The following is a 126,869-nucleotide window of genomic DNA, read 5'->3' on the forward strand; positions in this document are numbered from 1 at the left end:
TACCCACATATTGCACAGGCATTGGATGTAGGTGCCTCGCTGAAAGGGGTCCTTTGGGGCTCACAATGCTGGTGTCCAAGCAAAGATGCACTGCACTGGTGTGAGAAGGTGTGGCTGCAGCTACACAACAGGAGGCAGGAAGAAACAGTCCTGGAATCCAAGGGATTCACCGGCACCTCTTTATTCTTTCATGCAGGGGGACGGGGGGGGGGTGGTGAGTGGGCTACTTCAGGAATTGTAGCCCAAGAAGCATAAAAATTCTGTCGGGGTGAAGGTCTGAGTTACCCTTTCTTAGGGAAACAACATAGGCCCACTGATGTGTTGGTGCAAAGCTGAGTCAAGTTTGGGGTGTATAATGGAAGCAGGAAGATGACAAATATTAGTCATAGCCTCAGAAACCGCTACAGTAGTAGACTGACTGTACCTTGCTCCACGATTCCTCTATATTTGGTTAATGTTGTAGCCCATCGTGACCTAGACAGCTGTGATGAAATGGACTTAACAGTGGGTCCAAACAGACCCCAGTGGCACAAGGGGCACACTGTGTGGAAATCCACTGCCCCGCCTCACATGAATTCTCAACTCTCTTACTCTCACCAGTGCCTCGGCAACCAGCTACCCACAAGTACAACTTAATAGCACTTTGCCCCAGCCACACTAAGTGTGTTTTCTGCATCCCACCACCCCCGTCTCCACCATTACTGTATGGGCCGCAGCAAGAACCTGCTTAGTGAACTTGACTGATGCACAAACATGGACAGGGAAAGGAATGAACACATGTGGAGCACCTGTTTCCTCATGGGAGATGGATCCTGTAAATAAATGCTCTCCTCGCCCACCCTTCATGAGAACAACATTCTAGTCTGCTCCTCAGAGGGTCCGTGGGCAGCTTTATAACCCACATGCCCAGAGGGGTGACCAGCTCGATAATGCACCCTTGATTTGACTTTCTCTCCTTCCCAATTTTATTCTTCTTAGTTCCCCATGCTGCTTTCATGGGATGACTTCTCCAGGCTGCCTGCATTCGAGCCCTTGTCTTGGTGCCTGTTTTTTGAGAGAACCACTTCATGAGATTTAGTTTCTTATATCCATTTTGCCCATGAGGATACATTTTGCCCGTCACATGATGAAATGCAAAGACACTTGGTGAATGGCATGACTGACGTATCTTAGGAGTCTCTTCTTTGTAAGGCAGTATGCTAAAACTTGGTTCCTTCAAGGTCCACTTCAATGGTGAGAGCTTCTACTTTTGTAGAACTTCCTAAAGGCTGGACAACATCAAGGCCTCTGTAGAGAGAAGGTCCTCGGGGTCAATGACATGCTCACATGGAATCCTCGATGGAGAAAACAATCTGTAGGCACAGAGCTTTCAGCCTCGAGATTTGCCGATGTTAGCAATCTGTTCCAAAATAAGCTGCCATCATCTTCTTTAAGCACTTAGGAAACTGGACAGCTGGGTTTTTTTTGTTGCTGTTGTCTCTCAAATAATCTGGCCTCTATCACACCCTATCTTACAATCACATTTCAGCTGGATATCCCTGCATGTAGTTTTCAGAATTCCTAATTATTTTACTGTACCCTTCCCTTCCCCCTTCCAAAATTCTAAGACTTCAGATACTTTTACTCTGACTAAAATACTTCAATATTTTCACCTGTGTCAGAGATAGAAGAGAGTTTGGAATGTGAATTCTTGGAAGACAGGGAGCCTCTCCATGTTATATACCCCAAACACCTTGTTCATAGTAGATGTTTGTTTGTTGAACCAACTTATTTTAGGTCTTGGCAGGTCCACCTGTCCATACTGGTAACTCAGCAGATTCGTCTGCGGATATCTAGCGGTCAGGATGGGCTAGATTATGCCTTAATAACAAACCTTTGTTGTATTGACACTACTCATTTAGCAGTTGTTTCACACACACGACACATCCTTTGTAGGTCAGTATGGGAGGTCTGCTCATGAGTCACTCAAAGATCTAGGGTGAGGTTTGATCTCAACACGTTTCTGTGATCACCAAGGCAAGGAAAGGGAATATGGCAAATTGCACACTGGTTCTTAAAGCCCCACTCAGAACTGACAAAGCCCCTTCTACTCATATTTCTTCAGACAAAGTAAGTCTTCATAACATGACTAGCTTCTGAACTGATTCTAGACAAAGTATTGAGTAATAATGTAGTTTTCACCAGAAAAAAACAGCACACATTTGTAATTTTTTTCCTAAATTACCTGGGTTCTCCCTACTTTGTAAGAGATGCACTGACCTAAATGCACACACTTAACTGCACACATGGAGAGTAAAAAAACAACACAAAGGTATGCAGTTGCAAAATGGCCATTTATTGCCTACAGGGGAAGAAAAGGGAGAGAAGGGAAGTACACAGGTGCAAGGAAACAAGCATATATTTAGCCCTATACATCATGTGTGAGCAGTACCCAATCTCCAAAATGGAAAAAAGTATTTTGTCATCTGACATAGTAGTTAAGGTTCTTAAGCACCTCCCTTCTGAGCTGCCACAGATTTAAAAGGCAGGACTGCTTTTAGTCAATGTTCACATTAATGAAAAAATACTACCACCCAACTGTGTCCTTTTGCACGCACATTTTGTACAGTGTCTATTGTGAAAAATGTCTCAGCTGAGCAGCGTGGTCAAGATTCAGACCTCATCAACTGTTTGACTGTAATAAATAGAAAAATAAATCAGCTGGTGATTTTGTCAGAGAAAATATGTTCAAGAAATGTAGAATCACCTTCTCCAGGGATGACAGGCTGTTAAATGATTAGAATACTATAAAACCAATCTATTGAACATTAAACACTAGTAAGCTACAATTACATGGCACTTCATTAAATCTTCTAATTTAAAAAAAATCTTAGATTTTAAGCTGATTATTAGAGCACAGTAACAAACTGATTTAGTGCTAGGCTTTTTCTTAGGACAGAAGCAAAGTAAATACACAATGTAAAACCAATTTGTCTCGGAATAATATCAATAGAAACTAGCATGTATTCAGGGAAAAAAATCAGCGAAACAACTTGCTCAGTTTTAAACTCATGTACTTTGCTTTCCAACCATTAAATTAGCTACAAAAAACACTTTATAGGCCACAGAATGACTCAAATATATGCAAAACAATGAATTTTAATGCCAAGTACTAAAAATAAATGAACCTTTGCCAATTCCAATGGTAAACTGAGTAGAAGAGTAGGTCATCTCATGGACAATGAGTTGGCACTTGTTATATAGTTGAAAGAAATCATGATAGAAGATATAAATTAATTCACGGTGAATTTGACCGACACCCTGGCCCTTTCATAGAGAAAAGGTACACACATACTCCTCTTAAAAAAAACAAAAACAAGAAACCAAAAGAAAACAAAAAAACCTCCATTCATACCACCCCATTGGAGAGAACAAAAAGCAAAGTTGAAATGTTCATCCTCCTCAAAATATTCCAAGTACTTCAATAAACTCTATTCCTCAGCTTCTCCTAGATAAAAGAATTGCTTGCATTTGGACAACTGTACGAATGCCCGTAGTGCACTTCTCAGTGCTGCTGGTGTTTAAGAAATTTGCCACTCACAACACCGAACAGTTCCTGATCCAGTGTGCGGTAACACAGCCATCCCAACCCCTCCCTCCCCTGAAAGTTGGCAAAGCACCGCTCAGGAGTTTCACAGGTAAAGGAATATATTTTTAGCAAGTTAAGCACAGAGAAAGGACAGTACAGTTTCTGCATACACACCCAGACTACTGTATCGCTTACTGCAGTAAGATTGAAACAAGTAGCAGGAAACTAAGCCTGTTAGGTAAGGAGCAAAGCCATTATTTAACACATCAACACTGAGCCGACTGTATGAGTTAACTAATTAAACAAGTCTGGTATGTATAACCACTGACAGCTTGAAACAAAACAGTCATATACCAGTAATTAGAAATTAACACAAAACTGAAATGAGCAAGAAAGGACCACTTCCAAGGGGGATCACCTTAATTCTGATTCTTCAAAGTTAAAAGAAACATACAAACAGGAAAGTTACCTAAATTCAGGGAGATTGTTATAACAAAAAGTACTAATAGGCACCAAACTATGCCTCCTGAAAGTTTCTGAAAGCAAATGTACCAATGCCAAAGGAGTCATATCACTTGGCATCTGCACACCTTTTTCAGAATGTGATTTCTGATGACACAACTTCTAATTCCAATACAAAGCTAAGTGTATAGTACGTGCCATAAAAATTAACATCTAATAGGCAGAAATGTCCTTATTTCATATGCTTTGAAAGTGAAAACTATTTTACTTAAAAACTTCCATTGCTTCAATGGCATCATGTTTGTTGAATGAAACCTGAACATGTTCGTTTTCCTTTGGTTCCAAGAATAACCTAAGTCTAACCAAACAAGCTCATGCCAAAAGAAATGACTAACTAGGTTAATAAAGCTTGCATTTCCCGGTGTCTCCCTATTTCTTGCTGTTAAGACTTGTGATTTAACAGAAGGTATTTGGTTAAAACAAGAAACACGCATGCTCTCCCTTACCACCTTCTTAAAAAGAAATGTTCAGGGTTTTTTTTTCCCTTTCTGAGGATCTCATTTGGAACACCCTGCAGTATAGCTGACAAGGGTTTTGTTTCTTTATACCTTTAAGCTTTAAGATGACAGTTCTACAATAAAGACTTACATATCATTCTGTAAATTGAAAGATGCTCTTGACATTCTGTTCTTAAACAGAGTACAACTTTTGGTGAATAAGCCAGGTTATAGATGTACTAATTTACTTATGTTTGAATTCAAATTCAAAGGTGATGAGGAAGCTATCACAAAGCTTAAAGCAACCATAGTGTAAGATTTCTCATCTGTGTACAACTTCAAAACTTCAGTTGAAGTTCCTGGCTTAGAAATATACTCTCATTTCCCTGAAGTTCAGAGTTCTGCAACCACGACCCAATTCAGAAGCAAAAGGTGAAATGTATCTTCTACACACATTCAGAAAGGTGATTTTTTTTTTAAGGGGAGAGTAGATGGGAGAGAAAGAGACTACCTTACAAATGTGAAAATTCACATTTCTCTGTCAAAAATATATACATGAATGAGTGTGCTATTTTGAAAATGTGTCATAAAAATCTTTGCTTGCTATAAACCATTATTTGTATGGCCCACCAAAGGTATCAGAAACTGATGATGTTTTCTGGAGCTACTGATCACTCAATGTATTTTATAAAGCTATTAAAATCCCTCAGAAACTCAGAATATAAGACCTTAGAAACAAGTAAGTATTGGGATACAGTCAATTTTTATTGCTAGAAAATCTAGCCATGCATTAGAAATGATGAACCATGTCTCTGGTCCCATCAAAGAACACATTTAACCTATTTTTTCTTGTGCTTTCTCTCTACCTTGCTATTTGATTTGAAAGTACAGCTGGCATTAGTGATTTTTAGAAACTCTTGGAAATCCAAATACAAACTTTTCACCCATTTAACTAAAAAGATACAATTTAAAAATGGAGCACAATATGTTTGCCATGTTCTAGTTTTAATGCGCCACATTCTCAATTCTAATATAACCCACCATAGAATCAAGTGATATGAGCCTTAGATATCTTTCAACTTTTCCCCTTGCTTCTCTGTGATTTAATACATGACTTTAAGACACCAAAGAAAAGGGACAAATTAGAAATGAAGCTTTATATTTCTGCAAACTACAACACTAAAACACAATGGTTCCTTCAATACATTCACACAGGATGCTTATTAGTAAAATTAAATATTTGCCTATGAATATCAGAAAAGTAATTTGAAAACAAAGAACTTGGAACAAGGCAAATGGGAGGGGAAAGCTGGTCTCAGAACCCATTGTGCCATACCTGACTTTAACATGTGATATTCGAACAATCGCTCACACGCCTTACATCAAAGAAATGAAACAAAAATATTTAGCTACGTTGTACAAAAGTTTTTTTACATAAAACATCATAAATCTTGAACAGATTTACTATATCTGAATTCTAAAAAGTTGCCTACAGAATGGTGCTGGGATTCTGTTCTCTGCTTGCTTTTAGGCAGTGCTGTTGCTTAATAGTTGACACCAGGCACAATATTTTAAAACAAAGTCAACGAGCAAGGAGCAGTAAGTGGATCTGAGCCTTTTCCAGATGTCAGTCCTGAGGACGCTGCGATATTCCCCATCACAAGGTGTAAAGCTATGAGGCGGAAACGGATGCCTGAGAGAGTAGGTGACGACATGCACTTGCATGACTGTTGTAATGGCAAACAGTGCAGTTTTTCCTTCCTCAAACAACACTGTTTTAGTAAATTTAAAGAACACTCCAGTTCTTAGATAAATATCAGAAATCATATTTGACAGTTAACAAAACACATTACACCACAATCTAAAAATGCCCAAATTTTATCTTCAGATAAAATATGCAGCAGCCCCATGGCATAAAGCTTATTAACTTATTCTGAGAACTAGAAAGTATATGAGCATAAATATTTTATTCTCGTTGAATATACACCATATGTCATTCACCTCATCCTTTTGGCTTCTCACTGCCGAAGTTCCAAATGGCATGGTTTTTAACAAGACAATACTGAGGAGAGCAGCATTTCTGATCATCTGAATTGGCAGCTCAAAACAGATACCACTCCTTTTACAAAGGGAACGAAGGGTGAAGGGTGTGTGAAATTCGGGCAGTGGGCTAAAGGGAAACCGTGCACATGAATCTGGGTCACATGCCCCAAGTATGTGTGCCACCCAAAACATAACACAATTACCTACTTCAACAGAGCTACTGCCAACATTTACTAAAACCACATTAAAAATACACAGGATAATGAATGGTCTGAAAGAGTGCATTTGGAAGCAGAGAGAACCCAATTACACACCTTCCTGCAACAGAGTGCCTCGATCATACACAAAATAAACTTAAGCTGTTTACAATGTTTCCCAATTTTTTTATTTTTCCCTCTACATTTAACTATTAAAAAAGTTTTTATTAATAAATGGGCTCCTCTGTGGTTCATATACAATCATAAGTGAACTTTAAATTCCATTTTATACAAACATCTCAAAAAATATTGGGAGTGAAGTATGGTAGGAAATATTGCTCACGTTGCTAATTAACATGCGTATATGAAAGGAGGAAAATGTTTTGTTAGTGCATATACCTCCAGCGCAGAAAACCCACCGAAAACAAAAGATTTAAAATAAAACATACAGTAGCTGATTACAAAAAAAGGTAATGTCCACAAAATTAAGTTTTTCATGCTATTCTACTTTCCAGTACTATGCTTCAGGTAATCAATTTGCATGGCTAGGTGTTGAATGCTTGAGGTATATAAGACGGGATACCTGCACGTTGAGGAAAATCTGTCATCTTAAGGGTTGTCTCTTTGTGTGTTTGCTTATTCTGGTACTTTAATATTTTAAAATAATATTTTATTTACATCAAACTTCACTCAACTACAATGACATTCCAATTATAATAGATGACAAACAATGCCTCATCACTAGGCACTTTTAAAAGGGAGTTTAGGCTTTACAGAAACCTTCTGATGCGATCCCATATACGACACTACATCATCCCACCACCCTCTTCCCAGTAAAATTACCCTTCAGGGAAATATATTATATAGCCTGATTAATTTACTATGGAAGAAATTAGTATAAAATGACCAAAGGAAAAGCATCATTTAAGACTACTAAAACAGCCTAAGATGTCAGGTTTGAAAGAGGAGACAAATTGTATATATTTAAAACTAATTAAATAATTTAAATTTGACTTGTACTTTATATATTAGTGAGACACAAATATAGGCTATTTTCTTTTAAAATTTCATTCACATAATGGAAAATTTCTTATTTATTAAAAATATCACATTTTGAGACTAGAAACAGTAAAGTGCATGAAAAGTTAAAATATAAATTTCAGAAAACTCTTATAGCAGCAAAAAAGCAGAATAAAGAAAAACTTAAAAACACAGACACAACCTTTTCCTGTTACTTGTGCCATAATTAACATCAAGTAGCCAACCAATTTTTCCCCCACAAAATGGTATTACCATCACTGCCTCTTGAGTCAAAGATTTTTAACTGGCCCCTGGGGGCAAAAAAAAAAAAGATTCCAACATATCTAAACAGCATCAACAGTTGGGAATAAACCAGTAGCTTCTTAATTCAACCCTGACAGACAATGAAAACAAAGATTTAAAGCATATAAATGGCCATTTGGCAACTAGAGTCAGGAAAAATGATCCAAGGTTTTCAACTACTCCCTGCCCTCTCTCTCCCCAAACCCTTTCTATTGTCACCTCAAAAAGCTAAAACCAACAGCCACTTGACCTACTTTGGGAAACACATGGAGTATTTGAATAGCTTTCCCTTCTAAAACTTTGAACAGGGACTCTTCATTCAGTATTTTTTTTTTAACATTTGACTATAACAGCAAAAATGATGTAGACCATATAGTATGTTTTTCTAGCACGACCAGGCAGAAAACGGTAGTTGGAAATAATGAAAAACACCGGACTCTAATTTGTGGGTCTCCTAAATATACCAAATTCTATTTGCAAGATATGTGGCAGTAAAAATTACCTGCTGTTTTCCTATTAACAAACTGGAGAGACAGGCTTAGAATTAATATTTCCAATAAGGCTAAAACATACGGGGGAACAAAATTCAGAGTGATTCCTTAAAAAACAAAATAAAACAAAAAACCAACAAGTGTTTGCCAACAAAGTATCATGTGCTGTTAACTGCTTGATTCTGAAAGCATACTGTGCAACCATCTTTAATTTTTCAATTTCTCTTATTATGGCTAGAGGCTATATCATGGTTTGTGTACAGATTGAGTAAATTTAAGTGCTTTCTTAATGTGCAAATAGCTTTGGGAGCCAAAGATCAGTTTGTTATAATGAAAAACTGAAATTCAAGAAAGTTTTCCCTATAAGGCATACCATCAAGTTTAAAATCTTACATAGTTTTTAAAAATTGCCTTTTACAAAAATGGTTCGGTCATTTGAAACCATTGAAAGGAAAACATTTGTTTTTGGAAAAACAAAAACACTGTTGCTGGGCCTGGAATTGGTGATTTATCAATTATGAATGCTGACTCCTAATATAATACGAAGAAGGTCCAATTTAAAAACATGTTATAAATTAAAAATTTAGAAAGAGAGTAATACTTTGGTTCCAGCCCTAGTGCCAAATGATACCAATATGCACAAAAATGTACAAAATCTTATCGCAAACACATAACGAAAGGAACCTGAAGAAGCAGCCATACTTCACTCCTACATACTTTGATTTACAACTGTACAGGTCCATAGCAACAGATCCCCGTCTTCGCGGGGCAGTACTCCACTACCTCCGATTAGGCAAGTGAACACCATTGACAAGAGGCAGGAGTGGAGGGTGGAGTTCAAGTTGTGTTAACAGTGAGAAGTGGTCTGAAGGGATGTGTGGGTGTGGACACCCAGTGATGTTGTTCTCAACCAGCCATTGAGGATCTAAAGGCCCCAGGACACCAAGCACGTTCATATGAGTCTTGGAATAGAAAATGTAGTCAATCACACCCTGAAAAGAGATTGGGGGTTGGGGAAAAAAAGAAAAATACATGCTTAGAAAAAAGAACTCAAGATATATAAAGAACAATCCACACTTTGCAAAAGCCAACCTGAGTGACCCGTACTCATGGTTGTCTCAACAATGGGCAAAACAAGGCTCAAGTCTTCAATGTGTATTAGGTGAAACAAAGGCGGCTGGAAACACAGTGCCCTGCTGTAACCACAAAGTCTTGCACTTATGTATAAATGATGAGCAGTCTGAGAAGCTAAGCACACCAAATTATATCTAGGCATCTTTACAATTTGCTTGTTTGGTTAGTGAAATCTAACATATCAGTGTCAAGCATTATGAAAACTGCACTGACTCTAACAGTTACAGTAAGTATAAAATAAGGGTATTTACATAAATACATAAACAATAAAAATATATGACTCATTAATTCTTTTAATGATAACTGGAAATATTTTTAATTGTTTGCATATCAAAATATCCAAATACATCTTAAAGAAGCCATGGTAAAACATGTTTTCAGACTTGCTAATCCTACTTCAGCCTTCCTGTATGTTACATACATACAAAATACTACATATAGTTCATTGTTCTAATCCATTCTATAGTTTAGAATACTTATTTTCACAAATCCTGGTATACTCTCAACTCTGGATTCTTTGATGCATAATAATATCTTAGCAAAAAAATATTCAGCAGGGACCATACATACTATCAGCTGTGTCTCTCATAGTTTGATCAGTAAGTTTCAAAACTATTGTGCTTTTACTGCACCAGACTGTGTATACAAGGGTGAAGTCAATTTTTTTTCCTACTCACATCAAGACAGCCTGAGCCCAAGTATGGAGAAATAGTTCCAGATCTGGAAGCACCTACTTACAAATACTATTATACACAATGAGTTCCAGCTAACATTTTATATGGTATCACAGTAAAATGGGATACTTTACAAAAAATTTAAGAAAAATAAATTTTAATTAAAAAATTATATTGTAAAATACTAGAAACAATTACCTTAGTTTGCTGATTTTGACATGACCAAAACCAAAATAACAAAACAGTTCCTTAATTTTACTTAACCATAAATTAATAGATCTACTGAATCCAGGGGCAAACTTTCTGCAACTAATACTCCAAGTCAAGAAATGCTATGAGTACAGGTATTATCCCTTCATTTGGTGAATGCCTACTTTTGCAGTGACATTTTAGGAAAATAGTTAACTAAGGTCAGGGTGGTCTTACTTTCCTTTGAGACTACCCTTTTCTTTAGCTATAAAGTAAACAAAATACAAATGAAATATTCTCGATTACTTAGGTTGACTAAAACATCCTATATCCTATCACTTATTAGATTGTCATTATGCATATCAGCAGCTAGTTAGAACCCTCTGCAAAGGCCCCAGGAAAAATGTTGGGCACTCCAGCAAGTATGATGTATTTAACTGGAAGCAGCACTTGCAACTATTCTTTTGGTCTGAAATATCAGAGTACAAGTTCTTATCAAAACACTTAGCAAAGTCATGTCTGTGAACCTGCCCAAATATTTGTACATACGCAGGAACAGTTGTCAATTGTATCATATTTGCAAAGGAGGTTACAGACTAGTGATTCTTAACCTTTTTTGATTCAAGCTATCTTTAAAAAAAGACTACTATAGGAAAGCAGTCTTTATATTAGTAAAGACTATATTAAGTCTATAGAATTGTGTTGAGAAAAAGTAAAAATGATGAAAATAGTTTATTAACTAATATAATGCTTCATTTATAAAAAGGGGGGAGAATATTACATATCATAATAGAGAAAGGTTTACTACTTAACATAATAGGAAAACTATTCTTCTTCTTTCCATTAAATGGTTCAGTTTCACCCTTTAATTTAGATGGAGTGGAACGAGGAGAGCAGCAGCAGAAATTCTGAATTAAGCTGTTTATTCAACTATGGACTAAATGTCTGTGTACCCCCAAAATTCATATGTTGAAATCCTAACTTCCAACGTGATGATTTTAGGAGGCAGGGCTTTGGGAGGTGATGAGGTCACGAAGGTAATCAGTGCTCTATAAAAGAGGCTTGAGAGAACACCCTCGCCCTCTCTGCCACATTATGCTACAACAAGATACAGCTGTCTGCAACTCGAAAAAGGGCTTTTGTCACTACTGGACCATGCTGGTGCCCTGATCTTGCATGTCCAGCCTCCAATACTGTGAGCAATAAATTCCTGTTGTTGCAAAAGCCCATATAGTCTGTGGTATTCTGTTATAGCAGCCCAAACTAAAACAGCTGGTCTGGAAGTAAATCTAACTTCTTTCCCTCCGGTTCCCTCTAAATCAGCTCTAGATTAGATAAAACTGAATTCTAAATGCTCTTCTACATTTTTAACTCACTCAAAGACCAAGAAATGCTAAGCCAAGTGAATAAAACTTAACAACACTCCATTGATGCAATAGCAGGATACTGTATTGAATGCTAATCACAGGACATTTTTATATTTGATGTTACCTATCCTTTTTTACAGAATGCTTTCAACACTGGTATAGCACGAATTATTTCCTATACATGCCTCTATTCCACAGGTTTTTATAGCCCTGTACTTTGTTTTCATCCTTTCCTTCATGTTCAAACAGCAAACATTCTCTGAGTCAGATACTTTTGGTTCTTTAACTGTGTTTATTTGGGGATGTAAATGGCTCAATACAATTTTTGATTCAATTGTTAACACAACAAAGGATTTTAAAACAATTCAGTTGACTGAGGAAGTATCTGATGGTAATATCCCAAATTTTATTTCCCTAATTTTGACTTCATGACTAAGGCAAAAGTAACCTTTATAAAAGCCCAGATGAGGTAGAAATGATTTGGTCTTTGTACCTACATGTATACAGACCAAAACAATAATTGTTGTACAGTAGAATTACTGACCACATATTTTGGGGAACTTTCTTTTAGGTTTACTGGGATTATGCTGGCAGAGATGTATTACAAAGATGGATTATTTGTCTCTGTATGTGTGTGCATTTAGTATATACCACTAAAGTCACAAAAATAGAAATTAAATCTACAGTAAACTGTGTATCATTAAACTTAGAGGTTTCCCTTTAAACGTATACAAGATTATAATGGTGTGCTAGAGTTGGCTAGTACCTGCTTTCTTAACACTTTATCCCATTTCTGTGTTCAATGGTATTATGTTGGGAGCTTGAAATATACTACAGTGTGAGTACTCATACCACAGAAATCAGTAAACACTACAGATTAGCGTTTCCTTTTCCCAGAAAGCTATCTATTAAATATTTACTAGCACATCACTGCACATGAGTGATTTGAATAAAACCAATTATTGCTGGATAGTATTATCTAACAACAAAATACTAAAAATCAGATCAACTACTGAGCAATATTTTTCTACTTCATAATTATAAAAGCAGACTAATAACATCAGTACATGAATTTCCTTTCCTTTTCCTATTATTTGTTTCTTGGAAAGAGGCTAACAAGCACTAAAAATGGAAAAAAGGTTACTGAGGATATGTAAGAGTCCATTTTACACATTTCCCTTGGTATTTTTACTAAATTCCCTGTAGACTTCTTACACCAAACCACTTCCTAAAATCTATGTGTTTTTTTCAGGACAGTATAAGATTTAAGACAGATGCCTGAAATGCTGGGAAATCAAGCAGAGGTACAACAGAAGGGCTGTAGACAGGTAGAACAATCAGAAAATTAGCAAAGGGAAAAGGGTTAATTATAGAAAACCACTATAGTCAATCTTTCTAAAGAACTGGTCTTGCACAATGGGCCCTTTACAGAACTGTCTTTTCTTTTATTAAGCTGGAGTGTTCCACTGCCCGGGAATATTTTAGTATGATATGACTACGTGGAAGGAAAACAGACCCTAAGTACAACCATCTCTAACCCCGTCTCCCAAAGAAATCTGGAAAACTTAAAGATAAGTAAGATATCGAGCGAAAATCCCAAGAAAATTTTGAGAGAACACTATATANAAAAGGAAAAGGGTTAATTATAGAAAACCACTATAGTCAATCTTTCTAAAGAACTGGTCTTGCATAATGGGCCCTTTACAGAACTGTCTTTTCTTTTATTAAGCTGGAGTGTTCCACTGCCCGGGAATATTTTAGTATGATATGACTACGTGGAAGGAAAACAGACCCTAAGTACAACCATCTCTAACCCCGTCTCCCAAAGAAATCTGGAAAACTTAAAGATAAGTAAGATATCGAGCGAAAATCCCAAGAAAATTTTGAGAGAACACTATATAAATTCATTCAAGGTGAATTAGCTACATCAGGTTGCTTATTATTCAGATCCTTACTGAAGGTTAGAGATGGTATGGACAAGTAAAATTTAATTCTATTAATAAATATAAGTGCTTCCAATGCCTAGCACATAGTAAGCATTTTGAGAATTTTTGCAATTATCAATGTAATTTGGAATTTGAACAAATAAGGGTTTAAAAAGTATTCTGAAGTCAACACTAACAATCACAAAACTTAATGAACCTCCTTACCTTTAAGTGTATACTTAGCCAAGACATTCTGAAAATTTAAAAACTCCTGAAGATAATACAGTTAAGCATAAATAATTTAAACTTTTCTTGTCACATTTGTATTTAAAATAATTCCTATAGCAGCCCAGAGCAACCACTCACTTTGAAATCGAAGGTGTAATTGGTATAAGGCATCAAGTTATTTTCATAGGCGCTCTTCAGTTGGAAGCCATGTGTGATTCTCCCTTCTGAGCTTCCATTCTTTCCATTGCAGCTGAAGTTCATAAGACACTCGTTGTACCTTAGTTCCTTGAAGTCTTTATGGTTGTCAGCTACTCCTCCATTACTTAAATATTCCACAACACCTAGCAGAATAAAGAAGAAAGAAACACTACCATTTAGCATTTAGACCTTATACAAAATTTCATGGCCAAAACCCATTGCCATGTGAATGCACCTGGTTCAGAATGCTTTTTATTAGGTCAAGCAATATGAAAATGCTTTTTTGTTGTTGTTGTTATTTTCAAAAATAGAGTTTCATCAATTTCTTATGGGTGATTCAAACTAAAGGCTATTTGCCGATTTGAGAGCAAAGTATCAGGATCACCCAGAAATATCCTCAGTGTTCTAAATGGTTCTTCAGGCTAAAGAACTCCCAGGGTCTAGGATGGCATTCACCAGGAAGGTCTTGAACCTTGGTTTGTTTATTTTTTAAAGTTTGTTTGTTCAATTTTTTTGGTGTTTTTTTTGTTTGTTTTTTGTTTGTTTAAGAGCGAGGGGAAGGGAGGAAGAGAGGGAAAGAAACATTTGATGAGAAAGAAACATCGACAGTTGCCTTAGCTACACATCCTGACTGAGGAGCCAACCCAGAACTCAAGCATGTGCCCTGACCGAGAATCAAACTGGCAACCTTTTGCTTTGTGGGTTGACACCCAATCAACTGAGCCACAGGGGTCAGGGCTTGACCCTAAATGCTTTTAGAATATTATCTCAAAGCACCATCTTGTTAGTATTTCACCCTCCCCTGCAGTCAATCAACAACTTTGGGAATACATAAAATATAGCATAAATAGTAATTTAAAAAATCATTTATAAAGTAGATTTTGCATTTTCAACATTTCAATGTCTAGTTTCAGCTATGCAATGCCATTCTTTATTTTAAGTTACAGCAATTTTTTTCAGTCTGACACTATAAAGGACAAAAATAGTAGGTGTGTCTAAAAAGCCAAAGAGAGTAGAAGCATTACAGAAAGCACACTGCTGCTACCCTGGCCAGGTGGCTCACTTAGTTGGAGCATCGTCATGAAAAGTTTGAAAAGTTTGAAAAGTCTGCGGGTTCGATTCCTGATCAGGGTATATCCTAGGTTACAGGTTTAATAGCTGGTCAGGGCACATACGGGAGGCAACCAACCAATGTTTCTCTCTCACATCAATTTTTCTCCTTCTCTCTCTAAACCTGGGGGAAGATAAAAAAAACGAAAAAAGTGCACTGCTTCCACTGAATAAGTAAACATAAAAAATATCACAACCCATCTTCTCATGGTGATGATTAGTGAGCAATGTTAGCCATCTATTTGTGATCAGAAATGAGAGCAACACATGGTAAGTGATGAGCATATTATCCATATTGTGAATAACTGAGAGGAGCTACCATTTACTACATGCCAGGCACTGATCTAAGAGCTTTCACACTTAAACCTCACAAACAATTCATGAGGTAGATAAAATAATTATCCCCTTATTATACAATGAGAGACTTGGTCTTTAATTGCATAGCTCAAAAGTGGTAGAACCAGGATCCAATCCTGAGTCTGGCTTTACAGTCGGCTCCCTATGCCATGCTGCCAAGCCGTCGGCTTACACAGATCCAGTAAGGTGGGGAAAATCTGTACTGGAGAGCGAATGTAATTTTAGAAAATCGGGAAGGGAGGGCATGGTTAGGGTGCCAGTGTGGCTAGGGTATAAAGACAAACATTTGTGAAAGGATGGGCTCAGCATTTATTTGTTATGTAGAAAAAGTAATGTTTTTCTCAGTTTGTGACTTCTGTAAATAGTCCAAGTATAAGCATTTGGGTTGTTTTATATTTATTGTTGAGTGATATCCTGGAAGAACTCTGCTCATGCTTCTGTAATATTAAACAGTATTCAAATGATCACTTCATGCATTCACTTAAAAGTTGCCAGCGTTATCAAGCTAGACAGCTATCTGCTGCATTGTTTCCAGCTGCCTCTTCAGATCTGTCTCCACTACACTCTGTGCCTGAACTGCAGGAACTGCAAACCCCACCCACCCCCACAGCCTCCAGTTAGACACTGGTAGTTAGACACTGGTAGGAGAACAAAGAACTCGAGCAGAGTGAGGTAGAGATACATGAGTCCACTGGCTCCCTTTTTGTTGGTTTGCCAGGAATTGGCCATATCACTTAATTCGAAGTCATCACCCCTATTACATGGCCCTCTCCTTATGACTACTTTTTCCAAATTCTGATAACAGTTCCTATCACCTTCCCCTCAGGCAAAGGCATGGTAAATGGTCCCTAACTCCCTTAGTGGCAGAGTACTGCATCCTTCACTGTTTTGTTTCTCTTAACCCTGCACAGACCTTTAGAAATAGTTTCTTTACTCAACTCTCTTCAATTACCTCATGTCCCATCCCTAGGATTCTTACTAATACACTCCCTAATTTCAAAGAGAAATTCTCTACTCACAAGTTAAGAGCTAGCTGGCCTTTCAATCAGAAGTAAAAGCAAAACAGAAAGCAATAAAGAAATGATGTTATAATACCTGAATCTGGCAATGAGTTAAGATCTGCACATAGCACCAGCGGGATGGAATTAGGATCTGCAGTTGGGCTGCCAGGCCGACTAGAGGCTTTCTCCAGAATGTTTTTAACCTCTGAGACAAACATCATGGTCTGGATGAGTTTCACATCGGAATACTCTGGGTCCCAATGCATGTGGGCATTTGCCACTATAAGCAGCTGTTTGTCTGCAGCATGAATAGGCTTCATACCTAAAACATTAGAAAAAGGAGGATGAAGTTATAGTTTATGTATCAAAAAGGTTTTCTCCCCAAACCCACAGCTACTTCTTTACTCTTTTCCATTAATTTATACCTTCTACTTTACTTAATAAAGGAGTTCTCAGAAGCTGAACTGCTGAGATTCTGGTAATCCCAACATAGGAATTCTCTAGATTTGGGGAGCAGCCCATGGGTTAAATCTGGCCTACTGTTTTTGGGCAGTCTGTGTGAGCAAAGGCTGGTTTTACATTTCTAACGAGTTCTATAAAACAATGTTTAAAAAACTGTGCTAGAGACCATATATGGCCCTCAGGGCCTAAAATACTAACTATCTGGACCTTTCAAGAAAGTTTGCTCATTCCTACTCTATATGCCTAAGTTAGAAATTTTACCATGATATAATCAACATTTGATTATAATACCTTGATTTGCTGCCTTCTTAGTGTAAACAAACACTTTAAATATCTCTGTCATTTAAATCAAAATATAACCTAGTGAGGCAGGTTCTCAGTTATTTGAGTTACCTAAATCTTAATTAAACTTCTTCCTGCTGCCCAATACTCACTCACCTTGCATTGCCTGAGAACATCAGTGATAGGTTCCTAGTAAAAACAGGTAATTTAAAAAATGAAAATTAGGGACTAGTGTGCTCTCAAACTCTAGATACTTGGGTTTTATACCTGGCTTTGTTACTAATTATTTTCTTTAAGATTTTATTTATTTGTCTTTAGAGGGGAAGAAAAGGAGAGAGAAACATCAATGTATGGTTGCCTCTCGTGTGTCCCCTGCTGGGAACTGGCCTGCAACCCAGGCATGTTCCATGTTCCAACCCATTCCCTGCCTGGGAATTGAACCGCAATACTCTGGTTCGCAGGCCCAAGCTCAATCCCCTGAGCTACACCAGCCAGGGGTGTTACTAATTATTTTGTGTGGTCTTAAGCTACTTACTTCTTTGTTGCTTAGGTACATTTGAACAATAAGATTCAATGAGAAAATCTCCAAATTTTTTCCCTTAAAATTCTGTTAATTTTGTCATAATAAATATTAACATAGTATTTCCAAAATGGTGGACAGATTACATTAAAATTGTGAAAATTAAGCTTAGCTAACATGTAAGGCATAAAGCTCAATATGCATGTTATAATTCTATTTAAATAAAACTATACATACATATCTTATATGTTAGTAATGTATAAAGAAATGAACAAGAACTATTCATACAGAATATAAAGAAGAGGTCCTCTCTCTTTTTATTTACATATTTTTGTATTGTTGGAAAATTAGTGAGCATACAAAATTAATTTTTCCTTTGAAATTTCTATAGGAATGTTCCAGAAATTTTATATTGAAAAAGTAAGTACTGTAGAAAAGACATAATTTTCTAAGTCTACTATTTTTGTAAAGTTCCCCCTGTCTTACCAAGCTATAATTATCTTTGATGTTGCATAAACAAGTAACTGATGTATCTGTCATACGTGCAGAAACAGTCATTTTACAAGCAATTTGATCATAGGATAAAAACCTGCAGCGGAAATCCTTTAAGCTCTCTTCTTTTCCTAGAAGATTTATAATGTCACCTTTGGCTGTAGATTAAATAAATATTCACTGTATTAAATATTAAAAACTTGCCCCTTCAAAGGAGTTATAAAGAACCTTCTATAATATTAAACTCTTCTTCTAGGATTACAAGAGTGACATAGTTCAGTATGTGAAAATGTCCACTGTATAATTTATAGTTACTCTTCTGCAAATTAAAAGAAGAGTAAAACTCTGAAAGAAATCCAATTTTCACAATCCCTGCTCCAAAATGTGCCAATCTTTTGAGAAGAATGAGACTGGAAAGGATGTAAAAGTGGTAAAAACAGAGAGGCTAAAAAAAGAAGGCAATTTTAAATATCAAAGATTGTTTTTGATGATGGATAAACTGAATAATGGTGGAAAAAGAAGGTTTGATAGACGTGTATGGTCTGAATAGGTCAAATAAATATTCAAAGCAAAAACACTTTCTTCTACAGCGAGCAAGTAGAAAAATATTACAAACAAAAGCCCTGATGTATTCTTACGGTTTCTCCCTACTCTTGCCTAAAGTAGAGTTAAACAACAAAATGCTCAAAGGCAGCCAGTAGAGAGGAGCAAAAAAGGTCTGGATATGCAAAGTACATAATGAGTTTCTGACTTTGATGGAAGCTATAAAAATCCAAAATACAAAAGAAAAGTAGCAGGTAGATAAAAGATCCAGCTCTTATCCTGACAATGACTTAGATATAACAAAGAAATTAGAGAAAATGTGCCAAGTACTTAAACTTAAAGACAAAAGCTTTCACTCTCAAGAAGCTAAAAATATGGCTGAGAAGCAACTCATCACAATTTCTAAATTCAGCCTAACTAAAACATTTCCTATTTCAAATAACCTTTGGAATTAATGGAATACTAAAGACTTTATTTTTACAGATTAACTGGTAATATCCCAAGAAATATATGATGCTTTACAAAATTAGTGCTATTTTCCTGCCAATTTCCACAAAAGACAAGGAAAAAACTGTGCACAAATAATAGCAAGATTCTCAGTACTTGTTTGAGATGGGAAAACTCGGGGTGGTGTTTATTTTTAGTAAGAACATTTTAAACTGCACTCACCTGCTCCAAATAGTTCTTTGTGGACCTCTAATACCACAGCAACACCAATATTATCCTTTGTCATCACTCTGTTCAGCATAGCTTCGGATCCATCTGAATTAGCCATTGCCACTTGGTTAAATTCCACTGTATGCTTCTGCACCAATGTAAATCTACAAGGTACAATGCATTGTTATTATGATATTGGGTACTTGGACTATGGTAAAAGATATTAAATGGAGCACAAGATACAGACACTATTCACTGTCTCCCTAAGCATTTTCTAGCCACAAGGGGCCATGTGATACAGTTCTGGACAAGATGTAAGAAGTCTGATTGCCATAAAAACTTTCTTGGAAGCACCACCTAGTAATGATGGCATATAAATCCCTTTGCCCTTTTTTCCCATGTGGTGAGAAGCAGGAGGGCAAAAGCCAAACCACTGTGGATGGGGAAGCAGCTGAACCAGTTCTGAAACTGTCACTTCTGGAGTTGCAGTGTGAAAAAATTACCCTTCTCCCATTTCTTTAAGCTACTGTTGGGATTTCTGGTATTTAAAGGTGAACGGAACCTTAACTGAGTCAGCAAATTAACAAGAAAGAAAAGAATAAAATCTGCCTATCCTGTTTGCAGTTCTATTCCCACAACTTCAAGAGATTTGTCAAGAAAATGCAGGGACACATTCTTATCTCAACTAAAGAGAAGTCAGTTTTTCCCTCTGTCTTTTACTAAACAGCTGAAATTAGATGTGCGTAACTGCTCAGAGAAACAGATTCTATAAGACAAAGAATGGCTCTCCTTGTGATTATAGCTTCTGCACTAACAGTATTTTCTTTCCTTAGTGCCAAATTAAGTACTGTAGAGTTGTAGGGCTTAAAAGAACAGTCTAGCACTGACATGTATCAGCAATATGACCTTGGTCAAGCTACTTACCCTTATTCATACTACTTTTATTGAGTATGTGAAATATTTATAAATGACCAAAACCTAATAAATATGCTGTTTCCTTTTCACTAGGTGTCAGATAGAGAGAAGACTTCTTTGTTCTTATAACAGGCTGCTACCATATCTTTCTTTTAGCTTTGAAATAGAAACATGCAAATATCCCTCCAAAAATATTGACTAAAATCTTACTATGCCATAGGACACTGTGCTAGAAGAAATGGTACTCATTCTCCCTGCTTCAATTCTGAATGTCTCAGATGCTCTCAGAAGGTTGGGTCATGTACCTAATTCTAATCTACAGTGATTAATGGGAGTATAGTTTCCACCCTCTAAAGAGGTGACCTTTAAAAAGAAACATGAAGGATGATGAGTTACCTGGGTGAAAAATGGGATTAAAAGCATTCCAGACAGAGGAAGAATAAAAGGCCCTGAGGCAGCAAGAGCTTTGTATGTTTACAGATTGGAAAAAGATGAGAGGTAGAGGAACAAGGTTCTAAGCGAGGATGCCATACCGGATTTATATATTTTTAAGATCACTCCAGCTGCTTTGTGGATTACAGGAGCCCAGAGTGATAATTGTGAGATCAGTTAGAAACTTTCTGAGGTTATTTGGATGACAGTTGATGGTGGCTTTGACTGTGGCAACAGAAATAGAGAGAAGTAAGCAGATTCATAGGTTCCATAGGTAAAATCAACCATCCTCCATATCAGACTTTTTCAAATGTCTTTAAAGAGTGAAATACCTTTTTCAAACAACTTTTGGTCATATAAAATAGATCAAAGAAGTATTATATTTAAATCAAACACAAAAAACAATTAATGTGTTTTGAATATAAAAATATGAACTCAGCCTTGGCTGGTGCGGCTCAGTAGACTGAGCACTGGACTGTGAAGCCAAGGGTTGCTGGTTCAATTCCCAGTCAGGTCATGTGCCTGGGTTATGGGCCAGGTCCCCAGTAGGGGGTGCAAGAGAGGCAACCACAACCTGATGTTTCTCTCCCTTTCTTTCTCCCTCCCTTCTCCTCTCTCTAAAAATAAGTAAAATCTTTTTTAAAATATGAAATCAGAGTGTATGCTAATTACTGTCTCAGTCTTAGTATCCACTTTAGTTGTGTATTTTGTTTTGGTTACATGGTATTAATAAAAATCATGATTCACATGGACACACAGATACAAGTGGTAAATAACTGGCCTTGACCTCAGAAAAAACAAGCAAGCAGGCAAAAATCAATTTGGAGGTCTGCACCAAACAAGTCAACTAAACTGTACAACAGAAATGTTATTGACTTCCAAAATGTTAAAATTTGGGTTTAAAACATGTGAATGATCCTGTTATTTTTAAATTACAGTTCAATTATTTGTTTTTGATTTTTAAAATATCTTATAAATATTTACAAAAATCTTCAGGCTCATTTATAGGAACCTAGGGTTCTGTGGGAAAGCCTGCAAGTCCTTCTTAATGATAATATTTTTAGTACTGAAATATTTTACTCCTACTAAAATCTGGCAATTATTAGGCAGGGGGAGGGGTGCTATCTAGATTTTAGAAATATCTCTTTTTTTAAAGATTATTTATTTATTTATCTTTAGAGGGGAAGGGAAGGAGAAAGGGAGAGAAATAGCAATGTATGGTTGCCTCTCTTGAGTCCCCTGCTGGGAATTGGCCTGCAACCCAGGCATGTGCCCTGACTGGGAATTGAACCACGATCATGTAGTTTGCAGGCCCGTGCTCAATCCACTGGGCTACACCAGCCAGGTAGAAATATCTCTCTTAACTAAAATTTGTTTTCCTGTATCTTTCTTCCATTAAACCTAGATCTAGATCTTTTCTTTAAAGGAATGTAAAATAATAAATCTAATTTCTCTTCTACCTGACATTATAGTTGACCCTTGAACACTACGGAGGATAAAGGCACCAATTCCCAGCACAGTTGAAAATCCACATATAACTTTTAACTCCCCCAAGCTTTAGTTGTTCCTCAGTATCTACAGGGGATTGGTTCCAGGATCCCCATGAGTACCCAAATCCATGGATGTTCAAGTCCCTTATAGAAAAGGGTAGAGGACAATGAACACAGCTGGCCCTCTGCATCTGCAGATTCCAACCACGAATCAAAAACACTGTTAGTAATGTTTGAAAATGTTGATTAGATCCATGGATGCAAACACTGGGGATATGGAAGGCGTAACATACATCCATTGAAAAACATCTATTTATAATTGGATCTGCATAATTCAAACCCCTGTCATCCAAGGGTCAACTGTACTTTAAATACACTCCCAAATCTTTTCTAGAAAATAAAAGATAAATTCTTTGTATGCTATATGGTGTAAGATAGTTGTGCACTTGAACAACTCAAGTTTACCAAAAGGTACACTACCCAGAATTGGGCATAAATGAACTACCCTCTTCATTTCGGACTGTACTTTTATTAATAAAGACGTGGGGACAGTAATATTAATTATGAGCCAAATAAGAAGCAATATAGATCTAAAACTTTTTTTTACACCCTTAAACCAGGTCTCTTAGTCTTGCCTTTACAGATGGTAAAAACGAACAAGTGGGACTTCTGCCAAGATGGAGGCATAGGTGGAAACACTGTGCCTTCTCCCACAACTAAGTTTAAAGACAAGAAAGTTTTAGTAACAAAAACACAGCCAAAACACAGAAAACTGAACTATACAGAAGTCCTACAACAATGAACTGTTCAAGCCAGACTAGTAAGAGGGGCAGAGCAGCAGTGGAGCAGGGTCCGGCAGGAAAGATCCCCTGACCCAGGTGCACAGGGAGCCCTGGGCTGATCCCAGGTGTGGGGTAGAAATGGGCGGATCCAGTGAAAGCCCAAGGTGGCAGGCTGACTGCAGTCACACTTTCGTGCACAGATAAACCAGTGAAGGAGTGGCCAGTGAGATGGAGCGAGAAGTGAGACAGACCGTGCAAGCCCCAGCGGCAGGAAGCAGCAGAGGGGACCGCCATTGCCCGTCTCTGACCCTGCCCCCACATACAGCGTCACAACCCAGCAACTGGGTCGCCCGGCCCTGGTGAACACCTAGGGCTCTGCTCCTCATACATAAGGGGCATGAATAGACCAAAATATGGCTCAAGAACTCAAAGCCCCAGAGCCGACAACTCTGAGTGACCAAGAAATAGCCAACCTATCAGATGCACAGTTCAAAATACTGGTGATCAGGAGGCTCACAGAACTGGTTGATTTTAGTCACAAATTAGAAGAACAAATGAAGGCTAAACTAAGTGAAATGAAAGGAAATGCACAGGGAACCAATAGTGATGGAAAGGAAACTGAGACTCAAATCAATGGAGTGGACCAGAAGGAAGAAAAAAATGACCAAACAGAAAAGTATGAAGAGACAAGAATTCAAAAAAAATGAGGAGAGGCTTAGGAACCTCCAGGACATCTTTAAACGTTCCAACATCCAAATTATAGAGGTACCAGAAGGGGAAGAGGAAGAGCAACAAGTGGAAAAGTTATCTCAACAAATAATAAAGGAGAACTTCCCCAGTCTGGCAAAGGAAATAGACTTCCAGGAAATCCAGGAAGCTCAGAGAGTGCCAAAGAAGTTGGACCCAAGAAGGAACACACCAAGGCACATCATAATTACATTAGCCAAGACTAAAATGAAGGAGAGAATCCTAGAAGCAGCAAGGGATAAGGGGACAGTCACCTACAAAGGAGTTCCCATCAGACTGTCAGCTGATTTCTCAAAAGAGACCTTCCAGGCAAGAAGAGGCTGGAAAGGAGTATTCCAAGTCATGAAATCCAAAGACCTACATCCAAGATTGCTCTATCCAGCAAAGCTTTCATTTAGAATGGAAGGGCAGATAAAGTGCTTCTCAGATAAAGTCAAATTCAAGGAATTCATCATCACCAAGCCCTTATTATATGAAATGTTAAAGGGACTTATCTAAGAAAAAGAAGATAAAAAATATGAACGGTGAAAGGACAAAAAACTCACAGTTATTAACAACCACACCTAAATCAAAAGCAAAGTAAGAGGACAGCTAGATCAGGAGCAGAACCATAGAAATGGAGATCACATAGAGGGTTAGCAACAGGGGAGTGGGAGGAGGAGAAGGGGGGAGAAGGTACAGAGAATAAGTAGCATAGATGGTAGGTAGGAAATAGATAGGGGGGAGGGCAAGAATAGTAGGGGAAATATAGAATCTAAAGAACTTGAGACACATGGTCATAAACTAAAGGGGGGGAGTGGTGCGGGAGGGTTGTGCAGGGTGGAGGGGAATGAAGGGGGGGAATAGAACAACTGTAATGGTATAATTGATAAAATATATTTTAAAAAATTAAAAACAAACAAACAAACAAGTGAAAAAATGATTTTATTATGCTACATATGTTTACCACAGAGATTTGGGAATGAGGAAAAATACAAAAAAATTTAAAGTCACCTATAACCCAACATCTCCAGTAAGTCGGTAATTTTATTCCCCAGACTTTTCTCCATGCATATACAAATATTTTATACACTGAAGATAATACTCTATAGGTTTATATTTTGGCTTATTAATGAACATTCTACCAGAGACATTCTTCAAAATCTATTTTTATGATTGTACTGTAGTTCACTATACAGATTCACCATCATTTACTTAACTATTCTGTGTTAGGCATTTAAGTTATTTCTGATTTCAGCTATTAATTAATTAATGTGATTATGAACATTTTTGCATATAAATATTTTTCTGTATTCTCAAATGATTTTATCCCTCCCTCTTTTTTATCCTTTAATAATCTAAGAGCAGTAGGCTTTACCTATTTCTGTGAAGCATCATTTCAGGAGCTTCTGCTCATTAATTCATCCATTCAGACATAAGGGCACTGTGAAACTTCATTCCATTTCTCCAAAAGATTAAATATCTCTGCCAACTTTTTGGTTTTTATAAATCTTATATGAATATTCGTCTTCTTTGAAATAATCAAAATTCTCAATAGGGTAAAACAAATAAAATAAAGGCTGCCCATTGTTGAGGGTCTATTTTATATCAAGATCTGTGATAGGTACTTCATACATACCAGTCCTAAAACATGCAAAAACTTTGTGAAAGGTGGACATGGAGGTATACTGCCCAAATTCCTCATCAATTCTTCAGGAATTGCTCCAGTTGCAGAATACTGCCTCACCAAAGGGATCAAGCACTTCTGGGAGTGGCCTACATTCAATTATATATCACAAGTCAGGATAAAAGTCTGGATTTGGGCCCTGCCTAGGTTAATTCTCATAGGCCATTTCAGCTCCAAAGCTATAGGTGGGGCCAGTGGGGATTGTAAACCCTACAACACATCTTTCCTCTCTGTGCCTAATTCTGCTTCTTCCTCATTCCTGTCCACAGTTGGTGATCCCTTATAAACTTCTCTGAACACCAAATTAACTCAGTCTTCTTTCTAGAGAACCCAAATTGCAAGAGGCAGCATTATTATTTATTTGCATTACCAAGATGAGGAAAACTGAAGCTTGGCAATTCTTTTTGAAAAGTGAGATGGTTCATTCATCTCAACATGCTAGAACTTCTACTCAACTCCAATATTCGTAATAGATTACACATGACAGTTCTCTAATCATACTTTTACAATACCTTTTCGTACCATGGGATAGAATTATCTTGATTTGAAAACCTAACTAGTTAAGGCAGTTTAGTGACTCTCTTTGGATTACCAATCTCATGTTCTTGGTTTACCAGTCTCCTCTTCACCTGGCCTTAGCCTTTCCACTTTGAAGATAATCCTCAATAGGGATCATGAATACAAAATAGAAGTTGCATAGCTCTCAATCTCTGATTAATGATTATATAATCCATAATGGCTATATCTATCTATCCCTCCTTCTTTACAGTACATAATGTTATTTTAAATATCTTCTTGGATATCTTACCACTTTCACCAAACCTTTGCTATTTCTTAATTTTCTTGGTAGAAATCTCGGTTATCGACTTTTCTTCATTAAAAAGATACATCCCTTTAAAATGAATCCAGAACAATTACTGAGTTTACTAGATGCCTCCAAATACCCCTCCAACTTTCTTCCTCATTAGTATAATTTGATTGTATTCCCCAACTCTGACTTTTAAAAGCTTCCCAACTTTCTCGAAGTATTATTTTGTTAATGTCTTTGCTTTCAAAAAAGTGCAGAAAAATAAAAATAGTTTTCCTGAACAGACTACATGTGTCATCATAATTAACACTCCTTCCTTTAGCACATAGCAACACTAAAAGGGACAAAGTCACACTCTCAAGTTTTACCATTTCAGCTTCACCAATACAGTCATGCAGTGCTTAGTGACATGAATACATTCTGAGAAATGCATAATTAAGCACTGGCATCATTGTGCGAACATTGTAGTGTGTACTCACACAAACCTAAATGGTATGTAGCCTACTGCTTCTAGGCTACAAGCCTGTACAGCATGATACTGCATAAAATGACACAAGATTAAATCAAGAACAAGAGAAAATGATGTGATCAAGAGACATGGTAAACATAAAATGTATAAGCTGCTGTATACTGTTTTACGGCAAACTTTTTTAGAAGTACAGAAAGTGCACTCTAAAATAATGATAAAAAGTACAGTAAATATATAAAGCAGTAATAGTCATTTATTATCAAGTACTATGTATTGTATGTAACTGTATGTTCTAACTTTTGGTAAAGTACAACTGGTAGTGCAATAGGCTCATTCACACCAGCATCTACTTTGTGAGATCTGCAATAGCACTAGGTGATAGAAAATATTCAGCTCCCTTATAATCTATGGGACATCGGTTGCATATGCAGCCCATTGTTGACAGGAACATAGTTAGGCAGCACATGACTACAGCTGAAGAACCAAAAAGATACTTGAGAACTAAGGACGCAAAGAAAGTTCCTTCTTTCCAGTGAGAATCAAATAAGAACACGGCTATACTTCTTGAAACTTTAAGAAGTTTTAAAGTACTCTGCTTTTAGAAAATGATATTTCCAACACTTGGATGGGTAGCTGTAAGCTCCTATAACTTGTTTCTGTGTTTAATACTCTATTTATCATTATAATACATTTATAATATAGCAAGAATTATCTATATTCTATCTATACTACCTTAACAATACTTCATACTTTCACCTTGTATTCACAACCAAATATAGTCCACTATTTCTTCTTTCTAACAGATTTCCATACAGGTGATATCTGACATATAGAGGTCTTCCTCCATTCCTTATGTTAGATGTTTACTTTAAGTAAGACGCACTGGTTTATAGTTACTTTCTATTCATCATGCCTTGGTAATGTGTAAAATCTTAAACCTGTCTATTTCAATTCATTTTATTATTCCTACTTTGTAGCAAGTACACAGACACTGTAAGTATTATTCCTGATGCTATTTTAGTCTAAGAATTCTTCTGTACTTTCTTCATCTTTTTAAATATCTCATTTCACAGATGATTAAATGGATATGAGAGATCATTATAATGAAGATTAATATGACTGAAAAACAAAGAAAAAGGAACCCACCCTTCTTATATGATTTGAGAAAGATTATTAGGTTGGATGTTTCAAATATGGAAGAACATGTCCAAAATAGCACTTTAAATAGAACAAAAAAATAAATCAATTTCTTACTATCTTGTGATGTAGTAGTAACTTTATGTGCTGTGATGTGATTAAATTAATGCTAGAGGCAGGACAGTGAACACCAACTATGAGGAAGCAAAATAATACCATAGAATTTCACTTATATGTATGTGGAATCCAAACAACAAAATCAAACAAATTCATATACGAGGGGGTTACCCCCCCAAACTGGACTTATCTTCTGGAAGGCAGTCCCATTGTAGTAGTGGCTTCCCCTGCTAGGTGAGTGTTCAGGATCCCATCTTTATCAGTGTACCAGCTAGCATTGTTGTGAGAGGCTGCATTCAGCTTCAGTGAATTTTTTTTGAAGACTTTTTCAGTGTGTTTACCCATTTCATGATGGGTGGTTTACAAGTGCACCTGTTCAAACTGTACTTAGTGTTCAGCAGTTTTTAATCAAAAACAGCATGACCCCCATACCCTATCCTCCCTATCCACCAGATCTTACCCTGAGTGACTTTTTTTGTTTCCCTGGTTGAAAAGAGTCTTCAAAGGGAAATGTTTTGCTGATGTGGAAGAGGTGAAACAAAAAGTGGCAGAAGCACTAAAAGGCATCCCAGTCAACAAGTTCAAAAACTGTTTTGAGTAGCGGAAAAAATGTCTTGATAGGTGTATTGCATCAAATGGAGAGTACTCTGAAAGTAACTGAAGTTTAAACATGCAAAAATACACAATTTTCTATAAAGAAATTCCCCCCTCGTATACAGAACGAACTGATGGTTTCCAGAGGGGGTGGAGGTGGGGACTAGGTGGAAAAGGGGAAGGGAAATACGAACTTCCAGTTACAGGTCTCAGGAATGTAATGCACAGCACAGGCAATACAGCCAATAATATTGTAATAACTACATATGATTTATTGTGGTGATCACTTCATAAGGAATACAAATGTTGAATCACTATGTTGTATACCTGAAACTAATATGATATTGTATGTTAACTATAATTAAGTAGCAAAGACAAGTAATATTACCTCCTTGAACTCATTTATGAGCCAAAGGGAACAAGGTAGTAGTACATAGTCAAGAAGAAGAGCATAACCACAAAAAAGTTAATTATGACCCTTTCTGGATCATATCCCTGTGCTTTTAAACCTAAACCAAATAGAAGTTTTTATTGTGTATTCAGTACTACAAGGTGGCATAAAATGTGCTCTTGAGTCCCTTTAAGTAGTCATGGGAGTGCCAGAAAATAATTTACTAGTAAAAATAAGCTTAGAGACTGGATAAGTAGGAAAGAAAAGTGGATATACATCACACTAACTCTTTTAACTACTGAAAGCACTCTCACTTTCCTGTTTGTTTTAGCCCCATAAGAAACCTCTGAAGTTATGTAGAACTGTTACTATTATCCCTAATGGAAAAGTAAGGAAACTATGGTAAAAGCAACAATTTTATGTTCAAGATTAAATCAACGGTAAAGTTAACATTAGAAACCAGATATCACAATCTGTTTTTTAAAAAATCACATCGACATATTCTAAATGAAACTACTACATAAAACAGAGAAAATTAATAACTGAGAAACCAGTGAGACAGGATTCTCATAACAGGTCATTTGGGGATGATACTATAACCTCTGTATGCCCTATTCTTAAACACAAAACTACCTGTAATAATGTAGTAAGGAACAGCGAAGACCTGGCCTTAGCTGGTACCTCTAAGACTGGAAGCAAGTTAGAAGGCAGAGGCAATACAGCAAGGACTAAGCACCATCACTGACTAGTTCCCAGTCCTACTAGAATAGACTGCCTTTTCACAGTGTCTGAAAACTGCTGTTCTCATCTATCCCTCTCTTACTGATTTTAAATAAAGCAGGATCAGATCAGAACTGCTAACCTTAGGAACAACAAGCAAGTCTAATCTAGATCTGGAGTCACCTCCATTTTTCTCCACTTAAAATTTTTGCAAATTGTGTACCTAGATGTAAGACTCCACTTCTACTACCTGTTACATCTACTCTGTAGGACAAAATATACAAAGAGAAATTTAAATTTCTGAGTGTAAAAAATGTATCTGTAATAACAGTCTCTATATACACACATACGCACAAATACATGTGCATGTATTTTATAAAACACTTTAGACTGAAGCTAATACTTATTTAAGTAAAGAACAAAGCAAAAGCATTTTATCCATCCAACCTTAATTTCTGGTATCTCTATGCATCTACCAAAAAATGATGTTTATAATGATGACCAAAAGATTGCCAAATCTTGAAGGCCCTCTGAATCCCCAAAGATTAAATTAAACTAGAATATGAATGATTCAAAAAATATTTTATTGTATTCTAATTCCCTAAATATTGTTAATCTATGCCCTAGCATAGTTTATGGCCCTTCAGTAGGCCATATCCTACCCTTTTATCATAATGGATGAGATTTTTCTTATAGCATTTTGCCAAAATAGCAATTATTATACTTTCCATTTATTGTCACCTCCTTTGTACCACTGTTTTCAATGAAGTGAAACAAACAGCATCAGAAGAAATGAAGAATTATCAGGTGTTCTGGTTTTAGAAGAGCAAGACTTTGAGAATGAGTATAGACAGTAAATCCCTTCTATAGCTAATGTCTGACATGTTAGCTTTATTGACTATTTGTTATCTATACACAGAATTACCTTATAAGGTAATACACAAACATGTACAAATGAAGAAATAAGCCCAGAAAGTGCAAGGTAATCATTTAAGATCACACCTAAGTAAGGGAACAACCTGGCTTCAAAACTGTCTTCCTTTGTACAGTGTTGTCTCTCCAATTTGAAGAAATAATAGAGTAAAGACAAAGTAGTACACTCTGTGTTGAATTCCAAATAGTACAGCATGGTGGAGTTTTAGCTAGTATTAGCTTTAGTTTTAGTTTTATTGATGCTATGGATGGCATCAGTAAGTATTTACTTATTCATGTACTGTTCAAAGAGGTAGAATGTAATAATGAATCACACCCAAAGTCTTTATCTGTTGCTGGGCCCATGTTACTATTAAGGCAAAAAGATTTGAGGAAGGAAAGAAATCCAAATGATACATCTTAGTGTTATCTATGTATTCATCTCTTAACTAATTAACAGTATTAAAAAAAATTCAAAATACTCAGTTGTTTGAAGTTTCCTAGATAACAAGTTTATTAGTTCAAAATCTTAACTACCTAGTAAAATCAGGGCGTTTTAGATTTTTCTTTCAAAACCATGAAGGGAATGATAAAAATTTTCTGTATTAGCTTCCTCCAGAAAGAAACAATGGCAAATGGAAAAAGAGCTTGATACAGGTATCTCAATGCTATTCACTACTTTTTTATATTATGGTGTTTTAAGAAACTCTGTATATGAGTATAGGCAACAAATTTAAAATATAAGGCAACTTTCCAAATGAGGTAACCTTGTAAGAGGTACAAGTTAAATCAGGAGCTCAACTACGAAACCTAAAGATTCCACTTAGTACATTGGTTGAAAGCACTAACTATGAAGCCAGACTACTTTCAGTGCCTTGTTTTCCTCATCTATAAAAATGGGGAAATGCTGATACTTCCATTCCTACTTCTGAGGGTTGATTTCAAAATTAAGATAATACATATAAATAAAAGGTCTGACACATAAACACTATGAAAGTAATTGCTGCTATTATTCTAAAATCCATAAAAAGTCACCTAGAAGAATTTAGTATATTCTAACGTCAAATATTATGGAGCTGTGTACTAATTATTAACTAAAATGGGAAGTCTCTACTAAAAATTCACAGAAAAGACAGGAAAGTAGGTTCAAATTAATGAAAAGTAGGCCAAATATCTCTCAAATTAACTTACTTCATTTACTTAAAATAACACGCTGGTAATATACCTGTATCAATAAAAACATTTAATTGGCTTTGTTATAATAGGTATTAAACAGAAAAATAGTTGTAAGCATGTACATGCTTATCCCATAAGTAGATGATTCTCTAACTAATGTATCAAACCCAAATTATTATTCGTGAGGTTCAACTGTCCCTATCAGACTTCACATATTTCAGTCTTCTGTTGAAGGTCCCTCCAAATTTTCCAATCTACAATCGGCAGTCTTCATGAGGCAAATATACCATTCTCTCTTTCCTCATGATGTTAGCCAAAAAAATCAGCCTCTAACCGCCCAGTCACCCACGCAACCCTCAAGGGACGCCTTCCGAGCCTGTGTCAGCTCTGCATTCTCAAGGAGGAAATGCAGTTCTAAATCCAGGCACACGACATGACAACCCCAGTGAGAGAGAACTAATAAAAGTACAAATGACTAAAAAAACAGAAAAATACGATAACCAAAAACATGTCCAGAACACTTAATAGTTTACGAAGTACCTAGCCCTTCATTACCTCATTTAATTCTTGTAACTACCTCTGAAGTAAGCAGGCTGAATACAGTTTTCCATTTTAAATTCAAGAATATTAAAGCACAGAGGCCTCTACAAGATCATTTATGTATTTTAATAAGCAGATTCATAATATTCTCATTTTGACTGTACTGTAATCAACTACATTAATAGTCTGCCCCCCAGCAAAAAGCCACAGGTCATGTTTTCTTTATATCTGATGACTGTTTTCCACTATCCTGTCTCAATCTTTTAACTCCCCACCTTCCTAAGCTCTAGGCCTCTCTTCTGTCTTGCCTTATTTTAATGCCTATTTTTATCTTATATACCATATTATCTTGTGATTTTCTTATATGCTTACATTTTCCTACTAGACTACGGCTCTGAGTGGGATTAGTAACTGTCTTATCTATATCTGTATCAATTGTGACTAGCACAGTACAAAGCAACTGCTCAGTAATCATTTAGTGAATAAATGGTTAAATAAATGTATAAAATGTTAACTGAAAAAGATCAAAAGGTAGATAAAATGAATGATTCCGAAAAAGGTCAAATAATAAAAAAAATCACAGGAAAAAATTCAAAACTTATTTCTAATTTTAAATGGTACTAATTTTTACACCAAAACTAATATTTTACTTCATGAAAATACATTTGGACATGATTATGACACCACCACCAAGTGTATGAATGTACTTAAAATTCAATTTTTATATCACTTGTTTTCTAGCTTTTTGTTTATTTTAAAGGATCAAATGAAAGACAATTTCAAACATGGAATAATTAAAGGAATAAGTTCACACTATTTTGCTTCGTTTCCTTAACTCACTTTTCTGTTTTGAAGAATATTGCACAACCATCCACATGCTTTCTCTCCTGCTCAGACATGATTTTGGCACGTGACTTTGGAGAAAAAAACCCATCATATCCACGCTCCTTCAATGCTGGCAGAAAGAGAGTGAAGTATTGCTCTGTTTCCACTTCCTGAGATAAAAGAAAAGTTATCATCCACATGACAGAGGAAAACGCTAATGAAGATATAAAAATGTTAAGCATTATGAGTAAGCTGTGACTAAGTTCAAATAATTCACATAACAATATTATCTATCTTACCTCACTGCTAACAGCTGCCGCTTCACAATGGCAGCTTTGTAAACCTGAAAGAACCAGGAATTACATGATTTTCTCATGCTCAAACAGCTAGTGGAAGCCAAGCCTCTTGATTCCCAATATAGAGTTCATCCCACTACACTTCTCTTCCTCACAACTGGTAATCAATCAAAACTAGTTGGTCATATTACAGATTAAGTGGTAGGGAATAGTAAATTTTATATATAAAAAGGTACTTCTAAGAATTTTTTATCTTTCTCAACTGTGATAGAAAGGAATGATACCCAAGAATGAAAAGCTTAAGATCAATCAACAAAAAATTCTACTTGAAAAAATTTTTAGGTACCTGAACCCAATGGTCTCTTTTAATTTAGTAATTATTAGGTTAGACTATTTTATTTTTGACCCATAAAATTTAACAAATCCTTCAAATGAAAAAAATCAAGTGTGAAGATAATGATTTACGTATGGTAATGCTCGTAACAACATGGTTTTGTGACATACCTAAATGTCCAACAGCAGGGAAAATGATAAATCAATTAATATATATTCATATAATTAATTTGGAAACTTTTTAGTAATACATAAAGTACATTAAGTGCAATAAACAAGAAAGAAAATATGTCAATAGTGTGATGTTAATTTTTTAAAATATATCTGCAAATAAATAAATGCATAAGAATGTGTACAAGGCACAGTTTAGAAGCTCTCGCTAACACAGCAGCTATCTTTGGGAAATGAAATTAAGTGTTTTCTTCCATCATATTTAAATTTTTTCAAAATGCTCAACTTCTCTACAATTATAAGGTATTTATTCTGTAATAGGAAATATATTTTGGTATACAGTTGCATATGACCTACATTTGAAAAATCAATTCTTATTAACATATTCATCCAAGTCTACTCCCCAGAGCAGATTTTAAATAACAATTTTAATTTTTTAAATTACCATTTCTGATAATATTTCTTTAAAAATTTTTTTAAATCAAATTCATTGGGGTGATATTGGTAAGGGAATTTTTTTATTATGGTGTTTCTATCCATCAAACCATACTTTTACTTAGAAGAGTGTAAGGGTGTTGTTACTGCAAATACTAAATCAAAACAGAGACAATTAAGTAATAATAAGCCTAATTTTGTTTCCTCATCCCCCCCCATTCTGTGTCAGTGTTGAAAATCTTAATTTTTGAAGATTTTTATTATTTCCCAGAAAGTCATATAAACCATGGACAACATAAAAGTAACTTGTCAAAGTGTAATACAAAAAATATTTTTAAAATAATAATTTTTTCTCAGGCTATGCTGAAAAGATTTTACATGCTTTGCAAGTTGCTAAGAAAAAAGTTACTAAAAATTACTATAAAACTTTCTTGGCTATTCATTAGCTGAGTGTTGAAAAGAAACATATTTCAATGAAAGGCACCTCTTCAGTTAAATTTATTATAACAAAGTGTTATAAACAGAAGAACCTAATTTTGAGATGTGGGTTTTAAAATAAGGCAAAATTGCATTATTTATAGTAAAATATTTTTAAATGTTCAAAATGTTTATCATTAAGGAACAATGGGAAAATGATTTTTGTTACAAATTAAAAGTAAAATCCATATGTGTAAAAAAACCACAATCGTCTGCAGTTTTTTGTTTTGGAACTACCAATAATTTGTGGATGAGATGAATTGTTAATATGAATAATGCGCGAGATAATTTTCACTTAAGAAAATAGTAAATGAGTGTAAATGGATGGCTGTACTTAGCAAAATAGTTTCACTATGGAAACTTCTATGTGCTTATTAAAACTGTCCAGTTTTGAAAAATTGGTGGCATGGCTAATATTATGAATAGTATGCTAATATTTCTTTTTCAGGGGTTAAACTTATTAATTTGATACATCAATGGACTTGTAAAAGTCTGTTAAATTTGACAAATGATAAACTGTAAAAATCTTTCTATAAAAACATTATATTTCAAAAAATAAAATAAAATAATCAATTTATTAAGTAGAGAAAACAATTCCTTTTGAATTTTTCTTCGTACACAGGATCTCTACCAGAAGATCTTTTATTTTTAAGTTCACCTTTAACTTAAAGACAGTTCAATTTCTATTGTATTACCTGAAGACTAATGATATCTGCATCACAGTTAACAATTTCTTCCATGATTCCCTTTTTCCTGTATTCCCAGTTTAATGCCCAGGATGGGCAGTAGCCATATAGCTGCCGGGTAGCGTATTTATCACATAACACATTGTAACACATAACTGTGAATGATGCTAAGAAGTGGAGGGAAAAAAACAACAGACAAAAGGGAAAAATTAGGCAACCTTTTGTAAAGCAATTATAATGTGCACAAGTACACAGGGCACACAAATATACTCAAAATATCATCACTGTGAAATGCCTCAGGCAAGAATGTATTATATATATACACAAAAGCTACTGGAGTCCATCACACCAAAGCAATTTTACTAGAATTAAACTAACAGTTCACATTTGTGATTTTTAGGAAATTTATTTTAATGAATTACAAATTTTAAATAAAAATGCTAATTTTTGCACATAATTTGTTGAGCAAAGCTTCTTTATATAACTGAAATAAAAGTAAATTTTAGTTTTATTCTCTTTAAAAGGTTATAATTTCATTAATTTTTATTAATGAAATATCCACACAGTACTTTTTTGGACCTCTTACTGCTCTCACTGCTCTGAGTCAGATCAAAATGGACTAACCAAGGTAAGTTATAAAAGAATCCTCCTTGTCAAATCAAGTTGTTCATTTTTGGAATTAAATTCTCATTTTAAAATGCCCCTGAACTATAAAAAGACTGTAAGCAAACTAATAGTTGGAAGAACATAGTTTGTATTCTTGCGACTCAAAAGTGTGCTCTGAGGACCAGACATCAGTTATCTTACAAATAAAGAATCTTTGGTCCCTCCAAAACCTATTAAATCAGGATCTGCAATTTAACAAAACTATCAGATAATTCACATAACATGCATATCAGCCAGTATCTTAACCAATAATTCATTGGCCTAGCTGCCTATTACAATCAGTTTATAGAGCTTTAAAACAAATAAACAAAAACAGTTGATACCCAGGGTTCTACTCAAATTAAGTCCATATAGTAGGATATGGGTATTTATATTTATAAAAAGTATCCCAGATGATTAGAATGGGCAGACACGGTTGAGAATCACATATTTTAATAAAAGGTAAGGAATCCAAGTAATAATGTAACATGATTAAAGTTATTTCAGATTCAGATGATGGTAAAAGAATTAAGACAAACTTAGTTCAACAGTCCCCTAGGGATCTGCCTGGTTGCAATTTTGTTACTTTTTCACTCTTTGGTATTTATTCTTACATAGCTTAATAATTATAATTTTGTAGCGACAGATCACCCTTAACCATTATTATTTATTATCCGTATCTTCCTATGCACCAGAAGTAAAAGGCATTTTTAGTATCTTTTTTTAGCACTCAGAGTCTACTCAGTGAAGCACCATATATCTCAAGAAAAATCCATACTCGTTTTTCAATAAGAAAAATCCAAGAACACATTACTCAGAGAATTCAACAACCAACTGAAAACTTGTTTTTCTGTTGTTTATTTTCCTAATGGAAATGTAGTTATACAATAACAGAAACGCTTTTCTTCAAAATTATGTTCACTAGTGCTTGAAAAGGGGTTGCTTTGACTAACTCGAAAATGGTGTTTTTAATACCAGAAAGGAACTAATTAATTGTGCATTAGGGAAGGCTAAACATAACATCAATCTGCCTAACTTAAGGCTTTGTAGAAAGTCTTAGGTACTCTTTTTTCACTCCATCAATGTATATTCTGGTAACAATGTTATTTGTGATAGTACTGATGCAGTGCCTCTTAACACAGGCTGATACTGTAGATCTAGAGTGTGGTGGCCTAAAATGATTACTTCTGGAAGACAGAAGTAATTTTTGCTCAGTATTATTAAAATACAAATAGAACCATGAAGATGTTCTACTGCCCACACGTCCCAATATCAAAGCAAATGATTTTTTCTGAATCCTCTTACTTCATAACTAAAAAAAACCCCTCATAAACAGAAGGGCTTAAAAAGTACACAATAAACTCTGTGATTTACCCATTAAAAATCATTAAAGAATCAGTATTCAGAGATTGGTTTAATCTTCATACTAAAACAGTAAAATTTTTATTTCTAAATTTTATAATGAAATTAGATACCATGGGAACTATTATTCTTGTGATTAAAAAGAAGGCAATTGGAGAAATACCAATTTGTAACTTTTTTAAAGTAGAATTTCCAATTACAACATGTCTTAATAAGCAGTAAAAAACCCTACAAATGATGTCAAATCATCATTGGTCTCCATAAAGAAGTAATAAAGGTTTATATTTTCTACATTACTGCAGTTCTAGAAGTGCTAAATCATATCCTTAAATTGTTCAAATGCTCAATCTGTATGATTTCTAAACCATTGGCCTGGCACTATATTTTGTTTCCAAAATAGCAAATACGGATCCAGTCTAAATTATCCTTTCACAAGTATTATAAGTCTACCTTCTCAAGAAAAATTTAAGTACCTAAGTAGGTTACATTTTTCAGAAGATTCATTACTACTCTTTTTTTTCTTTATATCTCCAATAATACTCTGTGTGAAAATGTCATTCTAACACAGAATAGCCATTCTAACAGGAATCATTTTAAAACCAAGCAGTGTACCACCGTGAAAGACAGGAGATTCTTATACATAAGCCATCAATAAAATGAAGGTCTGTTCATTTTATCATTGCTCAAGTGGCATTTCAAGTATTTCTTTAAAAAGTCAAGGAAAGATAAAAACTATTTACCTGATGGCAGAATTTGGTCTCGTTCTTTTAATGTAATCCATGGCCTCGGAGGAAGCTGCTCTGGATGAACTAAAAAAATAAAAATTTAACATTAGATGATTACTAAAATCAGTATTTTATTTACTTTATAATAACAAATCAACTTGTTTTCTCTTCAGCTGTAATGACCCACAAACTGACTTAGAATATAATGAAATATCATGAAAATTTATAAGTCTAAGGAAGTTTAAGAAGAGCAATGCAGAAAATGCATAACTAATATACAAAATAATAATAAGAAACTCAAGAGCACTTCCACTGTACTTATGAAAAGTAACTATTTAAAGCCTTAATCAGGTTTTTACGTCTTAATTACACATTGATGTAGCCTTGTTCCCTGCTAGGAAATCAAAGCTACATGAAGTTCCAACATATCAATGAACTAAAAGATTCAAATATCTTTTTTTAAATCCTCACTCAAGGATGTGTATGTTTATTGATTTGCGGGGTGGGGTGGGAGGGGGTGGAGAGAGAAACTTGATATGAGAGAGAAACATTGATCAGCTGCAGCAACCTTTTGGTGTGCTGGTGTATGGGGACAACACTCAACTAACTGAACTACTAACAAACGCAAACATTCAAATATCTTTAAAATAGGAAGCAATACAAATGAATACATAGTAAAAATTAATGTATTTTCTAATGGGCCTTAATTTTCTAATTTAAATCTTTCATAACATCAATAACTAGATTATATAGAAAATGACATTGGTTAAACATTAAATGCTCAGATATGGTTATTAATATCATGGAACTAAATATTACCCAACTATCAGAAGAAAAAAAATTCACTAAGATTAACAACTCCCTTTTCTTCTTTCTTTTAAAAACATTTTCAATTACAGAACAATCTGAAGCAAGTTTGCATATTTGCCAGGGGTATTAGCGGCTGAGAAATGTATTTCCTTAAAACAAAACCATGCCATCTTCATCAAGCCACAGAAATTTTCACAAAAGTATCCAAGATTTTGAAGTATCTCTTTACTAACCATTCTTGTGTCAAAAGTCTACCTAGAGGATGTCTGTTTTAGCAGCTGTACTTCTCATGCCTGAACCAATATACAGTCTCACCAGAGCGCACAAGGGGTCCCTTTCCTAGATACCCTCAGAGCACTTGTAATTTCTTTTTTTATAACAGCCATTCTAACAGGTGTGAGGTGATATTCATTATGGTTTTGATAAACATTTCCCTGATTAATGGTGTTGAACATCTTTTTATGTATAGTCACATTTATGTCTTCTTTGGGAAAATGTCCATTTAGATCTTCTGCCATTTTTCAATTGGATTGTTAGGGTTTTTGATTTTTATTTTTTGCTACTGTAGGAGGTTTTTGTATATTTTTTGGATATTAGTCTTTTAGCAGATATATGATTTGCAAATATTATCTCTCATTCAGTAGTTACCATTTCATTTTTTTGATGATTTCCTTTGCTGTGCAAAAGTTTTTCAGTATGATATAGTACTTATATATTTTTGGTTTTGGTGTCAGATTCAAAAAATCATCATCAAGGCCTATGTCAAGGAGCTCACTGTCTATGTATTCATTTAGTTTTATAGTTTCAGGCCTTATGTTCAAACCTCTAATCCATTTGGAGTTAATTTGTGTGTATGATGTAAGAGAGTGGTTGAGATTCATTCTTTTACATGTGGCTGCACAATTTTTCCAGCACAATTTATTAAAGAGCCTGTCCTTTCCCATTGTATTGAATATATTCTTGGCTCCTTTGTTGTAAATTAATTGACCACATATGTGTGAATTATTTCTGTGCTTTCTATTCTGTTCCATTGATCTATGTGTCTGTTTTTAGGCCAGTACCATACTGTTTTAACTACTATGGCTTTGTAATATAAGTTTAGAATCAGGGGGCATGATACCTCCAGTTTATTCTTTTTCAAGTCTGCTTTAACTATTTAGATTTTTTTTGTTTGTTTGTGGTCCCATACAAATAATATGATTATTGTTCTAGTAATTTTGATAGGGTTTACACTGAATCTGTAGATTGCCTGGGTAGTATGGATATTTTAACAATATTGATCCCTCCAATCCATGAACACAAAATATGTTTCTACTTACTTGTGTCTTCTTCAATTTCTTTCATTAATGCCTTGTTTTCAATATATGTCTTTTACCCTGGGTTAAATTTATTCCTAGGTATTTTAGTCTTTTTGATGCAACTATAAATGGGATATTGAATTCATTTATTCTAACAGGTTTTTTTTTACAAAGTCTTTAGGGTTTTCTAAATATAATATTGTCATCTGCAAATAGTGACAGTTTTGCTTCTTCCTTTACAATTTGGATGTCTTTTATTTCTTTTTCAACTGTTCTGGCTCATACTTCCAATATTATGTTACACAGAAGTGGAGAGATTGGGTATCCTTGTAATGTTGCTGCTTTTACAGGAAATGCTTTCAGATTTTCACCATTGAGTACGATGTTACCCGTGGGCCTGTCATTTATGGCCTTTATTCTTTTGAGAGTTCATTGGAGAGACCCACAGGGTCCTAGAGGGTGCACAAGCCCACACACCCAGGAATCAGCACCAGAAGGGCCCAATTTGCTTGCGGGAAGCAGCAGAGGGAACCGAAATCTGAGAGAGTATGGAACAAGCGCCATTGCCTGTCTCTGACCCTGCCCCCACAACCCAGCGAACTGGGTTGCCCTGCCCTGCTGAACACCTAAGGTTCCACCCCTCATACATAACAGGCGCAAACAGACCAAACATTATGGCTCAAGAAGAACAACTCAAAGCCCTAGAGCCAATACTTCTAAGTAACCAAGAAATAGCCAGCCTATCAGATGCACAGTTCAAAACACTGATGATCAAGATGCTCACAGAACTGGTTGATTTTAGTCACAAATTAGAAGAACAAATGAAGGCTAAACTAAGTGAAATGAAAGGAAATGCACAGGGAACCAATAGTGATGGAAAGGAAACTGAGACTCAAATCAATGGAGTGGACCAGAAGGAAGAAAAAAATGACCAAACAGAAAAGTATGAAGAGACGAGAATTCAAAAAATGAGGCTTAGGAACCTCCAGGACATCTTTAAACATTCCAACATCCAAATTATAGGGGCACCAGGAGGGGAAGAGGAAGAGCAACAAGTGGAAAAGTTATCTCAACAAATACTAAAGGAGAACTTCTCCAATCTGGCAAAGAAAATAGACTTCCAGGAAATCCAGGAAGCTCAGAGAATCCCAAAGAAGTTGGACTCAAGAAGGAACACACCAAGGCACACCATAGTTACACTTGCCAAGATGAAAATGAAGGAGAGAATCCTAGAAGCAGCAAGAGATAAGGGGACAGTCACCTACAAAGGAGTTCCCATCAGACTGTCAGTGGATTTCTCAAAAGAGACCTTCCAGGCAAGAAGGGGCTGGAAAGGAGTATTCCAAGTCATGAAATCCAAAGACCTACAACCAAGATTGCTCTATCTAGCAAAGCTTTCATTTAGAATGGAAGGGCAGATAAAGTGCTGATCAGATAAAGTCAAATTCAAGGAATTCATCATCACCAAGCCCTTATTATATGAAATGTTAAAGGGACTTATCTAAGAAAAAGAAGATGAAAAATATGAACAGTGAAAGGACAGCAAACTCACACCTAAAACAAAAGCCAACTAAGAGGACAGCTAGATCGGGAGCAGAACCATAGAAATGGAGATCATATGGACGGTTAGCAACAGGGGAGTGGGAGGAGGAGAAGGGGGGAGAAGGTACAGAGAATAAGTAGCATAGATGGTAGGTAGAAAATAGACGGGGGGAGGGCAAGAATAGTAGGGGAAATATAGAATCTAAAGAACTTGAGACACGTGGACATAAACTAAAGGAGGGAGAATGGTGGGGGATGGTTGTGCAGGGTGGAGGGGAATGAAGGGGGGGAATGAGACAACTGTAATGGCATAATCAATAAAACATATTTTAAAAAAACAATGTATTGTCGAATTCCATTTCCTAATTTTTAGTTGAGGATTTTTTGCAAGGACATTGGCTTATAATTCTCTCTTCTTGGGGCATTCTTCTCTGGTTTTGGTATTAGGGTAATGCTGCATCATAAAATAAGTTTGGAACCAGAGTTCCCCCATCTTCTATTATTTGGAAGAGTTTGAGAAAGATTGGTGTTAAGCCTCCTTTGAATATGTGGTAGAACTCAACAGTGACACCATCTAGTCCTGGACTTTTGTTTGTTGGGAGGTTTTTGATTACTATTAGTCAGCCTATTCAGATTTTCTGTCTCATCAAAATTCAGTCTTGATAGGGCCTATGTTTCCAGGAATTTATTTCTTCTAGGTTATCTAATTTGTTGGCATATAGTTGTTCATAGTAGTTTCTTATGATCCTTTAATGTAATTATTTCTTTGGGATGAAAGGCTCTCTCTATATATCAGTTAAGTCCATTTGATCTAGGACATTGTTCAATGCTTCAATATCTTCGTTGATATTTTGTTTGGAAGATCTGTCCATTTTTGACAGTGTGGTGTTAAAATCCCCTACTATAATTGTGCTGCTGTCAACATCTTTCTTGAAGTCTTCTAGGATTTTTCTTATATATTTGGGTGTTCCTATGTTGGGTGCATATATATTTACAATGTTTATGTCTTCTTGATGGATTCTTACCTTGAGTATTATGAAGTGACCTTCTGGGTCTCTTTTTATGGCCCTTTTTTGGAAGTCTATTTTGTCTGATATGAGTATTGCTACCCCAGCTTTTTTCCCCTGTCCATTTGCTTGGAATATTTGTTTTCAGCCCTTCATCCTTTAATGTAATTATTATTAGGCATGTACATATTGCCATTTTGTTAATTGTTTACCAGGTGTTTTTGTAGTTCTGTGCTCCTTTCTTTTTTGGCAATGTGGGTAATTCAGTATTGCTGATGGCCACCACTCTAGCACAGCCCAAGAGAGCCAACCCATCCCACACTTCACAGGGTTCAGCAGCACTGGGCATGGTTTGCTCACAGTAACGGAATCACATGAGCCTGGAAAGGCTGATAAAACCTGTATCATAAAATTAAACTGGGCAACTGCCAGCTAAAACTGAAGTTTAAAAATCAACAGGAATCTCGTAACTTAATATTCCAAATATCCAGGGTATAACTGAAAATTATCTGTTACATCAAAGATCAGGAAAATAACTACTTACATAAGACTCCAACAAACACCAACAGAAATAATCTAGATGTTGAAATTATCTGACCAATTTTAGAGCAGCCACGGTAAAGCTGCTTCTGGAAATAATTACAAATTCTCTTGAGACAAATAAAGAAACCCGCAGCAAGGAAGCCCAAGTTGCATGTTTTATTTTATTTTATTTTATTTATTTATCTTTAGAGGGTAAGGGAAGGAGAGGAGTAGAGAAATATCAATGTATGGTTGCCTCTTGTGAGTCCCCTGCTGGGAACTGGCCTGCAACCCAAGCATGTGGCCTGACTGGGAATCGAACCTCGATCCTGTGGTTCGCAGGCCCGCATTCAATCCATTGAGCTACACCAGCCAGGATCCCAAGTTACATGTTTTAAAAAGGACCAAATAGGGCACTCAGAAGTCATGTGACAAGGGGGTCAGAGATTGGGCAAAGTAAACACAAACCAACAAATGCCAAGAATTTGAGGTGCCCCCCAAAACCTCAAAGCAAAGCCCAAAAACAGATTCTTCACCAAGCCTCCGGGAAGGAACCAACCCTGCCAACATCTTGATCCCGACATCAGGTCTCCAGAACCATGAGAATTTTAAGTGTTGTTTATAAAACAAATGGTGCTTTGGCCTTAAGCCTGGGTGTCTGGGACATTGGTCTCCCTCACTAAAACCAGAGTGTTTTCAGCCCACTGCATCTTGGGCGGCCAGAGCAGCCACCTGAATGGGGAGAAGTGTTCTTTCCCTGGCCAAGGGTAGAGGCCATATTTGTGCCCAATACAAAAAAGGATGCATCCCATATACTATGCCTCTGATTTATTACAACCCTCCCAAGGTCCTAGATATCTAAATGTCTTCCTTTATTTCTGTTCACCTGCAAATTAAAAGGTCTTTCAAAGTGAAAAATAAACATAAAAATAAAAAGGACCAAACTGAAATTATTGAACAGAAAAATACAATAAAATAACTCAAAAAAGGCACAATAATGAAGATATAAAAAGATAAAATGATTGAATTTAAGAACCAATAGAATTTATTTAATATGAATACAAAGAAAATAAACTAAAAAAAGTAAATGAAGCTTGAGACCTGTGGGACTATCACAAAAGCTCTAAATTCATATAATCAGAGACCAGAAGAAGGGGAGAAGGAATGTAGATTTAAACACTATTCTTAAGAGACGAGGACTACAAATTCCCAAATTAGGAAATGATGTATGTCTGCAAATTTAAGAGGGTAAGCAAACTTCAAGTAGAATAAACCCAAACAAATCCACACCAACACACATTATAATTAAACTGAATATTAAACACATATCTCTCAAGCATACCAGGTAGAAATTACCCATTACCTATAAGGGAACAACAGGTTTCTTTTCTGAAAACATGGTGGCGAGAGAAATTGGTACACCATTTTTTAAGCAATGAAAGAAAAGCATCAAACACACATTCTGTATTCAATAAAATTATCCTTCAGAAATCAAGGGGAAATAAAGATGTTATTATAAGAGAACTAAGACACTTTGCTGCATCTTCTCTCAAGAAATGAATGGCTAAAGGAACCTCTCTTAGCAGAAAGAAAAGAATAACAGAAAAATCAGAATATCAAAAAAAAAAACAAGGAACAAGTAAAAAAAAAGGAGTTAATTTAACAGATCATCCTTCTCCATACGAGCTTCTTAAAATGATGTTGAAACACAAACCACATCTGTGTGACCCTCAGTATAGGTAGGGAAAACATCAGAGACAACTGGGGAGACCCCAAAATACTGGAATTATTTTCTGGAGGGTGGGTCTCTTGTAGCACAGGCTTCTTTCACTAGGTGCGTGATCTAGGAACTCCTCTGTATCATGTATCAGCTGGTGTTCTTGTGGGAGGCTGCATTGGACTTCAGTGAATTTTTTTGAACTCTTTCAACGTGTTTGCCCATTTCATAATGGGTGATGTCTGAGTGCACCTTCCCACACTGTACTGAGTGTTCAGGAGTTTTTGACCAAAAAACAGCGTGACCCCACATACCCCATCCTCCCTATTCACTCAATCTCACCCCAAGTGATTTTTTTCCCGTTTGTTTCCCCGAATAAAAAGTGTGTAAAGGGAAACATTTTGCTGATGTAGAAAAGCTGAAACAAGAAATGCCAGGAACACTAAAAGGCATCCAAATCAACAAGTTCAAATTAGGAAGTACAAATTGGTAGTTTCACAGAGCACAATATAGGAAATGGAGTAGCCACAAACTTTATACACATGACCAGCAGACATGAAGAAAGCTGTGGGGACTGCCTGAGGGAATGAAGGGTGCTGGATGGAGAGGGGAAAAGAAGGAAAAATTAAGGGCTGTAAGAACATAATAAAACATAATTACAAAAACTGTTTTGCGCAGTAGAAAAAACACCTCAATAGGTGTATTGCATCAAATGGAGAGTACTTCCAGGGTGATTTAAGTTTTAACATGTATGAATAAATACATGATTTTTAAAAAATAAATTGTTTTGGGGGGGAGGTCCCCTTTTGTACATTTAAAAGTGGAAAGGTTGCAAAAATATACATGCAAGTAAGGCATCAATAACTCATTTACGTGATAGTAGACTATGCTAAGTATGGATGTTGTGATATTTAGAGCAACCACTAAGAAAATTATAAAGAAAAGAGAAAAAAGTATAAAGACAATGTACTCAAAAACAGCAAAAGTAAAACAAGATAGAATCCTAAAATATATTTAAGTAATCCACAGGAAAACAAGAGATAAACAAAAGAGGAAAGGCAGGAAACAATCAGAAAACAAGGACTAAAATGGTAAACTTAAGTCATACACATTTACAATTAAACTATAGGTAAATGGTTTCAATATACAAAATGTTAAGAGTTGAATATTGATGGGAAAGATAAAAAAATGACACATGACTCAAGTGTATGCTGTCTCTAAGTATGAGGATGGAAAAAGACTATACCCACATTAAACAAAAAAGTCAGAGTGGTTATATTATTATCATCAGATAAAGTATACTTAAGAGCAAAGTAATTACTAGAAACAAAGAAGGTCATTACATAATGATTGAAAAGATCAAGCCACCAAGAAAATGTAGCAATCCTAAATATGTATCTACCAAACAAAGCTTCAAAGTACGAACCTCAGTAAATCAGACTCAACAATAATAAAATACAACAGAAAAGAAAAAATTTGTAAATAATCCATGAGTCAAACACAAAGAATCAAAGAAGATATTTTTAAAAGATTTTATTTATTCATTTTTAGCGAGGGAGGGAGAAAGAGAGGAAGAGAAACATTAGATTCTTGCATGCCCCAAATGGGGGCCTGGCCCACAACCCAGGCATGTGCCCTGACTGGGAATCAAACCTGCGACCTTTCAGTTTCCAGGCCAACACTCAATCCACTGAGCCACACCAGTCAGGTCTCAAAGAGAATTTTGAAAAAATACATTAAACAGAATGGGAATAAAAAACATATCAAAATTTGTGGAATGCAACTAAAAGAGATTTGCAAGGTACATTTATAACGCAACATGCCTACATTAATATAAAAGGAAAAGCCTCAAATTAACAATATAAGTTAAGAAAGAGAAAAAAATAAACTTCAAGCAAACAGAAGGAAATACTAACATAGAGGGGAGCAGAATGGTTAAATATGAAAGAACTGAAAAAAATAAAGTGTAAATTCTAACCAAAAGAGAAGTGATGTCCTAGGTTCACAGCAGTCATTAACTAGCTGTGTTTAGTTGGGTAAATTGCTTTACTTTCTGTATCTCAGAATTTGCCTGTACAATGCCAGTAAAAATTCCTATCTCTTAGGTTCTTACAAAGATTAAAGGAGATAATGAAACAAACGGTCCTTGCATATTGCTTGGTTAATAAAAAAAGGACTCAGTGTAGGAAAAAAAGCATATCCTACTACCCCAGGATAAACTAATGGCAGGAATTGCATACTGATAAGCACTTATAAAAAATGGTCAGATGCTCTTAAGTAAAATGTGACATATTAGTTAATAGTAATATCTGTAGAGTTTATTGCTTTGGCACTAAAAGTTACCTGCAAGATTGTCAAGCATAAAGTTCAGTAGCTTTCGGGTTCCATCTGGGTCCTGGTATAAATTGAGAATATCCTGTGATAAAGGATTGCCTAAAGCAGAAGACAAAAATACAATATGTAAGACTTACAATAGTAAGACCAGACCAAAAAAACATAATTTTATATAGTGAATATTTAATCTAAACATAAAAAAACATGAATTTAAAGAAATGCTCTGGTACTCATAAAAAAAACTTCAAGAGTTATTTTTCCCACATGCCACTATTTATATTATATCCTCATCATTTATGTTTGTGAAAATCACATTATATATACACATAATCATATAAATATTAATCTTGGTCAATTCTTAGGTAATATCACAACCTGGCACTTTAAGTAACCGCTATAGGTTCTACATTTGTCTTTGAGGACAATATTTTAACTGAAAAACAAAAAGCACTTATGAGAAAGAATGAATGATATAAAAGAGAAGGGGAGTCATCCTAGTTGGAATATTTATATTACATATGAGAAAAGAAAGATATTTCAGGTGAACAAGAAAACATATTACCAAGATGAGTTAGTAAAATGTGAGATGAAAATAGGGACTGAAGATGGGAGATGGGGGTAGGTGGGATGGGAGAGGGGAGAAATGGAAACAACTGTACCTGAACAACAACAAAGAAAAAAAATATTTTTAATGGTACTGATCAAGGATATCTGAGTATTAGGAATATAAATTTATCTTATTCTCACCAAAAGTCAAGGTATTGTTAACAGTCTATATATTCACTTAAGAAATAAAGGTGGTATTTTTTAAGACAAGCATGCAACCATCTGGCAAAGAGATTTGAAAAATCAAAACCCATGGAAATTCCATAAATGAAGGTTCTAGCTATTAAAAAAACAAACAAAATCTTCAATGCAACACCCACCACCAAATTGGATAAAATTACAAAGTATTAACCAAAGTGTCAGAAAGAAATGTGCAGTTCTTGAAATTCTCAGAAATTGCTGGTGGGAGTATAAAATTGTACAACTACAGTGAAAATCTAGTTAGCAGTTTCCAACAGCCTTGAAAGTACGGAAGGAACTGTTCTGAGATCACAAAATGTTTTATATCTTGAGTACGGCAGTGGTTACACATGTGTATACTTTTATCAAAATTAGTCAAGCTACATACTTTGGTATACTCAATAAAATGCTAGGGAAAAACATGATGAATAAGTTAGGCAGTAGATTATATATGGCTGAAAACAAAATTAGTGAAAAGAAAAAAAACAGCAAATAAATTACCCAAAAGGCATCACCAAGAATCAAAAAGATGCAAAACATGAGATAGTAAGAGAATTAGAATAAAAAATCTTAATATACATTAATTGGAGTGGTAGACATAAAGAACAGAACTATCAGTAAATCAGTAAAGATGAAGACCAGAATGATACTGTCAACTAACTTGACTGATATTTACAGAATATTCTCCTCAAAAACAAAAATATGCATTCAAGTGCACATGAATATCACACTTTAAAATTATCCATGGGTCAAAGAAGTCACATGGGAATTTAAAATGTTTTAACTGAATTAAAATAAAAGCACATTATCAAAATTTGTAGGATGCAGCTAACTTGGTGTTCAGAGCAAAATTTATGGCATTAATGTTTAATTACAAAATAGAGATCTAAAATCAATTATCTAATTTCAATATTAATAATATAAAACAACAAGAGCAAATGATCCCCAAAGAAACTAGAAGAGAGAACAAAATCAACAAAATTTATTGGGAATATAAGACAGAAACCTGTACTTGAACAAGAATTAAATAAAAATTATATTAAAAAAATCAACAAAATTTAAAATAGAAAAACAAGAGATTACTACTAAACACAAAACATGGTACTCTAAAAAAGAGGTAATAAATTGATAAATCTATCTTTGACCAGGACAGAAAGATACAACCTATAAATATTAAGAATCAAAGAGGAAACACCCCATTAGACAGTAAAAAATAAGAAATATTTAAAAATACTCCCATAAATTCAACGACTTAGAAGAAATGAACAAATTCCTTGAAAGATGAAAATGACCATAAATCACTCAAAAAGAAATGGATTAAAAACTTGGAAAAAATGGCAAAGTAAGAACCTCCAAAAATTTGTCCCTCCAAAAATTGTCCTTCCATAAAAGCAGTAACAACAAGAAGAAGCAAAACCTGTCAGAATCAATTACTTCACATCTCTTGAAATTAACCAAATGATTGCAGCAATCCAGGGAGTATTTACTAAGGAAGAAAGACCAATATGGGTAAAAACAGCAATTTGAGGAGTTTTAACTTCTCCTGGTTCCTTCATTGCCGAGGCAGGTTGGCAACCACTGGAGCTACCAAAACTGAGCTGGAGACTTTCAAAGTCTCACTTTCAAAGACTGGCCTCTACCAGACCTGGGCGCTGGTTCCTTGACTCTTGCCGAATGCCAAAAAAGACTACTGGAGGGGAGAGAAAAGTTCTGGGAGCATGTTTGAGGAAACCACTAATGGAAAATGTTTTAACTCTGTGGCTACCTGAGGTCACGGCAGCAAATAAAGCAAACAACAGACTACCCCCAAAACTTAAAAGCTTGGAAATAAGACACCAATAAGGGTTTTGAAAAGCTCTTACATGTTTTGGGGAACCCAGAAGGCCATACATATATGGAGCACTATGCATATGCTTAGGAAAGAACTAAAAACAGCCTAACCTCTCACCACTTTCTGATCTTCAGGCTATGCACAAATATAAAGTGAAGGCTAAGGCAGACTTACAAACATCTGGGCTGAGTACTGAAGGTGTACTCAGGTGTCCCCAAAATACACACAGACCACTTAGCCAAGAGTGGAAGATTTATTGGTTCCTGGCATTTAAGGAAATCTCTGATGATCAAATTAAATAAAGGGCTTGTCCTGGCTGGTGTGGCTCAGTTGGTTGGGTGTTGCAAAAAGTCACTGGTTTGATTCTTGGTCAGAGCACAAGCCTAGGCTACGGGTTCAGTCCTCAGATGGGGTGAGAGGTAACCAATCAATGTTTCTCTCTTACATCGATGTTTATCTCCCTCTCCCGCTCCCCTTCTCTCTAAAAATAAATAAATAAAATAAGTAAATAAAGGGTTCAATGGCCATACACTATAAAGAATACAAACTTCACAGAATCAGTTATAAGGTCAGTAAAGCAACAAGCAACAAAGTAGCAACAACAAACAACATTGGGAAGGAGAGAGATTATGATTTCAGAGTTGCCACATTAATTAAAATGTCTAGCTCTTAATTAAAAAAATAAGGAAGCATGCAAAGAAATAAGAGAGTATGTCCCATACACACAGGGAGGGAAATGCAATCAATATAAATTGTCCCCAAGGACAATAAAAACCAAAGCAAGGACTTACCTAGAAAAGACTTTAAAAATACATTATTTTAATGTGTTCAAATAGCTGGAGAAAACCACGTCTAAAGAATTAAACATTTAAGAATAGTGTCCCAACAAAGAATATTAAAAATAAAAATTATAAAAAGGAACAAAATAAAAATTATGATGTTAAAAAGTACAGTAAAAGGGCTCAAGAGCAGTATTAGATAGGAAAAAGATCTGTGAACTTTTGGATTGAGGTTATACAGTCAGACAACACATCAAATGTACCAGCAGAAGCATAATAGAAGTCCCCAGAAGAGGAAGCAAGAAAAATGCAGAAAATTTTTTTTTAGTAAATAGTGGCCAAAAGCATCTCAAATTTGATGAACGACATACCCATCCAAAAAGCTGAACAAACTCCAAGTAAATTAAAATGAAAGAGACTCACAGCTAGGCAAACTGCAATAAAACTGTGGGAAGTCAAAGACAGACAGAATCTTGAAGGCAATGCAAAAGGTGTGACTCATCATATACAGATCCTCAGTAAGATCAACATAGCTGACTTATCATCAAAAACCATAAAGGCCAAAAGGCAGGAGAATGACATATTCAAAGTTGAAAAGAAAAAAGAACTGTCCACCAAAATTCTGTATCTAGCAAAAATAGCCTTCAAAAATAAAGAAGAAATTAAGACATTCTCAGATAAACAAGAATTGAGTGAGCACATCATTCACTAGCAGACATATCACTACAAGAAATAACAAAGGGATCCCTTCCGACTGAAATAAAAGGACACTGACAGTAACTTGAATCCATCTGAAAAAATAAAGAGTACTAGTAAAGGTAACTACACAGGTACATATAAAAAATAATTTAAATGCAAGTTTTGTTTTTTACTCTTTTTATTCATATAACACAACTTTAGTCATATAAGAGCCACCTGGCCAGGGCATTTTTAATATTATTGATATTAACCCAAATCAGATTACTCTAAATTAAGATGTTAATTGTAATTCTCAGGGTAACCGCTGAAAAAATAACTTAAAATAACATAGTAAGAGAAACAAAGGAATTGGTACACTGGAAAATACCCATTTAATGAAACAGAAGTCATTAATTGAGGAACAAAGAAACAAAAAGAATATCAGACATAAAAAACAAACAGCAAAATGTCAGACATATATCCTACCTTATCAGCAAATACATTAAAAGTGGATTAAATTCTAATTAAAAAGCAGAGGTTAGCAGGATAAATAATAAAACATAATTCACTATATGCTGTCCACAAGAGACACACTATAGATTCAAAGGCACAAAGAGGCAGAAAGTAAAGGTATGCCATGCAAACAATAACCAAAAGCAAGCCGGAGTGGCTGTACTAAGAAAAGGATAACCTCAATGTCCTGTATCAATGAGAAACATTGTATTACTAGATTAAAACATTTCAACAAAGAAAACTCCAGATCCATGTGGTTTTTTAAAATTTATTTAATTATTGTTCAAGTACAGTTTTCTGTCTTTTACTCCCATCCCAGGCACCCTGCCCAGTGCTCCCCACCTCCCTCCCATCCCCCCATCTTGGTTATTGTCCATTTGTCCTTTATACTTGTTCCTGTGAATCCTTCCCCTTTTCCCCTGAAATTCTCTCCCCTCTCCCCTCTGGTCCCTGTCAGCCTGTTCTGTATTTCAGTGTCTTTGCAGACCCATATAGTTTTATTGGAAAATTTAACTGATCATTTTGAAATACAGTAATACAAATGTATGCAAACTCTTCCTGAAAACAGAAGTGTTAAAAACACCTTCCAGCTCATTTTAAGAGGTCAGCAGTATCTTGAAATCAAACCAAAGACATTGTAAGAAAAATGTTACAGAACAATATGTATTATCATCATAAATGTATAAATCCTCAAGAAAATATTAGCAAATCAAATCCAACAACCTATTAAAGGGAGAATACATAATGACCACATAGTATTTAAAATGAAAATAGGGATTAACAAAAGAATATTTATGCACAACGCATGGACATGGACAATATGGGGGCTGGCCTGGGGAAGGGAGAGGGTGGGGCTGGGAGGAAGTGAAGAAAGGGAGAAAAATTGGGAACAACTGTAACAGCATTAACAATAAAAATAAAGTGAAAAAATAAAATGGGAATAAGAGTAACAAAAATACAATAAAAAAGGAAAAAATTTAAAAAATAAAATGGGAATAGAAGGTTGGCTTAATATTTGCAAATCTATAACATAATTCAGCATATAAACAGACTAAAGAAGAAAAGTCATCTCAACATCACATTGTAACTGCATATGTCTGTCAACATTCACCAAAGGAGTGAATTTCACCAAATATAAATTATAGCTCAGTAAAAATGTTACTAAAATTTTTACTTTAAAAAATAAATTCAAGGTAATGTTTCGAAATTCATCACTTAAGAGCCTAGAAATAAAATGTACAAATTCTGAACCAATAGAAGTTACAAATTATCTAGAAAAAAAACAAGAGGACAAAACCCTATTTTTAGAAAAGCAAAAAAAAAAAAAAAAAAAAGAAAAAGAAAGAAAAAATCACAAAAAGTAAAATGAAAAAGATAGTAACAATAAAAATATCAACAATTACAATATAGTTAAGGCAACTTGTCTGAACCCACATATTAAAAACAAAATAAAGTCAGACTGGATTAAAAGCAAAGTCCAGCTATATACTATTTTAAGAAATCCACCTAAGAACAAGTACAGGGAAAGTTGAAAGTAAATAGATGAGAAAAGATGTATTAGACAAACATTAACCAAAAGAAAACATACATAGCGATAATATTCATACAGACTATAAGATGAAAAGCCTAACAAGAGAAAAAGAGGCTCACTACCTAATATCAGGTTTAATTCACTAGAAGGTATAGCAATATACAGAATATATGTGTATAGTTGGTCCACTTAATAATCTCAAAGGCAATAAAAGCTGACTGAATTACATGGGGAAATAAACAAATCCACTATTTTAATGGAAAACTTGGCAAAAATATCTTAATTATTACAACATTAAGTCACTGAAAAAAACATAACTGACACGTCCCTGAGGAGATATATCAGAAAAAAGAATAAGAAGGCACATAAATAATTTTAAAAATGAACAGTTATAAATAGAACAGAGAGTTTAAAGCTGTATTTAAAAATATCATTAACATTTTTGTGCAAGTAAGTTTGAAAACTTAAAAAGCTGACAAGTTCCAAAAGTACAGATACAGTCCAACAAATGGATTCATTAACTATGAGAAAGCCTCAATAGTTCTTACAACTATAAATCCTACTAAATGAAAATAATAGAATCATATCAACAGATGAATTAAAGCATTTAATAAAATTTAGCACTTGAAAAAGAATTAGGAAAGCAGGAATAAAAGAAAACTTCTAGAAACTAAAAAAATTATTAAAAATACAGAGCAAATATCATTCTTAATAGAAAACATACTTTCTTATGTTTTTCCTTAATAGAAAAAGTATATCCTTTAAAACTGAGACTAGAAAAATGCCCAGTATTAAATCTTCTATTTAATACTGTACTAAACACCCTGGTCAATTAAAAAAAATAAATATATGAGAATTTGAAAGGAAAAAACAAAACTGTCACTATTAGTAGATGAAATTATTATCTGCATACAAAACCCAAATGAACTTGCAGACACATTTTTAGAAAAAATGAGAATATAGCCAAGAAGGCTTACTATAAAACCCAGTTTAAAAAAAAATTATACAATATATTTATACTCCACAAGAGCAAATAAGGAGAAAAGGCAACTTTTAAACTAAAAAAGACATGGTTTATAACTGGAAAAAATACTAATAAAGTACCTAAAAACAAATCCCACAAAAGATGTGCTAGACCAGTGTGCAGGAAGTTATAAAATTTTATTCAAAGACATTAATAAGATGTAAATAAATGGAGAAGCTGCACAAATTCATGGATAGGAAGACTCAATATAATTTAAGATATAAATTCTTCCTATATTGATCCAGATATTCAATGCAGTTCCCAAGTTCCAATAGCTGTTATGAAAGGTAACAAGCTGTTCTTACGCATGAGGAAAATCCAAGATACCCACACTCTCAAGACAGTGCAGAAGAAAAATACCGGGAATTCCCAAACCAAACATTAAGTCTTAACATAAAGCCATAATAATAATCATGATAATGTAGTAATTAGCAAACAGACAAATTGATTAGATATATAGAAGATCCTAGAAACAGACCTAGACATACCTGATGTGAGGGGGTACTCTGCTGATCAGTGAGAAAAGGGAAAACTATTCACTAAATGATACTTAGACAATTGGTTATTCAGAAGGAAAAAAAAATTAGACCCCTCATATCATACTCAAATTCAATTCCAAATGAATGAAAAAGTTAACTGTGAAGAGCAAAACCTCACAAAACTTTTAGGAGGTGATATAGGGAAATATATTTCTGACCTGGGGAAGGGCAGGATTTATTTAACAAGACATACTATGCACTAAGTATGAAAAGCTTTAAAATTCAACTACAATAAAAATATCAAATCTATCCATTAAAAGATACCACTAAAGAAAAGCTACAGAGTGGGAGAAGACATTCACAATGCAAAATAGACAAAAGTGCCCTGACTGGGGCACTGTGGATTGAGTGCAGGCCTGTGAACCAAAGGGTCGTCTGTTAGATTCCCTGTCACAGCACATGCCTAGGTTGTGAGCCAGGTCCCCAGTAGGGGATACATGAGAGGCAACCATACACTGAAATTTCTCTTTGCCTCTTTCTCCCTCCCTTCCCCTCTCTAGAAATAAATAAAATCTTTTAAAAAATGAAGACTATATTACTTTTGAGAGTGCATTTTAATATAACTACTTTGTAAAACACTATGGCATCACCTAATGAAGAAGCGGATGTAGCGGCCTCTACAAACCAACAATTCTGCTCTTAGGAACTCTATAGGAGACATGCACAAGAATGTTCACGGCTGCATTGTTTATAATAGCCAAAAAGGTGATGGGGGACTAAGCATCTACGGTAGAATAACTTATAGCATATTTATATATCAGAATACAATAAACTACAGTTTATTTATTTGAAATAAATAAACTACAACTACATACATGCATAAACATGGCTGAATCATAAAGAGGCTGAAAAGAAGCAAGTCACAGAAAATTACAGTCAGTACAATTCCACTTATATAAAGGCTAGAACACCTATAACAGATACATAAACCCAGTATCTGGCACATAATAGGTGTTCATCAATATCTGTTGAATGACTGAAGGTAAAGGAATAGCTAACACACATTCAGGACAGTAGTAACCTCTGAGAGAAGTGGTGAAAATGTTACTAGGAAAAGGCACAAAGGAAACTTTTTAAAATGTACAGGAAGTTTACAACGTGATGTGATTATGCCTACTTCCCAATAATCTCACCAACAGTTATTTAATAAAATTTTTGGAATTCTTCCAAACTGATAGGTAGAAACTGAGTACAGTTTCAATTTACATTATTATTATGCATAAGGTTATCAACTCTGTATTTTTATAGCTATTTGTATATCCTCCTATATGAACTATTAATATGCTCTGTAATAGACTGTGCTTTTACTGATTTCCAGAAGCTTTTCGTTATTTAACACAGAAATAAGTACTTTGACTCTTTATGAATGACAGTTAGATTTTCAAAGTGCATTTTTAAAAAAGGTACTGAGAATGTCAGGTAATGTCTGGTAATGTCAGGTAAGTCATTCATCTTAAGATTATTTCCTTTAAAATGCATGTGGTTATTTTGCCTGGACTAGCCATGTGTGTAGTTTTTAAATTGGCCTTTTTATCCTAACTCTTCAAATACCTACCCTTCACACATATTCCTTCAATCTAAAAATAGAATTTCTAAAAATTATCTTGTTAAGCCCAGATAATCAAAATCATTATCAAAACTTCAGTATCTGTGTTTCAGAGGTAGCTGAGAAAATAGCAGAAAGCACACCTTTTTTAATTTTAAGACAAAACAGAACTCAGAGGCAGATCATTCTCATTGTTTCTTTTATATATATGTATATCACAGTGCTAACTTTAAATGCTTCATTCCACTCCCTCCCCTGTTTTATATACAAAGTACCACTATGTGGCTATTAAAACTGATTAAGAAATTATTTTAAGTTTTACCTTCCTAAGAATATAAAGCTACCATTCAGAAAGGGGTATTTTATTCCTTCAATTGCTTTATAAAACCAATCCTGTTTTTTACCCTCTTTAACTTTTGAAAGAAGGCAGAAAAGGCTCTGATTTTCTTCCATTTCTAAAAGGTCCTTCCTCTTCTGTACTGGATCATCTGAACAGAAAGGGGCACTGCCAGATAAACTCTCAAAGAAGAGGGCTGCATTTAGGTATTTACCATAAAACAAACTACAATTTAATGAAAAAGAATATCTACAAGCATGAACAAAGTGGAGCAGAGGCTGGCGAAGCAGAGCTGATGCCTCATTTAAAAGACTACAGGTCTAAGAAGAGATTTTCACAATTGTGAATCAGTACACAAAAGCGCACTAGGATCAAAGGCCAAAAAAAGAGTACAATGGTCTCCCCTTATTACAGTTTCAGTGACATGCTGGTAAACTGAGGTCCAAAAATACAAAATGGAAAATTCTAGAAATAAACAGTTAATAAGTTTTACATTGCATACCAGCTAAGCAGCATGATGGTAACTTGTGCTAGCCCATCCTGATCATGAATCATCTCTTTGTCTCGTGTATCCATGGTGCATCTGCTACCTGCCTGTTAGCAGCCGTCTCAGTTATCACATCAACTGTTGAGGTTCTACAGTGCTTGTGTTCAAGTACCACTAATTTCACTTAAAAAGGGCCCCAATGCACAAGCGTAGTGCTCCTTACAATTCAGATGTGCTCAAGAGAAGCCATGATGTGCTTCCATTAAGTGACAACGTGAGTACAGCACAATAAAATATTTCGAGAGAGACTACATTCATATAGCCTTTATTGCAGTATTTTCATAGTTGTTCTATTTTATTATTAGTTACTAATCTCTTACTGTGCCTAATTTGTAAATTAAATTTCATCACAGGAATGTATAGGAAAAAATAGTATGTATAGAAAAAAATAGTATATATAGGGGTTGGTATTATCATTGGTTTCAGGCATCCAAAGGCTACCGTAGTTTAGAAGACTAACATTCTGACCAGTAAAACAGAATGAAGGAATAAGTAGATAATAGATATTCAGGATGATTCATTCAGTTGACACTTAATATAAACTTTCTGGAAGCATGTCTATATATGAGATAGAATGGAACAGAGTTATGAAACAGTAATATAATACATGCTTTTTCAAGAATGTTAAGTGCAGTACAAAAAGGTAAGTCCACTGGATTCAAGAGTAAATTATTCATTTATCACTGATGTGTTCTCTATCAATATTACAAGGGAGACAACGGCTGTTTTGATTGATGTTAAAATGGTTATTCTTAGAGACAAAAATAATTAATTATAATCAGTAAAAGAGTGTGACTTTTATACTTCATAAATCTGAGATTATTAAAAATTACAACCATTTCATAATTATTTTTAGAAAGGAACAGACCTATTTCCACTCCAACACTAGCTGGATGGATGTTTCAACTATATAAAAATAAGATATAGGGTATATATACAGAATTAGGTAAAATATCCCAACAGTTAAACTTCACATGCCTTGGGTTAATTCTCAAGAAAATATTTTTCCACTTCACACATAACTTAAAAAAATCCAAAAAATTCTACAGAGAAACCAAGAAAATAAGACTTATCCACTCTTATAATGATTCAATTTACAAATGGTTAACCGTATAAGGAAGCCTAATACCATTTCTGTCATTTCAACCAACAATGTCAGCATTCTTTCCACTCCTACTCGAGTTTAATTTTTAATGCTCCATTATATGAATAAGCAACTGAAAATAAAACATGTAAATAGACACTCAAATAATCTTTGAAGGAGAAAAACAAAATACATGAAAGTGTATACTTTATATGGCTTTGATTAATCTTCATTCCCCACATGCATAGAATGAAATGTTTAACCAGTACCGCTGTCACTGGGGAGGGAGAGGGGGAGACTGGGAAAAAGAAGGCGAAGGGATTAGCCAAAGAGCACTTATGCATGACCCAGGGACATGGACTATAGTATGGGAATTGCCTGATGACGGTAGGTGTCTGGGTAGATGTGGGCAAAGGGAAAAAGTAGGGACAACTGTAATCAACAATATAATTTTAAAAAAAGGAAAAATGTCTAAGCAATACAGTATATCTGTACTTAACCTCTGAATTTAAAATAAACCCTTTTATGCCATAAGAGAAAATTATACAAATTTCAGTATTTATGTCACTATAAAATAAGTATGACTTTTACCCCAAACTAATTGACATAAGATTATCAGAGGTACGTGAAGGATTAAAACATTTTATTTGGAATAATTATACTTACTAGGTATAGTTCATTTTTACTGTTATAATGTTTTCCCTCATACACTCACATATTTAATTTGCAATTAAATGCAAATTGCAATGCAATTTTATCTACTCTATCAGGACTTGACACGAGCTATTCCAGCTAAGGTTCAAGTTTACTCTATTGTGTCATTCTTTAAAAACAAAATTTAGACACCATAAAAACTAGTGTTAATTTGAAATGCCTCTTCTAAGACATTTTAGGGTTATAGAAAATTAAAGGTAAAATATAAAAACATAACAAAACATTTCCCATAAAAGTTTGTTAAAATGATGACAGCACATTGAAATCCTGAAGTTCAATTCAATATTAAGGAACCACTTTTCTTTCAAGAGAAAGTACTAAAACCTGACCTATATTGTAACTGTCTTTAAAAGACTCAGAATATCGCAATACTGAATGTTAATGCTACGTTTTTTAAAAGTTACTCACCTTTCAAACCTAGAGTTTGTAGCTGGAAAAGCCGACCAAGTTCATAAGGCAAAACCCGTAACAGATTGTTATTTAAAAGCAATTCCCTGTTAAAAAAAAAAGGCTTTAGATGAATTTGTCAAGCTTTATTAATATCTACAACTATTTTCTTAATCTTCTCTCCCACATACCTTGAATGATGTTTACATTCACAGCACATTTCTATATGCTTATCCAAAACTGTTATGTAATACTAAAGTGCTACAAAATGTGTAACTGCCACAACTGTTAACAATGTCTCTATAATTTACTCTCATTATCTAGCATAGATTAATAACAGTGTAGGAACTGTATATCATTTCCAGGGTAAATCTATTCTTTCTCTCTTAGCCAAATGCCTATCATATCAGAGTGACAGATATTCTTATGGTCCAAGACAACAGATATCCTTGAACCTAGTTTAATTAATAAAAAAAAGTAAGTTTTTTAAAGTTCAGAATTTAACTATAATTATTAGCCAATCACCTGTATCAATTTTTATAACTGATTACAAATATATTACATCAAGATACTATGATGAACAGTAACTGACATAGAACATAAACACAAAAAATAAAACATAAGGTAGTATAGCTTTGGCTGGTATAGCTCAGTTGGTTGGAGCATCGTCCCCATAGACTGAAAGGTTGCAGGTTTGATTCCCCAACAGGTTTGCAGGTTTGATCCCCAGTCAGGATGCATACAAGAAGGCAACCAATCAATGTTTCTCTCCCTCTTCTTGCCCCCACCCCTTCCTCTCTCTCTAAAACAATGAAAACAATGTCCTCAGGTGAGAATTAAAAAACACAGTAATAACAACATAAGGTAGGACAAATAATAAGATAGCATAGATAAGGTCTCAGTTTATGATTATAAAATTTTGCTCAGACTGTAGAAAAAATACATAGCTCTCTTATTAGATGAGCTCTCTTATTAAAAAGTATCTTAAAAATAGAAAACGAAAACAGTAAAAGGATGATGAGAAACATGATTTTAAAACAATACATTTAATTTTAAACATAGGGCAAAATTTTTTTCAAAGAATTACTCAGCATATAAATATAGAAAAGCAATCCTTGTTTGTATTGGGAATGTTTATAAAAGGTCTTAAGATTGCCACAAAAATTTCTCATGTGCATTCTTAAAGAACCCTGAAGAACTAGAAATAAATCCATTTATCGGGCTTTCAGATTTCCTTAATAAGTTATATATATTATATAAACCAGAGATATGTTCCTAAAAATCTTACTAATCATTGCTGATTAGTCTTATGATCATATAGTTGAGCCTAAAGTTAGTATTTTACAATAGTTTCACCCCACCTCAAGTTTGTCAAACCTCAGGGGTTTTGAGGTTTTACCTCAAACCTCCAAATTTAAAAGAAGAAAATGTCAAGGAAGGCCAACTCAAGCACTGCGCATGGGCAACTGATATCACTTGATCTTGGAAACACATATGGAAACCCTACTGCAAGAGGAGTAACATTCTATAGTTTTTTTTATTTGGCAAATTTAGAATTTCACATAGTGAGTCTTATCTGTAATATCTCCTCACCTGAGAGACACCATGTTTCCTAGTTCTGCTGGTAAACTTCTGAGTTTATTGGATGACAGATCCAGGTAAACCAGATTATGAAGCTTGGCAATATCAGGTGGAATGCGACTAAGGTAATTGTCATTTAGGTGCAGTGCTGTCAAGTGTGTCAATGACCAAAGTGAAGTACTTAAGCTCCGCACTCTACCTAAAAGGCAAAATATTGAAGCATTAAACTCTAGGCCCAAGACAAAGACTGAACTACAAGAACTAAAAAGTGGTAGAAGAGTCTGCAAATACATACAGGTATTTTATCTTTGACATTTAATTTTATATTTAATACCATTTGACTGCAATACCAACACACCTGGCCCTTCTTCAATTTCAGGACACTTTCACCTGACAACCATTCTTTCTCACGGACCTTTGAGTATTAAATGAAATGTGGCATAATGAAAAGAATCAAGGTTATCATATGGTCTCAAGGAGAAAGCATGGGCTGAATTGAGCTTTTGTGGTAAGATGTCATGAATTTACTTTGAGTCATAGTCCTAACAAAAATATTTCTTATATACTCCATAAAAATGAACTGCAAGATTTATCTATGCCTACATTAGTTTACAAACTTAAATAGGCAAGAGTAATTACTACAATATGGAACCAACCTTACATGAGCCAGAAGGAAAATCATTTTACCCCCAAAAGAGACTTCTTCCTCAGCTTTCTGATGTTACAATTATACATTAACTCTGGTTTAATATTATACAGTAAGTAAAAATACTAAAGGAAATAGTCACACATTAAGTTTTACAAATCAGCATCTTATAGCTATAGTGGAACATGTACTAGAAAGTCATAAGACACAGTTCAGAGTCCTGCTTTTTACCATTTACTAGCTATATAAGCCTGGGCAAATCATTCAGCCTCAGCTTCTATAAAATGTGATATTTATTATCTGAACAACTTGCATAAAGATTACTTTATAAACTTTATTTTTTCTTTTAAATTTTTTAAATTGTTGATTATAAATAAAAACATAATAAAAATAAAATAAAAAATAAAAAGAAAGACATCTTACTAAAGACTATACACCATGAGATTATTTTAAATGCAATTTTTGGAATCTTAAGAAATTTGAATTTAAGTCCCAGTTTTGCCATATACTACTTGATTCAGAGTGTGTGAATTACTTAAACACTCTGCCTTATGGTTTCCTCACTTGTATATGTCAATGAAAATTATCATCATTAAACTTATATCCATTGTATTCTTTCAAGAAATATTGAGCTCTGTCTGATGCGGCTCAGTGGACTGAGTACTGGCCTGCAAACCAAAGGGCTGCCAGTTCAATTCCCAGTCAGGGCATATGCCTGAGTTGTAGGCCAGGCCCCCAGTAGGGGGTGTGTGAGAGCCAACCACACATTGATGTTTCTCTCCCTCTCTTGCTCCCTCCCTTCCTCTCTCTAAAAATAAATAAAATCTTTAAAAAATAAATTATAAAAAAAGAAATTATCTTAAAAAAAAGACATAGTGAAATGCAAGTAAAATGATTAACTCACCAAAAAAGATTATTTTATAAACTTTACAACAGTAAAGTGAAATTTTAATTATATATTATATTACTTCAAACAATTGATTCTGATTTAAAAAGCAGTAAGAGGTAGAGAGGGCACAAAATCTCAAAAGGGAAGTGTTACTTTTTATGTAGCAATAAACTCAAACTTAGATCTTCTGTTCAGGGTTCTTTCTACCACAGATCCCTTCATGCTATCTACAATATAATTAGGCTTCAAATGACAACTAGGATTTTGCATTTTAATAGGAAAACAAAGGTTTTAAGAGAAATTTATTTCAGCTTTACCCAGGGTTTAATTGAGTGGTTTTCAACCAGGGGCAATTTCGATCCCCAAGGGACTCTGGCAATCTGGAGACATTTTTAGTTGTCAAACTAGAGGTGTGCTACTGGCATCTAGTGGGTAGAGGCCAGAAATGCTGCTAAACATCCTACAGTACACAACAGCCCACAACCACAAAAGATTGCCTGGCCCTAAGTATCAGCAGTACCAACTTGAGAAACCCTAGGCTAACCTAATATTTATACTCATTCTTTTGATTATCCATCACCTACTCACCCAGTTACCTTTTTAGCTAAATGTACAAGTAATTCTTGCTATTGACAATATAATGTGGGTTTAACACTCCAAATGAAAGCCTCCTGGGGAAAAAACTACATTCTATATATATATAATCTGTATTGTATTGATTCACAAAAGAAAAAGAGTACTCATATTCTATTTTTAATAAACTTTTAACTTTGTAAGAATTTTAGATATATAGATAAGTTACCAAGATAATACAGAGTTCCTGTATACTCATCTGATTTCCCCTAATATTAATATCTTATCTTACCATGGTATATCTGTCAAAACTAGAACTAACACTGCTAAATTACTATTAACTAATTTAATTTGGATTTCATCCATTTTTACAATTTTGGGTTACAGGATTCAATTTTGCACTTAGTCATTCTATCTCCTTAGTCTCTTCTAGTCTATGACACTTTCTCATCCTTTCCTTGTTTTTCTGACCTTGACAATCTTGAGGACTACTAATTAGGTATTTTGTAGAACATCCTTCGGTTGAGTTTATTCTACATTTCTCACTATTAGACTGCATTTATGAGATTTTAGAAATCATATTCAATTTTACCAAATCCTAAATATGTAAGGTCATATAATAGTTATCACATGTGTTGAAATAAACAGCCTCTAGCTTTCCTATCTACCAACATTGTGATGATAGGAGGATGACAAAGGTTTCAACTTACAAAAATAGTAACTGCAAAAGCCAAAGCAAAATCTGTTATATCAAAAAACCTGATTTTAGCCCTGACTGATGTAGCTTAGTTGGTTGGGTATCATCCTGCAAAGCAAAAGGTCACTGGTTTGATTCCCAGTCAGGGCCCATGCGTGGGTTGCAGGTCCAGTCCCCGTGGGGGAGTGTGTGCGAGAGGCCACCAATTAAATTGATGTTTCTCTCTCACATCCCTCTCACATCAATGTTTCTCTCCCTTTCTTTCTAAGAATAAACAAATAGAAACCTAAAAAGGTTTTGAAAAAAAACTGATTTTACTTAGAAAATGGACTCCCAATGTCTTCAATTCCAGATGCTAACTCTGGCTCAAGGTATTATATGAACAAATATAGATAGATAGATTAGTTATAGATAAAATAGGTAAACAGTATCTCAGTATATTTTCTTGATTGTTTTATCTAATTCAAAATGTACAAATTTAAAAATAAAACAATACAACTCTTGTTCATTATACCCTGAATTAAGTTCTTCAGATTCTACTCACCCGAGATTTCTAATTCTGCCCAGTGAGATTTTTTCCCATTGGCTACCTCCTCTGCTGACATGATGGTATAAATTTTGCGAGGATCTGGAGGATCATATTTTTCCTTTGGCATCCCTATTAGTCTGTAAAAAAAGAAAAAAATCATTAGAGTCTTATAGGAAGAAGAGGGGAAAATGGGATAGTAAGTTTTCTTTTGTTGTTTCCCCCTTGCCAGGCTACTAAGTGATTTTATACCACAAATTCTCACTAGAAGAAAAATATGTCTGCAGTATGCTACATTCTTGCAGGAATTCAGTCAAAGATTCACAGGGGAAAATTCAAACAAGAAGTGACACTGGACCTCACAATGAACACTGTGGTTGCTTCCAAACCTTCATTCCATCCATTATCCGTCACTTAGCTGCCTTGCTTTCCAAGACAGACTGACCCTATACCAGTTTTCTCAATGGACTATGACTAGTCTAGAAGAATCAGGATAATCCTGTCCTTCTTGCCTCAGTGATATTCGGATATCCCATATCTAAAACTACCAGCACATGACATTCCCCTAGTCACATAAATTAATTCAGAAGTATTTAACAATCACCAAGCTTGAAACTCTTCTATGTTTATGGGAGAAGCAGGTCCCTCTCTCCCGCTGATCATAAATGATCAAATTGCTACTGGCAGCCATCCAACAACTATAAGGGAAGCCAGCCATAGAAGTCAGAGTCTACAGGAACAAAGCCAGATTCCTCACCATTCCAGACCTGTAGTACTCCCAGACACTGTTTTGTTTTGTTTTTGGATATGCGAGGCAATACATTTTGCTTATTGTTTACACTAGTTTGAGTTGTGTTTTCTGGTATTTGCAATCAAAAGCTTACTAATTAGGATGATCATATATCTTGATTTACATGGGCCAGGCTTGGTTTATATCTGTTGTTCTTAGATAATGTCAGTCCTTTTCACTCACAAAAGTGTCAGATTTGGATGAGGAGTTTACATGGCCACCCTCACTGAAACCAATATCACACAGTCTTTGTGTAATTAACAAAATAACCACTGAACAATCAAAAGTGGTGATCAAGTGGACACAAAACTCCTCTAGTGTGCATGTATGAAACATGACAAATGGCTCTTAAAGTAACCATTAAAGGGGTCCAATACAAGATTACCACTTGGTAACTAACTGGCAGAAAATCCAGTTCAGATCCAACAAGAATAGTAAATAACAAAGTCTTGAACCTAATTAAACTCCTGCATTCTGTCAGTAAATTGCCTCATAGTATCTATAGTTAATTCTTTGCTCATACTTTAACATACACACACACCACATACATGCAAAAAAAGTGTCTAAATCTGGGAGTGTTTCTAAGTAGAGTTCAGAATTTGTATCTCAATGGAAGAGTTACTTTCATGTGGTATGAAATTTGTTATAAACAGAGAAAAGAAATTACAGGTATTCTACCATGTCTCAAGAAACCAAAGCTGGTTTATGAGTACAATTAGTTTCCCATACCATAATTTGCACTCTTACTTCCATAGTTAAAAACAGTCATTCTATCACCCTTACTAAAAGGGGCAAAGAGAAAGTTTTCCAGATTCATTGATCTGTTACAGTAATTAGCTTCCAAATTTCCAGGTTAAATCTTTCTGCTTTAATTTTATCATACAACTTGGGTGATAATAAATCATAATTTATTTCCCATAACTGTCCCAGATCTTCAAACAGCACAAAGAATAAGATCATTTTCCACATGGGAAAAATTTATTTCTACCACATTCAACCTATGTAAAATACCTTTGAAAATAAAATTTTTAGATAACAAGGTTTTCAGAATTTTCTACTGTGCACAACAAAGCATGTGTCTCTCTCTCTGTGGGTACCTCTGCATACTAATAAAGAGTCTACAAAAACACAAGATCAAAGCCATGATCAAAGCTAAATCAAACATATTCAAACCCAAAGACATGCTATAAATCCATTACCTACAATGAGGATGAGTAAAAAAGAAATACAACAAAATTTGCAAAAACTTATGTTTCATTAATTTTAGATCATTCTTATAAAGTACAATGCATAGGACTAGAGGTCAATTTAACTTAGCTGTTTTAATCATGGGCTCTCACTAGATGACATGTTTCTTAAGGGGACTGTGAGTCATTTCTGTGTGGACACATATCCCTTTTATATTTCTACACAGTTCCTTCCACATAGTAGGCACTTAATATGGAGTAGGCACTTAGTATTTATGGAATGATTATGTTTTATAATCCTGAAATACACCATCTTCCACCCACCCTTCCTATCTCACAGCCAATTAACAATCAATGTTTTTCTAAAAATCAACCTCAAGAAATGGTAATAAATCTACATGTTCAATTTCCCTAAGTATTTTAAAAACCTCTTTTGGCCCTCTATTTGTAATCTTCAAAAGTTTCTATATAAAACTATATATTTTTAATATTTCACAAGTTTCAACCTTTGTAAGTTCATTAAAATTTATAAAATATGTTTGCGCAAAACAGATCCATAACATGTTTACCAATTCCTACAATATGTAGAAACCAAAGTAATATTAATATTGTCACATAAGGGGTCAGAGGTCTCTTTGGATCTGATTAGGAAGCCAATAAAAATACAAGTTACTTAATTCTTCAAAGTGAATCTAGATTTGGATTGTCTGAATTAAGCTAAAACATTTTTCATTTGGGTCACCTAAGTACTTTAATAGAATCATACTTCCAGCAATCACTACTGTCCCAAACATGCGATTTTCAAAGCGCTACTAACAACTTGGAGAACTCAAATTTAGAAAATTGGTATTATTGACTCCTTCTATTCAATTTTATATTTCTCTTCCATTCTTCAGTATCAATCCCCTTGGAGACATACCACAAAAACCTATTTTTAAATAACTTAAAATATAAAATAATAAGCAAAGCTAATGTAAATCTCTAAATGTTACACTGATATATGGTTTCCCACATATAGGTCATTCAAAGGCTTAAATACTGAGTGACAGATTCACTGTTTTATCCAAGAAATTGAAATATTTTATTTTGGAAAGCATTAACAGTTACTTCCTATCTTCTTTTTCAAACTTATGAAATGGAAAAAGTTTTTTTTCTTTACCATTTAAAAATGTTTATTTAATACTGGATAAAAATATACTGCTGTATCTGAAAAAATATAACTAAATAACTAGGAGGGCTTCAAAGCATCTCCATCCTTCTCTGCTTTCCAGGATGAGAAATAGTTTTCTTTTGTCATTGTTTTTTTTATTTTTCAATTACAGTCTATATTCAATATTATTTTGTATTAGTTTCAAATATACAGCATAGGGTTAAACAATCATATACTTTATAAAGTGGTACCCAATATTTCAAGTACCCACTTGCCACTGTACATAGCTATGATATCATTGACTATTATTCCCTGTGCTGTACCCTACATCCCCGTGACTATTTTGTGACTACCAATTTATATTTTTTAAAATATATTTTATTGATTATACTATTACAGTTATTGTTCTATTCCCCCCTTCATTCTCCTCCACCCTGCACACCCCCTCCTCCACCATTCTCCCCCTTTAGTTTATGACCACATGTCTCAAGTTCATTAGATTCTATATTTCCCCTACTGTTCTTGCCCTCCCCCCTATTTATTTTCTACCTACTGTCTATGCTATTTTCTGTACCTTCTCCCCACTTCTCCTCCTCCCACTCCCCTGTTGCTAACCCTCCATGTGTTCTTCATTTCTATGGTTCTGCTCCTGATCTAGCTGTCCTCTTGGTTTGCTTTTGTTTTAGGTGTGGTTGTTAATAACTGTGAGTTTGCTGTCCTTTCACTGTTCATATTTTTCATCTTCTTTTTCTTATATAAGTCCCTTTAGCATTTCATATAATAAGGGCTTGGTGATGATGAACTCCTTGAACTTGACCTTATCTGAGAAGCACTTTATCTGTCCTTCCATTCTAAATGAAAGTTTTGCTGGATAAAGCAATCTTGGCTGTAGGTCTTTGGATTTCATGACTTGGAATACTTCTTTCCAGCCCCTTCTTGCCTGTAAGGTCTCTTTTGAGAAATCCGCTGACAGTCTGATGGGTACTCCTTTGTAGGTGACTGTCCCCTTATCCCTTGCTGCTTCTAGGATTCTCTCCTTCATTTTAGTCTTGGCTAATGTAATTATGATGTGCCTTGGTGTGTTCCTTCTTGGGTCCAACTTCTTTGGGACTCTCTGAGCTTCCTGGATTTCCTGGAAGTCTATTTCCTTTGCCAGACTGGGGAAGTTCTCCTTTATTATTTGTTCAAATAAGTTTTCCACTCATGGCTGTTTCTTTCCCCCTTCTGGTACCTCTATAATTTGGATGTTGGAATGTTTAAAGATGTCCTGGAGGTTCCTAAGCCTCTCCTCATTTTTTTGGATTCTCATTTCTTCATTCCTTTCTGGTTGGATGTTTTGTTCTTCCTTCTGGTCCATTCTATTGATTTGAGTCCCAGTTTCCTTTCCATCGCTATTGGATTCCTGGACATCTCCCTTCATTTCAATTAGTTTAGCCTTCATATGTTCCTCTAATGTGTGACTATAATCAACCAGTTCTGTGAGCATCCTGATGACCAGTATTTTGAACTGTGCATCTGAGAGGTTTGCTATTTCTTTTTTGCTTAGAGTTATTGGCTCTGGGGCTTTGAGTTCTTCTTGAGCCATGTTTTGAACCGTTCGTGCCTGTTATGTATGAGGAGCGGAGCCCTAGGTGTTCACCAGGATGGGGCAACTAAGTCGCTGGGTTGTGACACTGTATGTGGGGGCGGGGTCAAAGGAAATCAATGGCAGTCCCCTCTGCCTCCTCCCGCCCCCAGGGCCTCGCGGTCCATCTCACTGCTCACTCCTCTGCTGGTTTATCTGTACATGAATGTGCAACTGAGATCAGGCTGCCCCACACCCTCACTGGGTCCTCGATGCTACCCCGGCTGTCTGCCTGCCTGGGTCGCCTGGGGTGGGGGGTTGGGGGGATGGGGGTGGGGGGGTGTGATCCTTCCTGCCTGACCCTGCCCCGCTGATGGCTCCGTCCCTCTTACCGGTCCTGGTTGAAAGGTTCGTTGTTGTTGGACTTCCATATAGTTCAGTTTTCTGTTCTTTGGCTTCGTCTTTGTTTACCAAACCTTTGTGGCATTCAAACTTGGTTGTGGGAGAAGGCACAGTGTTTCCACCTACGCCTCCATCTTGGCGGAAGTCCCAATTTATACTTCTTAATCCCTTCACCTTTTACATCCAGCCCCGAATCCCCTCCTCTCTGGCAAACACCTGTCTGATCTTTGTATCTATGAGTCTGTTTCTATTTTGTTCATTTGTTTACTTGAATGAATGAAAGAAAACCTGAAAGAAGCAGGTTTTTGAATTAGTTTTTCTAAGTTTCTAATTTCTACATTTTACATTAGTTCCCAAAGGGTCCTTCCATTACATCAACCTGATTTATACTGGGGATCCTGATCACATAATAAAATAAACTAAAAGTCTCTTCTCAACACAACCTTTTAAACTTCCCAGTATTTGAACCCATTTCAACACTATAAAAAATATTCCACATAGCCCTCCAAATACTAACCACATAAACTTCTTTGAATCTACTCTCCTTCATTCCTTGGACCTTAGCCTATCACTTACACAAGCCTCCTAAATTCTAGCACAAAATTCTTGAGAGTAAGCATCAGTCCTGAAAAAAACCTGACCATCTCCTACTTCTTAGTTCCTACACAAACTATTCTCAAAATAAACAAGGGTTTTTTTTGTTTGTTTTCCATGACTGAAGAAGCCCTGGGAAAATTCAAGCTGGGAATTTTCAAAACCAAAATAAAATACAAGATAACTACATAAACATGCTGTTTCAATGAATACCATATTAAAAATATATATGAAATATAGCCAAATATACTACTGTTAAAAAATCCCAAATTCAGGTTTCTTGTCTGGAGCTAGGAAAATAATGCAGCATAATTAACTCTCTTCCCTACAAAAAATATAATAATAATCTGAGCCAAATCAGAGCAGTCTGTCAAAGGCTACAACTGTACTCTCAATATTGGGCATCTGAATCAGCTGACTGAAAGAGGTCTACAGCAGGGTCGACAGTGTATATAAAGACAGAAGTACTTATGGTGTTAAACCACAGTTTCCCTCTCAGCACCCTATTTTCAGCACAATTCAAATAATTTCATTTTTAATTATTTTTATTAATTACAGTCTAAAATCAATATTATTTTATTAGTTTCAGGTTTATAGCATAGTGGTTAAACAATCATATATTTTACAAAGTGTAAATTTTTCCAGTACCCATCATACAAAGTTTTTTAAATATGGACTATATTTCTCCTGCTATACTTTACACCCCCATGACTATTTTTGTAACTACCAAGTTCTATTTTTTATTCCTGTCACCTATTTCACCGAGTCCTCCAAACCCCACCCCTCTGGCAACCATGTGTCTGTTCTCTGTATCTACGAGTCTTTTAATTTTGATTGTTTATACTGTAAGTTTTAAATTTCTTTATTTTTTATTGCTGTTCAAGCACAGTTGTTTCCACTTTCCCCCCTACCACCCTCTCCTGCCCCACCCGCCTCCATCTCCCAGCCTCAATCCTACCCCCTTTTGGCTTTGTTCATGGGTCTCTGTCCATGTTCCTTGACAAACCTCTCCCTTCTTTCCCCTGTCATCCCACCCCCCCTCCCCTCTGGTTACTATCAGCTTGTACTTTATTTCAATGTCTCTGGTTATATTTCACTTGCTTGTTTGTTTTGTTGATTAGGTTCCACTAATAGGTGAGATCGTATAATAGTTATTATTTAGATTTCACATATAAGTGGAATCATTTGGTATTTGTCTTTCCCTGACTGACTTATTTCATTTAACATAATACCCTCTAGGTCTGTCCAAACTTTCCCAAATGGTAAGATTTCATTCCTTTTTTTATAAATAATAATATTCCATTGTATATATACCACAGCTTTTTTATCCACTCATCCATTAATGGGCACTTGGGCTGCTTCCATGTCTTGGCTATTGTAAATAGCACTGCAATGGACATAGGGGTGCATATTCATTTTAAATTCGGACTAAGAAAGAGAAGATGCTAAAATCACCAAGGACTGCTTCATTATGAATTAGAAACTTATAACTCAATGAATCCAACTCTAAAATACAAATCATTAGAATAGACTTATTTCCATGGAAATATTAACTAATCATCTCAACAGTAGTTTCCAATCTTAAGCAGAGATGCAAATGCTGCCAGAGTTCCCCAAACTGGAAGACAAAATTAAGCCTAAGTTAGAAATGTCTGCTTACATTTTAGAGCAAAAGGTCAATGACATTATATCTTTACACATTCTCAGAAAAATCTGTCTTCCATTAACATTTATTCCCAAAGGTTATGGAATTCATTATTTTCTCACTTATTCAATGCCCAACTTTACTAACATACATCGTTCCCATTTGGTCTTAACCATTAAGATAATTTTCCTTTCTGAGAAAATACGTCTAAGTTTACCTCCTTTACTAAAACAAAATAACCCTACACTGCAGCATTTCTGAAGTTTCTATTTCTTCATCAATATCTACTTTTAACTATACACAACTATGAGTCATCATAAGTGTCATATAAATTTTTTTACCTTTCCTGAATGGGCTCATCAGCTGATAATTAAAAAACAGCACCTAGCAAATCACACTGCATATAGTAAAACCATAAAGACTGGTGGCAACCAAAGCTTAGAAGACACCCTGAGATAAATAACAATTTCACTAGTATTTCCACTCTACTTCTGTACCAGGGGCCTCTAAGGTGTCACTTGTCTTCAATGACATATTCAACTAAAGTCCATAAGGGAAACATTGAAAAAGAACCCCAAAGTTTTCATGTTATCTCCTGATCTGTCACCACTCTAAACAAAAGGAAACCCATGTTTTGTAATGATAAAGTTACACATCATTGTGAAAAAAACCCCGTAATATTCAGACTTTTGGAATTCCATGTTTCTGTTCAGTTTAATATTTATTCAACAAATATTTATTGCAGACACACTATCATGTATTATACCAAGGACTATTATATCTATTATGCAGTAGGACTTCGACAGTGAACAAGGTGAACAACATCCTTGCCCTTTGTGTAGTTTACACCCACTAATCATATAATGCCTAGGACTGACAAGAATGCTGCATACAACCTCCCAATATACTTGTGTGGATGTTTATACACTCACTCACACACATACACACACTCATATTTTGCTGGTGGTAAATCAAAATGGTACCACCACTTTGGAAAACAGTTTGGTTGTTTCTCATAAAGTTACAAATAGCACACATGCAAGTTGGCAATTTCTTTTTTAGATAGTTTCCCTAGCAAAAAAACAACATGATCACACACAAACTTGTACATAAATATATACAGCAACTTTACTCTTAATCACCCAAAACTAGGAACAACTTAAATGTCCTCCAACTGATAACTAGATAAACCATGGTTCAGCCATACAAGGAAATACTACTCAGCAATAAAAAGGACTGAACTACTGATCCACACAACAGGGAAAATGTAAAATGCATTAAGCTAAATCAAAAGACATCTAGGTTGCTTCCAAGCTTTAGCAATTATGAAGAAAGTTGCTATAAACATCCACATGGAAGTTTTTGTGTGACATATGTTTTCAATTCATTTGAGTAAATACAAAGGAGCATGATTAATGGTTGGATCATATGGTAAGACTGTTGAGTTTTATAAGAAATCACCAGTCTTCCAAAGTAGCTGTACCATTCTGCATTCCCACTAGTAATGAAAAAGTTCCTGTTCTGGCAGGTATGGCTGGGTGTTGTCCTGCAAACCGAAAGGTGGTGGGTTCAGTCCCAGTTGGGGCACATAAGAAAGGCAACCGATAAATGCTTCTCTTGCACACTGATGTTTCTCTCCCCCGCTCTCTCTCTCTCCCCCTGCCTTCCCCTCTCTCTAATTAAAACATTTTTTAAAAATTTAAAAAGAAAACAATTCCTGCTGCTCCACATCCTTNGCTGGGTGTTGTCCTGCAAACCGAAAGGTGGTGGGTTTGATTTCCCAGTCAGGACATGTGCCTAGGTGGTGGGTTCAGTCCCAGTTGGGGCACATAAGAAAGGCAACCGATAAATGCTTCTCTTGCACACTGATGTTTCTCTCCCCCGCTCTCTCTCTCTCCCCCTGCCTTCCCCTCTCTCTAATTAAAACATTTTTTAAAAATTTAAAAAGAAAACAATTCCTGCTGCTCCACATCCTTGTCAGCATTTTCAGTGTTTTGGATTTTTGGCCATCCTAGTAGATGTGTAATATTTCATTATTATTTTTCAATTAAAACTTTTATTTTAAATTAAAAATCTTAAAGGCATTTGAACATATGTTTTAAGATATAGGCATATCTTTCACATTTTAAAAAGTAATCTTTGCCATATTCTGATAATCTAACATGTCATCAATACTGAGAAAGGCATATACATACTACTTACAGACATCTGGAAGTTACCAAGATAAATAACAATCTTATAAAAAGTGAAAAGATTAATAAAATGATAAACAAAATTCTGCCAATAAAGGTAATTTAAAAATACTTAGATTTACAAAATTAATGAGTTATACAAAGATCTCAGTGTCCATTTAAATATTCATATTTTCTTTGATCAAAGGCAACATATTTAAACCTTTTTGTGAAATGTTTAGTTATTATAAGCTTAAAATTATATGTGTGTACTATGGCATAATTCCCCTAAGGGTTATTCATCTGTTGCATCCAAAATATTTTTCTTATGTTTTTTCCATGTTCTGATTAAGGAAATTAAAGTGATTTTGTTTGGGTATTAATTTAAACTATAAATGTAGGATATTTTTCTTCTGTAAGTTACTCATTTACACATAAGAATACTTTAAAAATCATTTGGTATTATGAAAATATTATAAGGCAAATTAAGTAAAAGAAAAAGATATTTTTAATTTATGGATTACAAATCATATTCTTCCCAGAAAATATACACACATACATCTGAAGCATAAAGATTATATTCAAAAGTATGTTTTAAGAACTTACTACAAGTAACATTTTATACTGTATTTGTTCTCTTGTTTTTCAATAATTTTAGTTCAAATAGAATACCCTGGATTACTTTTTCTTGTTTTTTTGAAGAGCCTAAAGTTCCCTTATGACTGCCTAAAGACAACAAACTTCCTCCAAGCAATAATTTCCTTTCTTGGCATAGGAAATACTTGTTTTCTCAACCACCTCTGAACATATCATAATAAGCGAAATCAGTACAATATGTGATTCTCTGTCTTTTTGAAACCAAACTGCAATGACATACAAAAAAAAAGTTTAGGTCTGGGTGTTATCCAATGAAAACTTCCCCAGATGCCTAAATCCATGGAATCTACACAGGCAAGAAAGGATTTTTTTAAGCTATTAGTTTGAACAGTCATCAATAAAAGATGCTTTATTGACCAATCCCAGTAGCAGCAACTAAATCAAACAACTATACTAAAGTGAAAGTATGAGAAAGATCTATTGAATAAAACTAATGGCAGTCTAAAATGTAAGTGCTGATTAGTAAAACTGTCATGGCTTATTCAAAGAAACACTAAAATAACACGTCACAGTCTCCTATCACAGCACACACTAAAGTCCCCTCTAAAAATGTAGCTCTTGCCCTGGCTGGTGTAGCTCAGTGGACTGAGCATGGGCCTACAAACCAAAGGATTGCAGTTTAATTCCCAGTCAGGGCACATGGCTAGGTTGCAGGCCAGTTCCCAGGAGGGGATGCATGAGAGGCAACCATACATTGGTATTTCTCTCCCTCTCTCCTTCCCTACCCCTCTAAAGATAAATAAATAAAATCTTTAAAAACATAAAAGTAAAAAAATAAAATAAAAATGTAGCTCTCAACCAGGTATGATTTTGCCCCTCAGGACATTTGGCAATGTCTAGACATTTTTAGTTGTCACAACTTGAGGGAATGGTACTAACTGCATCTAGTAAGTAGAAGTCAATGGATACAGCTAAGCATCCTACAATGCTCTTGACAGGCCACCAATCACAAGAAATATCTTCCTCAAAATGTAAATAGTACCAATGTTAAGAATTCCTGCACAAAAATGATATAAGCATTAAGTCCAGAGTACATGTTAAATGAGTGATCAGAAAGTCAAGTACAACTGGGAAAACTATCGTATGATAGAGGGAAAGGGGAAAAGGTATGAATTCCATATGCCCACAAGTTCTTGACCAAAGACATCCTGGCTAGTTAAAATTGTCTCTAGGTGCTAAGACAAGCAGATAGGTATTCCACCAAAGGCTGAGCATCTCAGCAATTTCCAAATGGAGACAAATTACAGGTTATAACTACCATTTGATTAGCACCAACCATTTAAAACATTATCCATAGTGTTTTACATGTATTAATTCACTTAGAAATCACAACTACAGTAAGTTGTAGGTATTTTACTTACCTGTATTTTAGAAAAGTACAAGGACCTTATTTCTAGTTACACGGCTAGTGGCTGGCAGAGCTGGGATTTAACCCAGGTAGTGTGATTTTATAGTCCCAGTCTTATCCAATATACCAGGGGTGTCAAACTAATTTTCACTGGGGGGCCACATCAGCCTCATGGCTACCTTCAAAGGGCCAAATGTAATTTTAAGGCTGTATAAACGTAACTACTCCTTAACTAGGGGCAAGGAGCTCGGCACTGCTGCCAGGTAGAAACAAGGTGCCAGGTCAGATAAAACAAGGTGGAGGGCCAGATTTGGCCCATGGGCCTTGTGTTTGCCCCCTGTGCCATACTGCCTTACATGCTGGACCTGGAAAAGTCTGAGGACAGAGCAGGAAAAAGAGAAGAAACTTCACCAAAACTCTAGGCCTTTTCCTGAGGACTAAGCAGCAGCCATCAATTCCTAGGTGTTAGGTAGGGGAACTGAGAAAGACACAGCTAATATAACTAACTACAGAAACTGCACATTATCAGAAGACAGATAAGCTCTCTGGTGGGGAAAAGTATGTGGGGAGTGCATATGCGTGATTAATTATGAATTCACTAAAATAAAGTGTGTACCACAAAATTAACAAATAATAATAAACTGTACACTACTTATTATTGTAAGTTCCATAGAGTCAGGAGAATATTTTAGTTAATGTGTTGCTGAACTCTTGTTTCTGTAGCCAATTTATGGCTACAACCAACAAATGAATACCATACCAACATTAATGATGGTTGATAATTTATTTCATTTACATTAAAAAGACAAAAGTGAAACAAAGTCTTGTCAGAACTTTGTCTGTTAATGACATGAGCAATTTCTTTGTTGATAATGATTATCTAGTCCAGAAAAATGTTTAATATTTTGGGGTATTCACAACAGACTTAGAATGTATTAAAGTTTAAGCTGGATTGTTAGTATTTCCTCTATCACTTTGTTAGGACTAGTCAATCAAAAAAATAAGCTCTATTTGTAGCATTTGCCTATTTCTGTTGCACAAACAGTCCAACCTGCATTTGCGGTACAAAGTCTCCCATATGAATGGCAGATTTCAAGCTATCAATAGGAAGCCTACTAACACTAACTTATATTTCAAACATAAATAACCTCAATAGCAAAGATAGCAGTAAAATAACTAGGAAGTAATGTATTTTGAGCATTTTTCTAGTAGGATTGAATTTTGTTATATAATTTAATTTTAACAGGTTGTATTTAATAACTGGCTTGCAAAATTCCTGAAAATTAACACCTGGCACTCTCAATCCAGCACAAGCCAACTCTGGCATACCAATATAAGTATGTGAAATTCTGTCTTCTCCTCTACTATAGATCTTCAGCTTCTTGGAGTCAATTCTGCTTCACTGAAAATTTCAAATCAAATATTGACGTGCTTTGGGCTATACCTACCAAAACATTTATTTTTCTTATGCCACCTCACTTGTTAAGTAATAAGACAAACGAGTTTTTTCATTTATACAAATACACACATCCTATCATATGAGAACAGAAATGAAAATTTTGAAAGAGGAGGAAACAAAGATCATATATGGTCCAGTCATTCTCAACCTTGGTTATTAGCCTCCAAGGAAGAAACGAATTCTTCCACAAAGATGAGGTGAACTAATAAACCAGCAAAAGAGAGCACATGAAATGTTTTTTAAATTGTAACAAATCAAATCTAGTTATATATAAAAAAGATGATACATTATACCAAGTGGCAATTATCCCAGGAATGTGCAGTTGCTTAACATTCAAAACATTCAATATAATCCACCTACATATATCCAAACTAAAAATATGTGCATGATCATCTCAATAGATGTATAAAAAACATCTGAAGAAGCCCAACAACTATTCCTATTTAAAAACAAAGAACTCTCACTTAATGCAAATCAATAATACAAGGACATAGCACCCCACACCAATCAGAATGTCTATTATCAAAAACTCAACAAATATCATATTGACCATGTACAATGCACTCCTGAGTATAATGCACATCCATGTTCTTGTGTACATTATGCATGAGATTATTATACCCCATTAATATACTTACAGTATGAATTATAATACCCATGTATAATGTGCATCCTTATATTTCCCTCAAATATTTGGGCAAAGAAGTACACATTATACACAGCAAAATGTGGTATAATGTGTGAGGATGTAGAGAAGAGAGAACCTTTGTGCAGTGTTGGTGGAACTGTAAACTGGCGCAGCTCCTATAAAAACCAGTATGGAGATTCCTCAAAAATCTTAAAATAGATGTAACACACAACCCAGTAATTCCACGTCTGGGTATTTATCCAATGAAAATTAGAACACTAATTTGAAAAGATACATGTATCTCTATGTTCACTGCAGCAGCATTATTTGCATTAGGCAAGATATGGAAGCAACTTAGGTGTCCACTGATAGACGAATGGATAAAAACAAATGTGTGTCGGGGGGCGTGTATGTATACTCACACATAATGGAATATTATGAAGCAAGAAAAAAGAGGGAAATCTTGACATTTGTGAAAGCATGGATGGATCTAGAGGGTATTATGCTAAGTGAAATAAGTCAGGCAGAAAAAGACAAATACCATATGGTTTCAGCTACATGTGGAACCTAAAAACAAAACAAACAAACAAAAAACAAGCTCACAGAACAGAGATCAAAAGGATGGTTACCAGGAGGGAGGGAGTTAGAAAGTGAGTAAAAAGGGGAAGGGGAATGTAGTCAATAATATTGTGGTAAGTTTACACAGTGACAAAATGATTACTAGAATTAGTGGGGTGATGACACTATAAGGTATAAAAATGTCAAATGACTATATTGGGCACCTGAAATTAATTTAACCAATACAAGATTGTATAGCAACTATATTTAAATAAAAATACATCTGCCCTGGCTGGTGTAGCTCAGTGGATTGAGCACGGGCCTGTGAAGCAAAGGGTCGCTGGTTCGATTCCCAGTCAGGGCACATGCCTGGGTTGCAGGCCAGTTCCCAGCAGGGGACTCACGAGAGGCAACCATATATTGATATTTCTCTCCTTCCCTTCCCCTCTAAAGATAAATAAATAAAATCTTAAAAAAATAAATAAAAATACATTTAATAAGCATGATATAAATAAAAAGGAATATACTCAGGCAGAAAAATGGTATCTATGAAAAATCTATAGCTAACATGATACTTAATGAAATTCTAAATGTTTTCCTGCTAAGATCAAGAATAAGGCAAGGATATTTGCTCTTCTATTCAACTTGTACCGAAGGTTCTAGCCCATGCAATCTAACAAGAAAAATATATAAAAGGCATTAAGATTGGAAGGAAGAATTAAACCTATCCTTATTCTCAAACATATATATTAAAAAATCCTACAGAATCTACAAAAGCTACTAAGGTAAGTAAGTATAGCAAGGATGCAAACTAAAGATAAATATACCCCCAAATCTATTGTATTTCCATATACAAGGAACAAGCAATCAGAAACTGAAATTTTTAAATGCCGTTTATAATGGCATCAAAACTTACATAATACTTGAGTTAATATGAAAAAAAAGATGTGCAAAACCTGTATACTGAAAACTACAACACATTGCTGATAAAAATTAAAGACCTAAATAGAGACATACATCATAGTCATAGAACAGAGGACTCAACATCACTAAAATGTTAATTCTCCCCAAATTGACTTACAGATTCTATACAATCCCAATCAAATCCCAGCAGGTAGCTTCTATAGAAATTGAAAAGCTTATCTCTAAAATTTATATGAAAATACAAAGGACATAAAACAGCCAAAATAACTTTAAAAAGAAAAGAATTAGAAGACAGTTTGATTCTGAGTTATTAAGCTACAGTGATCATAGAAATGAGATACTAGCATAAGGATAAACAAACAGATCAAGAGAACAAAACAGAGAGTCTAGAAGTAAATTCACACACATACAGAGTGGGCAAAGTAAGTTTACAATTGTAACATTCTTTTGAGTTAATAAAACTATTGTAATAATCATAAGCTATATGTTTTTTTCCACACAAACAACTATAGATCTACTTTTGCCCACTCCTGTATATAGTCAATTACTTTTCAACAGAGATACCAAGGTAATTCAATAGATAAGGGTAATCTTTAACAATTAGTGCTGTAGCAATTAGATTGTCATATTCAAACAATGAGCCTCAACCATTACTTCACATGATATATAAAAATTAATCAAAATCAGTAACATGTATTAATAATTCACTTAGTAATCACAACTACTCTAAATTATAGGTGCTTTCATTATGTAAGGGCTAAAATTATAAATTTCTAGAAGAATACACAGAAGAAAATCTTAGTGATTCTGAGTTTGGCAAAGATCTAAAATAACAGAACAAAAGTATGACCCATAAAACAAAAACTTAATAAGTTGAACACCATCAAAATTAAGAACTTTGTACTTTGAAAGACATTATTAAGAAAAAGAAAAAACAATCCACAGACTGGGATGAAATACTTGCAAATCACACAATAAAAATATGTATGCAGCATAAATGACTCTCACTAAGGAGCTCTGACTGGTGTGGCTCAGCAGGTTAGGCGTTGTCTCATGAACTGAGAGGTTGCGGGTTCAATTCCAAGTCAGGGCACAAGCATGGATTGCCAGGTGGGGGTATGCAGGAGGCAACTGATCAATGTTTCTCTTGCATATCAACATTTCTCTCTCTTTCTCCCTTCTTCCCCCTTTCTCTAAAAATAAATAAATACAACCTTTCTAAAAACCTCAATAAGAATTTTTTAATGAAACATTTAACATATACTTCACCAAAAATGATATGTGCAAATAAGCACATAAGATTCTCAATGTCATTAGTCATTAGGGAAAAAAACCAAACCTACTAGGATTGCTAAAATTTAACAGTGACCAAGTGAGAATGCAGAATAATTATAATAGCAGATAATAATGAAAAATACTTCAACTTTGAAAAGCAGTTTCAAGTTTCTTAAAAAGTTTAATATATAACTATGATATGACCTAGACATCCTACTCCTAGACATTTACCCAAGAAAAATGAAAACATACAGCCACTCTAAAACTCAACTGATCACAAATATTCTTAGTTGTATCTATAATAGCCAAAAACTAGAAACAACCCAAATATTTATCAACAGGCTAATAGGTAAAATGTGGTAAATACAAACAATAAAATATTATTCAGCAATAAAAAGAAATGACCTATTGATACACAGGACAACATAAATTTCGAAATAACTTTGCTAAGTAAAAAAAAAAACAATTTTGATAATTTCAGCAAACTGATTCATAGGCAAATTGATTTTTTAAAAATTTGCTCTGGCTGGTGTAGCTCAGTGGATTGAGCATGGGCCTGTGAAGCAAAGGGTCGCTGGTTCGATTCCCAGTCAGGGCACATGCCTGGGTTGCAGGCCAGGTCCCCAGTAGGGGACACATGAGATGCAACCACACATTGATGTTTCTCTCCCATTCTTTCTCCTTTCCTTCCCCTCTCTCTAAAAATAAATAAATAAAATATTTTTAAAAAATAAAAATTTACTTAGAAGAGAGTTGAGGAGCAGAAGGTCCATATAGGTCTTGATTTTAAAACAGCCCAACAGAAGTCCTATATATTAATAAGTTGGTAATACAATTCTAATTTTTCTTCAAGTGTATAGCCCCATTAGAAGTCCCAAGGAGACAAGTATAACCCTAACTAGCAGGATATTTAAGTAGTTTGTACAGAGACCCAAGAATACCCAAATCCTAATATTATACCCTTAATACCCTGACTCCAAGTAACTTGAATGGGTAGATAGTGATTCAGAAACAGTTCATTTTTATTACCCAGGAACAGCAAATGTAACTGCCATTACAATGAAGCTTACTATTCACCAAACTTAAAGATAACAGGGGAAATAATGTTCCCATTTCTCTAATGAATTTTCACACCAGCAATTCCTCTCTCCATTTCCTAATTTAGTCACTAATATAGACCCTGACAAAGTAAAAAAAAATGGTTTGAATTTTTCTATTTGTACTCTTGTCCTCCAAATTCTCTGTCCTCCTAACCCAACAGAGCTCACATCCCTCTGAAAAGGACAGTTAGAAAGTACTCAAGTAAGCAAGAAAAAAAGCCACAGAATTAGAACAAAGTTTCCACCCTGTTACGTACTCAAGAGGCTATTACATAGTTACAAAGGACCCATCCAGTGCATTTGGCCTGTATTCAAGGATGGGCATGCAGTCATCTGTCTGATTTCCAGCAGTCTCCTGACATAAAGATCAAAGGTTTCTGTATCTGACTGTTGCAAATTCTCTTTGAATTCCTCTTTCCCCCTATAATTAACCTACCAAAGTTAGTTGGAAGGGGAAAAAACAAAAGCAAGGATGTCTACAATTTAAGATCACTGCAAGTATTCTCCAAAAATTGCTAATCAATAACAAGTACTGTCCAAAGAAAAGTATTCTCCTAAATGAATTGACTGTTCAATATGAAAGATGAGTAAACAGGAATTCACAACACAGTCCTTCTTCAAACCCAAAAGAAATGAAAACAGCTCTGCTGCAATAAATTCAAGAGTAAATTCAAACTGAGACAAGTTACAAGGGCAGCTGTAAAAGGGTCACAGATCATTTAGATAAAATACAGTAAGTATATGAAGAGTACGAGAACTCCTATCACTCAAAGTAACAAATCCACTAGAAAAACTAGATTCAGTCCAACATGTTTAAGTGTGAAAAAACTGAAGTTATAGTCTAACACTTCATATGAAATAAAGTACTTCCATTTTTTCCCTTCTCCTACCTTCCAATTTTAGGCTCTGCCTCTCTAGTGGTATATAAAAATCAAAGAATTGAGTGATACTTCACAAATACAATTTCTTAAGTTTGTTTATGTAAGCAAAATATCTGTGTGTAAACTAAGACTGTTGTATTGTCTCAAGAAAATATAAACACTAATTCAAGAAATCATTTGATTTCTGTTACTAGAAAAGTAAACAATAATATCAAAAACTAAGGATTTAATTAATGAATCATTCTCACAATAAGTAGCTTTTTAAATTATTTTAACTTTTCTATTTTGGGGGAAAGTAACTGCATTCAATCTTTAGCAGAAAGTTGACTGATTATGAAAGTCTGAGAGTAACCACAGCTGTCCCATACTCTTGACCTGAATCAAAAAATACAATGTTTCAGTGCACAGCAAAATATACACAAAAAGGTGTTAAAACTAGTTTTAGTTTATCTGAAAACCAAGGTTTAGAATTTGGAAAAGTCATGTCTAAACCTGTAAGGTTCTATTAAAAACAGTGGTGTGAAACAGAGAGACCTTCAGTAACCAAACTCTGTCTGGGGTAAAACTTGATAAGTCACAAAGAAAAGCTCCATCCAGGAAAGGGTTCTAAGGTGCCAGCAACCTAAATATGAAAAAATTTAAAAGGCAGGGCCAATGCTGACTCACATTGATCCAAAGCAGATAACATTAAACAATGGTTAACTTTTTGGCATGAATAAACGCCTAATGAGAGTACCCACAAATACTCATACAAATGACAGCCAAGAAGGTGGTGTTTTGTAGTGAGCGGAAAAGGTTTGAAGGGAATGGGTGTCAGCTTTAAAATAGTTCCTAAAATAGTTGCTTACAAGGCTAAAGAATAAGAGAACTTACAAAGGCTTTGAATCAAGTTTGGTTCCAGGAAAAGGATACTTTGGCCCCATGTGAAAGCAAAAACCAGCCATTGTAAAATACAGATACCTAGATTTCGTCAGCAGAAGGAAGAGTATTGTTCATCATTTCCCACAAAGGTAGCAGAGCCTTTAACTTGGATTCCTATTTTTTTCCTGGCAGGTAGATACTCTGCAAAAGCAACAAAGCAAACTAAATAAAAAAAAAAAAACTCTTCTGAATTTCAATCCTACAGTCAAAATGCCAACTTCACAAATTCATTCATCAAAGGTTATAGAGGAACAAATGTCCTGTTTTGTTACTTAAACTCACTACCTTCCGCCTAGCTAACCAATTCAGAATTTCCTTCTTGTTTTAAGGCTGACAAATGAGGACAGTATACTTACAACATACTAGGAACAACAGACAGTTACCCAGAGTCAAGAAACAGAGTTTGATATGATTTTCTAAAATCAAGTGGCACATAATCCATGTTTCTATTTCTCCATGTGAATTAAGAGCTAAACAAACATTTTTCATTAACAATTTTTAAAACTTTATTTTGAGGTTGTTTTACAAAAAGAAAAAAAGAAATGTAATGCTTTGTTAGCATTTATCAAAAATCCATTATTTTTAATTGTTAGAACTGTGTTCCCTGTCCTAAAACTTTGGAGTCTAAGATGAGAAAAATGTAAGCAATGACTATTATACTATAAACATTTATGCATTTCCCATTTCTTTCTAAAATGTATTTTAAATTACTTTCCACAAAATATATGTAATAGTGCTTACAAAAAGTTGTAATTTCATAGATGTATGTTAATTCCATAAAAGAGCTACAGAGAACAAAATTCAATTGGAGGAGTTCTTGACTAGGTTGATGACTAACAGTAAAATGTGCTATAAGTACTATAATTCATAACTAATAATAGCAAAAATGATGTAAGTTTGTACACAATTTATACACAAAATATAAATATACTATATGTGTTCTACTGCTAACCCTATCCTCTTACTAGCATTCTAACAATGAGGGAAAAAGGAAAACAGTAACAATATTTCTCAAAGATACTATAAATATTGATTGATACTTGTTGCATATATACATATTATTCTTACTGTATGTTATGACTTTATTTAGTTCTTATCCTATTAAAATAGGCTCCTGCTTAACACTCCAATGAAAATGTTCTCATGAAACATAAATGACTTCAAATTACTAAGTCAATTTTCAATCCTCTTTTCAGTCTGTACGGCTTCTCTGGTTTTGAAACTGAGTATACCCTCTATTTCTTGAAACCTTCCCTCCCCTTATCTTCTGAATCAGAATTTAAGTTGGCTGAAGCATGAGAGTGTTTATGACTAGAAGAAAGAAGGTACCATGCACTGAATGCCCAACTATGTCCAGAAACTGTCCTAGATTATTTGCATGCATTATCACATTGCATTTCACTAAAATTATAAACTACATATTATCAATTGTCATTTTACTGATGAGAAAGTTGAAGTACACAGAAATTATGAAATATCCAATACCTCCCAGCTAATAAGTGACTGGAATGGAATTTGAATATGGGTAAGTCCGACCACAAAATCAAAGCTTCTTTTACTAAATCATGACAAAACTTAATTTTAGACATTGCTAGAAGAAAATGCAGAATAATCACCTCATAATGGTGGAGGGCAGAAAATTTTTCTAAGACCTAAAGAAAAAGAATGACAGATTAAACAACATAAAAAAATTTTAACATTTATAAAAAAAAGTCACAAAGCCAATATGTAAAGAGGAAACTGAAGGAAAAAGTCTCCATAACATTTACAGTAGACAATAAGGTAATGTTCTAAAATATAAACAGCTCTTACATATTAGTAAAAGAAATGTAAACACCCCAAGAGAAGAATTGGAGGTAAAGGTCATGATGAGGTATATCACAAGAGAATTCAGTGCTCAAAAAATGTGAAAAATATAACTCCACTATCAATAAAATAATCATGATTTAAATATATATATATATTTATTTATTATCAGAATGGCAAAGATTAATGTAAGAGTTTCAGGAATAGACATCTGCTATAAAATTGGTGGGAATATAATTTTACACAATATTTCTAAAGGGCAACCTGTCAAGATGTATCAAAATTTTAAATGTGCAATCATTTTAACCCAGCAAGTCTACTTCTAGAGTTTACCCTTTAAAAAAGTGTGCTACGGAGCCCTGGCTGGCGTAGCTCAGTCGCTTAAACATGGACTGTGAATTAAGGGGTCACAGGTTTGATTCCCAGTCAGGGCACATGACTGGGTTGTGGGCCAGGTCCCCACTGGGGGCCATGTGAGAGGCAGCCACACATTGATGTTTCTCTCTCTTTCTCCCTCCCTTTCCTTCTCTAAAAAATAAAAAATCTTTAAAAAAAAGTGTGCTAAGGTATATGTGCATTAGTGTTGATAATTGACAAAACTAAGGAAATCTATTGCCAATCAATAGAGCAATGAATTTAGCATTAAAAAGTATATTGTGTGGAAATGTAAAATGATGTAGCTGCTGTGGAAAAGTATGTCAATTCCTCAAAAAGTTAAATACAGAATTGCCACATAACCAAGTAATTCCTACTTATATAACCAAGAAATGAAAACATATGTTCACATAATAACTTGCTCATGAATGTTTACAGAATTATTTATAGTAGCCAAAATAGTAAAAACAACTCAAATATCCATCATCTGACATCAAGTGAACAAAATATGGTATATTCACACAATAGTGTATTATTCAACCACAAAAAGGAATGAGGTTGTGCTACATGCTACAACATGGAATAATTTGGAAACATTGCAGTAAGTGAAAGAAGCCAGGCACAAAAGGTCACATATTGTATGATTCCATTTATATGAAATGCCTAGAATAGGCAAATCCACAGAGACAAAAAGTGTATTGGTGGTTGCCAACAGATGGCAGGATGGGTAAACTGAAATTGCTACCTCAAAGGTATGAGGTATCTTTTGAGGGTGACAGAAATATTCTATAATTTGATAGTAACAGTGTTCACAATAGAGCAAAAATGCTTTAAAATGGGGAATTTTTTGCTATGTGATATATATATCAATTTCAATGCTGTAAAATTTTTAGGAAGGAGACTGACTTGGAGTAGTGAACACAATGACATATTACAAAACTGTACACCTGAAACACATAAATAATTAAATAAAATTATTTTTAAATCCTCACCTGAGAAAATGCTTATTGATTTTAGAGAGAGGAGGAGGGAGAAAAAGAATGAGGGAAACACCAATGTGAGAAAGAAACATTGATCAGTTGCCTCTTGTATACCTCAACCAGAGGCTGAAACTGTAACCCAGGCATGTGGCCCAGTGGGGAATCGAAACTGCAAGCTTCCAGTTTGCAGGATGACACTCCAACTAACTGAACCACTTTGGCCAGGGCTAAAGCATGAAGTATAGCTACTGATTTTAAAAATGGCCATAATATATTGTTAAATAAAAAAGCAATTTAAAAAAAGAGCAAACAGTATGATGCTATTTATGTGTGTTTATGTATATAGATATATCAGTACATATGTACTGCCCAGAAACAGACAATGGTACTATACTCATATATATTATACTACTAGCAGTCTTGATGACAACCAGAAAGTTATGCTTTTCAGTATTATTTTATTTTTCTTACAAAGAACACATATTTTTTCCAAAAACTGACATTTAAAAAATTACCATCTACAAAGCAGAGTACTATGACAAAAATACACAGAATAGATTGAACCCAGGAGACAATAAGCCAAGATTTTAAGTCTGGGGTCCATAAACCTCAGAAAATCTGTAAATCTGTATAGAAAAAAATTATATCACTATTTTCACTAACCTCTACTTAAAATTTAGTTTTCAAATAGACCTAGATGACCTAGTAATATTAACTGTGATTTTTGTCACTAACACAAATTATATCTTCAAAGCACATTGTGGTTGTTACAGATGTCTCAAAATATCATCTATATCACTACTTCAAATATATATATATCACTTTATGTATATCTATATATATCACTATTTCAAAATCATGGTAGTTAGACTCACTGCTTGATCTTGTCATTTAAATACATTGATAAAGAGGCACATATCTTAATCTATCACAAATTTATTTTTCATATATTCTAGTATTTCAGTATAACATCTTATTTTCTTTTATTCACTCAAAATTTTTATTCTAAAAAGGTTCCACAATGTCCTCCAGACCACTAGACTGTTCATACCAACATTCACCCATATGCACCCATGCATTAGAGGCAATAAGGAAAATCAATCATGAGGATATTCTAGTTATTCAGGCATAAAGTAATCAGAGACCAAATTTACAAAAAATAGAAATCATTCCAATTTTAATCAATTTATCTAATACAAAATTCCTAATTTTCTTCCCCAAATCATCTCCTTCTGATATGTTATATCTGACTCTTCCTTCACATTCAATCACCAATATCGGTTAAAAGCTTTCTCTCCTATCCCAATGGACACAAGTCTATTTCTTGACTTATCACTTCATATTTAACTCAAACCTATTTCTTAACCTGTCACATCATGTTTAATTTGACTCTTTAAAAAAAGAGCCTCCCTCCACCCATTCTGATCTTCTCAACTCATTCTGCAGACCTCAACCAAGTTAACCTTAAATAATCCTTTGAAAACTACCAGCCTGCTCAAAATCACTCAATGTTCCCAATGTCTTTAAAGGTAACATCAGTAATTATATCAATCTAGAGACACATTTACAGTAACTATTAATCAAAACAATCATATAAGTATGCCCTACAAAATGCCATCTAAAACAGTATTGTAACATAAAAGTCAGATATTAATAAGAGAACCTCAACTTTTAGATGTAAAAAGATGCAGCTCTAGAGTTGAACTTAGTAATAAACTTTAATTCCTTACACAGGCATCCAAACCCCATAATAATCATTCCCCAATATAACTTATCAGCCCCATTCCCACTGAAGCTCTGGAAGCTAACCAGAAATTAACTCAATTTCTCTTTCATCCCTGATTCTAGACTCATTTATTTCTGCTACTACATAATTGTTGATGTAATTTCTACTGCCTGAAATGCCATTTGAGTATTCATTTATTTAATGAATAGTTATTAAGCCCACAATATATATTTTACCAAACACTCAGTACCTAGTAGGGGATGTATCAAACACTTGAGCTATAATGGTGAGGTATCTCTACCCTTAAAAACTCATGGTCAAGCCCTGGCTGGCGTAGCTCAGTGGATTGAGTGCCGGCCTGCGAACCAGACGATCGCGGTTCGATTCCCAGTCAGGGCACATGCCTGGGTTGCAGGCTGGTTCCTTGCAGGCTAACTACCAGCAGGGGACGCACGAAAGGCAACCATACATTGATGTTTCTCTCCCTCTCTCCTTCCCCTCTAAAGATAAATAAATAAATAAAATCTTAAAAAAAAAAAAAAACCTCATGGTCTAGTGGAAAAGCAGAGATATAAATCAGGTAAACATAAGGCAATATGGTAAATGTTATGAAAGAGGAATGCATGAGATGCTGGGGGAGTACAGCAAAGACTAGAAGTGTCAGCAAGGTTTCCTACAGCAGAGACTAGTCTACAGCAAAGACTAGAAGTGTCAGCAAGGTTTCCTACAGCAGAGAGAACATGAGGTGAATTATCAAAGAAGTCGGCGAGGCCACAAAATATAAAGTATTGTAAGCGCAAATAAAGCATAATCCAGGCTATAAGTCACTCAGGAACGCTAGGCTAGGCAGTATGTTGCATAGAGAGGAGTAATAAATGATAACACTGGAGAGGCACACAAGAACAAGATCAAGAGGGGCTTTACATATAATGCTGTGAAATCTCCATTTTATTCTAAAAGCAATGCAGCAGCAGGATATCTTGGAAAGTACACAGGTTTAGGAATTCCAATAACCTAAATCTGAACTTGAGCTCTGATATTTACTTGCTATATATATGACTTTCAACAAATCTACCTCTCTAAGCTTCAGTTTCCTCAACTATAAAACAAGAACATAAATTTTAATCAATACTAAATCAATTAAAATTCTAGTAAGTTAATTCATGTAAATTGATATTAAATTAATTAGAATTTTAAGAATTTAGGGGTCAGCAAACTACAGTTTGGTTTGCCAGCAATGAATGGTTTTACATCTTTAAAGAATTGTTAAAAGACAAAAAACCCTACAACAAAAACATACAGGAGATTTTATGTAGGGAAGTTAAGCAGCATCCAATGCCTTTTCAGATTTCTTTGGTGACAATGTATTATACATTGTCAAAGGAAAAGAAGTTAAAGTAGCATTAATGGATGCTGGAATATAAGCAAGGAGAATGATGCAATAATCCAGTAATTGGTCCTTTTCCTTCTCCTAAGGATAAACTTGAGATCAACTTCTACCCCTCCTCTCTTTATCCATCCCTGTAAGGTTACAAACCGTATGTACTCTATGTTGTAGCCTTTAATATTCTTTGTTACTTACCACATTCTGCCTTTATTGGTTGCTACTTACGTAAGGTTATTCTCTAATTGCAAGTAGTGTTCATAGTATTTTGGAGTCAAACGTGCCCTTTTAAATATTCACTTTACCAACATTTACAACTTGTTATTTAACTTTATGCCTCCTAATAATAAAAAACAGTAATAGCTAACATATATGGAGTGTTTTAGTTTAGTTTTGTTTTTTACTACAGATGTGCCACATATTATTCTGAGCACTCTATAGGTATTATTTCATTTAATCTTCACAACAATCCTGTAAGATAAGGACAATTAGGAAACAGAAGCATGGATAAGTTAAACAAGTCAGCCAAGAGCTAGAGTGTAAAGAATCCAAAATTCACATTCTTAACCAGATACAGAATGAGAATTACACTAAATTACAAAATTTTCATAAAAACAAATTTAGATTAGATATTTAAAGCTTTTTAAATAAAAGTATGGCTTTTCACAGTCCTTAGTACTCAAGTAGTTTAATAAATATTAGTTCCATATCCTGGCAGAAAAGATCACATCCTAAATAACATTTTAGTCTCCAGAAACTTGAATTACAATAGCTTATAGCTAGTTAACACTTAATATTTATTAATGATAGATATGCTTCTAGTCATTAAAATTCTTATAGTGTTTCAAGGTTATTCTGTACACAATTCACAATATATTATTTTATAAACTTACATACAGATGCTGCAGAAGACTGTACTAAATATGAACCTATAGCAAAACACACCCTGTAGTTTTCTGGTTTTGCTTTGTTTAAATATAAACATTAAAACCAGAAAGCAATGAATACACATGTAAAGATCCCAATAAAGTTTTTGTGCAGACATTACAGCTGGTATATACTAAGTTTAGTCCTACTCTCTTAGCAGTATTTGTAACTGGTATTATATAATTCTGATCTATGTTACTCATTGAGGGGAATCTAAGTTATCTGGGAAGAGAAAAATAAGATTCTAAACTGTAAGATTAACAGACAGAAGTTTTCTCTGCAAAAGACAAATAAAAGGAAGATAAAGTGGTATGACTTCTATTTTGTGTCATTGGTTTCTATTGTTAGTAAATGAATACCCCAAATCACCACATATCTATTCAGTATAAATGAGTCTCACACACAGCAAAGTGAACTACTTATTTCTTTGAAAACAATTAGAAATAAATTTTATCTGGAATGAGATTTTTTTAATGACAAAAAATTAATGAAAAGTAATAATCCTGCTACACAAGAGAATACAAAACAAAATTCTATTACCACTTTCCAAGTCTACTTTAAGAGGACATTAGTTGCTAAACCCAAAGTTATTTAACTTCTGAGACTTATAACATGAAAGACAAGAATATAAATTTTAAAAAATATTTATCTAATCAGAATGTAGCCACATGGAAAAACAATTTCAAAAATTAAATAGGGGGGTAAAAACCATATAGAGTGAAACCTACATACCCTTGCGTTGTAGAGCAAAATTTCCTAAGAAGAAAGCTATTAAATATTTTTTAGAAAACTTACAAAAACAAAACTATTAATGCTGAAATGTTTTGGGAAAAAAGTCAGAAGACAGCCAAGTTCAAAGTAAACATGGAATTCTTCATTAACCATACCACAAAGGTGTGTTCCTTTCTTTTACATCCTATGATTAGTATTCATTTATTATTTAGCAATCTCCAGGCTTCCTGTGTTCTCCCCTCTAACCTAGCCATCAAACTAATCAGAACAAGATTATCCACACTGTTTTTGTTAGGGTTTTTCAAAATAACCAATATTTTCCATTGCTCAAAAAATCTGAATTATTCAGAAAATCTTCAGTGAAGAATTGAGGGCCCACCATATGTTTCCATGGATCAGCGGGAAGACAATTACAGAGCATGAAAGGAGTTGGGAGGGGAGGAAATTAGGAGAAGGGAAAAGGGGGGCGGGGCAGGGAGGCTAGTCTTTCTTTCCCAAGCAAATTAAGCATTATTACTGCCGCTCGTTAATGGACATAGTCTTTACTTTCCCAGTTCATATTTCATACTTTTATCAAAACTCAACCCTAACACCCCTTCATAAAAAAACACTCAACAAACTAGAAAGAGAAGGGAACTTTTCAAAATGGTAAGAGGTACCTATGAAAATCCCACAGCTAACATCATACTTAACAGTCAAAGGCTGAAGGCACTCCCCCCAAGATCAGGAACAAGACAAGGATATCTGCTATTGACACTTCTTCCAACACCATACTAGAGATTAGCCAGGGCAATTAGGCAAGAATACGAAATAAAATGCTTCCACATTGGAAAAGTACAACTATATTTATTTACAGGTGGCCTGATCCTTGGTATACAGAAAATACTAAAAATCCAGTAGAACTAATGAACAAGTTCAATAAGAATGCAAAATACAAAAATCTATACACAAATATTTTTATACATTTACAATGAACAATTCAAAAATGAAATTAAGAAAACAATTCCATTTATAATAGCATGAAAAATAATACAATATTTAGGAATAAATGCAACAAAAGAATTATAAAAGATAACATAAAAACTATAAAATATTGTTGAAACAAAGATCTAATACATGGGAAGATCTCTGTACATGAATATGAAGACTTAATATTAAGATGGCAATGTTTCCCAAAGTGATATACTGATCAGCACTATTCCTAGCAAAATCCCAGCTGGCTTCTTTGCAGAAATTAACAAGTGAATTCTAAATTCATATAAAAACACAAGAGACCCAAAATAGCCAAAACAATCTTGAAAAAAAAATGTTGGAAGACACACTCTTTTCAGTTACAAAGCTACAGTAGTCAAGAGAGTACTTACTGGCATAAGAAAAATCATCACCAAGCCCTTATTATATGAAAGGTTAAAGGGACTTATATAAGAAAAAGAAGATGAAAAATAGGAACAGTGAAAGGACAGCAAACACAGTTATCAACAACCACACCTAAAAGAAAAGCAAACCAAGAAGACAGCTAGATCAGGAGCAGAACCATAGAAATGAAGAACACATGGAGGGTTAGCAACAGGGGAGTGGGGGGAGGAGGAGAAGGGGGGGAGAAGGTACAGAAAATAGCATAGATGGTAGGTAGAAAATAAATAGGGGGGAGGGCAAGAATAGTAGGGGAAATATAGAATCTAAAGAACTTGAGACACATGGTCATAAACTAAAGGGGGGAATGGTGGGGGAGGGGGTGTGCAGGGTGGAGGAGAATGAAGGGGGGAAGAGAACAACAACTGTAATGATATAATCAATAAAATATATTTAAAAAAAGAAAAATCATATAGATCAGTGGAATAACACTGAAAGTCCAGAAATAAACCCTCACATTTACAGTTAACTGATTTTGACAAGAGTGACAAGACAACAATATAGGAAAAGAAGAATCTCTTCAACAAATGGTACTGGGACAAGAAGGTTTCACATGTGAAGAAATAATGTTAGACTTCCTACATCAGATCACATATAGAAATTAGCTCAGAATAGATCAAAGACTCAAATGTAAGACCTAAAACTGTAAAACATAGGATAAAACAGGAGGGTAAATCACCGTGACATTAAATTCGTAAAGGTTTTCTTAAATATGACACCAAGAGCCCAAATAACAGAAGAAAAAATAAGTTAAACTTCATCAAAATTAAAAACTTTTCTTCTTCAAAGGAAAGTTAAAATACAACTCAGCACTGAATGCAAGGAAATATTTGCAAATCATATATATGATAAGGGACTTGAATCTATTAATATACAAAGGACTCTTACAACTCAATAATGAAAAGATAAAAAACAATTTTAAAATGGTCAAAAGATCTGAATACACATCTCTCAAACAAAGATAGGGATGTGTCTTTTCATTTTTCAATGAGAAAATAAAAAGACACTCAGCATCATTAGGAAAATGCAAATCAAAATCACAATGAGATGCTACTTAATGCCCAGTAGAAGAGCTCCGAGCTATGATAAAAAAGACAGATAACAAATATTGGCAGGGAAGTAGAGAAATTAGAGCCCTTATACACACTGTTGGTGGAGATGTGAAATGGTGAGACCGCTTTGGAAAACAGTCTGGAAGTTCTTCAAGAGTTTAAACATCAAGGCACTGTATGATCGAGCATATCCTCAAAGAGAACTGAAAAAAACTATACACTCAAAAACTTACACATGAATGTTCACTGCAGAATTACTTACAGTAGCCAAAAAGTAGAAACAACTCAAATATCCATCAGTCGGTAAAATGTGGTATATCTACATAAGGGTATATTATACAGCTATAAAAAGAATGAAGTATACATAACAAGAATGAACACTGAAAACAGAGTAATAGAAAGAAGCCCAGATAACAGACTACATACTATATTAAGATTCCATTTGCATGAAATGTCCAGAAGAGGTAAATATATAGTCAGGAAAAAAAAAACAGTGATTGCCTAGAAGTAAAGGTGGGGAAAAATGAGAGTTAATGCTTAAAGAATACAGGACTTACAGTTCAGATGATTAAAATGTTCTAAAATTGTGGTGATGGCTATACAAATGAATATACTAAACACTACTGAGTTATATATTTTAAGTGGATCACTTCTATGGTAAGTGAATTATATCTCAAAAACTCTTCTTTATGTAGTCCCTGATCCACTCATTTCATTTTGTTACTTCCTTTCAGAATGTCTGTAAACAGCTTACACTATAGTGACTTGCACTTGTTTATTGTTTTGAAATAACTAAATTGTTTTACCTGCCTTATTCACAAGCTGTAAGTTTCACAAGGATTTCTTCTACTTCTTTTTTACATTTCTTTAGAATTGAGAATAATGGGAAGAAAACAGACCCTCAAATAAGGTTTTTAATTCTCAAAATGTAAAATATTAGAAATATTTACCATGGAGAAGTTAACCAGACTACAGACTATTCCAAAGTCTTCCTGTATATATCAAGAGACCTAAAATAACCAAAACAATCTTGAAAAAAAATGTTGGAGGAATCACACTTTTCAATTATAAAGCTACAGTAATCAAGACAGTACTTACTGGCATAAGGAAAATCATATAGATCCATGGAATAACACTGAAAGTCCAGAAATAAACCCTAATACTATAAATGTATTAATATTTACATATATAAATAAAATTCCCCATATTCCTAACCAAACTCTTCAGAATAAAATTAAGTACAGGTGAACCATAGAGCTGAGGTTTCACTTTACAAGAATCCTAAGAAGTAAAAGAATAAGTTGTGATTCAATTAAAAATAAAATTGTCCAGAAATAAAATGCATTTAATGTATGAGAGGTTCAATGTTAGTACAGTTGAAGAAAGTTGTAGTATTTTCATTGTAAAACACTAGCACAAGTTAATAATTAAGCCTTTGTTATTTACTTGATGATTTTGTTGTTCTTTCTGGGTTAAGGCTCACATATCTTAATTACAATGACTTTAGAATTACAAACACAGCAAACAGACATAGTAAGGTCCACCTAAGAGATATTTCTTCAAGTATAAAGTAATAATTATAATGTTCTATCTCAACAGCAAAAGAAAATTCAAAAATGTGTTTCCCATGAAACTATATACCCCAGAAACTAAAACTCAAAGTCAACAGATTTCGAAGTACAGAGAGAAACAACTCCATCAGCCAGAACCCAGTACATCATGATGGCAATCAGTAACTGGATAGTAAAGAAGAAACTCATTAAAGGTTATTAGATACAATTGTAATTATATTCTCTCAGCTATTTCTATCTTTAAATAGCTGAAATTCACTTGTCATTCAAACTTAATAGAAGAAAGCTCCTGTTCCCTCCTCTTCCTCCTTTGGCTCTACTCTTTTCTTTCCCCTCCCCACAATTTTACTGTTTGAAGATGAAAAGCAATTTTTAAGTATTATAATTCATTTTTAGACACAATTTCATAAATATATGCTATCACCTAAAATAACATTGTCAAAAACCCCAAGCTGTCCACTCTCCCAAGACTACATTCCCATTCCCCTTGCATTCAAATAAGACTCTGTGACAAATTCTCAGCAATGAAATGTGGGCCGAAGTTTGTCACTTTAAGTCTGGGGATTCTTAAGAAATGGTCTGTGGGTAATAGGCAGGGCTCAGAGGCCTTAGGGAATAGCAGAGCTGTAAGATATGAGGAGTCTGGGTCCCTCAATTACCACATGCAGGAAAGCCACAAGCCTGCTAACTAGGCACACCTGCACTGGACTGTTATGTGAGCAAAATGTAAACATGTATGTGTTAAGCCGCTGAAATTCTGGAGTGTATTTATTACCCTAATTAGCATTACCCAAAGTAATACATGCACAGATTCTTAAATATTTCAATTCCCTCTAATTAAAGATATTTATAAGTGATATTTTAATAAAATTGTTTAAAAGCTCACTTAAGTAACATTACATTTTAAAATCTAACCAACTTGCCACTTTGATTTTGATGTAACATAATTCCTTTAATTTAAACGATAGCATAGCAGTTCCACTGTTGATAATTTTTTACTATCCACATATCTTAATATATTAGTTCAGTATCATCTGTATTCCTATTTCAGAGAAATTTTTCCTCAACTTCCCCAAATTAAAAAAGCATGATGTTTTAAAATATTATAATTTATAATATTTAGTGAAAACTACCAAATACTTAGTTAATAGCAAACTTTATTTTATTATTTTTAAAGTATTAAAAATGATCACTTATAGCTCTGGCTGGTGTGGTTCAGTGGATAGAGTGCCGGCCTGAGAACCAAGGGGTTGCCAGTTCCATTCTGGGTTAGGGCACATGCCTAGGTTGCAGGCCGGGTACCCAGTTGGGGCCATGTGAAAGGCAACCACACACTGATGTTTCTCTCCCTCTTTCTCCCTCCCTTCCCCTCTTTCTAAAAATAAATGAATAAAATCTTTTAAAGAATTATTATTTTTAATTTTTAAGGTAGAATTCTTCCTTTACACGTAACTATATAGCAGATAACTTTATTTGTTGTAAATGTACACATACCCACAATACACTCACTTTTAACAAAACCACGGTATTTTACATTCTAATAATGTTGTTTCTAACATCTTTCCCAAAAATCCTTCACAAATTTGTTGATATTTTAGTGCTTTACTGAATTTTTTTAAAGCTCAACATTGCTGCCCTGGCTGGTGTAGCTCAGTGGATTGAGCACGGGCCTGCGAACCAGACGATCGCAGTTCGATTCCCAGTTAGGGCACATGCTTGGGTTGCCAGCCAGTTTCCAGCAGGGGCCAGTCCCCTGTGCAGGGGATGCACGAGAAGCAACCATACATTGATGTTTCTTTCCTCTCTCCTTCCCTTCCCCTCTAAAAAGATAAATAAATAAAATATTTTTTTAAAAAAGCTCAACATTGCTGATATAAATAATAATGATATGAAGGGTAACTGGAACATGTGGCATTAGTAAATAAAGATACTGCAAACTTAAACCAATAAAACTTCTCCCATATTCTCTTCACCTTGCCTTCACTAAAATAAATAAATAAACAAATAAATAAAATAAAATCATTTATTTAACCTGTGTTGCCTTTTTCTTTAACTCTGTGTCACTGTTTTTTCCACAATTAAAATTAAGTGGACAGCAATTTACTGTACTACTCCACGCAGAGTAATAAAAATGGAAAATTAATCAAAAGTTATAGAAGATATTTTTATTCCATTCAGGAAAATATTCCATGAGGTTTTTTTTACCAGAACCAGTCAACATAAACTAAACAAATGACACAGAAATTTTTGTGGCACTTACACTCTGTGGACCTATACAGATAAAGTAAACTCTAGTTCTTTGATCCTTTTTAATGCTTGATTGCTTTGGAACATGTATGTGATACATATAGCTTTATTTTTTCCAGTGCAACATAAAAAGAACTCATAAAAAGAATAACGAAGAATGGCCTATTTGAAAATATGAAAAAATATTAAGTATGACTATTTAGTCTTTATAAAATAGTACACTAGGTATTTCAATGACAGTCATTTCTAGAAAAAAAGAATTCTAAAAACACATTTTGAAAAGTTGTTTACATATACTTTATGCATATCAAAGGACTGGAAAATGTTTCATTGCTTTGATTTTTAACTTAGATACATTGACATTGCTCTCAGTAATTAAATGGGTATTTGTACTTACGTTTTTCAATGCCCAATCAAGTCTGCAAAAGGAGGAACTAATATTTATCTATGCATCTATTTACTATATGCCAAACATAGCTTCCTCATTCTATCCTCAGACAACTTTACTCTAAGTGTATTATCCTTCTTGCAGATGAGAAAACAGAGGCTTATAGACAGTAAGTGCCTTGCCTAAGGTGAAATAGCTAAGAAAAATGGCGCAGGCAGAGTTCTGAGGTCTGTAAAACAAATCGTTGTTCTACTCAACTGTGTGTTGTTTTTCCAGTAGTGGTCACAGAAAACAGCTCTCCACCACCCCCTCCCCATGCCACTCATTCTTACCCCCACTTCGTAGTGAACAGCATGGAACATTTCTTTGTGAGACTGGATTCAGAAAGGACCAATCTCTGGCTATTATACAGAGCATGGCCTGCAAGGGTCGAATCTACATCATGATATCCCGAGGGTTTTAGCTAGATGAGCTAAAATAGATGCAAAGAGAAAGAGGGTGTTTGTGGTAGAAAAAGGAAATCAGCAAATAACTAGCCAAATACCAATTGTATTTAATTCTGAAATGCATTGTTCCCTCCTGGCAGATTTCTCTTTAGAGTTGCGTTTTACTTAGACTACTCTCAAAATAGCTTTTTGGGAGTACTCTGAGTAGACAATAGAGGCTGCTTGATGTAGGTTTTGAAGACTGAAGGAAAGTGTGTTTGTGCACAACTATCTGGATTGGCAATTAAGATAACTACAGGTAATAAAGTAGTATCTCCTAAGAGGTAGTGCTGTGCTCCCAATGTGTACAAACAGCTCAGCTAAACTGCCAGCACACAAATCCATCTAAAGAGCCTAAGCTAAACGGTTGGCGGAGTTACGGAGGATGACAGCTCCAGGAACTTCCCCTTCCTCACAGGCCTAAACTCGGCGAGTACACGCCTTTCCCCCTAGGAGGCAGGATGAAACAATTTCAAAGGCACATAATCGATCCAATCTCACCGACACCACAAGACCGGGAGGCCAGCCTCCATTTCTTCCCTCGCCCCTCCAAGAAAATCTTTATCTTAAAAAAAAACGCATACATGCTACCAACACAAAGTATTTGCAACAAAAAATAAAAATGTGCATTAGTCCCTCCACGCAGCCCTAAGAAAAGAATGGAAAGGGATCTCGACCCCGCGAATCCCCGAGATTTACTGCTCTGATTCACTTTCCCTCAGGTCCCACCGCCGGCGAGGCTGGGGGGAGCCTGCAGTTTGGACAGCAAACTGCGCCTCCGTCTCTTCTCTGGAGACGCGCAGGCGGCGGAGGCGACATCCATCCGAGCGTCCCGCCTCCGACCTCACCTGCCCAGGCCGGAGACGGCGCCTCGGGCCCGCGCGGCCAGGCGTCCCGGGAGGCCGGCGGGCGGGCCGGCGCCGAGGCGGTTAGGCCGCGCTGCAGGCCGGCGCGCTTCCTGCCGCGGTCGCGAGGACGGCGGCGCGGCCCCGACCCGCAGCTCTTCGGGCCGGGCTGCCGGGAGTGTACCGCACACTCACGCACCCGCCCGGGCCCGGATCCCGCCCCGCAGCTCTCCGCTGCGAGGCTCCGGAATCGGGCCACAAAGGGGGAGGGACACGCCGCTTGAGGGTCCGGGACACACGGATCCCCAGAGTCCCGGGCCCTGAGCGAGGAAGCCCCTCAACCCCAACACCCACACCCGGAACCTCGACGGAGACGCGGGCAGCCCCGCACCCGACACACACCCACTAGCAGTCGGCTCCTCACGGCCGCCTCCCCGCCCGCCAAAGTCCCAGCTCGCAACCCACACACACGGTAGTCCTTCTCCCACCTCATCTCCCCGGGGACGAGCTCCTCTTCCCAACACTCTCGATCCTACCCGGAGGTACGAAAACACTCTACCTCATTCTCTTCTTCTGGCCCAGGAGGAGCAACAGCAGCCATTTCCCCGCGGCAGGGGAAAACACACACAAACACGCGCGCGCGCGCGCGCTCCAGGCCCCCACAGATGCTTCCCCTCCGGGGCCGCGGCCGCAGACGCAAACACAAACACCCACGGGCGGGCCTCGCTCCCTCCCGCCCCAGAGGGCAGCCGCCGCGGCCGGCAGGGTCCGGAAACCGGCTGGGGCTCCCGGGAGCGCAGAGCGCGGGGGCCCGGGGGCCCGGAGGGCCTGCGCCCTCTCCTCACCTGCATTCAGCGCGCCGGGGTCCGGGCGGCGGCGACGGCGGCGGCGGCGGGGCGGCTGGTGCTGGTGCTGCGGCGGCGGGGGAGGCGGTGGCGGCGGTGGCGGCGGGGCTGAGGGCAGCAAAGACATGCAGGCAGCCCGCCGGGGGAAAGAGGCACCGGCCGGAGGGGACGCGGGGCGGGCGGGCCGGGCGGGCCGGGCCGAGCCGCCTGAAGAACCGCAGAGGCAGCGGTGAGGAGGGCTGCTGATGGGAGCTAGAAGGAGACGGACGGGGGCGGGGAGGGGGACGAGGGCCGCGCTGCCGGGCTTCGGGAACGGTGACCCTGGGCGCGCAAGAGAGGTCCCGCGGCTGCCGAGAAGAAGGCCACCGTCGGAGGAAACTGTGTCCCCGCAGCCGCCGGAGCCGCGGCTACTACTAGGAGAGCCGCTCAAAGCCTGGCCTTGGCCTTGGCCTCCTGGCGCTGAGGCTGCCGCCGCTGCGGGGGTTGCTGCTGCGCTTGCTGCTGCCGGGGCCGAGGCTGCTACACAGAAACGCCAGCTTTCGGTGCCTTTGCTCTCACACACGTTCACACCCCCGAGGGCCGGGGGAGAGGCGTCCGCGCGATATCCGTATTGAGATTAATAACAAGGTGCAGGGAGTGAGAGAAGAAGGGTTGATTGACGTGGAGGGCCTGGCGGGAGTCAGTCACTCCCCTGAGCGGAGGGGTGGGGCGAATGGAGGAAGGCGGAGCTCCATCGCCCCACCTCGGCCACGCCTTCTGGGCGCCTGATTTGATTCTGTGCGCGTGCGCGTGCGGCGGCCTAAGGTTCTTACTATTTTCTCCTTTACTTTTACTGTTTTCTTACTCTTTTCTTGAGTGTCGAGCTGAGCTGGGAAGGCTGGTAGGATGTTAAAAAACCGACATCCACAAATGCATGGTGCGGGGAGAGAGAGACTGACGAGCCGCCTCCCCTGCGTTCGTGCGTGGACTCGGCGCTGTTTACTGCACGTTCGCCAGAAGCTGACAGAGAAGCTGAGCGTTGGTCTCGGTGACTGAGATGCCAGGTGAGATGAAGTGAGCGAAAGAAATGTTTCCTGACATCTTCAGTGGGTTTTTTAAATGTGTAATGTCTGTAGGTTGTACAGCGAAAGGTAAATAAAAGAACCTGTGACGCTCTGCGATAATCACGTCCAATTTTGTCATTCTCCCTTCTCGCGATATAATCATGTTTCTTTGGCTGCAGAAAGAAAACATCAAATTGTAAACTAGAAATATTAATGTTTATTTGATGAATGTGGCCTTGACATTTTAAGTTTCTGGGGCTTAATTTTGTTTTTGTGAGTCAGTCCCATTCAGCTGTTACAACCAGCAGTCCAAAAAAAAAAAAAATCATGCCAGCTCTAGAAACAGAATACTGCTGTTGCAATTTTGCACAATCTGTTTCTCAATGCATGCTCCAGGCTTGTGTACTTACCAGTGCTGGTCACGGACATATTAGCAGTGTTCAGTTTTTTTTTCATAGAGGGGTGTTCAGCACACTAAGCACGTTGTGTTGGTTGCAGTTACTCTTAGGCCCTATTATTGAATCAAAAAATCGCAATTTAAACTCCTGGAGAAAATGGTGCGGTAAAAATGCAAATCACCGTTTAGCCAAAACTGATCAGTTATTAAAAGAGTCCATCATTGCAGAAGAACAATTTCACCACTTTCATCTTTGTTACCAGGAAGCGTGAGTGAATGAGCAAAGAAGCCCCTTAACGGCTTAGCAGACCTCAGGCTGTTTTGTCTTCCACCTGTGTTAAGTTTCTGTTTCTCTCCCTAGCAACACCACTCCCATACTAGCTTCTGTAATAGGCATCAAAATGATCTTAAACTTGGAAAAAGCCCCATTCGTTCTCAACTATCTTGAGTCTAAACTGCCATATAATGAATAATTATCTTAGGCATTGTAACCAACAAGGCCAAACAAGTCACTTCAGGAACCCAGAATGGTAAACCTGCCTCAATAGCATCTTGCCACAGCATTTCTCCTTGGCAGACAAACACTGTTTCTCAAGGAGAACTACTACCAAATGTTGAAAAAAAGAGGGAAGTAAATATCAGATGATGGCGTATTCTCAGAGATTTAAGCTTCTTCTAATACCTATAGCTATATAGATTCCTAGCTATTCCTATACAGCAGACTTGTATGGAGGGTGTACTATATACACCAGACATGTACTATATACATGTACTATATACATCAGAGATACAAAAATAAGCATAAGTAGTCCCTATTCTTCAGTAGCTCACAGTCATAGGGGAAGCAGATACATAAACAGGAAATTCTCACAGGACAAACCAGAATTGAAAGTATGAAAAGTAGCACACAATTAATAGTCACAACAATGCCCAGGAGGATAAGGCTGATAGTACTGGCATTTTCACTGGAGCGATTCCTGACATGTTCACAGGCTGACTTGCAGTAGTGAGGAAAGAGGGAAGGAGGGGAGAGCCTTTGTGGATGTTAAAGAAGGACTAATTAAATGGTGATGTTTGCTGGTCCTGAAGTTCAGATTTGTATAGGGGATGTTCATTGTTGGCCTTTAAGTTTTAAATATTAATTGAATCACAATCCATTGAATAATTGTAATTGTGACATTCAGAGTTAAGCATAGAGGATTTTATTATAAAAAGGTCAATTGAATGAGGTTAAAGTTAATCTCTCAGGAATGTGCTCTGTGCAATACATAGCAAACAAATTGACTCACTAGAAACAAAAGGAAAGCAATACTTTTACATATTATATTATCCAAAAATAGATTTTTGTTTTACTCATTTGCAATGAGATTGAGAATTGAGAAATAATAATTTCAAATAGTTTTTTGGCACTATGAAAATACTGAGAAACCTTCACTGATGTAAAAACAACCTCGCTCCTCTAAGAGTCCAGTTCAAAAGACATTCCAACTGAAGAGTAACACTTAAGCCATTTTACAAAGCAATTTTATGGTAGATCAATGTTTACAACAACATTTTAACCTGCTTTTCATATTTCATAGGAATTTTTCATGTTTATCAGGGATTACAATTTTTAATTAAGATTAAAAGTAAGAACACAATAAGAAAATATCTTTAAAGAAGCGATTTATACAAGTGAAAACTTCTGGCTTAGGTAAAACCTTTTGATAAAATTGGTTTAATAGCACTGCTGTGTAGACACAGTTTTTTCTGAAGCAACAGTTATGTTTATTTATATTACAAAATTGGTTGATTTCTTCTGCACTAAAAAAAAGTACTTCATGTTCTAATGACCTGTGTCTTTTCCAAATTAGCAATTAATATTTGATCTGAGTAAATGTAATCTCTTTGTGTTTTTCCTATAGATAACACAGGTAGCTGGATCTATAATATCCCTTGTAATTATGTTCCTTTGTTTTCTGAAATTACTTTGAAAAACTTGCTCAAAAAGCAGGATTTAAAAATTTTAAGAACATTATTACTATTTGATAAAGAATTAAATTTGATTTTACTGATTTCATTATACATTTTTTTATTAGTAGCTATATAACTTTTCCAAAAAAGTATCACGTTTAAATTATTTGGTAAGGTATAACTGGTAAAATAATTGAATGTAATTTACCTAACATTCATTAGTACAACTTTTAAACAAGTATTAATCAAAATGATCTTGAATTTTTATGTCCCAGACTACTGGCAAGGCTATATATTCTACATTTTACCTAACTACATTCCTCTTTATCTTCTCATATTTTATTCACCTTATTCCTCTTTCCCTCTCTCCCTATATCCCCATTACTTTATTTCTAACATTTTGGAGGTACCACCTACCATGGGTACATTTGTTCAGGAAAAGTGGCTTCACTCATTGCCTCAGTCCCTTTCCAGGTCCATCAACTCTGTTACCCTCTGTTCCTTTCTCTGGAATGACTGTGGATGACATCAAGGGCCATCCCACTGTCTTATGTAAATAAGGACATTTCCCACCATTATTAATAGTGTGCTATATGATATGTTAGCCTTAGATAAAATGAGATTGAGAATTGAGAAATAACAATTTTCTCAAATTATTGTTTCTCTAAGTACGCAAAGTTCATCTTGCTCTCCTGCCTACTCTTTCTACACTCTCTGTCTCAATCCTCTTGATCCCTGAATATTCAGAATGCCCACCCCAACTCCATCCACATCAGGAATTTTCTGCTAGGTAGACACACCACTACCCTCAGTAAATATCTAGTGCTTTCGTTTGTCAAGGACTTGCAGGTACCTGGCATGCTAATCAATCAATAGAATCCATTACTTTCATGCTATATTCCAAGGATCCTTGTGGGATCTTCAAAGGTCTGCTTCAGAAGCCACCTAGGATACTCAAAGGGGACCATAGAGGTGGGACCTAAGTTGAAAAGCTTCTGTTTTAGCTGTTTTACATGTTGACCATCTGTCTGCCTGGTAACTTTCATTTTTCTGTGAACAATAACTCCTTTTCTTTTGGGAAACTATTTCTGCCTGTACTATAAACATGTGATTCTAGTGCCAAGTACAGCTCATGAGAGTCCCTCAACTTCTTGACTGCAGGGTGGGCAATACGACTCAAGCCAAAGCAAGCATTCCCAGAATGTTTTCAGGGAAAAAGGGGGGAAAGGCTATTCCATCATAATGGTAGTCTGAGACAAGAAGGAAGGAAAAGGAAAGTCTTGAGACTGGCCCCATACTACCCTGTGTAGAATAAAGCCATCACACAGAGGTGAGAAGTCTAGAGAGCAAGTCATTGTGATGCACCAGTCTCAGGTTCCAGCCATCCATGGGGTCCAGCTGCACCTTTTCACATAGTATGTATTAACTAGTAAATTTTCTTCTACGTATAAACTAACTTGAGTTAGACCTCAGCAACCAACACATCCTAACACATTGTGTTTCTGTAGGAAAGTTCTTTCAAAGAATACTAACTGCTGCTAAGTACATTTGAAAAATCACTGAACTAGAGTACAGTGACACAGTATTATTGGTTGAATCGCAGTCTACCAAACATTGAAGGTCACTTGTTCTTACTTCCTCATTTTGCATAGGAGGAACCTAAGGCAAGGTGACTTGTAGAACATCATGCAGGCAGTCAGTGGCTACGTCAGTGGTAGAAATTGATCTCTGGATACCTAGCTCAGTTTTTTCTCTTTATTAAACTACTCTGTTGTCTATTTAATTTGTCCCGAAGGTATTTTTAAGAAGCAATTACTTAAGAGATACAACCTTAACCTAAAGGAATAAATCACAATAATGGCATTATCAGACACTGACTGCTTAGTGGGAAGATATTTGGCAGCATGAAGGCCATAATAGACCTCTCTTCCTTTTGCGCCTCTCACTTTTTTTCATATTGGTTCCAAACACACTCTTTGAATCTTAGACAGCCAGCTATACAAATTTTAACTATAGGCATGCCTCATTTGATTCTGTTCCGCTTTATTGCATTTCACAGGCATTGCATTTTTTACAAATTGAAGGAAAGATCCTCCACCAGCAAGAGATTACAACTTGCTTTATTGTGATACTCACTTTATTGAAGTCATTTTGAATTAAATTCTCAATATCTCCAAGGTATGCTTGTACATCTTTACAGTTACTACTCCCAAATCTGCACCTCTTATTCAGAGTTCTTACCACACATTCAGATCTATGTTGTCGATTTCCTCCTGAGTATGTCCACCTAGAGTCGGTCTGCACATATTTCAAGATCAGTATATCTTAAACTGTGCCGATTGTCTATTCCTGAGCTTGTGTGACCCTCTCTCATTAAAAATTGTACCACCATACTAATGGTCATGCAATCATACAAATGATCACCCAGTGTAGAGTCCTAGGAATCATCCTTAACCATCCTCACTGTAATCCAACAGTTTGATCTACTAAATATTTTCATTAATTGATTCCCTCCATTTCAATGTACTGCTCTCTTAAGTCAGCCTGTCCCATTTTGCATGAGCTCTTGCATGTTGTCTATACATGTATCCCTGGGATAAAGTATAATCCCAACATCCTCCTAAAACATATGCTATTCATATTACTCTTTTCTTTAAAACCTTTCAGTGACTCCCTATAATTTGTAAACTAAAACCTAATTTCACAAACATGTATATCTCTTAGTAAGCTATCTCTCCTGCCACCCCCACCTGTAGCCACTTATCTACCAGCCTTTCTCTCTCCTCATTTCTGAAACAGGACATGCTCTCTTTTAGGTATCTTCATACCTGCTCTTTCTTCAGCATAGTATGCTGTTTTTCATTTTGTCTACTCCTTGAAGTCACCCATCAAGTTTTAGCTGAAGGATCACTTCCTTTATGAAGCCTTCCTTATGAGCCCTACTGTTTATTTCCTTAGCCCACTGTGCCTACCTCCATTATAAGTATAAATAAATTAGTAAATTCTTTTGTATATTTAAACTAATTTGAGTTAGACCACTAAAACCAAACATCCAGACAAATATATGTTTCTTCATGACAGTTCTTTCAAAGACAGCTCGCTATTGCTAAAATAAGTTTGGAAATTACTGACCTAAGCAACAATAAGGCATTATTATTGGCTGAATTTTAGTCTTTAAAAAGGGGCATCCATTTATGATGGTATACAAGAAAGGTATCTCCTTCTGGTGAATGCAATCTGTCAAAGCACATCCCCTACTCAGCTCTTAGCCACATGCATGCCTTTGTGCAATATGGAGACTGAACAACCATATTACAGTATACTGTAATTATCTTTGTAAGTACCCATGTGTCTTTCACATCCTAGATTGTTATCTGTCTTTATTGGCATATTACAGAGTATCTGATACATAACGCTCAAGGAACATTTGTTTAATTAAGTAATTAATAGTAGCACTTCTCAAAACATGACATGTGTTCTTAATTTACTAGCAATTAGCTGCTAGTGAAAGAAATCAGAAATAAGTGACAAACAAAAATTTTTTTCCTCATGCAAAAGAAGTCTGGAAGTAGCCCATTCAAGGGCTGTGACGGCACATCCACGGTCAAAAGGGACCTGTCTCCTTCTCTCTTTAGCTTTGCTATCTGTAGAACATGCCTTCCTTTCCTGCCTCATGGTCCAGTATGGCTGTCAGGGCCACCTCATATGGTTGTGCAGTTTGTTTACTGCAAAGGCACCAGACCAAGAAGTGAATGAGGTCTGTATAGTGTGATGTATTGCATCTACACAGAGGAGGAACTTTTTCTAGTTCATCTGCAAGGATCAGTGTGCTTTCTATTCTGTTCAAAGGCACCAAAGAGGTTAGCAGAGATATTATGGCCATTGGGATTCCAGCTATCACATCCATTTTCCTGGCAGAACAAAAATCACCACTAAGCACTTTCCTGGAAGGCCCATGCAAAAAAAAATATTTACTTAGATTTCGTTGGCAAGTACTTAATGACAGGACACAGCCAGCTGAAAGGGAAGCTGGGAAATAATGTTTTAGTTAAACACACTGCCACAGTAAATAAACTAGTGGGCAGCCTCAGTACAGGTGCAGCATAGATACAGTTCTTCAACATCAGGTGGCTGATGAGTCTTACAGTTTGAGCTTCTACCAGATGCCCGGGAGCTGGGTTCTCTCCGTGCTAGTCTGTCACCATCTTCCTCATTTACCCAGTTTGAGCTTCATGACTAAAAGTTTTACTATGGCAAGGTAAACTTATAATTATGTTTATCTAAATTAAAGCAAGACACTTCCAATAAAATTTCCATGGCCTGATTTTAGAAACCAATATTTAATATCTCTATCTATCTATGTCTATCTTAATGAAAGGTCAGTAGAGTTTGTTTTTGATATACAAAGCACCATCTGCATTTAAATTCAGAGTCATTGAGTAGAAGGGTTTCCTTACTCTTTATAAATTAAAGGCGGGGGAATTCCTCTTAAGAAGAGAATCATTCTACTTATCCAGATACCATTGAAATTTTAGGAGTGTGTGTTATGTTCATACCTCTATTTTCAGGCCACTGGTAGTTAGTAAAGGCTCTCACTGCCTTTTTTTCAAGGATCTCTATAACCTCAAACACCTTGCTAATGTAACACATTTCTTTTTCATTCACCCTAGATTCCATCCAAACTTGTCCTCTCTACATGTACTGACTTTCCCTCTCTGTCCATTTATTCATACTGTTCTTGGTTTCCACTTCTCAACCTTCCATTCCCACATGATCAAAACAAGCACACTTCCAAGCACTAGCTCAAATGCTCCTTCTTTCCTGGAGCCTTACTTGGTCCCTCTCCCAATCAGATATATTTTTCTTCCCATCTGAGCACCCACAGCACTTTGAGAGAAGGACATGTAAACTGGTGGAGTAGAAATCCTGTTGCTTTGGGAGTAAGACAGATCTGGATACAAATTCTGGCTCTGCCAGTAGCTACATGACCCCAGGCAAATTGCTTCACTTCTTTTGAAACATAAGTATAATATGTACGTACTTGCAGGGTTGGCATGAAAACAAATGAAATACTAAATGTTAAGTCTGACAATAGGTGACAATTTTTCTTGTCTAAATAAATAAATATAGGGCATGGGTTTCTGCTGATTTATATTAATGTTATAAAATTTTCAAAGCTACCTTCAAAGAGCAGCTACTGTGCTTTTTTCTGTGAGATTTTATCAGAAGTAAAAAAAATCATAAAAATAAAATACATTGACATAAGGAAAAGACATAACTAGAAAATACTCAAAGCATGTGTGTAGTTCAAGTAATCTCTTTACAAACTAGGGTGATCTAGCTTTAAAAACTGTGGAAATACACAGATCTGTTCTTATTGCATGAGGAGGCAGGAATGATGTGTTCCGTGACCAACTCTGTCATTAGTTCTGCTACCGTTGGCAGTTTGCCAGGATCTTCATTTCTCAGCTTCCTGATCTATCAAAAATAGAGGAATAAAAACAGGATATTACATACTTCAAACAACTTAAAGATGAACATAATCAAGTGAAAATATTATGGAAAATAATAACAAAGATAATTATATATTACTTTAGGTTTTGTAATTCTGTTGTTACAATAAGACAAATAACTGGTCAAAAGCATATCTCTTTTGGCTCTCTACCTGTAATGGATTTCTTCATTATCAAATAAAATGCCTTGTTTTCTGATAACACAACCTAATCTGTTTCCCAGAACTAACGTATCCACCAGCCTTACTCTTTTTCTTCCTTCCTTTATAGTGCAGGATTTATAATTGTCTGGTAAATTAAACTAATGTTTTTACCTGACCAATCTTTTGGTGGACAGAAGAAGAATATATGCTAGTACACAGGTTGACACACATAACTGCTCCAGCAAAAACACCAGACGTCACTGTGTTCTCATGCTAAAAGCATTGAGGAAGGATATGCTTTTGTTCTTCTAGTTCCTTGTTTTTCACGGCAACTTGCAATTCTGTGTCACAAGAATGAGCTAGAGATTGTGACTCTGTTAGTAAAGTTATGGTTAGTTGCTATGAGGATGATTTTTCAGATAAGAAATTTCCATGAAATTCCAAATTTGCAAAAAATATAGACATTCAACATTTGGATTTATTTTGTTTTTATTTTTATTATCTGCCTTTTAATTAAAATATCGACACATTTAATAGAGAAGTAGAAGGGGTGCCTAAAAAAGCAAAGAGGTAGCAATACATAGTACATTTTACCAAGATTTCACTATCTGGTATGTTACTCTAAAAGCGTGTATTGTACCATAATTTTTGTAAAGTCTTGTAAGGAACTGATATTTCATGTGCTGTAAATTTTCTATTTGAAAAACTTTTATGTTTCTTTCAGAAACCAAGTACATCTTCCTGGAATTTTTCCCTATTAACAAAGGACATATAACCTCTAAAAATATGTCCACACTGCTGAAGAGACTGTTGAACTAGCTACAGGACTGAGGTCAAAGTGAGGGATTCTCTCCCACAGAAATGAAGATTGCTGTTGACTGACTGATCCCATCACCTGTCAGGAGCTTAAACAGCAAGAGAGAGAATGGTGGACAGGCAGCCACAGGTGAAACAGAGAGAGGGTGGCAGGCCATGGCCTCATGATGGGAGGCACTAATGAGGTCCTGCTAACATGCTGATACTCAGCTAACATACTGGAACTAGACACACAGTCTATTCCATCTGGTGTGGGGGAAAAAGTGTAGAGTTGCACTTGCGACCCAGCAACCTACCCATCAGTAAATTGTGCTTCAGTAAGTGTCAAGCTCTAGAGCCCATCAGGTTGGCTACTTCTGCCTCCTGAGGCTCTAGTGAGTAAGGGGCCCAACAGAGAAAGAATTTTATCCAGCACCTCCCAGGGTATGGTGAGAAGCTGAAGTCTTTTTTCCTTTCTGTCTTTAGGAGACAAGAAGTACTTACTCTCAACTTGCAAAAAAATCCCAGAAATATGTGACTGGTGGAGAAGTAGCAGGGTAGGAATGGCATGGGGTGGAAGCATTTTGCAGGAGACTGGAGGATTCACTCGTAGACTCAAGACCTGGCAGAACTTGGGTTTTGTCATATACCCTTGCTAATATGCAGCCTGGTAAGTCACAGGGACACTGTCACTTCCTTGAAGGTCATATATTTTGTTGTTGTTATTAACAGGCCCTTATTAATAAATTTACATTGTAGAAAATACAGGCAAGCAAAAATAAAAACATATATCCACCATTAACATCTAATGGTGTATTTTTTCTGGTTCTCTGTGTATTTTTTAAAACTAAATGAACTCATACTATATATTCTGTCTTGTAACTTGCCATTTATCAGCTGATGATGTCTACCTATCTATTTTAGTAAATGTTTATTTTACCTAACACAGAATGTAGTTTTGAAAATTCCTTAATGAGACAAAAATGCCTTTTAAAGCTGGTTTGAGCAAGCCTCCCATTTAGGACCACACAACACATATGATTAATATGGATGAGACCCTGTTCATCTAGCACCATAGTTTTACTTTATGATCCCATCTTGCTGAAGAAACCAGAACAATTGATCCAGAGAATGTCACACTTCTGGGTTTGTTTACTTGCTTCCTCGTGTTATCATTTAGTTTGTTCTACAGTCCCCTGTGTTTTCTGTAAACCGGATGTTATATCTAAAAGTTTGCTGGATTCAAATCATACATTTTTGGCTAGAATACATCAGGAGTACATTCTACCTATCACGTTGCCTGCTATCAGAAGACATAATACTGGGTTGACTCACAATAAATGTCCTGAATTTAAACCTTGGATTAGAGTGATAATGAGTTGTGGGTGTAAAGACTTAAGAAGTGTTTGGTAAAAGTTACACTTCGGTATTGTTTATGCCTTTAAGGACTTTATGTGTTTATTAAGCCTTAACTGGTTTTAGAATACGTTATCTGACTATAGCTTAGTTTTTATTTTGATAGTAGATTAAGTTTTACTTGGTATGTTATTAAAATTAGTTTTCATAAACCATCCTCTGCAGGAAACTGGCCCGGAAACACACTGTATGGTAGCGCAAATAAATTAGATGATAAAAATTTTCAACAGATATTCTACTCATTAAATAATTTACATTTTGAAATGTGAGATTTGTATAATCTAAAATAACTTTAAATGTCAAACATTTAGTTTTTTCAAAACTAGTACCAACTGCTGACATACCCACACAAAACAAATTTAGTGAACTTCTACTAACTGACCTTTAAAATAATCATTAAAGAAATTATGCTCTTTTCTGCAACAGGAACAATGTTATTTGTGCTCTTTCTAGAATTTTACTCTACTTTTTAGCCCACCCATATTGGTGGCCTAATCTCCCCCAAATAATCAAGAAAACGTAGTATTTCTAATATTTCAATCATCTTTCTTCCTATTTATTTTCCATATGTAATATTACATTCCTTCTGTCTCTGTACCAAGCTGCTTTTCTAAGGAGAGAGGGGAAGAAGCATTTTGCAGGAGACTGGAGGTTCAGCATTCAGTGGTAAAATCAAGACCCAGCAAAATATGGCTTTTGTCCTATACCTTGGCTCACATGCAGCCTGTTAAATCACAGGGAAATGCTCATTTCCTTGGAGGTCATATATGTTGTTGTTGCTGTTCTTAATAGCTATTTATTAATGAATTTGCACTGTAAAAATACAGGCAAAAAAATAAAAACATCTTTCAAAATTAATTATGTTGATTTAGTCAACCAAACATGGGTTTTTTTTGGACAGCATTGATGAAACACAGCAATCTTTTGCTGTGAAAAGAACCTCTCCTTCACTCTGTAGTTCTGAAATGATTCATGCTCAGTACACATTTTAATTTGTGTTCTTTTGTTAACCTTTCAGTTCCTCCTTTCTGTCAACCTGAACTTACAAGTTAGGATTCCACCATATGATGTGATTTAAGAAAATTGCTATGCAGAACTGTTTTCTCCACTGCTTGTTATAATGCCTGAAAATTAACTGTGGGGATTCAGCCCTTCAAAAATATATAAGCTTTTCTAAAACACTGTATTAATGTACATCATCTTAAATTATTGTGTCCCAACACCTACTATGCAGAAAGCTACTTTCATGAGATTTTCAGGATATAGCGAGAGGAGGACATTTTGTGGTCTTTATATACAAAAAAAAAAATACTATCCCCTATATTTCTCTTGAAAATTCACAGTACTCTTAAGATTAGCAAGGAAATTGAAATGTCTTACCTATAGAAACATGTTTAATTTCATTTAACCCAGTTTTTCCCTCAGGTACATTGGCCACAGAACCCCATTTTCTTATACCCATAAATGTCCTGACCCAGGCATCCCCAACTTTTTTGGCATGAGGTGGGGGGAGCAGCTTGTCTGCTGTGAATGGATGTGGGGAGCTGGGCGACAGGAGGCGGAGCTCAGGCGAGCTTCACTCCAGACCTGCTTCCAAACAGGCGTCAGACTGGTACTGGTTTATGGGTGGGGGTTGGGGACCTAAGTCCTAATTTATCAGTGCTCCATGAAGCACCCTTGGGGAAGCATTGCCTGAACCAATAATCAGCAGTCTTGATTTAGAATTAGAGAACCAGAAAGCTGTAAATCTTGTGTTAATAACACTGTATCTTAAGCCTTATGTTTTTCAGATAAACAGACTAATAAAAGTAAAATAACTTCACTTAAATAATAAATCCAGAATTAGAATTCATATTTCATTTCTTATCTGATTCCTGGGAACTCAAACAATATACTTCTATAATTCTCCAACTGAAATAAACACAAATTCTTTTATCAAAATGCTATAGAACAGTAGAGCATGTGCATGTTTTTATGTGCAGGACTTCCCTGAGAATTCTAGAATTTCTAGCATCCCCAGCCCCTGCCCACTAATCTCGAATATCACTTCCCACTCCTACTGGCATGACTGTGATGTACAAACACCTTCCCTGTAATCTCTCAAAATGCACCCCCCCCATCCATGAATGGGGACACACTAGTTAAGAACCACTGTTGTAAAATACATTTTAAAGATTGCTTAGCCTTTCATTAAATTAATATGGCACTATTGGATTAATAACTATTCACTAAATTCAAGGATGCAGTCTCTTTAAATCACTTAATAATTATAATAGGAACCACTTACTAAGAGCTCCCAAGGTCCCATTGACATTTTATTTGTATTTTCTTATTTAACATTTACAATCACCATAAGTGGTAGTATTATTTCCCCCCATTTTATAAATGATAAACCTGAGGCTTAAAGATGTCAAATAACTTACTTCAAGGGAATCAGGATCCAAATCCAGGTGTTACTGATGTTCAAGCCCATGCAATCATTTGTTTTCTATTCCATTCTTTTCCTACTTCTGATGCAACTTCCCCTCATACTTGTCTTTTCTTTTTCATCTTTCTGAAACAATTCTTTTCTGTGAACAAGAAGCTCTTCCCCACTCCGTCCTCCCCCTGCCTTTTAAAGTGGAGATCTGTGTTAGATTTGGATCTGCTACAATTGGTTCTAATTAATGTGCTAGCCCTCAGGCTGTCTCTGAATGAATGACTCAATATAACTGAGCAAATTCAATTTTTAAACAGCTTGAGAATTTTTAACCTGAACGAACATGTTGAGTAGTACACTATTACATGTTTATCACCTTTTTTTCCTCACCAGACACTCACTTGTTAAAACCACTGGATGGGTGCATTTACCCTACTGTTATCATCTGAAAATATAATTTCAGTGGATATGAAAGATGTCCTCATGAGTGGACTGGGTTTTTTATCCATTACTAGAGTGGAAGTAATTTGTTTCTTCTATGATGGATTCTTATGCTAGTACATAGTTAATTCACAGTAAATCCATTGAGTGACTACATTAAGCTGAGCTCAATCCAATGCAGCACAATAATTATAAGCTAAACATGAACTGACTTCCTCACTTAGGTCCTTTGTGTTTTGTCTCCACATCTATAAATGAGCTGAATTCATAGGGTTGTTGTGAAGACCCAATGAGATATTTGTGAGTTTTGCTAAAACTATTCTAGCACATTCAAGATGTTTGAAAAGAGTAGTTTGTCTTTCTATTCTGTCTTTCCACCACGACTCCCTTCCCTTCACAGAGTACTTAGAGCCAAATTTTGAACTTGTGTATACACAGGGGTGTTTTTCCCCCTGTGTGATATAAATATGGAACTTGGTTTGCTAGACACAACTAACAAATTTTGTTTTATATCATTCTTACTATTGTAATAGATAAAGAGCCCATTTCCCTATTTAGGAAATAAGGGAAGAAACTGGGGAGTATAGTACTGTCATGGTATAGACTAACTTTCTCACCTATTCAGTTACTATATGTGTGTACGTCTTGTGAGAATTTTCAGCTCATGCAGCCTGTAGCACGAGGTCTTTCTTGTTGATAACTGCCAAGGAAAGAGGCTAGTCGTCAGACAGGAAAGTTTTACTGAGTGGGTAGGCCCAAAATAGATAGAAAATGAGATTGGATTTCCAAAGGTCAAGTCAGAATGTTTAAAAATGTACTATTGAATAATAACTATGAAAGATAACTAGATGATTTCCATGATCTACCATATGGTATGGAGAGCCAAGAAAGAAGAACATAACTAAGATTTCTTTGGGGTTTTTTAAATAATTTATTTGTATTGTATTTTTTCATTACCATTTAGTCCCCTTATACCCTTATACCCTCTTCTACCTCCACCTCTTTGGTTTATCATTTTCTTCCCTTCCCACTCCCCCGCAGCACATGTGCTTTGGGGACAAGGTATAACTTCAACCCAGATTATTCAAATGCATGCTATTATTTACATTTATTTACATTTTGTTATCTCCCAATCTTAAATAAGCTATTTTACCTGCATTACAGGAAGCAGGGGTAGTGCCAAAAGGAGGATCTGCACCTCCTCCAGTCCCCTATCCCAGTACAGTTGTCTCAGTGTCAATCACTTTAAATTTAAACATCCCGATGGCTAGGGAAAGTTAGGGGGGAAGGGCAGGGCCATGTGGTCCAACTATCTCCTGATTATCAAGAAACTTTTCTAACTCTAAACTTGGAAGATGTGGATCATATTCTTGTAAAGAAAAACAAACTTAACACATGGCCCATTGCTCTCTCTTCAGAGCTTTCCCAGAACATGGTGCTCACTAAGAATTTGTAGAATGAATAAATAAGCCAGTATATACTTACTGAGATTTGTCTTACTTCATTCCCAGCACTGTTTCATAGCCTGCTGGTATAATACAGGTATCTTTTATTGAAATTCAACTCAATACCCACTGAGTACCTTCTATGAACAAGGAACTTAGTTACTCGGGGAGACACTAGTATGAATAAGATATAGCATCTTGCTTTAAAGATGCTAAAAATCTAGTGGTGGAGATAGACATGGACATAAATATCTCTTTAACACGTAACCTTTGGGATGTTTGAAGCCTCCTAGCTTAAGATTTTTTTTATCTTTAGAGTGGAAGGGAAGGAGAGAAGGAGAGAAGTATCAATGTATGGTTGCCTCTCCTGAGTCCCTTGCTGGGAACTGGCCTGAAACCCAGGCATGTGCCCTGACTGGGAATCGAACTGCGATCGTCTGGTTCCCCAGCCCGAGCTCAATCCACTGAGCTACACCAGCCAGAGCTAGCTTCTCTCTTTGTGTAAGCATTTTCAATTTCTCCCTCCCTTAAGAACACTTGTGCTTTATCTTCCTTGAAGATGGCCACCCTAAATTTTGGTAGAATAACCCTCTCTGTATTTTCCCCCAGAAGATATTTCGTAAATGTTTTACTAGTAAAGTAAAAAATATGTATCTAATGTGCCTTTTCCCATACACCCACCATAACACGTATTAGGAAGCTGATTGAAATTATTTTTTTAATCTTCACCTGAGGACATTTCTTTTTTTTTCTCCTACATTTTATTATGAAACGTTTCAAAGAGATAAAAGTTGAAAGACTTTTATGGTGAGCACCATGTACACCCACGTTCCACGAAGAACGATCAACCTAACCTTTCAGGGGGCGTGTCTGCGAACCCACCTGTCTTTCTGGGCACTCGAAGGCGACCCGCAGATGTGGTGTACCTGCCCAGGTGACCTTTGGTTCTGCTCCAGCACCCGACCGTAAGCACCCTTCCTTTCAGAGAGGTTTTCAGGGCATCAGGTCTCTTGTCATCTTGCTGGGCTCTCCTCCACGTACCTGGAGTGGAGTCCCGGCTGTGGGTGTACTCAGCTCCTGGAGCGTGGCGGCTGTGCAACTCAGTCCTGAGCTAAGTCTGCCCGCCTCCCTTCTGTTTTCGCCCATGCCCCTGGGTCTATGCACAGGCACTTTAGAGGAGGCAGGAGAAGCACAAAAGAGAAGCGCCGGGACGCCGGCCGGGTCCTGCCCAGGTGCTCTCTGGAGTAGTGGACCTGTCCGGTGCTGATCACGTTGAGACCGGTAGCGGGAGGAGCGACAACGGTTGTGCTTTAACGGTAGCTTCACTGGCATTGTCAAGGACATTTCTTTAAATTGCTTTTTGGAAAGAAAGGATGGAAGAGAGGAAGGGAGAGAGAGCAACATTGATGTGAGAGAGAAACATTGATTGGTTGCCCCCTGTGCACACCCAGACCAGGAATTATATAAGATCCAACCAGGGATGGAATCCACAAGCTGGGTATGCACCCTGACAAATTTGAACCTGCAGCATTTTGGTACGGGACGATGCTCCAACCAACTGAGATACACTGGCTAGAATTAAAATTATTTTTTTAAAGTATAAAGCAGAATGTTTATCTAGAATGAGAAAAGTCACAAACTAGAAATACCACAAGTATTATAAAATTCAAACAACATAGTATTTTTGTAAATTAACTTGCTGAAATAGCCTTATGGCACTTTATTGTCTTTTGTGTTTGCATACCATTTGATCACCTCTTCATATGATAGTGACTTTATAATAGTTCTTATGGAGAGAAAAATATTTTTCCTCAAACCCAGATGATCAATATTTGTTTTTCTTATTATATTTTATTTTAAAGTGTATTTTTGTTGTATTTTGTTGTATTTCATTTATCCCATTTTTTTCTCCCCTTTATCCCCCTCCACCCTGTACCCACCCACTCTATTGCATTGCCCCTCCTCCTTAGTTCATGTCTGTGGGGTATACATATAAGTTCTTTAGCTTCTGCATTTCCTATACTTTTCTTCACCTCCCCCTGTCTATTTTGTACCTACCAATTATGCTTCTTATTCCTTGATTACCAGTGTTTTGAACTCCGCGTCTGATAGGTTGGGTGTCTCCTCATCACTTTTTCTTTTTCTGGAGTTTTAATCTATTCTTTCATTTCAGCCATATTTCTTCTCAGCTTGCCTGTTACATTGTAAAGGGCGGAGCCTTATTTATTCACCAGGGCAGAGCAACTCACGTCTGTGATTCTGGCGCTGTATGTGGGGAAGGGGTCAGAGAGGGAACAATGCCACTTGCTTGCCTCTTGTCCCCCTTTCAGTTACTTCCCCTGCTACCCACAAGCAAATTGGGCCCTTCTGGTGCTGATTCTTAGGTGGGTGGGTTTGTGTATGTTCTAGGACCCTGTGGTTCTCTCCAACAAACTCTCTTGTGAGGCTGGGAGTTTCCCCCAATGCTAAACCCCCCACAGATTTTTACTGCCAGAGGTTTTTGAGGCTTTAGTCTCCCATGCTGGAACCCTGGGTTATGCAGTCTGTCAGTCCCCAGTTTTTCCTCCCAGCTTATCCGCATGTGAAGGTGGGACTGCCTGGTCTGCCCATCACCAACTTGCCACATGTCTTCTTCCCCCCACACCCCAGCTGCCTTACTCTGCCCCCTCTACTGGCCTGGATGAATGTTTCTTCTTTAACTCCTTGGGTTTTGGACTTCCATACAGTTTGATTTTCTGGCAGTTCTGGTTGTTTTCTATTTTCAAATTGGTTGCTGTCCTTCTTTTGGTTGTGTGAGGAAGCAAAATATATCTGTCTACTCCTCCATTTTGGCCAGAGTCCTGATTAAAATTCTTAATGGGGTGGACATATGCATGCTATCCTATAAACAATATTGCCTTATCAAAACCAGATGAGACAATAAATATAGTTATCTGAAATTTGGGTTGTGTGTCAAAGGTTCAATAAAATAAATTAAGGCTATATATATATATATATATATATACATAAATTGTTAATATAAGCATCTCCAGTTTACTCCAGTTTGGATGAAACAAAAAAAATGAAAATTACTTTGCATTTTTTTTCAAATATCTTAATACTGTATTTCTGATTTTCTATAGCACTTTATAAAACTTTTGGATGTGTAATCAACCTATTTGATCTTTTCAACAACACCATTTTGAAGAAATCAGAGTTACACTTATCATTTTTAGCAGATAAAAATAAAAAACTCGGAGTTGCCAAAAGGCATCTCCGAATCTAGAAGATCTGCCTATGTGTGGCAGATACAGGGTCACATTTAGGCAGTCTTACCTTCAGGACATAGTCCTTCTGCCTCTTCATGATATACATTATTTCATCAGGCTATTTTTGGTATTTACATTTAAATGTGGTTCTAATTATCTTGAAATTTCTAAACCACAACCTTTACTGTAGAAATATTATTCACTAAACCCTTTATGTAGAAAATGAGTATAGATTAATTAAGTGGTTATCTAGTAGGACTGAACTTTTTACCATATAAAGTCAGGGTAAACAAATAGAAATCATCAGAGATTTTATATTGTGAAATAGTTTATATATAACATTGTGTTAGTTTTAGGTATCCAACATAATTGTATGTATTTATATATGTGTATGATAAGCACAGTAAAACGAGTTAACATTCATCACTGCATATAGTTATATATATCTATATCTATATATATATATATATATTGTTTTCTTATAAGAACTTTTGAAATCTACTCTCTTAGCAACTGTTAAATATATGATACTGTGTTATTAACTATAATCACCATACTGTATATCACACCCCAGCACTTATTTTATAATTGAAAGTTTGTACCATCTTTACCCATTTGACCACCTTTACCCGTTCCGCTCTTTACCCATTTGACCACCTTTACCTTTACCCGTTCCGCCAGATCCCTGCCCCTGGCACCCACTACTCTGTTCTCTATCTGTGAGCTTAGTTGTTTTTTTCTTCTTCTTAGATTCCACTTAAGAATCTAAGTGAGTTCATATGTTATTTGTCTTTCTCTATCTGACTTATCTCACTTAATATAATGCCTTCCAAGTCCATCCATGTTGTCGTAAGTGGTAAGATTTCCTTTGTTTTTGTGGCTAATACCTCACTGTATATTGTATCTATGTACCACCACTTTATCCGTTCATCCATTGATGAACACACAGGTTGTCTCTGTATCTCGTATGTTTTAAATAGTGCTGCAACGATATGGCTGTGCAGATAGCTTGTCGAGCTAGTGTTTTCATTTCCTTCAGATAAATTAATGCCTACAAGTGGAATTGCTGGATCATGTGGTGGTTGTGTTTTTAATGTTTTGAGGAATCTCCTTATTGTTTCCCATAGTGGCTGTACCAATTGACATTCCCACTAGCACTGCACAAGAGTTTTCTTTTTTAAAAGAAGTAATTTTATGTTCAAGCACAGTTGTCTGCATTTATCCCCCACCACTCCCCCCCCCACCACAGCCATTTCCACCTCCATCCCCTGCTTCCACCCCCATTTGGTTTTGTCCATGTGTCCTTTATGGATGTTCCTGAAAACCCTTCCCTCCCGCCCCCCCCCCCCATTATCCCCTTCCACCTCCCCTCTGGTTACTGTCAGATTGTTCTTAATTTCAATGTCTCCAGTTATATTTTGCTTGCTTGTTTGTTTTGTAAGAGGTTTCTTTTCTCCACATCCTCACCAACACGTGTTGATTTCTCATCTTTTTGGTAATAGCCATTCTAATAGATGTGGGGTGATACCTTATTGTGTATTTCATTTGCATTTCCCTTATAAGTAGTGATGTTGAGCCCCTTTTTTTGTACCTGTTGGCCATCTGTTTTTTTTTCTTTGAGAAATAATATTTATTCAAACCCTCTGCCCACTTTTAAATTGAATTGTTGGGGTTTTTCTTTTGAGTTATATGAATTCTTTCTATATTTTGGATATTAACCCTTTATCAGAGATAATTTTCTAATAAAAGGATTAGATGGAAATGACAAACTAAAAATGAAGAAAAAAATTAAAGACTTTATAATGTATTTCTTTCAAAAGCCTTTACTAGTCTCACATACGAGTATGCCTAAATCCCGTAAGACTGAATCTTGTAAATCTCATAAGTGCACAAGTCTCATACGCCTGCCTAACTGAAAGGCAAACTGAAAATCAGAAAAAAATTAGGGGATGGGGGAGGAGGTTAAGGGAGGAAAGAAAGGGAGGAGTCTACTTAAAGAACGAGTATGAATGACCCATGGGCATGGGCAGCAGGGTGGGGGTTGGCTGTGGGAGTGGGGGGGGTGGGAGGGCAAGGCAGAGCAACTGGGAGGGGGATTGGCACACCTGTAATAAGACAACAATAAAAAGAAAGAAATTTTGAAAGCTCTTTTAATGCCTTTCGTATAAGACCAGACCCCAACTAACAAAAATATTTTCTTTCTGAAAGTTTATTTTGTAAATATTATAGTTGTCTAACAGTCTATTTTATATCCTGGGTATTTGTGAATTGGAAATTTGTCACTCAGGGAGTACAACAATGCCAAAATCAGGTAAGGAAATTCAGTAAGTTCGATTTAGATGCAGATTAAAATCACTATCAGCTCTTCTTCTATTATATTTTTATTCCGAAGATTATGTATCTGCAAACTAAAATGTGCCATAAAGAGAGCATTGGAATAGAAATACCTCCGCATCAATTTACTCCTTTATATAATTTAGAAGAGAGCCTGATCCAAGATGCTTAATTGATGCCACAGGCCCTTCATGTACTCCCAGAATTTTGCACAGATTTTGTTCTGCCTGTTGAAAATCTTTTGATCTAAAACATCTTATGAGCAGTTCATGAGCATATAGAGTGTTTTCTCTCAGTAGTAATTTGGAAATTGTAAAGGATTATTAAATTCTTAATCATGCTACATCTTGTATATTTATCTTAAAATGTTATCTTTTGTTCTGTTTTCTTGGGGAGCGTACATCTCCTAGAAGCTTCCTTCCCTGCTGTGGTCCCCTAACCTGGATACAGACACAGGTCCTGAGTTGACTCCTCTTAACCAGCTGGCTGTGTAACTTTGGAAAACTCTCTTCACCTCTTGGACCTTAATTTTCTTACCTATATGATGAGAATTTTGGCCTTGATGGCCTCTCAGTGTATTACTTCTTAAATGTTCATTGACATAAGGCAGGTGTTCAATAATACTCCTTGAAGAAACAAGTATTAACCTGTTTTTTACATGCATGTTTGGCCAGAATTATGAGGGTCTCTTAAAATTTAAACATCAATAGAATAAGAGTACTAGCTGGGAAATGGAGGATATTAAGGGCCTCCCTGCTGGTGATACCCAACATGTGATGTCATGAAGTTCAAGTCTAGGAATCATGAGCAGGGTGTGCTTAAGCTTTGTGAAGGGTGATGACCAAAATTTGATACTGTGATTTGAAGTTTTCAACTCTTACTTTTATGGACATTAACAGGACTAGGAAGGAGTTGGATAGGTATGTTCTCCATACCGGGCTACCCAGATGCTGCTGTGTCAAAGAAGCACAACCGACCACTGATCAGCTGAGGGAGGCATGCACTGTCGGCGGTACGCCGTTGGCAATCTTTGGGTAACTGAAGACTCTCTTGAGCTTTCATCAATTATAGAAGAGGTTTCACAGTCAGATTTCCCAGTACTTTGGAAATTTCTGTTTTCTTGGGTCACCTATTATAATTTAGTGCATAGAAAAAAATCTGGATGAATAAACGTTTTAATAGTGGTTACTCCAAAGGAATGAGGTTACTGGAGACTTCCATTTTTACTTTACACTCTGGAATTATTTGTATTACTTTTGTTATTAAAAAACTTTAATATATTACATTAACAATCCAAAACTGAAAATAGGCTTGTTATCCAGACATTTTAGTAAATGAGTGTGATTATGAGGCTGAAAAACTATGATTTTCTATTTTCTAAAGTAAATTTTACCAATATGGCTTCCACTTATGGACATTTGGCAGAAAATTATTTTCATTCACTTGTCCCTTCAACAGCATTTCATTATTTTATTGTATCCAGAGCATTATATGTGCCTAATTTTTCAAGGGATAGACTATGTTCTTGGCACTTAGCAGGTGATTATTAAATCACCTGAATGAATGAATGAATGAATGTTTCCTGAATGAATGAATACATTGAGTAAACCTTAGTCTGTTTTGAAGTCAGGATAACTTTTAAAGTAGGACACTAGTTTGGGCTCTAAAACAGTTTTTTTTCAGTGACCTAAAAGATTTTACAATATCTCTAAGAGTTTAATTCCTTGGTTATTTTCAGGGAATACTTTATATATGCAAAAATATGATTTAACAAGTTATATATGATATTTCAATATCTGGAGATATTATTAAATAAAGCATTTTGCCCTAGCTGGTGTAGCTCAGTGGATTGAGCACAGCCCTGTGAAGCAAAGGGTCGCTGGTTCGATTCCCAGTCAGGGCACATGCCTGGGCTGTGGGCCAGGTCCCCAGTAGAGGACACATGAGAGGCAACCACACATTGATGTTTCTCTCCCACTCTTTCTCCTTCCCATCCCCTCTCTCTAAAAATAAATAAATAAAATATTTTTTTAAAAAAGCATTTTATGTTGTCATACTTCTTTCATGTTATTAAGTTAGCTTTTCCTTACAACTATTGTTGGATCCCTTTTGAGTTCAAAGAATGTGATTAAATGAATAAATGGATATATAAATAAATGTTTTGCTTAAAATCCAAAGGCTAGGAATGGCAAAGGCAGGTTAGTGTTCACTGGCCCTGTCTCCCCAAACTACTATTTGGTTCCCTAAGTCTTGTTGTCTCCCAGAACAAAGAAGTTTTGCAATACTTTTTATTCTATGGCAGTGAATAAGTGAGTCATTTGTTACAGTAAATGCTTGACAGGAAATGAAGCAAGACTAAGCCAGATAAGAAATGTCTGCTTACTACAGGTACAGTTTAGCATCTTGGTTTACAACCAATCTGTAGTAAATATTATGATCATGATTAGGAAGACTCTGTGGTTTTTAAATGTGCAATCTCAGATTTCTTGTCCAATGTCAAAAAAAATTTCCCTTTGTTATGTGCCTGGGAAGAGACAGAGACATACAGAGGGAGAGAGAGAAAATAAAGTGTAAACAGATTTGAAATACTGAGATGTCTTTGCTATATTTTATTGAATTCCAATTTTAAATTGAAAAAAGTAATTCTTGCTAAAAATATATTGCTACTTATAGATATGCTTTGAAAAAAGAAAGGGAAATTTTAAGTTTTTGGCAGTAGGCCTGCTTTTCCTAAGTCTGTTTTCCTTTTCCTATTACATTTTTATTGAGTCTTTTTCCTTAGTTTTTTGGAATTAAGCTAGTTGCTATAGAAACTTATTTGCATGTAGACATGATGATTTTTTCCCCACTTCATTTAATGTGCACTTGAATTTTTATTGCATTTTGTGGGGAAGCTTTGGATATATACCTCTCTTCATCTTTTGTGTTCTGAACAATAGTTTCCCTTCTACCTACTGTTTGTGTGAATTAGTTGCATTTACAAACCGCTGTGGAAATTAAACATTTCCCTTTGTGGCATTCCACTCGTAGCACACACTCCACCCTTGATGGGTTCCAGTTATACTGGGACTTCCTCCAGTCTAAGCACCAGTGCCGGTTGGCTGCCACCGGTTCTTAGTTACAGCTTCTGACTAGTAGGCACAAAGTCTCTCGTTTCATAGTTCCATGTAGAACATGAATGTTCTTTAAATGGTTTCCAGTTTGTTTTTTCTATTCCAAATTTGTTCTTGGCTTTATCCACCTCTTTAAAATATTTACCAGTATTATGTCTCAGTATAATCCCTGAGAAATGTATATTATTATTATACTGGCTCTAATTCTACTAAAATTTAAGTATTTTACAATGTTCTTTTGATTCTTAATATGGAACAAATCCTGCTGGATAATATTATATACTAAACAACAAAGTAAACCTAAGTAATGAAAATTCCTATCCCTCGGGCTTACGCATTATTTTAAATGTCATCTACCTAAAAAAAATCAACTATATTTACCTCCTAGGTAGTTGGTTACAACCAGAAATGAAAAAGAAATTGAAATGCTTTTATTTAAGTATTGTTACACCATTAAATAAATTTGCCTTGAGTTTCTAAAATAAAATGTCTAATAAAAGTTCCTCTGTACAGAAGAGGCAGACCACCTCCAGATTTTGTTTGGAAAAAAGATCATTTAGAAATAATTGCTTTTAGCACTATTGCATTATTGACTTCTATTTTTCTATTTTTTTAAAGAATGAGGCAGGTATCACTAACTTTTATGAGTGTCAAAGGAGCTTTGTGATGAATTTATTATAGTTTCTCCCCGTCTTTATTAAAATTCTTCAATCCCCAAGGACTACAGGAAGTCAAGCTCCTTAGCCTTCCAGGCAAGGGCTGCCTCTTTTGCTGGGTCCACTGCAAGTCTCCTCTAGGTCCCCAAAACCTAAACCACTTGCCTTCCCAGAACCCTCTCTGACAGTCCTGCTTTTGGAAATGCCAACCCCCAACCAGAAGTCCCTTCCCCGTGGCCTTCCATTGCAAAATCCTTTCATTACAAACTCAGCTGTGAAGGCTTCCCAAATATCAACATCCTTCTCTGTTAGTTTGCGATTGCTCTAGGGCAGTGGTTTTCTAAATGTGGTCCCCTGCGGGTAGCATCAGCATCACCTCATCACCTGGGACTGGTTAGAAAGAGAAATTCTCTGGTCATACCCTAGACCTAGTGAATTAGAAAATCTGGGAGTGAGGGCTTTTGTGTGTTTTAACAAGTTCTGGTGATTCTAACCCACAGCCTTAGGGCAGAGATCAACTTATATTCATCTCAATATCCTCAGACTGTCACTTGTTTTTATAGTAGGTGCTCAGTAGGCTTTTATATAAAACCAGTCCTTCTAAACAAACAAAAAACAAAAGCAGTTGCCTAAAATTGATTAACTAAAATAAATTAGCCGGAAATCAATTTTTCCAAAGCTTATTTTCTTAATGATCGGGGTCAGTGATGACCAATTTACCTAAAATTTACCCTCTTTTGTGTTTTTTACATCCTTATCAGTTTTCACACTGAGAAACTCTTCAAGCCACTTTGGTTTGAAACCTGAGATTTTTTTCCCATGAGGCTTACGTTGTTCTCTTACTTGTTCCCAAAGTGAATTAGCTGCAGGTTTCTCCCATAACATGACAAATTTCTTGTGAGCAAAACTCTTAT

General features: G+C 35.8%; 1 protein-coding gene across 5 annotated transcripts; it reads right to left on the reverse strand.

Moving 5' to 3' along the window:
• Positions 1-2,314: 2,314 nt before the first annotated feature.
• On the reverse strand, positions 2,315-101,115 carry CNOT6L (CCR4-NOT transcription complex subunit 6 like). Of its 5 annotated transcripts, XM_037051012.1 has the most exons (13): positions 85,880-85,896; positions 84,303-84,404; positions 65,028-65,149; positions 61,691-61,877; positions 60,119-60,204; positions 47,811-47,900; positions 38,587-38,655; positions 35,849-36,006; positions 33,457-33,611; positions 19,733-19,884; positions 16,859-17,086; positions 14,237-14,439; positions 2,315-9,573 (listed from the first exon to the last, which is right to left on the reverse strand). In XM_037051012.1, exons 3-13 carry the CDS (start codon positions 65,137-65,139, stop codon positions 9,361-9,363), a joined length of 1,653 nt encoding a protein of 550 aa, XP_036906907.1. In that variant the 5' UTR covers positions 65,140-65,149; positions 84,303-84,404; positions 85,880-85,896; the 3' UTR covers positions 2,315-9,360. The 5 variants fall into 5 exon arrangements, with proteins under 5 accessions (XP_036906907.1, XP_036906908.1, XP_036906905.1 ...); XM_037051013.1 differs by lacking the exons at positions 84,303-84,404; positions 85,880-85,896 and adding an exon at positions 101,040-101,115; XM_037051010.1 differs by lacking the exons at positions 84,303-84,404; positions 85,880-85,896 and adding an exon at positions 100,754-100,856.
• Positions 101,116-126,869: the final 25,754 nt, after the last annotated feature.

This window comes from Sturnira hondurensis, unplaced genomic scaffold, assembly GCF_014824575.4.
Source record: "Sturnira hondurensis isolate 20B ecotype Veracruz unplaced genomic scaffold, ASM1482457v3 Scaffold0007036, whole genome shotgun sequence".
In the NCBI taxonomy this organism is placed as follows: Eukaryota; Metazoa; Chordata; class Mammalia; order Chiroptera; family Phyllostomidae; genus Sturnira; species Sturnira hondurensis.

Bases quoted from the DNA above. Each gene is read 5' to 3' on its own strand.
- CNOT6L (XM_037051010.1), bottom strand. The intron at 36,007-38,586 runs GTAAATAGTTTT...TCCACTTCTTAG, and splicing joins AGACCAAATTCTGCCATCAG to CATCATTCACAGTTATGTGT. The intron at 14,440-16,858 runs GTATTATAACAT...TTATTCTGCTAG, and splicing joins TAACTCATTGCCAGATTCAG to GTGTTGTGGAATATTTAAGT.